Source organism: Argentina anserina, chromosome 1, assembly GCF_933775445.1.
Source record: "Argentina anserina chromosome 1, drPotAnse1.1, whole genome shotgun sequence".
Classification (NCBI taxonomy): domain Eukaryota; kingdom Viridiplantae; phylum Streptophyta; class Magnoliopsida; order Rosales; family Rosaceae; genus Argentina; species Argentina anserina.
Genome location: NC_065872.1, coordinates 14,620,838 through 14,742,733, shown reverse-complemented (window position 1 = coordinate 14,742,733; position 121,896 = coordinate 14,620,838). Strand labels below are relative to the sequence as shown.

At 38.1% G+C, this 121,896-nt stretch overlaps 12 protein-coding genes and 1 non-coding gene across 13 annotated transcripts; 5 read left to right on the top strand and 8 right to left on the bottom strand.

Moving 5' to 3' along the window:
* The first annotated feature begins 5,613 nt into the window (after window positions 1-5,613).
* On the top strand, window positions 5,614-6,593 carry LOC126802550 (uncharacterized). Its single transcript, XM_050530196.1, has 2 exons — window positions 5,614-5,982; window positions 6,135-6,593. The coding sequence occupies exons 1-2, from the start codon at window positions 5,614-5,616 to the stop codon at window positions 6,591-6,593; spliced, it is 828 nt and encodes a 275-aa protein (XP_050386153.1).
* A 448-nt stretch (window positions 6,594-7,041) lies between these two features.
* On the bottom strand, window positions 7,042-14,137 carry LOC126805008 (cellulose synthase A catalytic subunit 2 [UDP-forming]-like). Its single transcript, XM_050532095.1, has 13 exons — window positions 13,366-14,137; window positions 12,013-12,208; window positions 11,691-11,923; window positions 11,431-11,530; window positions 11,107-11,290; window positions 10,693-10,959; window positions 10,198-10,543; window positions 9,929-10,066; window positions 9,406-9,531; window positions 8,785-9,271; window positions 8,474-8,670; window positions 8,027-8,377; window positions 7,042-7,653 (listed from the first exon to the last, which is right to left on the bottom strand). Exons 1-13 carry the CDS (start codon window positions 13,444-13,446, stop codon window positions 7,072-7,074), a joined length of 3,288 nt encoding a protein of 1,095 aa, XP_050388052.1. The 5' UTR covers window positions 13,447-14,137; the 3' UTR covers window positions 7,042-7,071.
* Window positions 14,138-23,191: 9,054 nt separating this feature from the next.
* TRNAY-GUA (transfer RNA tyrosine (anticodon GUA)) lies at window positions 23,192-23,282 on the bottom strand. The gene is given in 2 exon segments: window positions 23,192-23,227; window positions 23,246-23,282. It is a non-coding gene; the product is annotated as a tRNA-Tyr (tRNA).
* Window positions 23,283-29,425: 6,143 nt separating this feature from the next.
* Window positions 29,426-30,587, top strand: LOC126795376 (extradiol ring-cleavage dioxygenase). Its single transcript, XM_050522252.1, has one exon. The coding sequence runs from the start codon at window positions 29,563-29,565 to the stop codon at window positions 30,367-30,369; it is 807 nt and encodes a 268-aa protein (XP_050378209.1). The 5' UTR covers window positions 29,426-29,562; the 3' UTR covers window positions 30,370-30,587.
* A 139-nt stretch (window positions 30,588-30,726) lies between these two features.
* Window positions 30,727-34,342, bottom strand: LOC126795282 (uncharacterized). Its single transcript, XM_050522157.1, has 8 exons — window positions 34,242-34,342; window positions 33,127-33,384; window positions 32,822-33,032; window positions 32,628-32,737; window positions 32,381-32,488; window positions 32,255-32,300; window positions 31,874-32,005; window positions 30,727-30,911 (listed from the first exon to the last, which is right to left on the bottom strand). The coding sequence occupies exons 2-8, from the start codon at window positions 33,333-33,335 to the stop codon at window positions 30,828-30,830; spliced, it is 900 nt and encodes a 299-aa protein (XP_050378114.1). The 5' UTR covers window positions 33,336-33,384; window positions 34,242-34,342; the 3' UTR covers window positions 30,727-30,827.
* A 1,236-nt stretch (window positions 34,343-35,578) lies between these two features.
* On the bottom strand, window positions 35,579-36,478 carry LOC126797493 (citrate-binding protein-like). The gene is made up of 2 exons (XM_050524116.1): window positions 36,209-36,478; window positions 35,579-35,968 (listed from the first exon to the last, which is right to left on the bottom strand). The coding sequence occupies exons 1-2, from the start codon at window positions 36,476-36,478 to the stop codon at window positions 35,579-35,581; spliced, it is 660 nt and encodes a 219-aa protein (XP_050380073.1).
* A 1,705-nt stretch (window positions 36,479-38,183) lies between these two features.
* Window positions 38,184-38,585, top strand: LOC126802539 (egg cell-secreted protein 1.4-like). Its single transcript, XM_050530187.1, has one exon. The coding sequence runs from the start codon at window positions 38,184-38,186 to the stop codon at window positions 38,583-38,585; it is 402 nt and encodes a 133-aa protein (XP_050386144.1).
* A 2,122-nt stretch (window positions 38,586-40,707) lies between these two features.
* Window positions 40,708-45,716, bottom strand: LOC126786991 (pentatricopeptide repeat-containing protein At1g08070, chloroplastic-like). The gene is made up of 3 exons (XM_050512942.1): window positions 45,573-45,716; window positions 42,794-44,736; window positions 40,708-42,054 (listed from the first exon to the last, which is right to left on the bottom strand). The coding sequence occupies exon 2, from the start codon at window positions 44,622-44,624 to the stop codon at window positions 43,026-43,028; it is 1,599 nt and encodes a 532-aa protein (XP_050368899.1). The 5' UTR covers window positions 44,625-44,736; window positions 45,573-45,716; the 3' UTR covers window positions 40,708-42,054; window positions 42,794-43,025.
* Window positions 45,717-45,955: 239 nt separating this feature from the next.
* LOC126802530 (protein RESPONSE TO ABA AND SALT 1-like) lies at window positions 45,956-46,997 on the top strand. Its single transcript, XM_050530175.1, has one exon. It carries the CDS (start codon window positions 46,185-46,187, stop codon window positions 46,995-46,997), a length of 813 nt encoding a protein of 270 aa, XP_050386132.1. The 5' UTR covers window positions 45,956-46,184.
* Window positions 46,998-51,641: 4,644 nt separating this feature from the next.
* LOC126802526 (uncharacterized) lies at window positions 51,642-54,887 on the top strand. The gene is made up of 3 exons (XM_050530165.1): window positions 51,642-54,043; window positions 54,163-54,262; window positions 54,348-54,887. The coding sequence occupies exons 1-3, from the start codon at window positions 51,642-51,644 to the stop codon at window positions 54,885-54,887; spliced, it is 3,042 nt and encodes a 1,013-aa protein (XP_050386122.1).
* Window positions 54,888-60,899: 6,012 nt separating this feature from the next.
* Window positions 60,900-63,581, bottom strand: LOC126790752 (probable cinnamyl alcohol dehydrogenase 9). The gene is made up of 5 exons (XM_050517130.1): window positions 63,438-63,581; window positions 62,601-62,714; window positions 61,646-62,159; window positions 61,380-61,533; window positions 60,900-61,135 (listed from the first exon to the last, which is right to left on the bottom strand). Exons 1-5 carry the CDS (start codon window positions 63,533-63,535, stop codon window positions 60,936-60,938), a joined length of 1,080 nt encoding a protein of 359 aa, XP_050373087.1. The 5' UTR covers window positions 63,536-63,581; the 3' UTR covers window positions 60,900-60,935.
* A 29,143-nt stretch (window positions 63,582-92,724) lies between these two features.
* Window positions 92,725-94,804, bottom strand: LOC126791426 (monooxygenase 2-like). Its single transcript, XM_050517882.1, has 5 exons — window positions 94,416-94,804; window positions 94,186-94,248; window positions 93,896-94,073; window positions 93,584-93,812; window positions 92,725-93,467 (listed from the first exon to the last, which is right to left on the bottom strand). Exons 1-5 carry the CDS (start codon window positions 94,634-94,636, stop codon window positions 92,947-92,949), a joined length of 1,212 nt encoding a protein of 403 aa, XP_050373839.1. The 5' UTR covers window positions 94,637-94,804; the 3' UTR covers window positions 92,725-92,946.
* A 2,375-nt stretch (window positions 94,805-97,179) lies between these two features.
* LOC126790476 (monooxygenase 2-like) lies at window positions 97,180-99,457 on the bottom strand. The gene is made up of 4 exons (XM_050516721.1): window positions 99,172-99,457; window positions 98,479-98,836; window positions 98,147-98,372; window positions 97,180-97,873 (listed from the first exon to the last, which is right to left on the bottom strand). Exons 2-4 carry the CDS (start codon window positions 98,686-98,688, stop codon window positions 97,344-97,346), a joined length of 966 nt encoding a protein of 321 aa, XP_050372678.1. The 5' UTR covers window positions 98,689-98,836; window positions 99,172-99,457; the 3' UTR covers window positions 97,180-97,343.
* Window positions 99,458-121,896: the final 22,439 nt, after the last annotated feature.

Genomic DNA, 121,896 nt, shown 5'->3' with positions numbered 1-121,896 from the left:
GCAAATCACAACAACAAAGCTCTTGGAACACTTGGTAGACTTAATCACTGAGATAATCAAGCCCGTGTCCTAGGGCCTCTAAGCTTAACTTCGATCCCATAACTATGGTTTCTTAATAAGTCGCTAGCCCGCACCTCTTTCGATTCCCATATGATGATGGTGATGCTGCATTCATCTTCTGATGGGTGTGGTCGTTGAATAAATATCAGCAAGCGTCCGGTACCTTGTCTTCTTCTTTGGCCGGAGATCTTGTTCGTCTTCCTTCCCAAAAATCTCCTCAATCACACTCAGCGGGCTCTGATACTCAACGACCCCTTCTTCGTCCGTCTCGTACTCCTCTTCTTTGTAACCTCTTCTCTTCTTGCTGCCGCAACTGCTGCCGCTGTTGTCGCTGAGTTGCATCAGCTGCTCTGCGGCGGCCAACTCCGACTCTGTCAGGGCCTTGTCGACGTCGGAGCCGTGATGATAAACATTGCTACGTGATGAAGACGAAGATGGTGCTTCTGCCGCCATTGAAAATGAGATTCAGATGATCGATCACTCAGAATTACTCCAAAATGATCAGTAAGATTTACCCTCCTTTTGCTTCCTCGATCGATCTTCTTATCTATGAATTGGCTTCTCCCACCCCTTTGGATTTGGTTTGGCGTAGAGCGTGTTTTGCGGGTACGTGTTGTATGAGTTTTAAGAAACTGCAGGGTTGGTCTTATGAAGAAGCGTGGAAGATGATCGACGCAAATAATCTATGTTTTCTTTTTGGTTTATAACTTCATTTTTGTACGTCATATCAATCTCCCTCAAATTTCCACTCTTAATTTAACGCGTTCGTGGATGACGTGGCTTGGAGGATTAAGAGGTTCATTTTCTACAACACACTGACGTTGACTGTATTGATCATGACCATTTTTGGGTCTGGAAATCAAACGGCTTAGAGCGACGACTCTCATTTGTATAGGAATTATGGTACCCATCATAGGCCGTTCTCTAGATGAACCCCATGATATGGACCTATGTCCTTCAATCACCTTTCAAAGCAATTTATGTGAATGATATTCGTGTACTGATTAATTAGGTTACTATTCTACAATATATCTTCCGTATGGTTCCTCAATTTGAATCATAGTAAATCTAATGTTTTTCGTGAGGCCAACTCATTTTAAATCAAGAATAGGCTTATAATCATTCCCAACCAGTGTCTTTGTCATCTTTTTGTCCCCGTCATCCTATTTAGATCTATCTAGAGGGATGCCGTTCGTAAGATTGTGTTTTAGTTTTCCATTTTTTTATTAGTGTTGTGAGAGAAATCTTATTTTGTTATTATTGTACAATTCAAATTGGTCAATGTAGAATGAAAAATGGAAGTCTTTTGTTATTTATCTCCTTCTCGATATGGGGATAAAGTGGCAAATGTAGTTTTTTTTTATTGAAAGAAATTTCATTCAACAAACTGCAATTACAAGCAATTATAGCACCCAACAAGGGATTACAACTACAAGCCAACAACTCTAACATCAAACTACTTATCCTCACTCCGAAGAGGAGAGACTGACATGTTAATTGATCCAATGGAAACCGAGTTGGGTAGCCGATCGGGAAAACTTGACCAAAATTTGTAGCAATTACTGTGACAGGATCTGACCACAATGAAAAATCCTCGGGCGGGCCATCCCAGGATTTCCCGGAATCCTCAACACAGGCTGAAAATAAACCACACGGCAAAAACCGGCAGAAAACTGGGTCCTTGTACCAACAAAACAGCTACGACAACCCAACCATCCATCTAAATCCATAACGACAACCCTGACTCTAAAGAGCAATGACTTATTTGAGACCTGAGAATCAGATCCAAAGACTAATCTCAAACTAAAACAAAGCACAAAAAAAACTGAGCAACAATCAAACTGGGCTCAAAAGCCAAACACAAAGCCCAAAGCAAAAGGTCCAGCCCAAACCCCATCTCTCCTAGAAAACCCTCAGCGCCGCCAATCCTTCCCCCTCCTCCTGGTGCACGCTACCATCTACAAGCAACTGAAGAGCATTCCGTCGCCACCACGCAGCAACCCATGGCGAAAATAGCAAACGAGATTTGATAACAACCCAACACCCAGATCGACTAAACCATGAAGATGCACAACACCCGGGCCATGTAGATCTACCCAACGCTGCTCCTTACCCGGTCTAGATCTGGATCAGAGAGTATCAGATCGAGGAGATACCATCCAACCCGAAGCCTCCATCCTTGGACCACACCTCTGCCTTGAACTCATGTCTGCGGCTTAGCCTTCAATCCCCTCCCGGCGCAAAACGCAGCGGCGGTATGCCAGCAGCGCTCGGCCAGGAGAGGCTCACTTCAAAGTTCAAATTCTCTCTTCTTTTCTCCATGCGTGAGGCGCGTTCTTTTTTCTAGCGGGTGTATTGTTAGTTAGTGGTAAATGTAGTTAAGTGGTCAAACAATTTATTTTGAGATCACCCTTGCAAAAAGCATGTATGCTTGACTAATAGGCTTGAATCAGTAGAAATATAGTTTGGTCATGGACGATTTCGAGGGAACGGATTGAAGTGACACTTTCCTCTTTCGTTTAATGTTAGCTCTAAACTTCTAATTAAGGTACTTTATACCGATAACCCAAGTGGGTGTAGATTGAAAATGGAAAACATGAAAGACTGTTTTTGGTATGCTTCACATGCTATGAGCTTCTGTTTGCTTAAGAAAATGGACCATGACTCATCATTCGTCATAGCCATCGGTGCCTTATTGCTTGGTGGAGAAGAAGGAGATGAAGGGTCAGCACCAAAAACGATCTGTTGACTTTGCTCATGCATTAAGATAGGTTGAAATTCCTTTACCCAAAATGGTTTGATTTCTCTTCTCTGTTCATTGTATAATAATGTAGGTGTCTTGTTTCATCAAACTCCTCAGGAATGGCATGCTGATAGATTGGACAATTTGATTTGACAAATATGAAGTTGCTATATATGATCAGCGATTTGCTAAGATTTTTTTTTAATTTTTAATTTTATCAAATAACTAACAGACTCTTACATATACAGTAAATATATGCAAGTGAAAATTAATTTGCAATTTAAATAAATTATATATACATCTTTTCACATTGTATTATGTGATTATAAAGTTTATCTTTCATGATCGAAGTACTTATAAGTAATAGCTACTTAGCTAGCCATGCATGGATAGAGAAATAAGATGTGCTTAATTGTAGCTTAATTTTGTTACTTCTTATCTTTGTAGCTTAATTTTGTTACTTCTTATCTCCCAAGTTTTCTAAGACGTCGATGGGAATGGATTCTTATTCTCAAAAGAGGCTTCGTTTAGTTGGTCACGTACGGGCGGCTACACTACTGTTCTTCTCTTTATTGTGCTCATGAAATCTTTGCTAATAAACTACTCTTATATAGTTATATGTAAACATCATCTTTAATCAATAAACTCGAGTTTTCAAGACAAATATGAAAAAGTCGCGTCGTAGCTTCACTGCTGATGGTAGCACAGATTTTCCGAATAAATTCATGTGTTGGACTAAGAAGATTCAATCAATTCCGATAATTGGAGGGTCAGCTCCATAAAGAACACAACAAAATTCTTTCACTTTAAAAATAATTGATCTCCATGGGTCATAAGGTTTGTCTGTACGTTCTAAGTTTGTCTGTTCTGCATGGACTCAACCAGAGTTTCTAGTTAAAATTTGACTAGGACCAAGTACACATGGACCAAGTACACGTTATTAATCTTAACTTGCAGCCATTCAAAAAATCTTACTTGCAGTAGAGGTTTTTTTTTTCTTAACTTGCAGAGTTGAATTCAATAGGCTGCTAGGTTTCTACATCAGGGAAGTCCTAATAAAGTTGGCATGCATATAGTTTTGTGATTTGTGAACTGTGTTTAGTCTTTGCAGATGCAAAAATGTAATTGTTTCCATATTAAATCATTGTATCTTTAGTTAGGTAATGACATTATTTTGCAGAATCCACATGAATTAATAATTTGTTTGAGTTTGAGACTAAAAGTTGAGATTTTGGCGAGCTATGGGAAATTTGTCAAAGTATATATGTCTATACGTACCTAGTCGAGGGATGGATTGCATGCATCAAAGAGAAGGACTATGAGGAACCGTTATTAAGGAAAATTCTGTAGTGCAGCGTCACTAATCCACCGTTCATACACCTCACACACCTCAAGTGCATTTCAAGACACTCTCTATCCACCGTCCGATTCGGTATGTATAGTATGCAGCGTTGCACCATAGACAAATTCCCGTTATTAACACACTATTTTTTATTCTTCATTTCTTTTATCCATAAAAATAAAATAAAAACAAAAGTTTGCTTCAAAAATTCACACGTCGACTTCCTATTGGTAAGAGGGGTCACGTCAGCAGTAGCACAGAAAACATCCTCCCACGTCATAATGAACTCCTCATGTCCCCGTTTCTTTCATACGGTTCAATAGTTACTGGACTATGAAATTCATATTCAACTATCATTAGATGTAAATCAAAAAATAAAGAATTTTTTTTATCATAACTATCATTAGTAGTTGAGCATAAATTTCATTGTGTCGTGAACTCCTCCTCCTCAACTTTATCAGTTCTCGATTCATCAAAAAAGAAAACTATCAGTTGTCGATCTGTATCCTGGTATAACAAGGTTCCCGAGCAACTAGGTTTCCGATTAGGATTAAGTCTCGTACATAGGTTGTCTATAAATACCTTCAACCGTGAATTACTTAAAAAACCGTTTGTAATCCCGATGGTGTATAACGAGCTTGTGGCTTTTGAGAGGCAGAATAGGGATCGGTTGAGACTTGAGTATGAGGCTATGTTGCACGGATACGGCAAGCAGAGGCATGTCGCTGTATCCGACACGTCGATACGACACGATACACCTTTTCGCCGTATCGGACACGCCACGTGGCGTATCGGAAAATGTTGACTTTGGACACGTTGACCGGCACGGCTCCGTCGTTTAAAACCTAAAAATCTCTCCCAGCCATTCTGCTTCTCTTCTGGCTTTCTCTTTCCTTGCGACTCCTTTCTCCTTCTCCTTCCTTGCTGGCTTTATCCTTGCAACTCCTTTCTCCCTCAGCCTCCAGCCTCCTCAGCCTCCTGCCTCTTGCAGCCCCAGCCCCAGCCCCAGCCCCAGCCTCTTGCCTCCTGCCTCCTACTCCAGCTCCCAGCTCCTGCCCCCTGCCCCCTGCCCCCTGCCCCCTGCTCCCTGCTCCCTGCCTCAGCCTCCCTCAGCCTCAGCCTCCAGCCTCCAGCTCCCAGCCTCAGCCTCTGCCGACAGCTCTGCGTAAGGTAATTCAATTTTTTTTTAAAATTTAGATTATTGAATGGGTGTTGAATTGTTGATTGTTGATTGTTGAACTGTTGATATGATTTTAATGGGAGTGTTTGATAGCTCAATTGGGTAGTGTACTAGTGTTTGATAGCTCAAGTTGAAGTAATTGATAGATTTTACAACTTTATAATAGTATTGTTAATTTATTTTATATATCAAAATTATATATAAATATTTTTTATTTGCCGTGTCGGAGCCGTGTCGAAAGAGGAGTTTTTGAGATTTGCCGTGTCGCCGTGTCGTGTCACCGTGTCCATGTCCGTGCAACATAGGTATGAGGTAGAGGTCGGCTTTAATCCTCAGAATCACAAGGCCTGGCTCGCTTACATAGGGCTAGAAGAAGATGCTGGTGCTAATAAGAACCGAATCAGAGATCTGTTCCGGCGAGCTATAGCTATTGTTCCTCCGGTGAGGCCAGAGTTCTATTACTGGGAAAGGAAGCGGCTCTGGCGGTACTATGTCGAGTTGTGGATATATTACGCAACTTATGAGGAGGGACATGGAGGAGACGCAGCACAAGTGTATGAGCAGTGCCTTGCAGTGATTCCACATGATCAGTTTTCATTTGCAAAGTGTGGCTTCGCGCTGCCGGTTTGGAGCTACGACACCGGAAAAGTCTCAAGGGTGCGCGCAAGATCCTCAACACTGCGATAAGAATGGCGCCGAAACGCAAGATATTTATGAGCTACATTGAGATGGAGTAGAAGCTTAGGAATGTGAATCGGTGTCGGAAACTGTACGAAGAGTATGTGAATTGGAAGCCATATAATGGGCAGGTTTGGGTCAGGTACGCAGAGTTTGAGAGAGGATTGGGGGAGACGGAACGAGTGAGGGCTCTTTTCGAACTAGGCATTGTTTGCTCGGAGCTCTATCCTGAACTGGTGTGGAAATCATACATTGATTTTGAAGCCTCTGAGGGGAGAACTGAGAAATCTAGACAACTATATGAGAGACTACTAGACCACGCAAAGCAGCACGTCAGGGTTTGGGCCAGTTATGCAAGGTTTGAGGCACAAGTGAACCATTCTGTTGAGAATGCTAGGATGGTTTTCAGAAGAGCTGCTCCCTATTATGTTGCTTGGAATGAGTTTGACAGGGATATCCTGCGAAAACAATGGTTGGATGTTGAAGCTAGCTTTGGGGATCTGGGTGATGCTGGCCTAGTCGATTCTCACTTGCCAAAACTCAAACGAAGTCGAAGTGAGGAATTCTTCGTCATAGACGACGAAAGTTGAAAAATATCTTTGAACATATATGCTCAAGGCTGTGATGACCTCCAGATATATTCAATTCCATCTGATCAAAGTTCCTGATCAAGGTGGGATAACCAGTTCTGTAGAAGATCTCAGCGATTGACTAAATTCTGACGTGAACAATCACCATTATCAGCTCGATACTCTACACTGTACATGGATTTGGAAAAAGAATAAATATTGATTAAGTATAAGAAAAGTAAACCAGTCTACCTCAAATGCAGCTCTCAACATGAACGTAATGTAATAAAAGAATTAATAGAAGGAACATGACGATGTATCAAACTCCCAGTCCTCTTTATCTACACACCCCTAAACTATGAATTCCATTCCACAAAAAATCCTCTTGCTACTGTGGAAATCTGTATGAAGTGCATGAACTCGCATGAACAAATAATTCTGCAACTCTGCGACCATCATAAGCTGGAACTGGAAACAACCTAAACGTTTATTCTGGTGTCTAATCACAATTTAACCCACAAACCTCTAAAACAGGGCCATCCCTTGAGATAAATGGATTTATTCGAACCCACATAAGAGTTAATATTGATGATAGCAGAATGGACCAAACCAATATAATGGTGGGCATACGATCTTGTTTACCCAGTAATCCCTTGAGGAAGGGGTAGAGGTGCATAATGACCCAGAAGGCGAAAAATAGCCTGCCAAACAACGGACCCCATGAATCATACCCGTTATTGATGGCATCTGAAATACCAACGACAACTCCCACTAAGTTTATTATCAATAAAGTCGTGGGAGGGATCAGCAATGATGTCCACTTGAAGATGTAAAGTTCAGAAAATGCTCCATCATCTGCTGCCTTGGATGTAACTGTGAAGTTTGTGTTAACACCAGCCAAAACCTTGAGTAAACCCTGGAATAGAGCAAATAGATGCGATGAAGCACCTCCAATCACCCAGAACTGCTCATTTCTCCACCAGTCATCTATCGCAACACCACCCCATTGCATCTCAAGGATGCCAGTGGCAGCTATGGATAAGAAGAGTGCCATGAAAACAAGACTGGCATAGTTACTTATCTGTGAAAAAGTTATAAAGCCATGAGTTAGACGAGAGCATGAATAATTTAAATCAGTTGTATTGTGGGAAGTTTACAGCTAAGATATAGGCTGAAAGGAAATGTCACAATTGTGGGATTTGCATATCTTCCCCAACTATAAGAACTCAAAAAGTGATTCCCGGTGGGTAGAATAACAACTTTGAATCCGACTCACATGTTTACTTTTAATTAGTCTTAAGAAAAACGATGGAATTCAAACTCCCGACACATGCAATTTGGTTCATCATACTCATCACAATTACAAATGAATCATCAACTTCCATATGGATTACTAAATGTGATGAGTACAGACTGTACAGTAAATGAAACACAAAAAATAGAGTCAAGTTTACCTCGGGGACAATGAATTTCCCGGTCAGAAGACAGATGGCAGGCAGACTACAGTAAACAATCAGAGGAAGGGAGGTCCAAGGATAAACAACTGAGTTGATGTATGAAAACCGCTCCAATGATTTCAAACCGCTCCCATATCCATACCAGATTGGACAATGTCTGCTTAAGAAAATTTCAACTGATCCAAGTGCCCACCGCAGAACTTGGTGGAGACGATCTGAAAGATTTATAGGAGCAGACCCTTTGAATGCGGCCAACTTGGGTATGCAGTAAACAGATCTCCAGCCATGGCAGTGCATCTTGAATCCCGTCAGAATATCCTCAGTAACACTACCATATATCCAGCCGACCTGTTAGAGATTCAAAATTAAAGCAATTTAGTGATAAAATAAGAATTTGGAAAAAATATAATTTTCCAAAACAATGAACCTTTTTAATCTACTTACTTCCTTTCCCCATTCTGTTTTATCTTCATAACCACAGCTGATGACTTGGATGGCTTCTCTCAAGAGAGATGCAGCACTAATATCCTGAGGAATTCCACCATTCTCCAGTACTGCGGAGGCTACAAAGACAGGAGATTGCCCAAATTTCTTCTCCAATTTCAGTTGGGACATATGGGATGATTTATCAGAGATTGGTTCTGCAACATAAACACAACTTAGTCTCTTTAGCAAAGCATACAATTTAGGGGAAACAATAAACGAATAATATAAAAGAAACAATGAAGTAGTAATGACTCGTTTTCCACCATTACCTTCAATTCCCACTTCAATATTTTCAACAGCATGTATCTGCTTTGATGCTTCTCTTTGTTTCGATTTTCTCTTTTTCTCTTTCTTTGACTTTGCATTCTTGTTCTTTCTTGACCCACAACACAAGCAGAACCATTTTGGCCAGCAATTGCAGGTTCTGCTAGGGGTCTTCTTTGAGGCAGGCACATCATACCCATAAAGAGCTTGCCTTCTGAAAACACACCCAGTTCCAACATATATTGGCCCTTGTATACCATCTAATCCTTTCATGTTGATATCAAAGAATACGACATTCCTATTTGAGTATCTATCGTGACGATCAATCCCATCAAATCTTTGGGGAAACTGGACGTAGCAAACTTTCTTCCCTGATGTAGGGTCCATCATGAAGCACATGGCTTCTCTGAGGGCCTTGCTATTGTTGATGTAGTGATCACAGTCAACATTCAGAAGATAAGGAGCATTCGAGATTATGGCAGAGACCCGCATCTGTAGATACATAGGTAATCATCTCTGAGCAAAAATAAAACAGAAAGAGATTGCAAAAGCAAGAAAGAAAAAAACCAAACGGTGACAAAAAATGTCAAAGAGCAACAAAAATATAAAACAAAAGTAAGGCCCACCAAAGCATTCATGGCACCAGCCTTTTTATGGTGATCAAATCCTGGTCTCTTTTCACGAGAAACATAAACCAGACGGGGTAATTCATTTCCTTCATCATCACGAAAACCATTATTGCCAAGAAAGACCTGTAAATTCAAGTGTCATTAGTTTGTGCATGTACACAATCAACATCATAACATGATACATGCCTAATCCCACCCAATACAAATGCCTAAATGCAGAGGGCAGTTACAAAAGAAGGATGAAAAATAATAACAGTAAAAATGTTGCAAAGACCCAATTTTGTTTATACTTTTATCTGTTCATGTATACATGCATAACATACACATGTACGAGGCATAGAATTTATACAACCAATTTATTTTTTGGTCAGACATGATATGCAAACATAACCTATTGCAATGCAGCTTATATGCACAATTGCACACAGCGTATGATGAAATGATATCATCACAAGAGGAAGACAGAAATGCCTTGACTGTATAAAGATAGAACATAAACTGAAAGTAAGATAAATCCCACCTGAATCATGCCAGGATGGTCCCGTACATTGTTCCCAGGCCAGGGAGTACCATCCTGCATTGTCCAGCCATCCTCTGGAACCTTTTGTGCCATGGCAACCAAACTGTTAATCCTAACTTTAAATTCTTCATAGTCTCTCTGCAGAATACAAATGAGATGGAAAAAAAAACATTAATGTAAACTTCATATAACTGTATGGATGAACATTAACATACAAAACCAGAACCTAATGCATTCTGTTCAAGAAACGATGGCAACAAGTCAGATACCTTCATGGCACGCCTTTCCCTGACAAATTCAGGATGGACTTTATTTTTCAAATAGTCAATCTTCTGAGAGAAGTACCATTCTGGGGCTCGAGGTTCGATGCTATATTTCTTACAAAAAGGTACCCATCTCCTGGAAAACTCTGCTGTCTCAGAAAGGGCTTCAAAAGTAAGCATGGCAGCACCATCGTCCGAGACATAACATGCAACTTTATCGACTGGATAATCAACAGCTAGGATGGAAAGGACCGTATTCGCAGTAATTAGTGGAGGTTCTTTCATAGGGTCAACTGTACTAACAAAAATGTCGATATTGGCTAGTTCAGACGGTTTCCCTTCCTTTTCGTACCTGGAACAAATGAAGAATCCATGATGAAGCACTGTATTTGAGGAAAATCCCCAAAGCTTCTGGAAAATGATAAGTTTCATTTCATTTCCGGAGGAAGCAGAAGAAAAACAAGGACATAAACAAAGAACTGAGTAAATAATTGTGTCTACCTTAGTGATAGCCGATCTAGGTATGTTTCTCGCTCTATTGGGTACCATTTGGGGAACTGATCCAGAATCCATGAAACAGCAAACCATATCTCGCATATGACTGACGTCAACCACAAGCCATATGCATCTTTCACTGGATTGAGAATTCTATAATGAAAAAAGAAGCCAAGGATTACAAGTCGGAGTAGTACTATCATTCTGTATGGATTTATCTTGCTTGAAGGGATGGGTATCTTCCTTGAAAGCGGCTGCCTGCCTTCATCCATCCTGATAATGTACACAAATGAAGCTGGTAAATGTACCAAATAGTGAACAAATGCAGGAAACCACTTAATTCCAACCTCAAATGTTTACTGTTTTTTTTTCTCTCTTTCTTTTTTTTTTACATTCTTGAAGTGTTGAATAGTCACTTACATAGGCAAATCAGAATCATCTTCCTTCCCACCAACGTTTCCACCTCCATTATCTCCTTCATGTTTTACCACCTGAAGCTTTTCATTTTGCTTTTTCTTCCACTCGTCCATTCTGTCCTTCCAAGCCACGCTCCCAAACCCATATACAGAAATGTCTTTCTTTGGCACCATTGGTCTAGGTTGCACTGATACATTCAAAATACAATTATTAGTACTTGCATAGGATAAAGGGGACTGGCTGTAATGTTTTGTTGGCAAAACAAATCTAAAAGCTTGCACAAGACATATAATGTAATTTGACCCAAAAATAATGATAATAACTTACAGGGAGATTGATCGGGAAAAGGCACAGGATGGATTCTGTTCCCATGGCCCATATAAGGAGGTATAATAAGCGCATGGCGATCAGATGATATCTCAGAATCCTAAAACCAACGGCATGAGAGAAACATCAGTAGAAGCCAATAATTATATATGAATGTCTGGAAACAAAGGCAAACAAACATACATCCATAGGTTGACATGCATACAAATACAAGTTATAATTTATAAACAGGATATCACTAAATTTACCAACTGATTTACCTCCTCGCCATACGTCAAGAGTGGGATTTCAGAATCCAGAGTTGACGAATCATGCTCTTTGTGTGTGGGAATTCTGGGATTATAGTGGGAACCGCGACCAACATTGAGGTGCGAAGATAGCTCAGCCTCAGCAACTTGATGCGAGCCCAAAGCATCATAATTCCCATAGGAGAACTCATTGTCCAAATCATCAATATCATCTTCCTCTTCATCACCTTCAACCCTAGGAGTACCTGCAAGTTGTGACACTAGTAAGGAATTGTTTCGAGATTAATGAGAAATCAAAGTAAAGGCATCTGATATGATGCACAAAGAGGCATGCCTTTGATGCGCTTGTATCTGGTTTTACACTGGGGACAAGCCTGATTGCCCTCTTTTCTTTCATAATGATAACAACCTCTACAGACAGGAAATGCACATTCATTGCAGGCTACAAAGATCTCTCCATCATCTGTGATCTCAATCCCGTCACCACAGATCTGACAAATTTGTCCACTCAATTCTTCCACAGACTTTATCTGTAAAACACCAAACAATATAATAATGATGGCAGCTTACTATAATGTAAAAGTCTGTCTTACATCTTCTCTAGAAATTTCATAGAGAGTCAAAATATGATTTATAGATACGACAAAATGCAGTTCAAATATCTTAGTGTTCATGATAAATTTACTGAGGGTTTCCAGACCTTCAGAACACCCTTTACAGTGTAGTTCATCAGTCTTATAATGATGAAGCTTCAACTGGCTACCCAATCAAACAAGTAAACTGAAATGTGTATAGGATGATTAGTGATGTCCAATTAGAATGTCACCCAAGTGATCAACTTAACTAAAATTTTTACTCTTTTTTTACAGAGTTGTAAACAGTTTTTCCAATAGAGAAACGTACTCTATTGCTTACAGTTTCACCACCACAACCGGCAAACTTCTAGTAAAGAAAAAAAACCATTTCATCTGTGTAGCTCACCATTTCACTACCAGAATACTACCTACTTTCTCCATCCCTTCATTGAGGATTAGTACGAAAGGAAAAAAGAGATACTGAAAACACGACTTTATGCACAACTTGTCAGAAAAGAATGCAAGTCTTCTATTTTAGAAGAATGAAAACAGTAAATTTTATGAAAAAAAAAAGAGTTCGGTGAAGTAAGTTCATAAAAGTTACAAATACATGCTCTCAAGTCCGATGGCTTCAGAAAATTGCAAAAGCAATGTGCCAATGATTTCTGAAAGATTCTAGTCTCTAGAGAGCTGACACTTTCAGAAGTAGTGAGGTCAGAACATGCATCAAACTCCAAACCCAACTCCTCCATCTCTATCAATTTTCTACAGAAAGAGAGCAAGCCTAACGCAGAAGAGCTGGTATCATTCACGTCAGAGAGTACATAAATTATGGAGGAAACAAAACAAGATATGTGCATATGGTAAAACTGAAATACTCCTTGCATCAAAACCAAAAGGCAGCAAAAATAAACCAAGCAATCCCAGAACTAGTAGTATCACTTACAAATCACAAGACAAAGCTCACAAAAATTAATCAATCTACACCCTCCAACCCCCTTAAAATCTACAGCATTTAATCATACCCAGATTGAAAACAACACAGTCAGAAAATGGGCACACCCCAAAAACCAATAAAAACATAAAGAACAATGGGTTGGGTCGCCTCTTACCCTGGAAGCTTCATCTGCATTGATGAGAATAAACTCATTCCTGTTGTGAGAACCAGCCACAAGCCTCCCTCTTGTGTCCATCTCAATAATCCAAACCCCAAAAAAACAAAAAACCAAAACACAAAAACTCAATTCAAAACAAATCTTTCACCGAGTCCGGCGTCCTTCCTCCCCAAAAGATCCACACTTCTTCCTCTCCACACCCCTCAAAACCCACACAGAACCAAACCTATATAAAAACACACACACACACACACACACACTCTTCACCCAGAGGGCGTTACCGTAATTTCCTCATCCCCTGTTTCACCGAGCAAACCTTATTCTCTCTGTACCGAGCTGAATACCAATCTCGGAGACACGGATACGAAATGAGATATGACTCCGGAAACAGAGGCGTATAGAGATAAAAAGAGGAAGAACAAAATGTAAACCAGAAAATGTAATGTGTGATTATTATGGTGCTACGCTGGTGATGATCGAAGAGTGCAGTGGGGCCCAGGATGGTGGTGGTGGCGCTGGGTTGTGCCCCCACCGGAGTTGGTAACAAATTCAATTAACCAGAGAAGAAAAAGAAAACCCAAAACAGAAAAAAAAAAATCGGAACTTTAATGGTTTCCCTTGTTAATCTATTGAGGGGTTTTTTCTTTTCTGTGTGGGACTGTACGAGTTCCCCAGTTTTCTTCTTCTTTAAAACGCTCTCGGATTTTCGGGTGGTGTATTTAGTGAAGGAAAAAATATAAACGGAGGACAGGTCAGAGAGAGAGAGTGACAGTGAAGAAATGGAAGATGATGGAGACGTAAAAGAGAAAGAGAGAGTTACAACAAGGAAGTAGGATCTGCTCACGCGGCGAAGATCATGTCTTTACTGTTTGCAATGGGGAGAGCTTGTGTGGCTTCGAAGTGTAAGAATGGTAAATTACGAGAGGAGTTGAACCCAAGTTTGGTACTTTGGAACTGGAAGCAAGGACACCATTGGCATTTTGTACTTGCTAGCTGCCTAGCTGTGTCTTCGATTTTGGAAATAAAGTTTTTGGGGGATTTTGTTTAGGGGTTTCCATGTACGGACCACAGTAGTAAATACGGGTAGGCCGGGGGGTTGCTGCCAGAAATTAACTTCTTTTCTGCATTTCTGGTCTGACCAAAATAAATTGTAGGGACTAAGTAATTTTGGCTTATATATATATATAATTATATATAGTTTCTATCTAGAGTGAAGCTTCATTCTGAAATTACATAGTGAAATTCCAATTTTAGCACATTTTTCGATCATATTTTTTCACCATAAGTGATTCAATATTTAGGTATGTTATTCAAGATCATCTTTACAAAGTTTCATCCAATTTGACAATGATTTGAGCTTTCAAAATTGAGATTTACACGAACGGTTCACGTTAAACAGTTTTAATTCATTCATTGATTTAATCTAATTTTAATACCTTAGCGATGTCCGAATTAGGTGAAATTTTGTAGAGATGATCTTGAATAGCATACCTAAATATTGAATCGCTTATGGTAAAAACATTTGACCGAAAAGTGTGTCAAAATTGAAACTTTACTCTGTAATTCCAGAGTGAAGCTTCACTCTGGATAGGGACTGTAATTATATATATATATATATCATTAAATTATTTATCATTATTAAATTGATATAATATACTGAAAAAATCGATGAATTTCAGCTTGATTGTACTCATTCATCATGAAGAAAGACCAAGTGATTTTGGGCTAAGGACGTATGGTATGACGAACCAAAATTATGTGAATTGGAACACAAACGTCGTATTAATACTATTAGTCTCGTACTCGAGCAATGCACGTGTTTTGATTGCACGAATTTGTAGAATTTTATTTAAAGTGTATTCTTAAAACATTACATAAAGGATTATGTTGTTTCATATGAATACTAGTTTTGGAAAAACACATTGTTGAAAACATTTATATTTTTACATAATTGTCATTCTGTTTGTGTATGAGGATAAAATTATGAGGGGTATATTTGACAGTTCACAATTTAGTTCATATTTTAGGTGATCGCTTTATAGTAATAGAGATTAATGAAAATTTTAGAATTTCTTCCAACCACATAATAATTATTAAGTATAACATAGTGTAATCCAACACGTAATGTCTCAGCTTAGTATGTATATAGACATTACAATAGTATAGTTCTTGTTGATTGCCAACGAAGTAATAAGAGAATAACCTTTGTCATTTACGATAATAATTAACTCGTGATATGATTTTTTCTGTCATTGTCTATAGAACCATAATTTCACGACATCTCATTGAAGTGTCCATTTAATTATCCTACGTGATCTTAGAAAATGGATTATGTTCAATTTCACAATATAATTTACTTACTTTCCTACTACCTCCACAAACAATAGGCAAAAGAATGAAAATATATTGTTCACATGTTGTGATTCGTCTAATGTTCCTAAATGTAAACATTAGGCGAATCACATGCGACGTATATAAGATATTTTGTTCAGCACTATTTGGTAGAAATTTTCGTTGTGTATGCTCCCCTCCTCACATGATCATATTGGCATATGATAGTGTAGAAAGGTACCTCAAGTGTTGTATGAGGAAAATCAAGCGGAGCTAACTTCTTTGTATAAGGAAAAACGTACCGGTACTAGCTAGCTTGTTAGGCATGCATGTTACTTCAACTATAATTGCATCACGTTATGAGTTATCACAAGTCGTTTGGCAAATTACTAATAGCATTCAAGAATGGTGTGCATCGATCACTGTGTAATCACTGTAATGTGTAAAACAAAACTTCTGATATTTTTAGCTACGTACTAACGTTTTATTAGGCCATTAATTCAAGTTTAGATCAACTATTTGAATTATTAGCTAGCTACTTAATCAGATAACTTGTAAAATCTCTTTGTTGGCGAATGAATTCCAACATTTGGGTTTCTCCTTTGTCTGTTTATCGCAATTAGTATCCAGTTTAAGTAATGGAGCCAAACCACAAAGCTTCAGAAGTTTACCTACTTTTTTGACCCAAAAAAAAAAAGTTTACCTACTTTGGTTGTTGAAGGAGATTCAAAAATATTAGTAGATTGCCTTCGAAATGCTTATGTGCCCGAAAGATTACCCCTCTGATCCATGACATCAAATTTATAGCTCAACAGCTGGGAGTGCATAATTTCTCTCATGTTAAGCGAACACAAAACTTTGTTATCGATGTTGCAGTAAAATCTTGTCATCATTTTGGAGAGCAAGCTTGGCACTAAGGGTCAGTTTAGGGTAGCTTTTGGACCCGGCTTTTGTCATTCATTGGGGATGTTTGGTAAGCTCAAGATTTTGGCTCTTAAGCAGAAACAATGTTGCCAACAGCAGGAAATCAAAAACTGCTATAAGGTAGTTTTTGGAAACGGTTTTGCAGAACCGGATGAAAAATACAGAGATTAATTAAATGAACTTCTTCAACTACCTATTTTCTCCTTGTCTTATTTAAAAATTACATTGAACCTGAAAATTTAATAGTTATTTGAGATTTTAAATTGACCCATGCATTCACCCATAATTCAAACCACACTCATCCATTCATTCATTGGTCAAACCTCCATCTTTTTCGGCCTACCTCTCCTTTTTTTTGAATCTTCAATTTCATTTTTAACATGGGGGATGGATCTCGACAAAAGAGAGATAAGAGCATAATGAATAAAAGAATTATCTTTAACAATTGATAAAAAAAGGAAACTAACTATATAAAGAGATGAATTAACCAAGAGAAATAAATATTTTTTCAATAATATGCCAAGAGAAATAGTTTTTGAATGTATAATAGTCAGAAACTTAGAAGTTACATTATAATTTAGCATTCATATCTTATATAGTAATTATGCATTCTAACAACAGTTTTGGAAAACAGTTTATTAAACACATTAACTGTTTCCTCTCACAGCTCACAGCTGATTCAAAAGTCATTTTTCTCCCAGCACAGCTGTTCCAAACTGAGCTTAAGTCTTTCCTATATAGTTTTGCGGCTTTTGCCTTCATTTCGATTCTTTTAAAAGTATGTAATATTAGGGACTTTGTTTGTAAATTTTTGTGTAATCTATCGGAAAAAAAAAGGTCCTCGAAAATACTACAGTAACTGATTCCTCGAAGTGCTGAACACATATAGCATATGCTCCCAACTAACGTCATCGATTAGGCGTAAAATAAATTACTTAAATTCAATCATAGAGAAAATCGATTGTTGGAGATAAAGTTGACACATCGTAATAAAATGAGTAGTAGCAACACAATTGTCCACACTCACTGAAGTTTAAGAAAATGAACAATGAGTCCCTATAGCAAGACCTAATTGCAAAGTTTGAGCTTGATTGGTTTTACTTGCAACAGACAGATTAATTCTTAATGTGTTGCCAATCACTTGAATGAAGTTTCAAATTTCTACTAACGAGTAAAGAAAACAAAAAGAGACTCACTTCCTCATTATAGAAATGGAATTAGATGAAAGTATACAAGTAAAAGGAAAACAGTAAGTGGGAGTTACATTACATCAGAGCTATGAATAACTATTTACAGAAGAAGAAAAAACATGATAGCCATGCCATGACCTCAAGCAATCAGTACCATCGATCAATAGTTGTTGTTCATGTCACCTTCTTTTTAGTAGGGGGCCCCTTTGTTATGAATACTCCTACAATCGCATTAATTTTCTCTGTTTTCTCATCAAAGAAGAGAAAAAGAAAAAGGAATAAAATAATTATGCATATTATTTTTAGTAGGCTGATTCAACATTACCCCTTTACAAGCTTGATCAAGAAAATGGTTCTAACTCTGCTAGGGTTAGAGTCGAACAAACTATTGACGGCGGTGGCGGTCAAAAATGGCCGTATTCGGCGAATCTCAGGCTTCGAGGGGAAGATCATTTCCATCCTCTCTCTCTTTGTTGGGCTGGCGTGGGGTGCCAGAGTTCTTCTTTTTATTGAATCTTTGCTATTTCTTCTTGATTTGCAAGTGAGAGGTGCAGGCAAATCAAGTTCGATGGATCTATTGTTGTATGGATCTGTGTTTCGGGTTGGGACTTTGACCTTGATTAACGATGGTGTTGGAAACTGGTGTAGATGGGATCAATGGAGATTCCATTTGAAGCCGAATGTTGTTGGAGTTGATTTGGCTAGCAAGATATAATCTTGAGTGGAGGATAGTCTTGATTAGCTTGGTCGTAACTTTTTACTTTCTCTTCTAAGTATTTTAAGACTATTGAAATAAATGTGTTATAAAAGAGTTACATTACTGAGAAGGACCCGTACCGTATCTGCTCTCCGGTCCAGAGTGGTAGACCCACCCGTCCATCATTTTAAAAAAAAGTTGGATGGTATGCCTTTAATAACCTCAATTCCATCTCATATGCTCCATATTGTTTTAATAGTACCAGTATGCAAGCCGTAGAATACCGAAGCTTGCATGTCCTCTACAAAATTTGGAGGTTATCTGTGAATGACCATCATTTTAGTTTGCAAACAGATTGGTCGACCAAGACTCCGTAATGCCATAATCCTTCATCACCCATAAACTAACATTCGTAGTGGTATAAGCAACCAGAGAAAGGCAACCTCTCCAAACTTGGAGTTTAAGGCCCCGACACCCCTATTTATCCTTCAAAGTAGAAGGAGCTTCTAATACTGGTCCAAACTACTCTTGATCAACATCGAAGGCACACATAGATATAGTAGATTCTTTTATGTTTTCGGCTCCAATCAATAATCCAGTGAAGGAATCCATTAAAATGCACCAAATGTTGCGGATAAGTGTGCTTCTCCAAATTCTGGGCCCACCGACTGTGAGAACCATTCCCGTTCCGTTTGTTGGACTCATTAAAATTACTTTACAGACGTGATCAATGATGGCAATCCCGCCATGTCTGTATTGAAAATCTTTGCCGTCGTCTTTCATACATGGAGGAAGGGCTACAGACTCAACGGTCATGGGATTGGATACGTAATATCTAAAGCAGTCCCTTAACATTAGGAGGCCATTGCATGAACCTAATATCTTTGCTTTACTTGGGAGATTTGGATCTTTAGGAAGCTAATAACTTTGGGAAACTTCAGACAACACATTAGCATTTTAAGCTAACTGAATAATGAGAGAGTTATTATAATTTGAGAAACTTCATACAGATTTGAACTTATGTTGTCTGGTAATTGAAAAAGTCTCACCACAAGTTAAAGCAGTTATAGAACAGTTTTATATCGTCTAATGAAAGAGAGTATTATGATTACTGCTTTTAATCATAGAGGTAGAGGCTTTTAGCATGTAGAGAAGTGATTGGGTGGCCAATCCAATTACATTATGAAAAGCTCAATCGCTTAAATGATTGTTAATCACACTTAGTAAAAGGATGATTGTGAATCCCATACCTGCTGACCGGTCATACGCTTTGATCCCCGTAACTCTAACTTTTTATTTACTTGTTTTATCGAAACCCTCGAGGTTACTTGCATTTTTACACAACGTGCATTCAAAGGAAGAAGAAACCCACAGTGCATGTGGTGATGAGAATTGAGAAATGAAATGCTCTTCTTTACTCACTTCAAGTCTTGAACACAAAGCTAGGACAACAAAAAGAGGAGCAAACCAAACATGACATGCCACGTTCTTGGTGTGATTTTGAAATATCAAAGACATAATTTTAGGTTTGGTTTCATACTCATTGTGGCTCTGTTAATCTGAGGTTTGGTTTAATACTTATGAAATATGAATTTGTTTGTTTGAGGTCTGCTTTGATAGTTACTTAGTTAGCAAGCTAATTCGCCTTTTTATTCCTTTCATTCACTTACAATAAAATATAGAAATTGAAAATATATTAATTTTGTGGAAAAGTCGGTAACTATCAGTGTCACTTGCCAATGTTTTTCCTTTTTATAATTTTTTTGTAACTGCTTATACTAATCATAAAGTTTCGTAATACATGTGACACTTCTAAAGGCGTTACACTCATATATGATTTTAATTTTACAAATTCATAATCGATCGTAATTATGATGCATGTCCATGTAACTACAGTACGTTCAATGTAAAAGGACAACAAACAAATTATACTTGATTCAAAATTAAAGTGATTCCATGCACAGATAAACTTATTTGGACTAGTTAGTATATATAACTCTGTATTTAACCACTATACTTATGTATCGATACATATACACGAACCATAATTTATAACCATTCACATTACTCAGTTGACCACTTGACCCAAAGTTTATTTTTATTTTTTTCCGATGAGCTTGATGATGCATTGAACTAACGGCAGGGGCGGAATTGTTTTACACTGAAATGGCTTTGGCAAATATAAACACGCCACGTGATACATTTGAAGCTAGGGCCCGGGGAACAGTTCTTAGATTTTGCTTGGCGGGTCCCACAGTTATGTTGGTAAGCCAGCTGGACTTGGATCGTATCCCGTATCTTGGTCATAAAAGTAGGCAAGTAGGGTCGGCGCAGAGGTGGCACTGTGGCAGTCTCAGATTCGTGGGCTTTAGTTGAAAATGAGTCCAAGTGAAGCACAGAATCTCTGCCGAGACAAAATCTAGTCCAAGTGAGAAAATGCGTGACAGGGAGAATTCAATAGTCTGCTGTGGACAACCTAGCGCCAGTTAATAGAAGCAAGAGAGCTGGCCACGTCAGCTCTTGGCCATGTACGGAAGACAACTGGGAAATTCGATATTCTTTGTCCGGAGAGTAGGAGCCACTTTTTAAGTTTTAAGAGAAGTCGTGAGAACATTTATGCGATCCAAATTAAATGTTAAAATAAAAGGTGGAAAAAACTATGGAGAACTTGAAATCGTCTGCAATGACGTTCGGTTTGTCAAAGTAAGTTTCTTGATCAATCTGGGAATATGAAGCTTACAAAATTGATTAGCAAGTTGCTTGTTATTGACTTTTGATTCAGAATAGCTTCCTATGATATATGTCCTGTCTGATAATATAATTTGAGTCTCTCTTAACTTGAATACAGTCGATGAGTTTAATTATATTGAGATACTTGTATGCTTGTGTAAGTACTTATTAGGAATGAAATAATATTCATAAATCATAGACAATTACAATCAGAGATATCATATATTAGAGACAACTATAATGGATAATAAATGAATCAAAATTGAATTGATTCATATAAACTTATGTTCCTCTTAACTGGTAGTGGGATGTTATTTTCTACTTCAGTTATCAAGTTACGTGTTATTGAAGAATAACAATTTCATTTATTGCTTTTCATTTTTGAAAAAAGAAGAAGAAATCATTATCCCCAGATCAAGATTTACAATCTTCTATTCCCACTTTGAAATGTATGTATCTTTTTTTTGAAAGGAGTATGTGTCTTCTAAATATGGAGTAAACACATTTGTCTACGTATATAGTATTCCTGTTTTGTTTTTTTCAATGATGAAATCCTTACTACAAAATTAATCATAAATCTTTTATTTCTTACCTTCTCTGAGTTCAGATCAAAAAAAAAAAAAACCTTCTCTGAGTTCTCTTACCAACAACAGTTATCTTCTAAACAGGGGTGGACATGGTATGAAGCCTGAAGGGGTTCAGACCCCCCATGAGATTTAGCATATGTGATATTTGCTTCATTAGTTAGCTAATTAATAAAAAATTTTAGTTCAATTCTTGCTTAATTTCATCATCAACCCCCTAGAATTTATCATAACCAATCAATTTAAAATGACAATTTAATTATATTAGGAGTGTATTTATTATTTTGACTGGTTTTTATCTCTTACAAATCAAAATAGATCAGAAAATAGAAAAATATATGCATTTACCCAAAAAAGAAGAAGCTTGAAGTAATAAATGGATATATTACTACTTTCTTTATGGTATGTTATAAATTCAATTCATTTGAAAAAGAACGACTTCTATAAGAAAATTACACAAAATTCTAAATTCAGTCATTTTGTTATGAAGTTTTAATATAAGCTCAATTTCGTACACCATACTTAGACCCCTCAAGTTGCAAATCATGGTTCCGCCATTGCTTCTAAACCATTACTCCGTTTGATAGAATGCAACACATGTACGTGGTTTGGTCCTCAAACCAATTTATCTCATACGTACCATTCAAAATGCGTCTACAGATTCAGCTCAGTTGCATGCATCATCTTCTTCCATATTCTGAGTTAAGCCCTCTTGGTTTTTGGTTATAAGTTGACTCATCTTGTAAATTTTAATCACATGAAGAGGTATTATCGTGTTGCTTTCCGTAGCAAGAAAAGATCGCAGAATTTCCAGTATATTCTATGAGCCTATGAGGGTTGTTGCCTCAAAACCTCCTATTTCTACGGGCAAACAACAAAAGAATGATATAACATTTTAACAAATCTATAGCATCTAGCTGGAAACTACTGTAGCTTAGTTTTACAAACTGCTATTTGAAGTTCAACTTAAAAATATGCAATTGTGGTTTATATGAGGGTCTCCGTTTGCTTTTTGTGCCTTAATTTTGTAACACTGGGTACTCCTTGTTAGGTCTTGCCGGTTGGTTAGTTTTTGCACTACATTTTTTGAACCAGAAGACGAGAGCTTTCAGTTTTCCAGGAGAAGAGTCTCTGGTTTCTAAGGCCATTTCCTATCCTGAACAGACTCAAACTTAATCACTTCATATATATGAGCTTTGAAACCAAATTTCGAACGCAGAATTACATTTTGAGTTAGGTTAGAACATTACGGGGGACCGCGAACAGATGGATAGCTTAAAGATGAATTGACATCTATTTTGATTTTGGTTCTGCAATTGAACCTTGCTTTATATAGAAAGTGAAGAAATTGAAAAGGGAAAAACAGTTCCGACCTACCGGATTCGAACCAGTGACCTAAGGATATCTGATGGTTACACCAACTACAGTCCTCCGCTCTACCAACTGAGCTAAGGTCGGTCATTGATGTAAGCTGCCTCTGGCACTTATTTACACCAATGTCAATTTTTGAGTGTGCAATCCCGTCTTGTTGGCCTTCTCCAACTTAGCGTCGTAAAACATGTATCCATAATAAATAAATAAATAAATAAATCCCATTTGACACTATTTATCTAAAATTTTATATAGTTACCTCCATGGGCGGATCCACATGGACAAGCTTAGGCAGTTGCCTAGTTTGGGTTCAAGATGTGGGCGTAGAGTGGGAAGTTGTTTTGGAGAAAAAAAACTTCTGAAAATGGCAGGATCTAGCGAATGATGGAGGTAGAAGACGACGGCGGAGCGTTGCGTCTTATTTTTTTTTCTCTATTTTCATTTTTGGGCTTCTCATTAATATATATCAGTGTCAAAACAACGTCGTTTTATGTACAAAAAAAAACACACACACACATGCAAGTTAATAAAAGGAATATCACTCGACTCCTTCTGTGTAGTTTTGGCTTTCTGGGTATCTTCCACAATCCCCATCTTCCCATACCTCAATTCCCAAAAGACAAAATACCCTTCTCAACTTTGATCTCTCCCCCCAAAGCCCCAAATGCAAGAGAGCACTATTTGAGTTATGAATTCATTTAAGTAAGTATTCGATTCAATTCATTTGAATAATGGATCAATCATTTGTTTTCATTTTTTATTTAATTCGTTCATTTGTTGTTACTTAAGGGTTATCTGAATGTTTAATTATCATGTAAAGTCGTTGTCTCACATTGAATGCTTTATGAGTTTGATAAATTTGATTGAAGATGTTGAATTTAGTTTTATAGTTTAGATGTACAGTATTACATGAAACCCTAACAAAGATTTTCTTTTTAATTGAAGTAAATTACATTTTTAAGTGACAATAATTCTTGTCCTGGTTGGTAAAATTTGCTGGATCCGCCAAATGTTTAAATAAAGGAATGGTTAACCAGGGGTCCGCTTTGTCTATAGCTTGAGCAACCAAATGTTTTCTTCCATGTTTCAATTGAAACTCTAGTTAGTATTTCAGAAGTTTAACATGGATCTGTTATGTTCTATTACATCAGCAAGAGATGGCTTTTGCTAAGACGTTCTATAATTTAGTTTAGAACCATCCATTGGAGGTGGCCAAATTAAGGTTTGAGATTGATTGAGAGAAGTTGAAATTTTTGAGGATGTTTTTAGTTTGATTGTTTGAAAGAGATGATCCAGTCTGTTTAGATATCCTTTCTAGGGAATATCAGGTCATGGTTGTTTCAGAAAAGCGATATCATACAATGAATAGGCTAATATCGAATCCATAGCAAATTAGCAATACGGGTATGACATGAGAATGACATAGTGAATTCTCTAAAGCATAACTTACTATATATCTAATATATCACTATGCTTACGTACCAGTGAAGATTTTCACCCAAGCTCACCGATGAATATTCTGTAAAGTGAAAATTTGAGGTAAAAAGTACCTAAACTGAAACCACAACTTAGACATCAGAGCTCGCCCATGATTAGTCGGTAAATTGAACAATTGAGATTAAAAAAAGAGTTTTTTTCACCAACATTCCCTCAATTTTGGTGTACATACCAATGTGATACCTCAACTCTTAATCGTACCAATGTGATACCCAGACTCTAGTATTGCTATCATTGAAGTACTTCCGTCAGTTTTTTTCAACTTCTCCGTCATCTTGGTGACGTGGCAAGTACGTGAGGCCCACAAAGAGGGTTAAAAGACAAAATTAACCCCATCTGAGAGGAGCAATGTTTTTCCCGCCCTTTACCTTGAGAACGACACCCAACAATTCCAATTTTGGCGCCAATTTTCCCTCCCTACTCCTTAATTTGTGTCTCTTATATAAACTAAAGAACTACGCCAACTAGTCGACCACAATCTGATAAAACCTAGATCAATCTCATTTTCTATTTTTACCCTAGCACTTGTTAAACTAACAGAATAAATATAGAAATTTATATGGAACATCTCATTTCCACAATCTCATAAGAATATAGAAACGCATAACTTAACGAAATTCAAATACATGTTTAAGTACCATTAGTTCTTACAAGCAAAAATCATGGCAGATCAACATAAAAGGTGACAACTAATGGTACTTAAACATGTATTTGAATTTCGTTAAGTTATGCGTTTCTATATTCTTATGAGATTGTGGAAATGAGATGTTCCATATAAATTTCTATATTTATTCTGTTAGTTTAACAAGTGCTGGGGTACAAATAGAAAATGAGATTGATCTAGGTTTTATCAGATTGTGGTCGACTGGTTGGCGGTAGTTCTTTAGTTTAGATAAGAGACACAAATTAAGGAGTAGAGAGGGAAAATTGGCGCCAAAATTGGAATTGTTGGGTGTCTTTCTCAAGGTAAAGGGCGGGAAAAACATTGCTCATCTCAGATAGGGTTAATTTTGTCTTTTAACCCTCTTTGTGGGCCTCACGTACTTGCCACGTCACCAAGATGACGGAGAAGTTGAAAAAAAACTGACGGAAGTACTTCAATGATAGCAATACTAGAGTCTGGGTATCACATTGGTACGATTAAGAGTTGAGGTATCACATTGGTAGGTATACCAGAGTTGAGGAACTGTTGGTGAAAAAAACTCTTAAAGAAAACCTAAACTGAAACTACAACTTAGGCATTAGAGTATCTTTTGCATGTACCAGTTAGTTGAAAATGTGAGATAGTGATGGTAGATGAAGGCGTCGAGCAGATGATGGAAGTAAGTTTCAAGCTGAAGGCTGCACACCATTTTTCTCGTAATGTGTTGAGTTTCTTCAATCATTTATCTTATGTAACTTCAAACGTTACAAGTAACTCATTCTATGTAGACAAAAATTCTTCAATCGTCTCCGAACTGTAAAGACACTTATTGAACATCTTTTCAAATTCACGAATTCCCAAATAGCTTGCTATTTTTTTTGTTGCATTTAAAGATATATGCCACAAGCATAAACGATGAGAAGTATAGGAAAAACATCTATAATGGCATTTGTCATTGCTTGACATTGATCTGTGTAAATGGTCTTTGGTGGTTGATTACCCATTGACTCTAAAAATATTTCAAACAACCACTTAAATGAAGCAGTGGTCTCATCCAATAGAAAAGCACATCCAAACAACACAATTTTCTAATGGTTATTAACACCCACAAAAGGGGAAAATTCTGTTCTACGTTGCTGCATACCATGCAGCAGCAATTTTCTTCACAAACAAACCCCCACACCACATGTGCATTATATGAAACCCTTTCTTCACCACACACAATTGTGTGTATAACATACCTTGCTGCACAACAGACAATGCCCACAAAAAGAGCACAAATCATGTTGTACCTGTTGGTTCTGTAAGTAGTATTAAAGACAACAACATCTCTGAAGCACTCATAATCAAGTCTTGATCATCCATCTGGCCAGAAGAAATTAGTCATTCGATTTTCTTGATCCAATTGTCATAAATTGATTTAAACCGGATCATGGCTTTGCAACTTGTTCTTGTATCAAGCAAAATTGTTTCTAAAGGATCTTCATCCTCTTGAAAGCCTTCTTCTGAACACACAAAGTTAATTGTAGTCACAAAAATCTTGGCATTTGTTCTCTTTCATCCCTTTCGAATGCTAAATCCTTCGTTTATAGCACTAACTGTTATACAACTCATAAGCTTCATCTTCATTGCACACCATCTTCCTACACAAAATCATCTTCATTACTCTCTTGACGATTCACAATCATTGGTTCTTCCCGGTTATTACACCATTGTTTTCATCATCACTCAGATCAATGACTAATTATATGTCACGAAGAAAATTTAGAACCAATTATTGAGGTAAAGATCGACAGCTATGTACTTATACTTCTACCATCAAAATAAAGTCCTAGTCTTATTTTATATAGTTATTTAGCAGAGAACATCGGCAACATCGTTACAACGGCCAGCAAATAAAGGCATATGTGAAAATTCAAAATGTAATCACTACTCTATAAATGGTAATGGTCCTTTCTTATACGCATAACATGTACAAAGCATACATAATATGCATCATGTAGTCATATGAGTCAAACTTGGGTTGACACAAGCCATATTATCTAAAAATAGAGGGTGGCAAGTGGGCTGAAAAGCCTAAGCCCGACCCGTTTAAAATCGGCCATGCTCGAGCCCGTTATGTTAATGGGCTGGGCTAGGCCTAGATATTTTATAGCCCACGGTCCCGTCCCGGCCCAGTCTGAGCCCGTTTTGGGTCCGACATGCCTGAGCACATTGATTATTTCAATATTTTAATTATATTATTTGACAAATATCATAAGAGTAGTGATAAAAAAATCATAATTTTGATATATGTAACGTTTTAGAGATAACACTATCAAATGTGTGTAGTATTTTATTTATTTTACTATTCTAAATAGTTATATCAAATAAAATTCTAATTACACATGTTTTAATGTTAATTATGTCTTATAATGCTAATGGACTGGGTCGACCCGCTTTTTGGCCCGGCAGGGGCCCGAGCCCAGCCAGACATGAACTTGGACCGTGGGCTGGACCGAGCTTAATATGTAAGTAAATAGGCCGGCCCAAGCACGTCCCATACACAATTTTAGGCAGCTTAAAATAGGCTGAACATGCCCGGGATAGCCCGTTCGCCACCGACACCTAAAAACAAACAACTATAATGCTATAAACACTATAGGACATTACCGACACACAAATACAATTACTCAATCCACAATAGACACCAAGAGAACCATATTCAGAATTATTAGACCCCCAAATCAACGTTTCTATCCATATGCAAATTACGTAACTACCAATCAATAATTGACCTTCAAACTTTCAAGCAGAACAAGAATTTCAATAAGCAAGAACCAATTCAATGAAACATGAGCGGATAACTGAAAACTAAAATTTATATAATTAAAGTGCGGAGTTTCTTATTTGACTAATTTTTTAGACCTAATTACTGAATGATGAAGATGTGAAAAAGTGACTGAATAATTAGTCAAATAAGGAACTCCGCACTTTAATTTCAAAGCGGGGCTCCGTTCTGGAAGGAGATTGTATATATATTCATCAGTACACCTATATATAATATATATATATATATATATCCTTTAATCCTAGATATTGATATCAATTGCAATGCGCTCAAGAAGAATGAAAACAAGATCTATACGACACCATGTTGTCAATCATCAATAGTTATTGACTGATTTTCATTGACTGCAAATGTAATATATGGAGTAGTGGAGACAGTAACTTGTATTCGCCATGGAAGATATTAGCAAGTCCTAGTCTCCTCTAAATCTCCTTTCAGGCTTTAGGGTTTTTGTTTGAGTGCAAGACTGTTCAGTTTAAGGAACGTGTGTATAGTTTTTTTTTGTTGACGTTTCAGTTCTCCTAATGGCTGGGTAACAAAGAGTTACCACCGGATGGGATTTCTGCAAATTTTAGAGATGGACAGGTGTCACATTCCCATTGGTTGGGTACACCAAATCAGATTTTCAACTAGTATAACGAGTACATATAATAATTTCTCTTAACTTTCAAATCTCTTTAATCAATTTGGATAAAAAAAAAACTTTGATAAAAAAAAACTTTCAAATCTCGGGTAGATGGGAGGTAGCGAGGTAGGTGGTCAACTAATAATAGAATTGAGCCAATGTATTCTTTTATTTTGGCATTTTTGTATCAAAACTCCATTTTTATTAAAAAATAAAGTTTATGAAAGCAAGTCAAACTTTTTAGGTTGAGGCGTGGTTAGCGCTTTACTTGAATAAATGACGAAGACCGATGAGTCTATACCTTGTGAAACTTTATAGTCATTTTCAATAATTGTATCATGAATGTTTGGATTATGAAATACTCCGTATAAAAGATAAAGTTGGAAGTAGGGAATATCGGAGGAATCGTACATTCAAAAGCCTTAACAACCACCATATATTCTAATAAACTTGCATAAACAGTCTATGAGCTACAAACGGAAGAATGGAATTTGATGCCGTCTCTTATAATGGTTGAGAAAAAACAAAATCCCGAAGCCCTGTATATTAAGATGATCCAAGCCAATTCTTACACAAAGAGTCTATAACAATTTCCTTATTTATTTTTCTCGTTAGTGGAAGGCTTTGCTCAATCTCCCGTGACGGAAGCCCATACGTATCGCCGGGTACCTTACCCACCTCAGACTTTGACCTTCCACCCATATATACCACCAACTTGAAAGAAACACAAACCCGATTCCCATCCGCAACCTGTCCAAATTCCAAAGCACCAATGGACACCTTCTACATCTCCCACGGCTCCCCAACTCTCAGCATCGACGACTCCATCCCCGCCGGCCAGTTCCTCCGCTCCTGGAAACAAAACGGCTTCCCCTCCAAACCCTCCTCCATCCTCGTCATCTCCGGCCACTGGGAAACCTCCGTCCCCACCGTCAACTCCGTCTCCGGCCCCCTCAACACCATCTACGACTTCTACGGCTTCCCCAAAGCCATGTACCAGATCAAGTACCCCGCCCCCGGCTCCCCCGACCTCGCCTCCCGCGTCAAAACCCTCCTCACCAACTCCGGCCGCTTCCCCAAAGTCGCCGTCGACACCACGCGCGGCCTCGACCACGGCGCGTGGGTCCCCCTCATGTTCATGTACCCGGAGGCCGACATTCCCGTCTGCCAGCTCTCCGTCCAGACCAACCGCGACGGGAGCTACCATTTCGACCTGGGGAGGGCCCTGGCGCCGCTGAGGGACGAGGGCGTGCTGATCATGGGCTCCGGCGCCGCCACGCATAACTTGAGGATGCTGCGGTACGGGGCGGCGGACGGGGCGGCGGACCCGTGGGCGTTGGAGTTTGATACGTGGCTTAAGGAGGCGTTGGTGGGAGGGAGATATGAGGATGTGAACCGTTATGAGGAGAAGGCTCCCCATGCCAAGAAGGCGCATCCGTGGCCGGATCATTTCTACCCGCTGCATGTCGCCATGGGGGCGGCCGGGAAGGAGTCCAAGGCGAAGCTCATCCATCACAGCTGGCAGGCTGCTACTCTTTCTTATGCCTCATACCAGTTTAGCACAGCTGATGCCAATTGATCTCTGTATAATTTGTCATTTGTGAAATGTTGCATCATCGAGTTTTGTGTGCTGTTAGAAATAAGGTATGGATAGCATTACCGTTGGCATTCTCAGAATTCCGGCAGCTGTGTATGTTATCTTATTACTGTATGAATATGCATTTGTAAATTGTAAAAGACTCAAGAGTATATGTGATGAACATCTCATTACTGTGAATATGCATTTGTAAATTGTAAGAGACTCGGAGCATATGTGATGAACACAGATATAACGGCTCAAATTAGCCTCTAAGTTCCTTCAGAGATGCCACGCGAAAACATGCTACATTTAACACCTAACTAATTTACTCTGTTATCTGAAAGCTTGAACTTGGGCACGAGGTGCTGGGATTGTGCGATTCTACTTTAGATCTTACACGAATGAGGCGGGTATGGGTAATCCGCAACGCAGCACAAGTTAGACCGGTAGTTGCTTTCTCAAGTCTTCCACACCTTAATGGTGCCATCTACAGAAGAACTGACCATGCAGTTGTCCTTTGGGTGATAACTGACGCTTGTTACCTGTCAAAGAAGAATCATAAACCTTTAGGAGTTTTACAAGGAACATTGCTCATATATGACTGGCAGACCAGATCATTATTGGAACAATACCCGAACGTCATTGCAACTAAACATATGAAATTCGATAGAGAATAGTTTTGAACAAGGAAAGGAGCCCTAAATGGGAGAGGTCATTACAACTAAAGGACTCCTATCATGATGGTTTATACCTTGAACCAGAAGCGCAGAAATGACAGACGGTGAAGCAATTATAATGCTTGCATCTTAAAATGAAAGGCAAATATTGTAACTTAGGTTCATTAGATGAATATGGCCAGATGCCAAATACATAATAAGGGTGCACCAATAGTGCAAAACCATGTTAATCTTTTCAAATAGGTTCATAGTGGTGTTTCCAACTTCTTAACCTAACAAACAATACTTCAGGACTAAAAATCATAGCATCCACTAAGCAATGTGGTAATAGAAACTATAACTGGTTGTATAATATAGAGCCTTGTACAACCATTTGAAGTCAAGTGGCATCTCCTCATATTCTAAATTGTTTGCCTGTTAATTCATGGAATGGAAGGATTTTGCTAGAGGGAGGAGTAACCTCCAATTTTTCATCATGTAGCCTATCACTAGTTCACTACAAATGCATCACAACATTTTGATTATACTGATTCATAAGCTGGCAATGATTTATTTATTATAAATAAATAAATAAAAATAAAACCCAAAACTAACAGAAAGAGAGAAAAAAAAAAACAACAGTGGGAACAAAGAAGAAAGGCTAAAAATAAGTAGCCAAGACAACCATCAGCATTTATAGAAAGAAAATATAAACAGGAAGTGTCCTATTCCTAGATTTAATTTGTGCAAACTTAGGATTTAGGAACACAAAGCAGCATGGATATTTTGAGCAGTAAGGACCATTTTAGAAGGAAAACAAAATTCATGGAAAAGAAGAAAAGACTTACAACAGATGAATGTGCTCGGATTTTAGACACCACAGTTGCATCTACTAGATCCCAGAAGAAAATTGAACCATCCTCTGATCCACCAATTACATGGGCATCAGTGTTGGTAAGGCAGCAATCCAATTTGTAAGACTGACAAATAAACCGACAGATACGATGAGAATGGATGAATAATGTGTCAATTATTGCAAGATTTACAGGACATGAAAAAAACGGTAAGATGACGACACATTTCAAGGAATGCTTTAATAAGAATGACAAAAACAATGGATATGAACATGAAGTAGCATATCAAAAGAAACAAAAGAAGAATGTGCATCTGAGTTAGATAAAAGCAACAAAACCATCAAACAGTGGAAGAAGCCAGAACAACATACTAACCTTACAAGTATGGCCTTTGTATTCTTGAAGTAATTCAGCAGATGATCTACCATAAGAAAGAGTTAGATAAAGACTGTAAAGTATAAGCATTATCTGTCGTTGGTGCGTGATATCAAACATACATACCTGTCAAGGAGACGTATAGTCGAATCTAAGCAGTTCGCTAATATGCAGTTACCATCATTTGACATTGAGATACAGTTCACAGGTTGTCCCAAGTCATCGGACAGTTCTCTGTGCAATATATAATTTATAAAGCTCAGTAAATTTGACAATAATCATCTCAAACTTTCATCACAGTATCCAAGTTTAGCAAACAAAATTAATTTACATAGTTTAATGAGAAGATGGGTATGACCAAATTGCCACATACCTTCCCATACGAATGTCAAATGTTCGAACAGTTCCATCAACACTTCCACCAATAATCTCAGTCTTTGTTAAACAAACAGACATTACACTATCTGTAAACGAGTCGATTGTCTGCAAGTTACCACAACAATGAAACAAGATTAAACTAAAAGAGTCAAAATAAACAAACAGAAAACAAACGACAACAAGGCTAACCTGAATAGGCTCAGTACTGTGAGACCTGCAGTCCCAAGCACGCAATGACTGATCATATCCTGCTGAGACTACAACAGATGCGTACTCATTGAACTTCACAGCATTCACCCCTCCATCATGGCCCCGAAATTTTCGAATAACTCGACCGGATGCCACATCCCAATAGAAGATTTGTCTGTCACCACCACCTGAACATAATTTGGAATTGTCCCTACAAATCCAAATGGTCGCAATTCTCAGTGGTTCAATTGGGTGGCGAAAATTTGATAGCAAAATGGATTAAGGAGATGGGTTGTACAACTTACGAGGTGACGTGTACATCACGAACTTCACGGCCATGGGACTTGTAGGTCTTAATGTGGATGCCACGGTGAGGGTTCCAAAGTCGGATGGTTCGGTCTTTCCCGCAGCTGAGGCAGTAATTTCCGTCTTTATTGAACCGCGCTGCTAATACTGCTCCTTCATGCCCTTTAAGTACATTTTCCTCCTTCTTTGGCAGATCTGAGACACTCATCTCCTTACTAATTCCTCTACGCTCACTAAGGAGGCCAACTACCAATTTTCTGGTGCGATCAGAAGTTATGAGGGAGAAAAAAAATCAGCTTGAATTACTGTGGATATGAATTAGTTTGAGAAAAACTAGGAACTTCAGTACTTTCTATTTTTGCACAAGTTGGAAATTCAATATCATATCCTATAGTTTGTCCTATGTTTGGTCAAAACTTATCTTGAAGTCCAAAGATTATATATTTTCAGGCTGCAAGACATCTAAGCAATTCCTTTTTATTCAGAGATTGATTTATGATCTACTGTGAATTGGTGAAATTTATCAACAAGGAAAATGATTGCAGCAATCTCCTGTTGCTTCAGCCAAAAATTCAGGAACCTGAACAGAGACTAGTAATTCTGCTTTAGGTTGTTCCAGAAACAGTCTTAACTTTGAGCGTCATCTGAACCAAATACAGGTAAGACATCTAAATATGCAACAACCTAGAATTAAAAAAAATGCTGTATCCAATTTAGGGTGCTTCCTATTTGTTGATAGTTTGAACAAGTGAACTGATTTTCCTTCTCAAGGTAGCTCTTTTCATCAAGTAACATAAAGAAAAGTTCGAAATTTTAACATACAAGCCTCCTACTTTTCCCCGGTGAATGTAGGTGTAAGTATATAACTCACAAGTTTAAAGCAATGCATGTATCTAATTTCCCACAGATCTTACAGCATCATACCCATAAGTTCTTCTGTATATTTCTCTGGGGTAAGCTTAAACCCAGCAAAGATAACTAGCTCGATTATTATTCCTTACAAGGATACACCAGCAATCCTATCATACTTATGATATGAGAACCCTGATTAAAACCAACAAACGTGCTCCTGCTGATATTGAAATGAATGAAAAAGGGGAATTAGAAGTCTAACCTGTGAAGCTGGCTTCTGGGTTTAATCAAACAATCGAGACAAATTGGAGATGGGAAAAGAGGATTCGTTCAGTTGTTAACTTGTTATACTCAGGTTTCAAGAAGCTCAAAATCTGATTGGCTTCGCAGTGCAATGTTGCAATTTAAACGAGACTCGAGAAACTTGGATTTCTTCCTTTCATTCAAGATTTGGGCTAAACAGGTGAGTTTGAGGGGCCCAAATCGTAAGGAGCTAGGAAACCCATGGCCGTCGGCAAAAGTGTAGACTAATTTTATTTAATTATTATCTAATATAATCATCGCGATCGTTAGCTCTACGGTTTTGAATGAATGTCTTAATTATTTGACTTAAAAGTTACAGAGATGCTGCTATTCAAATTTATTTAAAAACGTACTGAACTGTGAAGCGTGAACATGATAAAATACAACCAAAAGTTGGTTAATTAAGATAATCCGATCAACTATAATTATATTGAAACGGAAAACAATATTCTTCTGTGGTGGTACCATTTTCATGCGTGCAACTAATAATTTTTTTTTTTGAAATGCAACTAATTAATAATCTATAAACTGTTGGAAACAAATGAATACGTATGATTGTGGTTTAAATTAATAAGCTCATCAATTATCTTTTGTATTAATCTCATATTATGACATAACCCTATTAGGTTTATGTTGTTGTCTAGCAATATAAATACATGTTTTACCAGCAGTATTGTAGTGAGAAATAAAGAGAGCAACATCTTTATGGTTATAGAGAAGTAGCCGCAGTTTAGGGTTCTATAGAAGTTGTTCTTCTATTTGGTGTTTTCTCTTTGGTAAGTGTATTTGGGTGCTATTGAGATATTGGGTTTGAGTGATAAACACCTTATAATCTTCTTTTGATAAGAGTAGAATCTCCTCATTGTTTCTCCTCTATAAATTTATCTTTTCTCAAGTTTTTAGTATTTCATACTTGTTAAGCTTCCGCACAACACGATGTGCATCAGTGCATGGATGGAAGATAGCTAGTGCAGCTCAATCTTCATCGTAGGGTACCATTTGATCGGGAATTTTAAGAGTTAAAATCACAAAGCAAGGGGTTAACGTGATAACTTCGTTTGTTTTCCTCTTATCTAATAATACGACGTAAAAAAAACATACTTCTTTACCACAGATGCATGATAGACTGACTATATTTGTTTTCTTGACCAAAAATGAAGAAGAGTGATTATCTTTATTTCCTTTTAGAATTAGCTTAAGGGGATCCGCTCTTGGATCATAATTTGAGTAACAGTACGTACTGATATCCAAATTGATTTTCATACACGGAGAAATTAAGAATGCTTTGAAGATGGATTAGTCACATTTTCTGAGCACCTTGATCCCCTTCCAACGAGACTCCATGTAGTAGGAACCATCGGGCTGAGAGTAGACGCCGCATTTGAAATAATGAAACTTTCCTCCGCGACCGGGAGCCTCAAACTTGAGAACTCCATCGATATAAACCTTCAAATGCGAGGCGTAGACGTCGTGGATTACATTAACTCTGAACCATCTGTCGTAGATGTAAGGATCCAGGACATCAGTCCTATAGTATGTTAGGGATCCATTTGAACCAACTATAAGCATTAGAGTGGTTGCATGAGGGCTTGCCCCAAACACTTGCATTATGGTTACATTGGCTGTTCCACACGGTACATATCCGTATCCTTCGAATTGCCATACACCTGAAGAATAGTCGTACCCCTGCAGACAAAAAGAAAGTTTTAGATTCTGAAGTATATACAGTACTGTTACTTGTTGGTAGTCAACTTAAATAAAGAGAAGATGACAATGATCAATCGATAAGTTCACATAGGGATCGAGATTCAGGATTCCAGAGATGGATAATGGATGGGGGTTAACGAACTTAAATCGAGTTTATGTTCGAAAAAAGTCTTAAAGATAGTATCACGAACCCTAGACCCAAACATTTTACGTACGCACCCTAATTCGGATCTCTGTTCGCGGATATGTAGTGCTATTTCGAGAGAGGGGCTTGTCCTTAAAGTAGACCCACATCTTGTGCACTCCATGTTTGAAACTGTATCTATTTCTTACCGGCAAGTTATATGGCTTGTGGATGTGGAAGTTTGATGTGTTTAATGGAAGACTTGTGAAGCCAAGGGTTGGATCTACTGGCCAGCTGCTTGACCATTGCGTTAGCAGAAGAAGAAAACTTGAGCTTACCAGAGAAATGTGATTAAGGACACTCATATCTCTCTTAATTTTTTGAACTGTTGAAGGAGCTAGCTGGCTAGGTGCTGACTTAATATAGTGGAAATTTTATGACGCTTTGGGTTATCCTCTAAAACTATTTAATTGGTGGCCGGCTCGGACTTGTCGAACGCCTGAGTATAAAACTATAAATTAAATTGTTTCACGGGTTTCCTAATCTCTTGTATCCGGTAATAAAAACAAAGATACAGAAACAATCAACAAAATGCTGAACCATCAAATATAAACAACAGCAGTACGTGCCTTTCAAAAAAAAAAAAAAACAACAACAGCAGTGAAGTGTGACTTCATTTTCAATAACAGTAGGTAGGTACAGTGGCAGATCCATTCATCGGCGAGCCTAGCCAGCTAGGCTGGGTTTTCGTGAATCACCTTGACATTTATAGTTTTGCTGCAGTCAAGTTTTGTTTTTTGTTTTTTTGGTTAATGAGAAAACTTCATAAAACAGGCAGAGCCCAACAACCCATCTACTGATGAGATCCAGCTACAACAAAGAAAAACGAGCTGCTCTAATCTCAATACACAGGGCAGGATTGTTGGGTGATTGCTAGCTAGCTAATCAAGCAGAGAACAATACAACTACAAGTTTCCAGGACGACTGAGTTTGCTAGCTAGTCATGGTCACCTCCCTCTCAATTAAGTCATAATCTTCCATCTCAGTTACATTAATTAAGTATTTGCGATTTGTTTTAATGCCTACTATAGTCTAAAACCATGCATGTGAACTGTGAAGGTAGCAGTTGAGGTTCAACCTAAAATGAAATTATCAGCTCAGTGTCCGGAGGTGTTTGTTGTAAGTTAATCAATTAGGGATGCCGGATGCATCACTAAATTACAACAGCCTGGCCATATATCATATTTGGATATACAGCCAATTTAAAAATAGGCAAGAGAAAAACCGTACTGCACATTTTCATTCAATATGGAGTTTATGTTTTACTAGCTCTAGCTCCTAAGAATTAAAACCGGGTTTCAAATACTCAAAATTATATATGCGATTTAGTCAAATTAATTAGCTTTGATTTCTTAGGTCACACGTTCATCGTTTTGGCTTTTAGTAGGTAAGGAAGCAAGTTACTTTTATCACCATGGTGGTGTTCAAAGCCTCAAAGGTAACTTGCTACCTTACCTACCACGTTAATTAAGAAATAAAGTCTGTAAGATTAGAAGGTTTTCCTATTAGGGTTTCCTATCTCTTCCTATTATAAGGTTTTTATCAGATCAATCTTTATATATTCTAATAATGTCGCCCGTTCCACTGTTAATTAAAGATGATTTTGATAGTTGAACCATAAATTCAGAAGGTGAACATATTCGACGTTCAACATGTGCCTATGGTCTATCAGTCTATGCCTCCTCTTATAGATCGAGTGATGAGACCATATATATCCGTTTTGGAAATCCGACAGGCGAATATTCATCATGATCATTGATCAATAGCTTCATAATTATTTTCCTAACTTCTGCATTTCAAAAAACGTTTTGTAGGAGGCACAGACGCACAATTATATCATGGAAGTAATTTATAGTATCAAATTCTCAATCAATTACCTGTCCTCTCCTCTCCCTAACCGCCCTCACCTTCACTGTATATAATTTCTCAAACTCACATGTTCTTCGATCACTCCCCTTCCGAATTCATACGTACAAATATAATTTCACGTACATATACACATTTCAAGCAATGGCTTCCAAAACTTTGGTTTTCCTTTCCATGATGACATTGATCCCATCCCTCATTATGAGTGCAAGCAATGCAAGGAAACTTTCTGCAGGGATCGAAACCAGCAGTGATGAAGGCAAAGGCGGCCTAGTGGAATGCGGAAATGCGCTGGTGGAGCTGAAATCTTGCTCGCAAGAAATTGTCGTGTATTTCCTTAATGGGAAGGCTGATATTGGCGTGGACTGTTGCAAAGCCATCGCCACGATTACGCGTCACTGCTGGCCTGCAATGCTCACCTCCCTTGGCTTCACTGTAGAACAAGGTGACGTCTTACGAGGCTACTGCGATGTTGCGGCTGCTGTGACTGCTACTGCTCCTGCTGCAGCGCCAGTTGCGCATAAAACTCCTCTTACAAGTTGTTGAATAAGTAATCTAGCATGATGTTTGGTGATCATTATGCATGCATGCATGTTTAGTCATTTTATTGTTAGTGATGTCTTTGTGTCTGTCATGTTATTTTCTTTTCATGTTTAGTTTGGACATTGAGGTATACTCGTGCCTTCTGGGGTCTGTTTGTTAGTCCTTTTTTATTTGATGTTTAATGTTTTTAGGTTATGGTGTCTTGAATTCTTCAATCAAATGCTAGGTGACGACGTTGAAGACAATAATAACATTGATCTTTCTTTTTTTGATACGAATAACATTGATCATTGATGACGATGAAGGCATGCAATGCGGTTAACGATCAGCATTACAATAATAATGAACCGCCCATGATGGTGGCTAAATGAATATTGTTGAAGAGAATGATGAGAACATATATGACTATATGAGGAGCATGATGAAGAAGAAAACAATGACCACGAAGAGGACATCACAACAACTTAGGAGATCATGAAAAATGGCCACAAGATTAACCCAGGTAATGAAAAATGTACTCCGACGCAATCATGCAAAGCTTGGGAGATCAGCTATCATCGTTGCTTCTTCCGGCTAAAGTTTTTGAAGAAAAAAAAAATTGCATTTGTTTTGCAAGGAATCCTGTCGAGATTTCTGAACTCCCAGGACATATCCATCTCGTGAGATTTACATCACTAATGATAACACCACAAGATTTTGTTATAAAATGGCCTCCCAAGCATCCTGCCCATTAATCCAGTAGAACACCTATACTTCTGCGAGACCGAAACCCCAAGTTCGGCATTGAAGCAGTATCTTGCAAGAGATAATATCTCACACATATTTCAACTCCGGTCGACGACTTTGATGAGCTTCCACGGAGCATCACATAAACTCATACAAGAAACTAACTTATTCTGCCCTCAGCACCATCCATGAAGATGAACCAAAATCTTGTGCCACAAACAACTCACAGTTGCATATTCAGAGCCCAGAAGTAGAGGGAATGTGCAAACAATCGATTATCGATCCCATTTGGTCAAAAGCCTTTACACATTGATGTTTCCAACAGATGACCTCAACTGATGTCCCATCCCAACAGCTCTGTCCCTTCGTAATCTCATATGCCTAAAGTAGACTACATGTGCCTTCATCTCCTGAAAATCAAGTCAGCAGTGAAATTTGCAGACACTCAGCATATGGATTAAGCTTAGTCCAAATAGATTTCCTATAGAATTACCAATTGTTCTCAATCCTAGTAGCTCAACCCTAAATCCTGGCATCAGCAGCTATCCAAGCTAATGCTGGAAGTGGTGCTTAGCCTTCTAGGATACTAACGGCAATAGGGCATCCTCCCGTGCATTTGAGCAATGAACCATCAGCTTCCTTTACATTTCTACCTTTGACAAACTTCCCTACGAGTCTTGAATCAACAGTTTCCCTCAGTTCCTGCATTTCAAACAGCCCGCAAAAATTAACAACCACTATTCCATCATCGTCGGGTAGCCATAAATAGTTGACACATCTAACATCACCATGCACAATCCTCAGTAAGCGTAATCAGGATCAGAATTTTCCATTCAGTGTGGCAATCGTAATTGTACCTACTATTCTCATAATATCAAGCTCATATACTTCTGCGAGACCAAAACCCCGAGTTCGCCCTGTTGCAAGCTTTGACAGCACATTCCCCCCAGTCTTCATGAAAGTATGCGAAGGCAACAAAATTTCAAGAGAGATATCAAGTCTTTGCTTCCAGGATAGGACAACAGCGACTTGAAGCTTCTGTCGAGAATGATGCATGTTAAAGCTACCATATGGCTTGAACTCATAATCCAAGACTAACTCATGATCCCCTCAGCATCATCAAATTTAGTTGATAAACAAAATTGTGTCGCAAAAACAACCCACAGCCTACATGAAAGATTAAGTGATACCAATTGAGAAGCCTCCCCAACCTATCAAATGCAACTTTTCACCAGATTACAGACCCCCCCCCCTATATGAAACTTAGCCTTCAACAAACTAGAAATCCAAACATATAGTTCATATTTTCTGTGATCTCTCACCCTTTTTTCTCTACGAGGTACACATCTGAACCTGGAAATTGTTGGAGTACAGCTAATTTCAATTGGTCACATATTACTACCAGCAAAATAATTCTAAATTTCTAACCCAGTTCGATGATTCCAACTTCAAACACTCTTCATCTTACAAACAAGGACTTCTGATTGTTCTTGAAGATTATTTATTACAAAATCTAGGTTCCAAGAGACTCATCTCATTATGCCAAACTATAACAAATTCCAAGTGACATTTCATTACAACAACCGAGTTAAAAATGGTTAAATTTCTGTACTTTACCATTTGGGTTTCATCCAATTTCTTAACTTCACCAACTGGGTTTTGACAACAAGACAGTAAAAAAGTAAAATAGGTTAGTAAAAATGAGGGAGGCTCAGATTCGCCTTCTGTCAGACAAAAGAGAGGGAAGCAAACGCGGCCTTCCATGGCTGCGAACACCGAGCCGCCGCCAGTTAAGTGAAAGGACCAAAAAGTCATTTTCACCCAACAGAAGCAACCGGGTCGCCCCGCCAAGTAGACTCGCTCGCCGTCCCCACCGGTCTGGTTAGCAGAAACTGAAAAGAATCATCACCGCCTCTTGACATTTGGTTTCATTGAAGAAGAAGAAGAAGAAGATGATGAGAGAGAGAGAGAGAGAGAGAGAGAGAGATTGTAATGGGTTTGAAATCACCGGCTCCGCAGACGTTCAGAGAGGGTCTCTCTCTGAGAGCAAAGCCTCATTCTTAAACTAACGAGTATGGAACCCTAGTCTCCCAAGCATTCATTTATACTGCTCATAAGGGGTATTTTGGTCAATTTAACCCATCAACAATTTGCAAAAGCGAAGTGAAAAGAAAGGACATAGTGACTATTCTGCACTCACCAGCATTGTTCAATGCGGCAAACAGAAAGGCTCATCAGGCAATCGAATAGGCATCATCGATTGCTAGCAACCTCCTGAGCTGCTGCAAGCTCTTCAAGTGCCACATTGACAGCATTCCCCATCCGCATCAGCTGTGAAGCAGGAAATGAATTTCCCAGCTTCCTTTCAAGGAGACATTGAACTTTTCTGGTTGCGAAACTCCTAAATCTGTGGTGTACTGCCCATTCCACAGAACGTGACCAGCAGAAGGCTTGTCAAATACAGCCAACTTATGAACGAGGGAGTCTAGCCACAGCCCACCCATCAGCACAAGTGCTCCACCATCATGGACAGTAGCATTTATATGTTGCAAGACTTGCTGGGACTTCTTCATGAAAGAGACACTGTTGGGAAGACTATGAGGGAGCACCGGTTCTCTGAGACATCTCGGTCTATGAAACAAGAATCACACACCTATGCTCTGCCTTCGACGGGGATTGTAAAGTGATTATGACTAGTGTCTGAGTGCAGCCAACCAAAAATCAAGTCCCAACTAAAGAAATCATCCTGTTACAAAGTTACAAAAAGAAAGAGAAGGAATTGAGTTTCTCCTTGGAGTTGATATGAATAATCATTACAAGACATATGGAGCAATGCAGCATCAGTGCCAAAAGTTCAGAAAATGCTGCGTCACCGAAGAAAGTTGATAGGTTACACAAGCATATATGTCAAAAAGAAGATAGTGTATTATAACAGATTCATATGAACGATCATACTCGCTTCACAATCACGAGTAAATTACAATTACAAAGCACAAGCATCTGAACAAAATACAGGACGGAATATGATAAGTGGGACAACATGCACGGTTATTCATAACCTCAATCAGACTGAGAAAACAAAGCCAAATGTAGAGTTATTATTGAACCCTTCCAAGGCCAGCGACTACATAACAAGAAGAAGATAGATTTGGAAATTGTTAAAGGCTCATTGTAATAGGGGCATGGTTGTGTGCTCTCCTCTGTGTAGTACTCCAAGAATCACTGTATATGTGCTGATATTTGTCTAGCTCCCAGAAACCATTGCAATTAGTTCTCTTGGCAAATATCTATGACAAAACTAATTTATTCAAAGTCGACAAATATCAGCATATAAACTCTAGTATTGATTAACAAAGTTCAACTGGTGTTTCCAATTTCTTAACCTATACAACAATACTTCAGGCCTAAAATCATAGCATCTACTATGACATGTGGTAATAGAAACTATAAACTGGTTCAATAAAATAGAGCCCTGTACAACTTACATGTGTACATCACGAACTTCACGGCCATGGGACTTGTAGGTCTTAATGTGGATGCCGCGGTGAGGGTTCCAGAGTCAGATGTTTCGGTCTTCCCCTCGACCCCACGTTCATCTGGTCCATCTTCTTGCATTCCTCTGCAGCTTCAACCACTTATTGGTTCTCCAGATGATTAATTTTGTACATCTTGAAATTTGCTTCAACTTCTGGTATTGCCAGATAATAGTCTCAAGGGTTAGGCTTTCAAGGACCCTTCTGTGGTTTGGTTAGACAAAGAGTGGTTCTTACCCAATGTTGACCATGTATTGGAACACCTGTCTGTATGTTTGATCTCTGGACCAATCTCAATCCAACTACAACCTGGTGGTGTCTTCATCCCCATCTCTCTCATTTCATCGCGGACCTTATTAGAATCATCCCACCTATCATGATTAGCATAAGCATTTGATAACAGCGCATATGTTCCAGTGGTCACTTGTGCACTATTGCGAAGGCCTTCGCTAATCCTCTCAACCATCTCCTCGTTCCCATGAATTTTGCACGCATTAAGCAGTGCTCCCCAAACAGGACCATCAGCTTTCATTGGCATTTCTTTAATAAAAGCCTCTGCTTCCTCTAAGAGCCCAGCTCGACCATACATATCGACCAGACACGCATAATGCAGTGTTTCAGGAACAATCTGGTAAATTTTCTTCATAGCATTGAAGAACATAAGCCCTTGATTTACCAAGCCAGCATGACTGCATGCTGTTAACAACCCAAGGAAGGTTACACCATCAGGAGAAATCCCATTGACTAGCATACTGGAAAAGAGCTGTAACACCTGGATGCCATGGCCATTCATGGCCATGCCACTTATTAGAGCAGTCCATGAAATGATATCTCTGCACTCAAGGGCCTTAAAAACCGAAATAGCCATACCCAAATGTCCACACTTGACATACATGTTGATTAAGGCATTTCCCACATTGACATTCACCATGAGATCTCGTTGAGTACTGATATAGGAATGCACCTGCTGGCCTGAACGCAATGCACAAATCAAAGAACATGCTGACAATACATTGACAATGGTGGCCTCATTAGGGTCAGCTTCCCCGCCCTGCACCAGTTGTTGGAAAAGTTTCACTGCCTCTTCACAAAAACCTCTTTGGGCATAACCACCCACCATGCTAGTCCAAGAAACTACATCTCTCTTGGGCATGTTGACAAACAGATACCTTGCACTTGCCAGAGATCCACATCTCAGATAGAATTCCAAAACGGCATTGTTCAAAATCAAATTACTTTCATGAAAGTTCCTCAAACAATGGCCATGAACAGCTTTACCAAACTTGACAGCTCTTAAAGTAGAACAAGAAGACAAAACAGTCACAAGAGTAGTAGGATTAGGCTTTATGTCCATGGACATAAACTTCATCACTGCTTCTTCCAAAAAACCACACTTGGAAAGACCTGAAATCATTGAAGTCCATGAAACAACATCCGGTACAGGTATTGAATCAAAAACCTGGGTAGCAGAAACAATATCAGATCGGATAATGTAGAAATGGAGCAGGGAGTTTTGGATGAAGGTATCAGATATGTGACCGGATTTTGTGACGTGGGCTTGGATTTCTTGGCCTTTATGGGGTGAGTGAAGCAAGCAGCATGCCTTGAGGGCATAAGTGAATGTATAGTGGTTATGGGAAGGACGCTGGTGGAGCATTTGGTTATAGAGAAAAAGAGCATTTTCTGGTGCTGAAGATTTTATAAGAAATCCCAGCCAGGGGTTCAAAACATGGGGTTTTGGATTTTTGATGAGTAGCGCATGGATTTGGTTTAGTTTTCTCATTGTATGTGGCTTAAGCTGACTTCTTTACTGGCAGTGACTCTTTACGTTGCCTTTGCATACTTCAGATCTTCTTCCCGTGGGGGCATTCGGATCAATAGTTCAAGAAGTTCTCCTGCACAAAACCATACATCATAGCCAGGTTAAATCAGCAAAAGAAGTCAAGTGCTCAATTCATACAAGCACTAACATCCCCAAATACTTATAATAATCTGATATTCTGATGAACTCCCTCCAACATCCCTCAAAATAAAGAAAGGACCAATTTCAACACTGAATGGGACAGCTGAATATCCCAAACATCAAAGGTTCCAACCTAGAGCCCAAAAACTGCTCCCAAAACCAAAAAATCAAATAAAAAATAAACTCGATTATTCGGCCCCAGAAAGTTATATAAGATCCCAGACTAAAAAAACAAACAGGATATTTCAGATTCCTGACACCAATATTTCTGCCACAGTTTTTCATATCTTCCCCCTAATCTCCTCACCTAACAAATTGCAAATCTTCATCTACATCCCCTAAGCTCTTGTGTTGGGTTTCTCAATTGGAATGTAGTCAATTTTTAATTGATAATGGAGAAAAACGAATAAGAACAACAAAGATAGAGAGAGAAAACAAGAAAAGACACCAATAAGAGAAAAATTAACAATAAGCAAGAGAAACAAAAGCAATAAGAGGAAGAACCAACCAAGATGAAACCCAAAAGAGAACACAATATAAAAACCCAGAACAAAAACTCAGCACAATGTCAATCAAACCAACATGCACAAAATCCACCCAACTATCCCTTGATGATGGAATTCAATCACTTGATAAGAGCAAGATCGATAGTAACTATCTAAGCTCCAACAATCCAATTCCCCAAAAATCCATCAACAATCAAACAGAAGATTAACTGGAGCCCAACACAAACAGAAGATTAATCTCTTTAAACTCACATAATTATACCTTCAATCTCACAAAAACTAATCTTTTGGTCGATGCCTTCGTTTCCCGTGTTCAAGCTGATGTCACACGACATTTAAAAACACGTGGCTGTTTTGTTCGAGCAAAACCCCCAAAAAAGAACACGACGTCGTACGTACTCGACCCGAACGACCGAACACACTGTAAAACAGCACGCAACCCGACCCACCCGGCCCGTTACTCCAGTAACTTTCTGCTTCTCCAGTAATAGTAAGTCTCATATCTTCCCGCCTTATTTCATACAAAACAAAAAAAAAAACTTAAAACAAATGAGATATTTTTAGGAATTAATATCTTGTAGGTCCCACACCAGCCAGCCATACCCTACGGCTACCTCACATTTGTTAACTTACGTGTCAAAATACCCTTTTCCCTTATTTGCAGCGCCACCTCTTCCTACGCCCCCACACAGCGCCGCACCGCCACCTTCCTCCTTCATCAACCACAAATCTCTACCTCTCGTCTCCCTTGGAGTTCAGCTCAGACCTTAACATATAAGCAAACTCTGACCCACTAGATTAAGCAACCTAGCTTCACCACAAAGCAAACATAAACCTCCAAACTCACATCACTCTTCATCCCACCCCCACAAATATGTATAAATTTCAAAACCCAGGCACTAGCTATATATACACACAGACACACAAAAGGCCTATTCGTTTTCAAAAGTCATCGGTAGTATCACTCACAAGGATGTCCCACCCAATCCGAGAACGCTTTGTCGTCTTTCTCGACGACTGGCTACTCCGGCAGCAGGCCCTGCCGGAGAGTTCAGTCAAGGAGGATCGTCAGAGGCATTTGATCGAACAGGTTCTGTGTCACTACCAGCAGTACTTCCACGAGAAGTCCCGCATCGCCGAGGAGGACGTTTGCGTGATTTTCTCTCCTCCCTGGCTCAGCTCCTTCGAGAAGACCTTGCTCTGGCTCGCCGGCTTCAAGCCCACGCTGGTCCTCCGCATGGTGGAGAGCTCCGTGGAGGATTTGAACCCGGAGCAAGCGGTGAAGCTAGACCAACTGAAGGCGGAGACGAGGAGGAGTGAGAGGGAGCTGTCGGAGACAATGGCGAGGATTCAGGAGAGCATAGCGTCGCCGCCGATTTTGGAGACGGCGAGGAGGCTGGGGAGGTTGATGGACGATCCGATTTCGACGCTGGATGAGGCGATGGAGGCGATGAAGGCGGCGATGCTGAGGTTGACTGAGAGCGCTGATGGGCTGAGAGGCTCGACAGTGAGGAAGGTGGTGGAGGTTTTGAGTCCGAGTCAGACTGTGAAGGTTTTGGCGGCAGTGGCTCAATTTCAGCTTAGAATTCGAAGTTGGGGATTGCAGAGAGACGAGCAAAACCAACACACCAAATTTGGGTTTTTTAACGTGTATTTTGGGCTTAGGCCCGTACAATTGCAACAATAATGTTAGGCCCAACGCAAAGCCTTTTGATCTCCGTTTTGTTTCATTGTCCTTTCGATCTAATCGCTTTGAGTAAGGATGAGAGCTAAGCTATGGTTGACGTATGGAAATAGATTGATCAGCAAATTAATAACGATTTTATACCCACATTAGAAAATAATCAATCAAAGTATAATTATAATTTAACAAGAATCACTCGAGTGGAATAAAATCATTTTGTACAATTTTTTAAGAGAAAAATAAAATTATAACGAGACGCCCTTACGCCCTTTAATCTTTTGATACGTTTTAGGAGAGAGAGAAGCTGTATTTTTTTTTCCATAGCCCTTAAATCTTTTGATATGTTTTAGTACGTTGTGGAAACGAAGTGAATTTGTTTGTCTGTTTTGTCCCCTCCTCCTTACATCACTATATCAGTTTTATCGGTGTGGAGATGTACTATTCTTGTTGATTTGAATATTTCATACAACAAGCAAGTTGGACCTCTAATAATTTCAGTACCAAAATGGTGGTCAAGTGAACCGCCACATTCTTTACTCTTCCTACGTCATATACGGAAATTCTGATATAAACCTGGTTTTTCATACACAAGGTTTGAAATGACGTCATCATGTTGTGGCAACATCTCAGTCATTCGATTTTATCTACGATTGTGGTTCATAAAGACAGTAAAAAAAAATCAAAATTGTTAGCTTAATCAGTTAGTGCAATGCAGAGGATCTCGAACCACTATAAAATATTGTCTGATGTCAAGAAGCATCTTCTTATGTGTCGCCAAATAATTTCAAGCCCAGACCTGAGTTGAGCCTAAAGAGGCAACAACCTTAGGCACCAAGGCATTCTAAACTCATACATACATATATATGGGTGTAATCATGCATAAGCTTTAAGCATATGTATATAACATTCTCTATATTCCTCAAAATTCAGGTAATCTGTTTAAGTTTTAGAGTGTAAGAAAACACATACATGATGGTTTAGCGTAAACAAGAATAAAACTCTTAGAAGCTGGTTTGCTTGATTGGAGTCATTGGACATACTTCACTATGGGTTGCTGTTGTGTAGCTAAATCTCATATTATTAGCAACAATTAAATTAATATTAGGTTAGTTTATAGGGTTATAAAAGTAGGTTTCAAGCATGTTGGGTTATTTGAATGCATTCTTCATTTTTTCTCATATTACCAAATTAGAGGGCACCATTCTTAGAACTCACCTCAGGTCTGGCCCTAAATAATTTCACGTGTGTCTCATATATATTGAAGTTTAAGATTCTCTCTATCTGATAGAATATGTCTTGTCATGCACAAATAAGATACACAAGTAATAAGACTGAGTCACACTTATAGGCTCGATCATGTAAAAAAGGAATGGCTTGACAAAAGGATTGAATTTGGAAGCAAATGCAGAGATACATAAAAGGAAGACGAACCCCCAATGGCTTACCACAACCCAAAACTCTAAGGAGATTGATTCCACCAGAAATAGAAAGACCAGTCAAAAACCCAATCTAGCGGGGTAGGGCAATGTGAAGACCCGTTGTAATTAGAGAGGGACTGGAGACTTGAGGATTTAGGGCGAGAGTGAAGCCTCCTTCGAATCCAATTAGCCCAGTGCGTCTCCGATGACTAATCCTCTTCCTCCTCCTCCTCTGTTACTACTTCTTCAGCACCTCAGTTTCTCTCTTATTTTTCTTCTTCCTATTTATCAAAAACTTGGTTTCACTATTAGTTTTTTTTTTCGTATTTCAAACGGTTGACTTAACTGATATATGATGTCATTTAGACAGAAAATGACGTCACATTTTCAGAAAAAGCTGGTGTATGGCTAAACCTGGTGCACTGCAGATGTTCCCAAAGAGTTTGTCATTCTTTTTTGAAACCTAAAAATGGTCTAGTTTTAACCTGAATATGATTTTTTTATTTTATTTCTGTTTTCAATTTGGGAATAGTTTTTAAAGAATAGACTTATACTATATACTAAGTTTGGGTTTCGGCTTAAGACCTCTTGTCTGCTACACGAAAATAACGGAGGAGTATGTAATTATCATTCAAGACTTCATTTTATAAAAATCCTAGTGGATTTCATGAAAAAGAAGAAGATGAAGTCACTACAAAAAAAATAACTATTAGCCACCCCAGTCTGCGTCGGCGTTCAAATGTCGTCGCTAATAACCATTCTATTGCGACGGCAAACGGTTGGTGGCAAATAATTATGACGGTAAATTTCTGCCATAAAAAAATTGGAATAATTGGCGACGGCATGGCAATGCCGTGGTACAAAACAATATTTTGCAACGGAAACGGCTGTTCTTCGACAATGACTTGCTACCAGAACGCAACATTATTGCTACGTTGTATTCACCGTAGCAACATATAGGCGGGAGGTGCAATTATTTTAGCGCGGAAACCATTATTTGGTGCCAAAATTATTAAACTCAATCTCTAAAACTAAGACATAGTTCCCTAAAAAAACAAAAAGAGATTCATTCGCATTCAAACCTCTATCATCAAAAAACCTAGATCTATCTCAAACCCAGAAAAAGTGAAACCATTTCTTCTCCACCACCCCCGCTTCCCAACTACCACTCCGTCACTCATCTCCGCTGATTTTTATTTTATTAGCCTGATACCTTGTAGGAAGTGCTGATTTTCATTTTCTCTGATGAAATAGGTAATTTATCTATTGGGTTCTCTTTATTTGCTGTGAATACTGAAAATTTGTTCTCTTTCTCTTATGGGTTTCCTCATTTGACCATAGTTTTTGTTTTTGATTGTGTATCTGAATCAGCACGGAAAAACCCAGCTGGTTTGGGTTTTGTTCTTCATGTTTGGACTAATTTCAGCTCTTCAAAACAGTTCAAGTTTGAATCTTTCACCTTAGAAAGAGGTACAGGTTTTACTTAACAACTTCCTGTTTACTTTATGCATATTTCATTGTCAAGCTCATGAAATTGTGATCTTGTTTGGTATGTATTTGATTCTAGTTTTGTTTGTCTATTTATTACTCTGGTTGTTGTTTCATTGAATTGAATTGAACGTGATGACTCTAGTTGTTGTTTAATTGTAGTAAATTTGTTTTCTGCTTTTTTCTTTCTTATGAGATTGCTTATTTTGATTCATGTATAGTATTAAGCCACTGTAGATGTAGTTTCATAATAAAAGTGTCCTAATCTAAGTACATAGACTTCAACACTAATGTCAGTAAACAATGTGGTCTTCTGTTTATGATTAGTATATCAGAAGTATTTAGAACTGATGTATATGAATATGACATGAATATGCCATTTGAGTATGTACTAATACCACCATATCTTTACAAACGATTGAGTTTAGATGTAATAATACCACCATATCATGAATCTAGAAAGTAACTTGCATCATGAATATGCCATTTAACAAAAAGGTTTACTGCTGCATACGAAAAGCCTATTCATCAACAGAAGATTGTTCATCATCAGAAGATTCTTTTCCGTCATCCTTTTGAACCTTTCTTTCCTTATATTTTTCCCATATCCACTTCAAAACCAGAAACCCTCCAAGAGTGTAGACCTGAAAGTGGGTAGATAAATAATTCCTTGTTTAACTTACACTTCAATCAGAATGATATTCAGAAAGACGCAGACCAATGTACCACTCTATCCCAAGCATTTCACAGACCACACACAATGTAAAAGAACTGAATCATCTAGCAAACCTCACCAAAGAATCACTTAGCAAATGCAAGCAAGTAAAAATTTCTGATTTTGTCCTTGTCATGTTGAAATATTCACAAAACCAAATTTTCAAATGTGTGGCTACAGATTTCACAACCCACTCATACCTCCTATATATACTCATTTACCTGAACTTAATTTTAGACTTCATAATGTGTGTACGGTAAAATTAGACTTCATATGTGATGACTATAAACTATTAAGAGAAAAGAACACAGTTGGAAAAAAATGGAAGAAGGGATTTTCTGATCACATTGACAAATAATAAAATAAAGGAAGGGATAATATTTATATAAACATATAAAGATGTATTGAAAATAATAATAAAAATTTAAACCGCATGGCAATGAAGTTGGCCAACTTTGGTAAGTTCATGAAGCAGTTATAAAATATGAAACAAGCAAGGGAGCAAAAATATATAGACAGATCTCTACTAAATGCAAGTTACAGCCTCATCATCTCACAGATATATATGAATATTTTGTGAATAATTAGATATAATAGTGGCTTTGATATAATATTTCTCAACTTCAGAAATTGATAAAAACTTAGAGTACATTGAGTACCAAACATTATTTGGTAGTTACTGTAATGTTAGAATTTCTGTGTTTCTGTGTCAGTCGCTTCTTATTGTAGGATGATTTGGTGTGCATGGATTGTCAAGGTGTATAGGATGATTATGGTTTGATTAAATTCATTATATTGTTTGGTAGTTACTAATCATAACTCAATAATTATTTGACGTAGATATCTACAAGGCTGCTTGAGATAATTATGGACAAGTCATGGATAGATTTACCAAATAGGCACTCACAAATATATTATGATGGGATAGATAACTTTCTAACATTTGCCTACAACAATAAAGTTTTAGGGACAAGGATATATTGTCCTTGTAGGAAGTGCGACAATAGATATATGTATGTCAGGTTAATGGTGTGGCATCATCTTCGAGATAATGGTTTCATCAAGAAGTATAAGGTTTGGGAGAAGCATGGTGAGGTTGCTGGTTGTATAGATTTAGTGGATCAAAATGTAAACATTAATTATATGGAGGATGATATGGTTAGACTTGTTCAGGAAGCTTTAGGAGGTGGTAATAGAAATGCAAATGATCATCATGATGTGGAGGGGAACTTTTCAGCGGCATGTTTAGGGCCTAACGAGTCTACAAAGAACTTGTTAAAGCTTCTAGAAGGTGCGAGCCTTCCATTGTACCCTGGTTCTACAAAACACACTGCCTTATCATTTGTGGTTCGGCTTCTACAAGCAAAGGTTCTCCATGGTTGGTCAGACAACTCTTTTAAAACTTTATTGGGAATATTAGAGGAATCAATGCCAGATGAGACGATATTGCCTAAGTCGTTTTATGAAGCTCAAAAGTTAGTGGAAGATCTGGGGTTCTCCTTCTACACAATAGACGCATGCCCCAATAGTTGTATGTTGTTTAGAGGTGATGACATTAATTTGGATGAATGCAGAGTGTGTAAGGCATCTCGATGGAAAGAGATTAGTGGAGATGCAATGGGTTGTGCAGCAAATGTGAAACGAAAAGCAACCAAACAAGCGAGATATTTTCCTTTAAAACCACGTTTACAAAGGTTGTTTATGTGTTCACAAACAACAAAGCTTATGAGGTGGCATGGAGAGGAAAGAACCAATGACGGAGTGTTCAGACATCCTGCTGATTCTCTTGCATGGAAAGATTTTGATGAGAAAAACACAACCTTTGCAGCAGACATTCGCAATGTAAGGCTTGGGTTGGCATCAGATGGATTCAATCCATTCAGGACTAGAGACATAATTCATAGTACTTGGCCTATTATCTTGGTTCCATATAACTTACCACCATTGATGTGCATGAAGCAGCCCTTCATATATCTGTCAGTTCTTATTGATGGCCCTAAAGGACCTGGAGATAACATTGATGTCTACATGCAGCCTCTTATTGAAGAACTGAAAGAGTTGTACGAAGATGGTGTAGAAACATTTGATTCATTCAGCAATGAAATGTTTCAATTGCGTGCTGCTTTGTTATGGACAATTAATGATTTCCCTGCTTATGCCAACTTATCGGGGTGGAGTACAAGTGGTAAATATGCTTGCCCCTCGTGCAACTCTGAAAGTGGTTACGAGCGGCTGATCCATGGAAGTAAGGGTTCATACATGTCTCATAGACGCTGGTTATCGTATGATCATAGGTACAGATCAGACCCAACAGCTTTTAACGGAAGTACGGAGTATAGGTTCAAGCCGAGAACATTATCTGGTGTTGAGCGTCTTGCACAAATGGAATCTGATGGTGTTCTTACACAATACAAGATACAAGATATGGAGAGAAGGCATGTGATTGGGGTACGAAGACTGAAATTAGAACTTTCGAAGAAGCAACATAATTGGAGGAAGAAAAGCATATTATATGAGCTGCCATATTGGAAACACAACTTGCTGCAACACAACAAAGACGTAATGCATATTGAAAAGAACTTTGCCGACAATGTTATTTTCACCATATTAGGAGTTGTTGGAAAGTCAAAAGACAATTTAAATTCTCGTCGCGATCTAGAGCGTATGGAAATTAGAAGGCAATATCATCTAAAGAGGACAGAGTCCGGGCAAGAGTATGCTGATCCTGCAGAGTTCGAGATGAATAATAAGGGGAAAGATCTTTTCCTCTCAGGCTTGGCAGCAACAAGGATGCCAGAAGGGGCTGCTTCAAATATAGCACGTCGTGTAAATCTACGTGATCGTAGTATTAGAAGTCTAAAGAGCCATGATAACCACATCATGTTGCAGCAGCTTATTCCTTTATTCATACGAAGTTCTTTACCTGCGAATGTGGTGCAACCATTAATTGATGTGGGGAATTTTTTTAAGCAATTATGCTCTTTGGAAAATTCTGCGGCAGACCTTCAAGCATTGCGAGATCGTATTGTGTTGACACTTTGTGAACTTGAGAAGATATTCCCACCATCTTTTTTCGATATAATGGAGCATCTACCAGTTCACTTAGTTGATGAAGCTTTAGTTGCTGGTGCTGTAATATTCCGTTGGATGTATCATATAGAAAGGTACCTACTAACCTTGAAGGAATATGTGCGGAACCGAGCCTATCCTGAAGCATCAATAGCTAAATGCTACTTAATGGAAGAGTGCATGAACTTCTGCACTCAGTACCTCAATGATGTGGAAAGCAAGTTTAATAGACCACTGAGGAAAAAAGATGATGATGATGATGTGAATAAGGGAAAAGATATGGTTCTTGAGGAGATTACACGAGTACAAGCTCATCGTTGGATCTTATTCCACACGGAAGCAGTCACACCCTTCCTTAAGTATGTCCTTTAGCTTACATTTTACCTTTTTTATTAATTAGTTGCATGGCTTAGGGTTGTATAATACTGGTTATGGGCATAAAAAAAGTATTAAGCCTCTTCTTAATAATCTAATGCAGTGAACATCTTACTGCCATTCAAAGAGATTATCCTTCTGCAGATGAACAAAGTGTTCAACAAGTTCATTTTAGGGAATTCGCAGCATGGTTCAAGGAACATGTATGTTATTAGGTGTTTTTTGATAGAATAAGTTGGTTTTTGTGACCTAAATTTCTATTTTTGACTACATGTTTACCCAATTCAGGTTAGGAGTTTGCAACGATCATCAAGTGTTATGTTATCAGATGAAATAGTTGATTTGTCTAATTCTCCTATGCCAACAGTAAAGAGGTTCAATTCATACAAAGTCAATGGTTTTATGTTCCGCGTGAAGAGTCTTGATAGTCACCGCACTACACAGAATAGTGGTGTATCCCTAATACAAGATAATAGGGAGTCTTTACCATACTATGGGAGATTGACTGACATTATCAAAGTCACATATTCCATTGATGTCAAGTATGTTATATTTAAGTGTGATTGGGTTAATCCACGTACTGGCATAAAGTTTGATAGCTTTAAATTCCCTTTAGTGAACTTCAAGCGTTTGTTGTACAAGAATGACAGAATAGGGGATGAACCTTTCATTTTAGCATCACAAGCTCATCAAGTTTGGTATGCTCCAGATCCTTCAGGGAAAGACTGGTTGAATGTTGCAAGGATGCCTACAAGAGACTTAACTCATGTACAAACAAAGAAGAATACATGGCCTAGTGGTTCAAGTCCGATGGAAGTGGATGAGTGAATAATAGATTGTTGGTCTGTTATGTTTTTTTTTTTTTCTGCATTAACATCGTATGTGTGAAGGTGTCAAGTGATGATTTATACTACTGTACTATTGAGGATTTTCCTCTAAGACCAACATCAACATTGGGTTTTTGTGCATATTTTCCAACTTGATTTGTGTATTAATCTCTTGATGACAATTTCAGTTTTTAATTATCTATGATCATTTTATTATGTAAGATTTGTTAAATCATACGAGTTGTGACTCATTTGTTTTCTTTCTATTGTTTCAGTTCAATATGAAGAGAAGGAAAATTATTCGACCACAAACCATGGCTGAGGCAGTCAGATCAAGTGCATCTCATACAGCTGGAAGTAGCACCTCCTCCACAACATCATCACAAACACAACGACCATCTCAACCTTCTACACCACCCCCTCCTCCACCCTCTCCTCTAGTGCCGCATCCTCCACAACCAGTAGTGCCACCCCCAATAGTTAGAGCTGAAGAAGCAGGTATTCCACTTTTCTAATTGTATCATGTCATATTATCGGCTTGTTAACAATATAATCAAAGGAGTGCGTACCTAAAGTAGTTGCATTTTTTGTTTCAGAAATGGAAGTAGAAGTTAGTGATGTAAATGGCAGAGGTAACAGCAAAGGTATTCCTGAATGGAAATCAGGAAAAAAGGTCGAAGTTCTTTTTGATAGCAATTTCCAACCAGTAGGACCTAGGGCTGGCCAATTCAAAGGGTAATTGGGAAAAATTGTACGAGATGGGCAAAGGATTCCCCTCACCATCTTGGATTGGAAGTCGGTTGATCCGGAAGTCAAAGAGGAGATATGGAAGGAAGTTCAAGTATGTGTGTATATATATATATGCTGAAGTTTATTAGAACTTACATTTGGTATCTCTGTTCTCTAATTTTTAAATGTTTTGTAGGAAAGTTTGGTAAGTGTTCCAGATGAATATAAAGCAATATGTTTGAAAACTTGCAATAATTTGTGGAATGATCATAAAAGCAAGACAAAACTCAAGTACTTTGAGAAGAACAAGGATGATCCAGATCTTATAAACAAATGTCCTCCACATATTGTGATTGAGCAGTGGCCTGATCTGATTGCTTATTGGAGTAGTGAGGATGCTCAGGTACAAGAGACACATACTTTCTACTTTAGATTGATTATGATAAATATAGCTTCACAACATTTGGCTTTATATTGCAGCTGATATCAACCAGAAACTCTATCAACCGAGACCTGCGTGGACCAGCTCATAATACTGGACGAACACACTTTGCTCAAATACGCCATGAGGTTAGTAACGTTCTAGTAATTATGGTAGTTGGTTGAACTTTTGTTGATGAGTGTGAAATTAAGTGGACTTTATGCAGTCATCATGAGAAATATAAATCAAGACTGATTATGGTACGTAAATAATTTTCAGATGCAACATAATGGAGAGGACACTAGTAAGATGAATGTGTGGATGAAAGCGAGAGACAAATCAAATCCAGAAGTTGCTTCTCTCATTGTAAGTTCGTATTGTCTTTAAATATTATGTTCTCCCTGTTTATGATAATATATGCCTATGGAGAACATCATTCTTGTTTACCTATTGCATTCATGTCCAATGATCTTAAGTCACCAACCTAGAACATGAATTGACTATGGATAAATTGAAATATTGATTATTGATTTTGTTGTCAATTGCATCTCAGATCTTGTGTTTACAATGCATGCTAAACTGTGGGTTTACATTACTTATCATATGCAGCTATAATATTAACCATTCCTAAGATTATCAATATGTAATATACAAGTAGGATAGAGGACCCTAGCTTATGATAGTTAAAGTGTGTATGTTTTTAGATGCTTGGTGTATATGGATCTTGTTGAGAGCCATATATAATCTAAACTTCTATTCTTACTGGAATGTAGAAAGAATATGAGGACAACCTATTGGCTGAGCCTGAGGACCAGAGAAACCTTATTGCTGTTAAGGACCAGATTTTTCATAAAGTGGTAGGGAAAGATGGACATGGGTATTGTCGCACTTATGGATCTGGTGTGCCTCGTAGTTTTGTGTATCCACAATCTTCAACCACTTCTCAAAATATTCAAATCAGTGAAGACTTGATAGCAAAAATCACTCAATCTGTTGTAGCAAATATTCAAGAATTATTTCAACCACTAATTCGGGAAGAGATTCAGACACAATTTCAGGTGCTTCAGAATCAGATTAGTTCAATGCAGAACAAAGAGGGGAATCAAAATGGACAGGTATCATATTAACTACCTTTATATATTTATTGCACAAATGATAACTTGGTGTGGTGATTGATGTTAGTGAGCACATGATATACCTTTAAAATGTCAAGTTCATCTTAATGTTAGTGAGTACGGAGATGAAATTGTTTGTTGTTAACAGTTGTATTGATTGATTTGTTGCTGTCCAATAGTTTTTGTTTTGTTGATGCTTAGGTTTTAGATGCAACTAGTGGCCATGCATTAGATGGGAGGGAGTCCATTGGCGAAAAACCAAATGCAGAAGGAAGCCATAGGGAGTTTGATGAACAAAGTTGATGGATGATATTGCACCTCCCACTTGCTATATGTATTGAATCTGCTAGAACTTGTCAAAAATTTACAAAATTAGATTTTTGAGTGTTCATTTTGTACTGTCTTATATATGGCTACTAGACATTTTTTTGCTACACTACAATATTATGTTGTAACCTTTTTCTATTATGATACAGTATATTTTATTTGGATACTTTTCATTTGGCACTTGAAGAAAAATGTTGTTTTGATTATTATGTGAAAATTGTGTGGAAACGCAGGTTTTGTGGGAAAAAAAAAGTAGTAGATTTCCATTTGCGACGGCAACAATACAGTAGCCAAACATGCAAAATTTGTGAATATATATTTCACTAATTTGGCGGGAAAAAAAGGCGGGAGGTGAAAATGAGTATTTGGGTGGTAATGTTGCAACAGTAAAATCCCGTAGTAAAGTTTACTTTAGCGACGGCATTAACAGTAGTAAGAAACAGTCGCAAAATATGCGTCGGAAATCCTGCTACTCCTATTGCCGTCGCAATTAACCTTGTCACGGCTGAATTTCGGTAGCAAAGAGTATTGGCCACGCCAGTACTTGCAACAGAGGCATTGCCGTAGCCACACCGTAGCAAATACTACTTTGCTACGGCAAAATGACTTTTTGCTACGGTAATGCGCCGTGGCCAAATAACATATTTTTTGTAGTGAGTGCTGAGATGGATGGATATATAGAGGTGGTGAGAGCTGATTGATTATTAGATTGATGAAGGCCAGGGTAGCTACTATCTTCTTTTTAAATTTTGCTAAGGGCAACTGATAAAGTTTTCTACATCATTCTATGCAAGTACAAGCTTCATTTCAGAATCAAAGCAAGAGCATGTATGCTTTAATTTCTCAATTGATGCAATGAAGGTCATACCATTTTGTTTTCTTGAGGGGTCTCAACTCTCAAATGTACAATATATAAAAAATTGTTCAACACCGGCCACTGATCCTCTGGAGGGAAAATGAATGATTGAAGTTCACCATTCGAACTTCGACAATATAGCAGAATCAGCCCAAATCGAAAATGTAACATTGTTCATCGCCCTAGAGACTATGTAAAGTCATAAACATATACTTGTTGTTGTTGCACAGTGAGAATGTGAGGGGTTCTTTTGATTTAGGAGATAACTAGGCCAAAATTAACTCAATAACTTGGAGAACTGAATTAATTTTGTGCGTGATTCATATTCAAACAGAGCTTTGCAGAATAAATTTGGCGTGGGAGCTAAAAATGCACGGCGGTGGAAGAATTGGGCAGATTTTGAAGGGTTGGTTTCTGGAAGCAAAGCTGGGTTTTAGGATGAGGTTCTAGAGGGAAAACGGCTAAGAAATCTTATAGGTTGAAGGCATGAGTACATGAATGCTTAGGCCAAGTTTTGCTTGATGAGATTCAAATATCGTTCCAACCCTAAACTCCCTTTTTTATAGGCTCACAATTGAAGTGCTGGGTGATTGAAATCTCTCTAATCTTCTGGGTAAAATAATCCCTCTTCAATTTACTCCTAATACATGCATTGAAAACAGGGAAAATATGGTTTGTTGAGGGTGGCTCTTCAAGATTGTTTAAGATGGTTCCTCTTGGAGATCGAGATTTGCTGTAGTGATTGATGTTGGGTGGTGATGACACTAAACTCAATGTGGGAAGTTTGGAATGGAAGATTGGAAGAAGATCTGAAATTGGGGATTCATGATTTCAAAGGAAGAGGGAATACTTTGGACTATTTTGAGAGCTTGTTGCCATAAAGACAGAGTGATGACCGTGAGGATTTAATGTTCATGTTGGGTAAGTGGTAGCTGCATGGAAGAAAATGCTGGGTATTTGAGAGATGCGGGGAAAACATACTAGTTTTAGGGTTTAGCGCGTGTGAATTGATGCAGAACTTAGAAGGAATGGTCTGGGCCGCATTGAGAAATGAGAAGTGTTGGGCTTTGGATTGAGCTCATATGTTTATGCCTAAAAGGAGGAGGAGGGCCAAATCTTTGATTGCCGCCATGCCTTCAACGATTCACACCGTTGGGCTTGAATTTTGGGCCCAGGACCGAAATGATTAACGATGATAAATCGATAAAGGTGTATTCATGCGCTTTTGTAACCTTCCACACCATGCTCACTACTACAAGCCCCAATGATGCATGAATGCGGATTGGGCCCGCATCAACGGGTATTTGCTTGACGATTCATGGTTAAGACTTCATAAAAGAGAAACATTTACCAACGGTCTGTGAACTGACATGGTCAATTTGATCACTAACCTTTAAAATTGATCAAAATGATCCCTTCAACTTCTGCTTTGCTATCAACTAGATCAATCCAACAAAATTATGTTACTGTTTTGTTAATTTCATGACATGGATAATGCGTAGGCCCCTATAAAATGGGCAAATGACATTTGTAACCCTCAGTGTTGATCGAAATCAACTTCCCGCCAAATTTAGAATTGATAAAACGAGTTTAGGATTGAAAAAAATGAGGACCCGATTAGGAGAGATATTGAGTGTAAACAAGTTTTAGACATTCATTTTCAGTAATATGTCTCATTTGCCTATTTTGTGGGAGTCCACGCATGATTCACGTCATGAAATTACCGAAACAGTGATGAAATTTGGTTGGATGGATCTAGTTGATAGCAAAACATGAGTTGATGGATCATTTTGATTAATTTTAAAAGTCAGAGATCCAATTAACCATATCACAAGAGTTCAGAGACCGTTTGTGAATTTTTCTCTTCATAAAATTATAAGATCTTATGTAAATTGCGTAGCATAGTTGGTTTCTGTATCAACAGAGAGACTAAAAGAAGCTCAGAAATTAAGAGCACAATAAGTCTTTACAATGAGGATCATAATCTAACGGGAAGCAAATAACAAAGATCTAAAATATACTTCCATTACAATCATGAGTACTCCTCCACAATGCAGCATCACAATCTAAAAGGGCATGTACATATATAATAATCTTCTGTTAACAAATATCTCATTCCAAATGATCACTGTGAATTACTGTTTCATCAGCTATTAGTTCCATATTGACAGTTTATCACAAAACACATTGGCTTACAAGAAAATTTTTCCTCTATATTTATGAGATATAAAGCAACATTCTCGAACTTGGCCTAGTTATCGTGATGGGTTTAAAGATTCTTTTTAGTTTCCAATCCAAAAAGACCAGAGAGGTTAGGAAACAAAAGCCGAAACAGTAAAGACAAGAACTTAATTTGAAGAAAAGAGTAGATGAAACTTAAATCAGATAATATTATTCATCATAATGTCAACCGAAAAAGTGGGGGATTGATATAACTAGACGGATACAACCATAAGTTTACAGGACGGCTATAAATCTTAAGCTACCAGTCCATCTCCCCCAGAAACTTCCATATCACATGCCATAATAAAACTTGCTACTTATTTATTGCACTTCAGTCTCAAATCAAACAAGATAGTTAATGCCTCAACTAAGCCAAGTCTACTGAGACAAGGAGTTCTCCACATCTATCACAAACCGATACCTGACATCCGCTTTGGCAAGTCGCTCCATAGCCGTGTTAATGTAATCCATTTTAATCAGCTCGATTTCGGAGGTAATGTTGTGTTTGGCACAGAAGTCAAGCATCTCCTGAGTCTCTTTTATCCCTCCGATGTCACTGCCACCAACGAGCTTCCTCCCTGAAAAACAGACAATGATCATTTCGAGCATTAGGTCAAGCTTTATCTATACCTTAAGAAAACGTTGGTCTAGTTTATAGTTATAAGCAAGCACTTTATAATGACTCATCATTCTTGGTAAAAAGAACTCGGAATTTGAACAATTACATATCATTTCACATATGGGAATGCATTGACTTTGAAAAAGGGAGAGAAAAACAGAACATATATAAGTACATAAGTATTAGTTGGTTCATACACATACCCAGTACCAATGGAAATATAGGCAGCTCCAGTGGCTTATTAGGCAAACCAACAGTAACCAGCTTCCCGTTCAACTTAAGTAGACCAATTAATGGAGCCAGGGCATGCACTGCAGATACTGTGTCCATTATGTAATCCATGGTACCCATTGCTGCCTGAACCGTAAGAGCGAATAACAATTGCATTAAATATTTGACAAGAGGATTCCATAATATAAGTACATATAACCATTGTGAATTTTTCTTTGATTTGTAATTAGTTCATTACCTTCAGTTGTGCAGGATCAGTTGAAACAACAAAAGAATCAGCTCCAAGTCTGTTTATAGCTTCTTCCTCCTTAGCTGGGGAAGTACTGATGACAGTTACCTTCAAACCAAATGCCTTACCAATTTTGACAGCAATATGGCCTAATCCACCAAGTCCTGCCACACCCAAATGCTTACCAGGCTCTGTCATGCCATAATACTTCATAGGACTATACACAGTGATCCCAGCACAAAGAAGTGGAGCGCCAGAATCTGGAGGTAAGTTATCAGGAAACCGGAGCACATAGCGATGATCAACAACAATCATACCAGAGTAACCACCATAAGTTTTAGTATAGTCATGATTAAGAGAGTTGTAGGTGAATATCACTTTGGGGCAATAGTTCTCCAAGTCCTGCTGGCAAGGCTCACATGTGTTGCAGGATCCCACTATAACCCCAACTCCTACACGATCACCTTCTTTGAATTTTGTCACACTTTTCCCCGTTTTGGTCACAACACCAACAATCTCATGCCTATAAAGTTCACCGAAATTCTTAGCACAGATTTTTTGGACAAACCTTTTCAAGAAAAATGAAATAAACTAGCTTCATTGCAGCACAAATATGCATATACGGTAGCATTGCATGTTGTAAGTAATGGGACATTCATAATTCTATATTGGAAGTCATTTATCTATACAAGTGAATTCTGAAAATCACAGAGCTGATTTAAGACTCAAGAGAGATGGATGAAAAATAATTTCAAGTCTTAATGTATTACCATCCAATCACCAGTAAATGGTCCATGTCAATGCAAATACAAAATTGTGAAGTATGCTGGCATAAGGTTGTATATGATAAACTTGCACCAGCAGTCTCTAATTTAACGAAGCAAATAATCATCGCACAAAACATTAAAGCAGTAAGGTATTTAAATGGAGAAATGTAGAAATTGATGTGAGATTAAATGATTACCCCGGTACAATAGGATAGTTGGTGAACCCCCATTCGTTCTTGACAGAATGCAAGTCTGAATGGCAAACACCACAATACAGGACTTTTATTGTTACATCACCATCAGCATTTTCCCTGCCAACATTACAGAAAACAGCTCAAGTCAATGACTGCAATCTGTTCTACTATTACCACAGTTAATAAGTGATCAATCTATTTGATCCGTACATCAATTTTCAGCACAATTTAGTAACAAAAACAAAAGTGCCCCCAAAATTATGAAAGCATCGACATGATGCAGAACTACTAAGACCAAAACTCATTAGCATAACATGGTCTAAAAAACTTTGATAAACAAGAAGGGGCCAAACAAGAAATGTACTTTTACTTTTGAATTTTTATCAATGAAATCTTTACTTGGGTTCTGTCCAGTTTCTACAGAAAGCAAAACCTACTATAAATTACTCCAATAATTTACCTGTAGCACTATTATTCTAGGGAAAATAACAAACTTCCATCAGATTGTGTGAAAACATGAGGATCCAGTTCCGGTTACTCTATTTCAGTTTAGTGTGAATTCCGTAGAACAAGCCATTTCCTAGTTTAAGAGGGTTTTTTTGCTGCAGATAACAAGGAGCTAAAGTGCTAAACCCTTTTGGGGTGAAAGCAACATATAAATTATAAAGCTACAAGAAGAAAGAATACTCTAACCAGGTAAAGACAATACATAATTCAACTTATAATATATGCTTATATTCCCAGAAGAACAGAAAAATGGATTGATTGCGGAACATGCAAGTCTTGAAAGCAATATAATAATGAACAAAACAGAAAGGGATCAAACAGTTTAAATATCACCTTCTAGAGAAATGGAAGGGAGAAAGTGAGCCAGAAGAGTCTCTGGCAGCCCAACCAAAAACCTTCTGAGGGTGTTCTTCTTCTGGTGATTTTGCCATTCTCAGAACTCTTCTTCCTCTTCTTCTGGTGAACAGCTAGAGAGTAGAGACACAGCAGTGACAGCACTCACTAGACACCAGTGCTTATGTAGAGCATCAATGGGCAGTCCACATTCCACAATAAATGGTCCTGTTTTTCTTACCAAAAAATGAGTGCTTTTCCTTTATTTAAATTTCCATCCATGCCTTAATTTTTTTTTGCACATGTTTATTTCCGATATTTATTCTTTGGCCTGTCTTAGGGGTAAGTCCGTAAGTGTAAGAAAAGGACCCATGATTCGGAAGTCACTTGATTTGGAATTTGAATTTTCTATTATTATTTCTAATATTAACACTCATAGAAATTTTAAATACACTCTACTAAATACTTAATGCACACTCACTACTCAATACACCACTCATTTTATTTCTCATTCTAATTTTGTACTAAATACACAACTCAAATGACCTAAAATACCCTTAACTTAAGGTGTCTTATAATTTCATATGATTTTTTTTTAAAAGATTTCATATAATTAGTATGTACTAAGATATATTGAATTTGTAGTAATCCATAAATATTGATTATTTAAAATTTCTTACATATACTTGTTCTTCAAATTCTCAAACATGAAAAACGACATATGCATTTTTCATTTTGTTTGATGAACTTTCCCTATTTTTTCATCTTCATCGTAGATTTTGTTTTTTTAAGAAAAATTATATTGAAATGAGAATGATTATAATGTCTAACATAAATTACGTTGGTTTGACATTCTAAGTTGGAAATTATGAATTTTTTACGAAAGAAATAAAGGGAGGAATTGATAAGTAAAATTTTCAACTTAATTTAGTATTAGATAAATATAATTTTTTTCCTTGCAAATGTTTACTTAATTTATCACATTAATAGTTTCTAAAAATTTTAAGATTATAATATTTATATTGGGGGGGGGGGGATTCATTAGATCGTCGATAACTTGGTCATTGGTAACTCGGACATCTAGCAGAAAGCTGTACAACCACATTACAAACTGGAGTTTAGAGCGTGACAAAACCCTGCACACATTCTGATCATACGAGTTACATTCAGATAAAAAACGAAGGCTGGTCACCCATAATGCAAATGATAAAATTACTATCACTATCTCATATATTCATTTCTTTTAGTGTTTTTTTGTTTTATTTTTGTTTTGATTTTTGTTTTTGTTTTGGTAGACACCAACTAGCACAAAACACATCCTACATGTGTGAAGAGAAGTTATAAAGTGGTGGAAAAAGCTTTTCAGATAACCATCACTATATTATTTATTTTATTATTATTTTAGTCATGTTGATTAGAACTATCATAAAATATTTTAATATATAAATGACATTTTGGTAAAAAAAATTATTTTGGCTAACAAGCCATGTTCTGATTATTTATAACATAGATGTTTCACCGGGAGGAAGGATGGAATTGGTGGTTGAAAGCATAAATAGGGGGTCTTTAGGGCCCCTACCCTGACAATTTGCCATCTTCACCATGCCAACATCAATACAAGGCAATTGTGGTGGTCTTGGATTTTGATCGTGAAAACATAAAAAAGAAGATAAATCATAGCAAGGGACAGGAAATAAATTCCACCAACTTTGTCAGGTCAATTATCAATTGATTCAATTCGATGCGCAATTCCAGCCCTATCTTAAGTGGTGGTTCATCGATCTATCTATCTCCATTACTTTCATTTATCACCACACCAATTAGGCAACTGCATGCACGGCGGTTTAGACTTTAGTTCACGATTAAAGACTCGGTGTTTGGTAGGACGGAATTTAAACGTTCTTTTGTTTAACAATTGCAGGGCACCTTTGGTATCCAACTATCCATGACTGCACACCTCCTTCATCTTTTTTTTTTTTTTTTAAGTTGTGTCAATATTGACCATCTTTGGTGACTAGCTAGTGTTACATGAGATTGAAGACTAACTTGTTTGATTTATGATTTATAAGAAAAGTATAATCCAAGAACGGCCAATTTGAGTCCCCACGATTACACCATTTGTATCCAGGGATGGACCAAAATGAATGTATTCATCTACGTGCGCCTTATTTTTGCAACCCAATGACATAAAACATGGTATTACTCAAATTGGACTCCTTATTTTAGCATACTTGGCTTAGTTGCAAACAATTAAACGTGATCATAGACAATTGTTGATCATAGTCACTTTAAGAGAGATCGTAAAAGAGACTAAAGAAATTCATGATAAACAAAATTTATATGCTGGCATTGTGAAAGTACTCGTATTGATAAATATGATATGAACACAACCAGTAATTGAATCACACACAAATATTGTTGACCACAGTGGAAGCTATAAAGGTAAAAACCACTGCGGAACATTTAACGTAGTCCACATGTAATCCACTAAAATGAATTGATCAAGAGCACATAATACAAGTAGAGATTTAACTACTGAATCTCTTTACTAGCAATACTTGCTAACTCGATTATCAACTGTATCCAAATCAATAGACTAAGCTTCATAAGCCTTGACTTCGAATAGTGCAACTCAAAGGCGTCTGTCACTGAATCAAACACACAAGTGAAGATTGCAACAACCAATGAACTAAATACTCAGAGAGTTTTCAATATGCATACACTAGTAATATTGACACAAACCAATATCACAAAGTTATCTCCAAAAAACTCTTTGTACGTCTCTGCAAGGTTAGAGATATATATAGAGAATAATATGCTCTCCCCCTTAATTGGATCACTAACCAAAGAGCACCAAATCAATCTACACAGATATGATAAGAAGAGAAACAACATTTAGAATAAATCCAATAAAGCCAAAACGATATGTAGCTGTTTTATTCCATGTAAATCAGATCCTTGACCGAAAACGAATATATACAAATATATGACCTGCCAAGATAGTAGTTGAGAAGGAAACTACCTTCTGTAGAAGATCGGAGCAATCTCCTAAACCGATTAGGAAACTAATGAATTGTATGAAGAGACAAAAATCTCATACCTTTACATTGTTCTTGCAAATTTATTCGCAGAATGATGTTGCTTCATTGTATGCCAATATTGATAACATAGCAACGATCAATACTGTCTCCTTGCACAAACACATTAATGCTTCAAAAAGTTTAAAATATCAAGTTTTCCGGTCATAGTGCATATATGATATGTCTAATAAATCCTTTAACAAAATGATATTGATGCATGATGAAATAACTGTGTCTTTATTGAATGATATTGGGGCCTATATATAGGCATTACAAACCACAATCACGTAGGATTCAAAGTCCTAATCTATTACAGAGATGTTAATCTATCTCCTAACAGGAAACCTATTTGGCTAAGACACACACAAGGGTATAATAGTAATTCTTCCGGAACACTCCCCCTTGTACCGCATGCCTAGGTTGCATGACGCACAATGTTGCATCGGTAGAAACATTTTCAAGCAAAACAAAAACCTTTTGAGTAAAACAAAAGATCGAAAGGAAAAAGAGCACAACGCACCAACTGCTTAAAGATCTTAACATGTGATGTAGACTCCCCCTGAAGTCTACCAAACTCTAAAGTTTCGATATACAACGCATGCCAATGCTCTTCACATGTTTCACAAAAGTAGATTTAGACAAATACTAGGTGAACAAATCCGCAACATTGGATTCTGAACTCACTTGATTGATCTGAACATTCAAGAACTTCTGTTGTTGAACGTTGTAGAAGAACTTGGGCGAAATATGTTTGGTGTTGTCTCCATTGATGAAACCTAACTTTGTCTGCTCTATGCAAGCAACATTATCTTCATAAATACACGTAGGTTGATCAGTTGTAGAGACTAATCCACATGAATCACGAATATGACAAACGAGTGATCGTAGCCAAACACATTCTTTAATTGCTTCATGAAGAGCGACGATCTCTGCGTGATTCAAAGAAGTAGCAACAAGAGTTTGTTTCATGGATCTCCAAGATATCACCGTATTCCCAATGGTAAACACATAACCGGTTTGAGAACGAGCCTTGTGAGGGTCAGAGAGGTACCCTGCATCGGCATAACCAACTAACAAGTTGTTTGGAGTCTTTGCATTGGGGGAAGAAGCTGCACGGGACCGGTTGCTGCTCTCGGCACCGTGGTCTGCCGCCACGTTGTGGCTTCCGGGGATGCCTGCGGCGCCGGTGTGATGTGGCACAGCCATGGTGTTTTCTCTGTTGTAAGGATAGAACAATCCCATGTTAGGATAACCTTTCAAGTACCGAAACAAATGCTGGTAATAAGTTCACTGCAAAAGATATGTCTGGTCAGTGCATTGAGTAAGATACAATAGTGCCCTAATTGCATTAAGGTATGAAACTTCAGGACCAAGAACTTATTCATCATCCTCTTTAGGACGAAATGGATCCTTCTTGATATCTAGACTTCAGACGACCATGGGAGTAGACAATGGACGACATGGATCCATATTAAAATGTCGAAGCATCTTCTGTGTGTAATTCGACTGGTGGACTAAGATACCGTCAGCCCTATGCACAAGCTCAAGGCCGAGACAAAATTTCGTCCTCCCTAGGTCATTCATCTCAAATTCTGACTTCAAATAAGACACGGTCTCTTCAATCTCATTACGAGTACCAATTATATTCATGTCATCAACGTAGACAGCAACGATGACGAATCCGGAATTTGTCTTTCGTATGAACACGCATGGGCATAGTTCATCATTTTTATAACCTCTCTCTTTCAAGTACTTGTGCAATCGATTGTACCACATTCTTCCGGATTGCTTCAACCCGTACAACGAACGACGTAATCTGACTGCATGAGCACTCCGTGGTCTGAAGGTACATGATGGAGGTAAAGGTAGTCCCTCTGAAGCTTTCATGTATATCTCTGCCTCAAGATCCCAATAGAGATAAACTGTGATCACATCCATAAGCTGCATGTTTAGTTTCAGACACTACCAGACTAATGAGGTAGCGGAAGGTAATGATATCCATAACAGGAGAATAAGTCTCTTCATATTCAATGCCAGGTCATTGTGAGAATCCTTGCGCCACGAGTCTTGCCTTATAATGCACGATCTCATTCATCTCATTACGCTTACGAACGAAAACCCATTTATGTCCAACTGGTTTGACATCTCTTGGAGTTAAATCAACATTTCCAAAGACTTCTCTCTTCGCTAATGAGGTCAAGTTCTGCCTGGATTACTTCCTTCCACTTCGTCCAATCTGCTATGCATTCACATTTAGCTACAGAGCGAGGTTCAACGTCGTCTTCATATATGATCTCATTTGCGACGAAATAAGCGAAAACGTCATCAATGTATGTAGTGGCTCGGTTTCGGACCGATTGCTGACTTGTGTAGTTCACTGAGACTTCGTTGTTCTCTAGCATCAAACAAGGTTCCATAGCTTCCCATGGTAACATTTGAGTTGATTCGAGGACATAGCTATAATCAGACACAACTTCATACAATGGTGATTCATCGTTGATGACGCATTGTGCCTTGGTCATTCGCTTCTTTATAGGATTTAAATCCCTAGAGTTTATCGGTCTCCCCCTTTTTCTTTGAGGAGCCGAGACCTAAGCTGCTCCATGTCGGGCCATCTTGACATTGTCTCCACAAGGGGCGCCAGCAGCGCCGCCGCGTACGGCTGCACTACCGCCGGCTGTCGTCCTACTGTCAGGGAAGGTGCCGGTACATTTGCAGCGCATATGTTTGATCTCGTCACTTTAGCAATATCTAAAACCGTTGGGCATCGAATCCGGAACTTTCTGAAGGTCGATAATGTGTTGCACTTCTAACTCACTTTGAGCAGTGCAAGGATCATAATGAGACATAGTGGAGACATATCACATCAATTCCTGACGTTCATTTGGAATGACATTCCCATCTCCCCCTAACGACGGGAAGCATGTCTCATCGAAGTAACAATATGCAAATCTTGCAGTAAAGAGATCTTCAGTGGTTGGTTCTAAGTAGGGACAATCGTTGGGGAATTATAGCCAACATAGATACCTAATCATCTCTGAGGACCCATCTTAGTACGCAGTGGAGGCGTAATAGGCACATAGATGGTGCAACCAAAAATGCGTAAGTGTGAAATATTGGATTCGTAACCAGCTACCATATGGTACGCACTAAATGCTTGATTAGCCGCGGGTTTGAAATGAATAAGTGTCGCTGCATGCTACGCTGCATTTCCCCACGCATAGACCAGCAGGTTAGTACCCATAACCATTACCCGAGCAACAAGCTAAATACTCTTGATGGTAGCCTCTACTAGACCGTTCTGTGAATGAACATGAGAAACAAGATGTTCAACTTCGATCCCAATAGACATGCAATAATCATCAAAAGTTTTGGAGGTGAATTCTCCAACATTATCCAAATGAATGGATTTGATAGGATAGTCAGGGTAGTGAACCCTAAGTTTGATGATCTCAGCTAATAACTTAGCAAATGCAGCATTCCTTGTGGATAGCAAAGCGACGTGTGACCAACACATCGATGCATCAACCAATACCATAAAATATCTAAAACGTCTGCATTATGGTTGAATAGGTCCACAAATGTCACCTTGGATATGTTGTAAGAATGAAATGTTCTCGGTTAAAGCCTTAGCAAAAGAAAGACTTCCTTGAAATTTAGCAAGAGAACAAGCTTTGTAAAACGAGCAATGAACATCATAATTTGTTATGGAGGCATTAGAAATCACGGGAGTCATCACAAGCTCCTATGAAGGAGGGGATGCCACCACCGACGGCGTGAAAGCCGTGGAGCTGCCGAGAGAGGCAGGCTCGGCCACACCGTGCGGTGCATGAGTAGGCACGGCCTCACCGTGTGGAGCACGGGTGAGGTGATCCTCCAATCGCTTCTGGGACTTGAAAAATGGATGACCATGCGAATTTTTTATAATTTTAATCATCATATCACGTCCAGTGTGCCCGAGACGAGCATGCCAAAGCATATAAGAGTTTGAATCACAAAAGTTGCGTTCAACCGCATATGATTCAAAGATTCGAATGGAAGTAAGATACAAACCATTCCCGAGACTCTTCATATTCTCGAAGATGCGGCACTGGCCTGCTTTTTCAGAGGTAACACAAAGATATTTCTCTCTATTCTCAACATAAGTATCGAGGTGAAAACCATTGCCACGTATGTCCTTAAAACTTAGCAAGGTGCAGTGAGACTTCGGCGCATAAAGAGGGTCAACGACGTTGAGAGTCGTACCATTAGGCAAAATAAAAGAAGCGATGTCTCGTCCTTGAATGATGGATTTCGAACCAATCATTGTAGTCATTGAAGAAGTCGAAAACACTATATCCGTGAACAACTGCTTGTACCATAGAACAGTGTGGGTTGTTCCGCAATCAGCTAGACATTCGATTTTGCCATGGGACATCTACAAAATGAAAATTAAGAGAGTCAGCGAGAAAGGAACAAATCTATACAATACACCGTAGAATATTGTAAGAAAGGGAATCGAAACAAAGTGCGATCCCATCGAATGTATCACATGGAAATAGTACTACATTCTCAACTACAGAGTTGGAAAACATGGTATTAAAGCAGTGAAATACCAAACAGTAAACTAGCGTGGTAGAAACCATCTAAAAACGGTGTAAAACACACACATAAAGAGTATCGGTGAGTGCATATAACGAACTTGGAGAAAACCGAAAAATTAACCGGAAAACGATTGATAGGTCGTTAATTAAAACGATTATAATAAACTCTGTAAAACATCATCGTTAGTATAGAATAAGCAGGTATCGTTCAATTCGATGAATCAAAAGGGCCTCAAAACTTATCATGTTATTGGGGCATTTGAGTTGGATTATAAAACTACTACTGAAAATAAATCTTAAATTACTATTTACATGATCGACTTCTCTTTAACAAACTTAAACTAAATTTACCATTACACCACATAATTATAATTCGAACCCATCATGCATTCTAATTCGACCAATTACATATTTTTTACACACCAATACAATTAGAGCCTTTGGGGATCATCTGTTACGACCCGAATGTTTTATGATTCGTGTCGGTATTAGTTTAATCTTTTACTCGGAACGAGAGTCGTACTAAGTGTGACGACTCTAAAAGTTGACTTTTCGAGGCGTAAGTTTTTGGGGAAAACTTCCTTCACGAAAGTCGTAGGGCTCGTCGTTACAAATTCGTAGACATGCGGCACGCCTAAATCGGAGTTCGTATGTAGAAGTTACGAATCAAGAACAGATTTGGGCATTTTTGGAAATAAGTATAAATAGGGGTAAAAATCAGAAATTGTTACGATGCGATCTGAGCCATCAATTTTGATCGATTAAATCTTAGCCATTGGATGTTAAATGGACTAGTTATATATATATAATAAGTGGGAGAAAAAGGAGATTTTTCTCCCAAATTGGTCGCGCGTCGACCGACGCTTCTTCCTCACGACTCCGACGACATGCGCCGTCGTTCCTGCGCCGTCAGACCATCTCCAGCCGGCGTACCAGTCTCGTTATGACCGCCTCTTCGCTACCATCCTCCCTATGGTCATGCCTTAACCTGTCGCCGCCGGAGAAGAGAGAACCGAAGCGGGGAAGCACCGACTGTTCCTGTTTTTCCTCGGGCGACTCGCGGCGTTTTCCGGCGTCTCCAGCCGCCGTTTGGCTCGATCTAGGTATCAATCTTCATCTCCACTTCGTGCCATGTGTTTGTGACTTGGTTTATCGAATTGATGATGTTTTGATGAATTCCAATTTCTGGGTTCATGTTCTTCGGTGTTAGGACTGGTTTTGGATCTCTCGACTTGATTTCTACCTCTTTGGCGTTTGTGGTAAAGTTTTGAATTATCTTGAGTGCTTTCTAGATCGAGTGTATCACCAGACTTCAAGTTTGTGTATTTGCTTCACCGAGTTTATTGATTAAGCCTTCTGCGATTTGGGATTTTTTTTAAAGGTAAATTGGAGGATTATTACTACTGTATTGGGTGCTTGTTATACCTCCTGTAGTTGTTGAGTTGAAGTTGAATTTGGTATATGAATACAGAAGAAGAGATTGTAGGAATTGAGAATAATTCCAGTTCAGTTTGGTCAATTGGGAATAGTTTGATCGATTTGCGTTAAGACTAGAGTTTTGGCTATGGTGGCTATGAACTGCAGTCATAATTATGGGAGATTAAATTCTGTTCATTTTGGCTAAATTGAAAATGAATAGGATTTGAGGACAACCTTGTGTTCTGTGATTTTAGTTGTTGGTTCACTTTTGGAGTTTGAAGTTGATTAAACTATGATCAGTGAGTTGGAAGAATGAAACTTGAAAACTGAGTGAAAGAGATGGAAATTGACATTGGGTGCCCTCACTAAATTGGGTGTTCCAAATATCGAACGGCATTAGGTTGATTTCATGCTTATCGGGCAGTTGGGGCAAAGTGATTATGGTTTAATGTTTGGCAAATGAAATAGAAATTGAGTTTTTGGAACTGTAGGTTACGAGTGAAATGTAATTGAGCTATGGATACAATTATGGAGGTTTGAGACTCAAAGTCTTGTTCTGTGAACCTTTGGGGTACTACTGTATATTAAATTTTTGTTTGATTTCTAAGGATAGTGCTATCTTAGTAGCATTTGGAGAATCGGTTGTTGAGTTTATCAAGCTAGTAGGGTGAGCACTCTAGTTAATTAAATTCTCGTGCTCCATATGTTAGGAGCAAATCAATTATGACCTTTTGCTTGACAAATGAGGTGAATTTGTTCTTTAGCCAGGAAATTAAATTGATTATGTTTTCTGGTAAGGTTTGTGTAAAATGATAACATTGGGTGTCCATAGTAATTTAGTTGAAATTACTATGGGACGGAAATTGAAAGTAAAAATAAAAGTATATGCATATTGGTTGATATTGCATTTTGGTTAGTATCCTGTAATTGGAACTAATCGTATAATGGATCAATGGATATTTGGTTTGGTTGTGATATAGTCACGATTGATCAAGTATGTGATCAATATTGAAGATAAAAGTAAATAATTGAGTATCTGCCGATATTACATTATCGAGTGGTATTCGTTGAAAGCGTGTTTTCGCTTTGATTTAGTCAATTCTCGGATTAGACGATTATTAGTCGTCTTGATTGTATATGACCGTGGTCAAGTCATTAATGACTATTTAGTTGAACTACGAATGGTTTGATCCCTCGTAGATGGTACGTAGGCAGCCCAAACAAGGTTTGGGTGCAGCCACAATTATTTTAGATTAGACTTCGGTTTGCTGGTTTTAATTTGGTTTTATTATGGTTTTTAGTGCGTAATTAGGTTAGTTTTGGGACGGGTCGTCTCATTATCTAATCATGCAAAATTTCAATTAACATTTAGATTGACTTAGGGCCTAATCTAAATTTGCATGCAATCGAATTCAATAACATTTAGAGTAGAAATCAAACAAGATTACATTTAAGCATCAAATTTTTGTTGGAGACATGTTTCATATATGGCGTCACCCACCATGGTTTCACATGCAAATTTCCAGAATTTTTACCACTTTAATCAACATAAACCGGACCTACTTAGGGTATGATTCGATTTGTGTCAATATGGTTGATGAATTTAGCACTCAAACACAATCTTAGGGACTGTATCCAAGCACTAAATTCATATGCACATATCTGAATATTATCCAAAAATATGAGAAAATGATTAGAACACAACAATAGAAATACAAATTCAATAATTATAGGAAATCATCAATTCGGGAAAGAACCAAAAATCCAATAGATTAATCTGAAAATTTTGAATTCATATACAAAACAATAATCCCACACAAACATCATACTGCAATTTTCATAGATAAAGTATTGTAGAAAATTAAAAACAAACAAAGCCATGGAGATGAGTTGCGAGAATCACAAGTTGTAGGAACCTTGGAGGTGTGTCTTCAATGGTGATTTCGGTGGAGATGAAATTGGTATACGGGGGAGAACGACTTGCTGTTTTGGTGAAGGATGTTTGAGGTAGTATTTTGGCAAAGGTTTGACTTTTTAATACAAAAGAGAAGTGATCTTATTTGAGAGGTGAAGCCGTGTATATATAGAGGAAAGATGGAGGGTAAGATGCACGGTTTGAACTTACATATTTCTTCCTATAATCATGCCATGCTTTATCTCTTTATATCATGTCATGTTTTATTTCCTAAATTATGCCATATTTTATTCCTTTAATAATCATTTTCTAGCTTTTTGGATGCATATGCACGGTTCTATCTCTCTTATTTTCACTTAATTCATCTTCATATTTATTTCTTTCTTCTTCTTTTATTCTTCTCACGGCAAAAACTCCATTTCTTAATTCTCTCCACATTGGTAGCATGGTTTCATCATGGCTCATCATCCATGCTTTATTCTCTTAATGATCATCTTCTAACTTTTTAAGGATGCATATGCACGGCTCCATTCTATCTTCTCCTTAATTATCTCTTCTATTTAATTGTTCCATGACTTGTTGATGATAGGACTCCATAGTGCACGGCTTCTCCTTGTTCCACACTATCTCCCAAGCTGTGAAAATAAAGAAAATAAAATTATAAGTAAGAGATAATTAGTTAAAAAATTATGTCCTAATCTAGACAATTGTTGTCTTAAAAAGTCACATGTAATATATGAACTCAACTAGATTAGGAAAGTTTCTAATTTGCAAAAATGAAACTTACTAGAACATGAAAGTTCATTTAGGAACGTTTCGCAAAAAGAGTTTCCTAGTCTAACAAGGATTCCTAGTGCAAGAAGGACTCTCAAAATATCGTCAATGCGACCAAAACGTAGAAAGATGAAGACTCCTAATCCAACTAGGTTTCCTAGTCCTACAAGGATTTCCACTCAAACTAGGACTCTAGACCAATTTTGCGTTTTTAACTTATGCAAGCACAAAAATGCATACAATACAACCCAAGATTCTTACTACGACTCAATGACTCAATAGTACAACAATAAGGACTAAGCAAAGTACATGAAGAAGGTAACACAAGGAAATAGTTTGAATATGAATGATGTATTGAACTGGTAGTTTTTACAACTGAATTATGTTTGTAGCTACAATGGAAACAACTATATATAGACTAGTAAAGCAAACAACACTAAGAAAAGAAACTACACTAAGTAAGCACTAACTAAGAAAAGATAGCACTAACAATATCACTAAGAAAAGAAGCTGCTACACTAAGTAAGCACTAAGAAAAGATAACACTAACAATAACACTAACAATAGCACTAAGTAGACAGCACTAACAATACTCCCCCTCAAGCTGGATCGAGAGAATCTTTCGAACCAAGCTTGAACAATAGACAATGGAACTGAGCAGTAGGCAACACTTTGGTGAATACATCGGCTAGTTGATCAGAAGAACGCACAAACGAAGTGGTCAGAATTTTGTTTTGGACTTGATTTCGAATGAAATGACAATCCACTTCGATATGCTTGGTACGTTCGTGAAAGACAGGGTTCGCAGCTATGTGCATTGCTGCTTGATTGTCACAGTGTAAAGTGATAGGATTCTTGCACTTGACACCAAGATCTTGAAGAAGAGCCTTCAGCCATATCAATTCACATGCAGTAGAGGCCATTGCCCTATACTCAGCTTCTGCACTTGATCTTGCCACCACTGACTGTTTTTTACTCTTCCATGTGACTAAGTTTCCACCTACAAATGTGCAAAAACCAGTCGTAGACTTTCGATCAAGGGTGTTGCCTGCCCAATCAGAGTCAGAAAAACCTTCCAAGATAAAATGACCATTATTTTTCATAAACACTCCCTTAGTCACTGTGCCCTTGAGATACCTTAGAATTCGTTTGACCAAATGCATGTGTGTAGATGTAGGAGCATGCATGAACTGACTCACCAAGCTAACAGCATATGAAATATCTGGTCGTGTAATTGTGAGGTATATGAGTTTACCAACCAATCTTTGATATTCTGAGATGTGAGGGAGAGGATCACCTGATGCTTCAATATCAAATTTGCTTGGAAGAGGGGTATGAGTTGAACTGCTAGCCTTCATGTTAGCTTCTTCCAGTAGCTCAACAATATATTTCCTTTGATTGAGAAACAAGCCAAAGGGTGATTGATCCATTTCAATTCCTAAAAAGTACCTCAGTGCACCAAGATCTTTAATGGCAAACTTGGTATGCAAGGTACCTTTAAGAGACTGAATTTCTTCATTACTGTCACCAGTGATAATTAAATCATCCACATAGACGAGAACAATGAGTCTTCCAAAAGTACCAGTTCTGACAAACATAGATGAATCAGCCATGCTCCTTTTAAAACCACATTCAAGAAGCACAGAACTGAGCTTAGAATACCAAGCTCTTGGGGATTGTTTAAGACCATATATAGCCTTATGCAATTTGCACACAACCCCAACTTCATTTGCTTGATGATGCCCTGGAGGCAGGCGCATATACACATCTTCTTCTAATTCTCCATGCAAAAATGCATTCTTAACATCCATTTGAAACAAGGACCAACCAGAATTGACAGCCACAGATAACAATACACGAACAGTGTTCATTTTAGCAACTGGTGCAAATGTTTCCTTATAATCAACTCCAAACGTTTGAGTAAAACCACGAGCTACTAATCTTGCCTTGTGTCTCTCAATTCTGCCATCTGAATGAAACTTGATTTTGTAGATCCATCTGGCTCCAACTACCTTGTGGCCTTTTGGCAATTGAATAATGCTCCAAGTATTATTTTCATGGAGTGCTCGAAGTTCATCTTGCATAGCCTTTCTCCACACTGGTGACTGATTGGCCTCTTCAAATGATCTAGGCTCAGTGGTGTCACACAACTTGTTAAGAAAAACTGAATGGTGAGTTGACACATTGTTTAGAGTAGCAATATTACCAAGAGTATGTAGAGAAGTGGGAGTTTCAAAACCAAATCTCACATTTGGTTTCCTAGTTCGACTAGGATACCTTCTTTCTGGTGGATCTGCCACATTGTTCTCGACGTCAGGCTCAGTGACTGCAATTGGATCATGTTCAACATCTTCAAGTTGATTAACTACAACATCCTTGATGACCTCATCAACATCATGAACAGCTGAAGAGGGTTGATCAATGCAGTGATCATCATTTGGAGCTACAGTGTGAGGGACATGAACCTCACTAGGTATAACTGGCTGAGGAGCTGCAGATTCAAATAGCTCCCCCTGAAGATCATTATCTTTAGCATGAAAGAATGGTTGTGTTTCATCAAATCTCACATCTCTGGAGACAAACAACTTCCTTGATTGAGAATCATAACACTTGTATCCCTTCTGTGATGAGGAGTAGCCAAGAAAAACACACTTGATGGCTCTTGGATCTAGCTTGTCTTGATTCTTGGCATGAGTGTGAACATAACACACACAACCAAAGACTTTGAGATGATCAATGTTTATTTTTCTTCCTTTGAGAACCTCAAATGGTGATTGGAAGTTAAGAACTCGACTAGGAAGTCGATTAATGAGATATGCAGCTGTGTGAATTGCTTGAGACCAGTATTTCTTAGGAACATGAGCATGAAGCATAAGAGCTCTAGTCTTCTCCAACAAATCTCGATTTTTTCTTTCTGAAAGACCATTTTGTTGAGGTGTACCTACAGAACTTGTTTGATGGAGAATGCCTTGTGAACTTAAGTAATTTTGCATGACTTTGGATGTGTATTCAGTCCCATTGTCGGATCTTAATATGCAAATATTTGAAGAAAAAATGAGTTTTGACCAGATTATGAAAGTCTTGGAAAGATTGAAACACTTCACTCTTTGATTTTAGGAGATACAAAAACGTAGTTCTTGTAAAATCATCGATAAGAGTTATATAAAATCGATAGCCATCAAAAGACTCTACCCTTGCAGGTCCCCAAACATCCGTGTGAACTAACTCAAAAGCTCGAGATGTTTTTGAACTAGAACTAGGAAAAGGCAATCTGGTAGATTTGGACTTATGACAAGTCTCACATTCATGAGTGATTTTATAAGAATTAGGAAACAGAAATGACATGACATTTGATGAAGGGTGAGCTAATCTCATGTGCCACAGATTTGGAAGAGGAATGAGGCTTGTATCTGCAGCAAGACTTTGATGAAAACTTGAAGAAGCTGAAATGTAGTAAAGGCCATTTAGGAAAAACCCTTCACCAATCTTCTGTTTTGAAATACGATCCTGAAACACAACACTATTAGTTGAGAAAAAAACATGACAATCAAGAGCATGAGTGATTTTTCCAATTGAGAGTAGTTTGAATGGGAATGAGGGAACAATCATGACATATGAGTACTTATGATTAGAGAAAAGCTTAAGTCTACCCTTTCCTAAGATTGGAACTTTCTTTCCATTTGCAACTGACACATGTGATGGAGATTTGAAAGTGTGAAAATCTTCTAAATGGAATGCATCATTAGACATATGATCTGATGCGCCTGAATCCACAATCCAAAAGTCATTATTCTTGCACAAATCTAAGGCAGTGGAAATTGCATAAATGATACCTGGAATCTCCTCTTGTCCTGCAATATTTGAATAAGAAAGATAGCCTGCAAACTTGCCAAGCATGGCAGTAGCCCCTCACTGTCACAGTTGCCTTGTCTCTGTTGAATAAAAGCTGCAAACTCATTGATGAGATTGATGAGATTTGCAGTGAAGTTGTTGAGATCTTGTGAGTTAGAAGAGCTGCAACTTGCTTGATTAGCCTTAGGAGTATAGACAGGTCTAAACTGTCCCCTCGAGCTTTCATGAAACTTGTTCTTCAACTCAGGATGAAGAATCCAGCAAGTTTCCTTCACATGACCTACTCCAGTCCTTCCAATCTTTTCACAGTGTGTGCATTTCAGATCTGGGCGTCTGCCTCGATATGGTCTGTTGTTGCTAGCAAAAGCTCTAGCATCAGCAGCCCTCTCCTCTCTTTCAACAACAGCAACTTCAGCATTTTTCATCACCTTCCTTCTTGTCTCTTCTCTTTGAATGGTGGTTCTCACATTGAGAAGAGTAGGCAGTTCTGGTGACATGAGAAGATGACTCTTGATATCCTCATATTCAGCTCCAAGGCTAGCAAGAAGCTCAAAGATTTTATCTTCCTCTTGTCTCTTCAAAAGTATAGCTCTCTCAGTGCTAAAGGGCCTGTAGATCTCGAGCTCATTCCATTTTGCAGTTAATTTGCCAAGATGTTCAGTGAAGGTTAGATTACCTTGTCGAAGATCAGCCAGCTCCCTCTTGATTTGGAACACTCTAGCACTGTTGTTTAGATCTCCATACATGCCCTTGATTGCATTCCACATGTCAAGAGCACTTTCTGAGTATTGAAAGATTGATTGCAGCCTTGGTTCCATGGAGTTGATGATCCATGACCTGACCAGTTGATCTTGAGAAAGCCAAGCATCATACTCAGCATCAGAAGTAATGGGCTTCTTTGCTTCCTCATTAATGTAATTTGTCCTCTGCCTTCCTCCTATAGCCAAAGTCATGGCATTGGCCCATTGAATGTAATTGAACTCATTGAGCAAGGTGGAGGTGAGACGAGATGATGTGTTGGAGTCAATGACGTCTTTGGAATCAGATGAAGAGTTTCCTACAAGCTTATCCCCTCCGGCCATGATGAAATGATAATGAAGATGAAATGAAAATCAGAAACAGCAGCAGGTCCTATGAGGATCACTGCTCTGATACCATGAAGAAGGTAACACAAGGAAATAGTTTGAATATGAATAATGTATTGAACTGCTAGTTTTTACAACTGAATTATGTTTGTAGCTACAATGGAAACAACTATATATAGACTAGTAAAGCAAACAGCACTAAGAAAAGAAACTACACTAAGTAAGCACTAACTAAGAAAAGATAGCACTAAAAATAGCACTAAGAAAAGAAGCTGCTGCACTAAGTAAGCACTAAGAAAAGATAACACTAACAATAACACTAACAATAGCACTAAGTAGACAGCACTAACAATAGTACAAATGGAGGTAAAAACATGTTAAGAACGTTGCATAAAGTGCTCCTATCAACGATGTCAAAACAACTCAAAACCGGGTGAAATTTGGACTAAGAAAACGTGGCAGCAAGAACTGTGGGGAATATGCTGGAAAAATTACGAGAAACGACGAAAAAACAGCGGAAAACTGGCGGTGCCGATTGCCTGAAAACCAGCCGGTAAGGAGGCTGGAGCTGTATATCCAACAGAGGATGCTGACAGGAACCGGATGGTGGCACTGGAAATGCCGGTAAGTGGCCAAAAAGCGGCCAAAACTCTGGAAAACATTCCGAAAACGCCGGAACAATAACCGGGTACAACCAAAGGCCAAAAAAGACGTCGAATCTAATGTTCCGAGGTCTGTTTTCCAAATTTTGAAGTTCCAAATTCACAATGTAGTGCTATTGGGGTCCCATGTAACCCAAAAACATCCAATTTAAAAACCACGTGAGTTGCACACGTTGATCATCATGCTAAGTGTAAGGTAAATAAAATTCTCAAAGATATCGTCTTGTAAACAATAAATTGAGAAATTTTATTGAATGCCAATCTTTAATACATCACACATGAACTTCTAATTTCAAAATCAAAAGACTATTACAAAGTCAATAAAAATAACAATAGTGGTCGGGCATAACAATACTTGAAATCATAAAGCTAGAAGAAGCTAAAAACGACTACTCAAAGTCGGGAGTATCCATGGTAGTGGCCGGAGGCTTAGCCTTTGAAGCAAGGGGCTCGGGCTTCATGGAGATGTGGTGAGTCTTGATCTCTGGGTTCTCATCCACATGATTTGATTTAGGTTGAAGAAACGTTTTGTAGGTAGAGTATGCCTTGATCATCTCTTTGCTAGCGCGACAATCACGATTAAAGTGCTTGAAGGAGCCACATTTGAAGCATGGAGACTTGACATTACCGGAAGTGGAGGCATGAGGAGGCACACGGCCTCCTTGAAGTTTGGGATGGGGACGGCCTCCCCCGGATGCGGCGCCGCCACCATCACGATTCCAGGTATTGGATCTGGGCCAAGACCGGCCTTGTTGCCTCCCACCACGAGAGTTGTTATTTTGGTGCTGCTATGGATTGTTCCTTGATTGATTCTTTTGCTTAGGAGTTTTCCCATAGTTAGACTGTGGTGTATAAATATTTTTAGTTCCAACATGTCTATTGTTATTGTTGAGGAGGATCTCAGAATGCCTCTCCTTCTTAGGCAAGAGCACCATTAAGTCGGCGAAATACCAGATCTTCCCTTCCTCACATGAGTGCGGTACGTATGAGCTTGAACTTCATAGTTGGTTGGAAACGTGTCCAATGTCTTATTGAGAAGATCAGATTGTAGGCATAGCATATCGTGATTGAAGTCATCCACTCTCTTATAGTCCAATAGACGGATGTTATCCCATCTAACGGTCAATTCACGGAGAAGCTTATCATGAATGTTGTTGTACCGCAAGCGTAGTTTGTCCCATAATTTTTTAGGATCTTTTACATTGAGTATTGCCTCTTCAGAGTTGCGTGGATGTGACGTCTCATGAAGATGAGAGTTTGAGTCTTGGCCATGGGTGGGAAATCAGCAAGAGGGTCGGCAAACATGCCTTCGATCCATCGGCTCTCGAAAGCGAGCTCCATGTCGGAAACTTAGTAGTGGTATTTCTTGCCTTCTAGATTAAGAACGCCAAATTCTGGTCGAGATGGCGATGACATCTACAAAAACGAATACGAAATCGGTTAGATTCAAGTATAATAGGAATTAGAAGGGGTGACGTATATGGTCACAAGAAAAATCGATGCAAACAACGATACTCACGATCACACCCAAAACAGCGGTGCACTCAGGCGATCACATGAAAATCGATTAACTTCCTTTTCAAAACAATCGTGACTTCCCCAAGACCGTCACACAAAAACATCAACCAAGAGGGGAAACTCATCCCTCTATAGTCTCATCCCTCTATAGTCTCATCAGTGTTATAAGAAAGGCCAGAATGAAGATAAGAAGAAGGCTAATAACGCCCGATATAATATATCTATACATTCAAAAGCGGGAACGTTAATGAAAAATTTGCCTTTGAAGGTGTGGAGAAGACAGTAGTAGCTTCTCTTTAGCGAAGACTTTACTTGTGAAGTTCGCGTTTCTTGCGTGAATATGCGGGGAGAGCAATCTTGAATGCTTTGATGCAGAGTCTTACGGGGCAAAAAGATGATTTTGCATAGGAGACCCTGTAGAGCTGCGGGGCTGCAGGGATCGGCGGGGGGGGGGGGGGGACTGCATGGGTCGGCAGGTGCGGCGAGGAGCGCCGACGAGAAGGTTGTCAGAGGCCGGAGACAAAGGCGGTCGGCGGGAGAGAAAAAACATTTCTAGGGCTCTAAAAGTTCAGGTTTTAGGGCAAATGCGTGATAACGTGATGCATGATGAAATAACTGTGTCTTTATTGACTGATATGGGGGCCTATATATATGCATTACAAAACCACAATCTCGTAGGATCAGAGTCCTAATATATTACATAGATGTTAATTTATCTCCTAACAAGAAACCTATTAGGCTAGGACACACACAATGGTAGAATAATAATTCTCCCGGAACAGATATATCTAACAAATTTCGGGTAACGGAATTTGAACTTGTAAAATATGACATCTCTCAAGAATTTTGCACCCCATCCAAACCCTGCTTAGTTGTTGCACCCAACCTGATCCCGCAATCAACAAAGAACGACCCACCTTTGTTTTTCTACATCTTTGCTGATCGCACCTGTAATCGATCAGTACTCGTCCATTTTGTTCAAAGAAGTTCCCTATGTGCGCGCCAGCCATGCCACTGATGTTTTTCTTGCAACATGTCATGGATACCTGAACATCAGCGCAGCCCATTTCAATGTTAAAAGATCCGAGTGCTGCGTGCACAAAGACTAGGTATGATGGTGGGAGGTCCTTGGCATAATTCTTAAGTATTTGTTTCAATTTCTTCCGGAGCCTACACTGGCCTGCATTCATGAATGAAAATGAAATATAGGCAATTGAACAATACAAACTCTAGCGTTTGCATGGAACCAAAATTAATTAAGATGCTGCTGGAGTTGAATCTTATATCGCTAATCCCCTGACTCGATCCCTATAAGATACATGTCATCTGATATAGACCATGTTACGTTTGAAGTACGTACATAGATATAGAATCGAACTGAGAAACAATTGGCAGTGGCATGGAGATGTGCAACTGAAGAACTTAATATTTCTTTGTCGGAAACGGGAATAGTTGGAAGTTTTGGTCGAGTCCATAGCCGTGAGGAAACACAGCCACTCCACGAATTGCTTATCGACTGGAATTGGGAAGGGACTGGTTCACGGAGCCCTAACCAGCTAGATTGACACCACTGAGTTCATGAAGACTTTTTGACTTGCTCAAAGTGTATAACGTTACCTTTGCTTTGATGATAGTTTCATTTTCCATGTGACGTGAACAATGGCTATAAATGATCCTTCATTCTGTTGAGTATTAATGGCAAAGATCGTGGAAGAGAAACGGATTGAATGAATTGGTAATTCATCTGCCTTCGAGTAAGGCTTTCCGGTGTAAACATATATATCGGTCCAACTAGAACCTTGCGAGTTTTCAGGGAAGTAAATAGTCCAACGTAGTGCGTGATGGATACATGCATATAATACTGCATGCAAAATATTCCTAATAGTGCTGGAGTTAATAGCAAGAATCTGGCAATATATATCATATGCTAACAATTGGCTATGGATCTAGAGACTTGAACTTCGCCTGTGGGAGCCCTAATAATTTGAAGCTCTGAAGGTATCTTTGTTTTCCTTGTGCTATTAGGAATAACAAAATAAGCTAAGTCATTGATTTTTGTTGATTGATTTTGTATTACTAAATGAACTGCTTGATAGTTTGATCTTGATTCTGGTTGATTGAATGAATTGCATGATATTTGGATCACCATCATGGCACAATATATGGAAAGTTTGTTTGTTAAACTTTCTATATTTTGTTGATTTGATTTTGCATGATTTGTGCAGTCAGTATGGGGGAGAGGTGCCATAAGAAGGAACTTCTGTGCAGATAGAAGGTGTCTCTTGTATGCCATAGTGCTTTGTAAAAGGGCTTCTAGCTGCTGTCATTGTCATAGCTGTTGATTCTGATTATATGCACTCTAGTGCTCATTCTAGACTATACTCATATATTGCTGAAGGTTGCATCTAGTAGTTGGAAGAAGAAGTTAGTCTGTTTGGTTGTTGTTGATAGTTACTGTTGGAAAATGGTTAGAAAAACCATTTAAAACCAAATTTCAATTGATTAATTTAATTAAGTTAAACTTATAATTAATCAAAAATGAACATGGATTTAAGTTCTTCATAATGAGGGCTACAAAATCATATGTTTGTTTGTGTAATTTGGTTTGTGGGTGAATAAGAAATTGTCACTCAAAGATGGCTACTTAGAATGAGGGAAATGTGTTTGTCCCACATAGGAAAAGAGAAGTGTTGAAAAGACTTTATATAGAATCCATTGTGTATGGATTGTAAAGTGTGTAAGTCCCCTTATACCCTCTCGCGCATGCGCGCGGGGGGGGGGGGGGGGGTGCAAGTCACAAGGGAAACTCGTGTATGCCCGTTATTTATTACTGATTGCAAAATCCTCACTGTATAAATAGTCACCATCATTTTATTGCACACTCTCAAAATTCTTAGCTTTTCTTTTGTGATAGAAAGAGTACCTTTCGAGTTCGTTGAAGATTCTAGTTAGTAGTGTAACTTCCTAGAATCGTTCAGTCGTTATATCCTGAGAGACAAGCGTCAAACATCCTTGCACCGGTAGAGGAGGCGTAAACGTCTTAAGGACAATGTGGTATCACACACATCTCGACTAGTTCTTCCATCACCAATCGTTCAGTATTTTGGTTGAATTTCTTTTCGTGTTCTTCGTTTCTGATTTATAATTATTTATAATTCGGCTTATTAAATTATATATGCAATATATCACTGTTTTTATAACAATCTTAAGACGTTTATTTTTTATATTGCTTATATAATTTGTATTCGATATTTATCTACAATTTTTCAAGTAAACTTACACCTTGCGTGTGTGTGTTTCAGTTTCTAAAAATGACTAACGGAGAAAATTCTGGTAATGGCAAGGGACCTTTGGTGCCAACTGTGCCTACTGCTCCCGTTGTACATGTCTCAGTATCCCATGGGGAAAAACCTGAGAAGTTCAACGGTTTGCATTTCAAGAGGTGGCAACAAAAGATGATGTTTTATCTGACCACTCTGAATCTGGCAAGATTTTTGACGGAGAATGCTCCTGAGTTCAAGGAAGATGACCATGGCGATCAAGCAAAGATTGCTGCTGTGAATGCATGGAATAATTATGACTACTTATGTAGGAATTATATCATGAATGGTCTAGCCGACTCATTGTACAATGTGTACATTAGCATGGGAACAGCAAAGGAGCTATGAGAATCCTTGGAGAAAAAATATAAAATTGAGGATGCCGGCGCCAAGAAGTTTATCGTGGGCCGCTTCCTTGATTATAAAATGGTGGATTCCAAAACTGTGATGAGTCAATTCTCTGAGATTCAGCTAATCTTGCATGAGATTCACGCTGAAGGAATGCAACTAGGTGAAAGTTTTCAAGTGGCATGTGCTATTGAAAAGTTACCACCTGCTTGGAAGGACTTCAAGAATTATTTAAAGCACAAGTGAAAGGAAATGATCATGGAGGATCTAGAGGTTAAACTTCGCATTGAGGAAGACAACCGAGGATCCGAAAAGAAAGCATGGATCAATGGCGTCTCTGCCAAGGCAAACATGATGGAACATGGTCAAAGTTCCAAAAACAAGAAAGGCAAGTATCAAGGGTCCAAGCTGGGGCCGAAAGGAGGCATCTCCAAGAAGCCAAGGTTTGAAGGCAAGTGCTACAACTGTGACAAGACTGGTCACAAGTCTGTTGACTGCAACAAACCGAAGAGGAACAAAAGGAAGGAGGCAAACCTGATTGAAGCTATCACTCATGATGTTGCAGACATGAACCTATGTTGCATGATATCTGAGATGAACATAGTGGATTCAAACCCCAAGGAATGGTGGATGGACACTGGAGCCACCAAACATGTCTGTGTTGACAAGAAGATGTTCTCCACCTTCGAACCATCTGAGGATGGGGAGATTCTGTACATGGGGAACTCTGCAACCTCCGCCATCAAGGGGAAATGAAAGGTGATTCTGAAGATGACCTCTGGAAAGGAGTTGACTCTGAACAATGTCCTGTATGTTCCGGAGATCCGCAAGAACCTGATTTCGGGTGCAATGTTGAACTCTCATGGGTTCCGCATAGTGATAGAGTCTGATACGCTTGTTTTATCCAAGAATGGAATGTTTGTGGGTAAGGGCTATGTATCGGGTAGGATGATCAAAATGAATGTAATGACTTTGATCAAGAAAATGAATGAAGCTTTTACTTCCACCTACATGATTGAGTCTTCCAATTAATGGCATGGTAGACTAGGACATGTTAATTATGATACTTTGCGAAAGTTAATTAACATGGAACACTTACCAAAATTCCAAATTGATTCAAAACATAAGTGTGAAACTTGTGTAGAGGCTAAACTGACTAAATCATCTTTCCAAAGTATTAAAAGAAATAGTGAACCCCTTGATTTGATTCATACAGATGTGTGTGATTTAAAATCAACATTATCTAGAGGAAATAATAAATACTTTATTACCTTCATAGATGATAGCACGAAATATTGCCTAAAATGCAGAAGTGAGGTCATATTCATTCTCTATAAAAATGAGGTTGAGAACCAACTCAACAAGAAAATTAAGACACTAAGAAGTGACCGAGGAGGTGAGTATGAATCGCCATTTGCTGAGATTTGTGCTCAGAATGAGATTATACATCAGAGGACTGCTCCATACTCACCATAATCCAATGGTGTAGCAGAACGCAAAAATCGTACTCTAAATGATATGATGAATGCTATGCTACTCAGTTCTGGGATGCCACCCAACATGTGGGCAGACGCGATTCTCACGGCAAATTACCTTTTAAATAAGGTGCCCAAAAAGAAAGAAGAGAAAACTCCATATGAATTATGGAAAGGGAGAAAACCATCCTATAAATACTTAAAAGTTTGGGGATGTGTTGGCAAAAGTGGAAATTCATAAACCTAAAAAGGTGAAGAGTGGGCCTAAAACGGTTGATTGCATCTTTATTGGATATGCACATAACAGTTCGGCTTATCGATTCCTAGTCCACGATTCAAATATTCCTGAAATCCATAAGGATACGATAATGGAATCGAGAAATGCATCTTTCTTTGAAAATGTATTTCCACAGAAGTCTAGAGAGGAATTTAATTCTTCTAAACGGGCACATGAAGACAACCGAGCCGAAACTGATGATGCTCAAGATCAAGAATCTGAGTTGGGGTCCGAATCTGAATCTGAGTTGGGGTCCGACTCTTAGTCGGAGGCTGAGATTGAACCTAGACGAAGTAAAAGGGCAAGGACCGCAAACTCCTATGGACCTGACTTCCTGTCATATATGGTTGAAGGTGATCCCCGTACCTTCAAAGAGGCATTAAGCTCTACTGATGGTCCTCTGGGGAAAGAAGCAATCAAAAGTGAGGTTGACTCTATCATGCAAAATTACACTTGGGAATTAGTGGATTTGCCACCTGGGTGTAAGCCTTTGACTTCCAAGTGGATTATCAAAAAGAAATTAAAAGCTGATGGGTCAATAGACAAATACAAGGCCAGACTTGTTATTAAAGGCTATAGGCAAAAGGAGGGTTTGGATTATTTTGACACTTATTCTCCTGTGACGAGAATAACCTCCATACGGATAATACTTGCAATTGCAGCGTTGCGCAAACTTGAGGTACACAAAATGGATGTAAAGACGGCTTTCCTAAATGGAGATGTAGAAGAAGAAATATACATGGAACAGCCAGAGGGTTTTTCTGTTCCTTCTCAGAGTAAGAAGGTGTGCAGATTAGTTAAGTCATTATATGGCTTAAAACAAGCACCAAAACAATGGCATGATAAATTTGATAATGCCATGATCACCAGTGGATTTAGAATAAATGAAGGTGATAAAATGTGTATATGTCAAAGACACTGAAAATGGATATATCATTCTATGTATGTATGTGGATGATATGCTTATCGTTGGGAGCAACGATAAGATGATCAAGTCTAATAAAGACATGTTGAATTTTAAGTTTGACATGAAAGACTTGGGACTTGCTGATGTCATTTTAGGAATTAAAATTACTAGAACATCAGAAGGGCTAGTGTTGAGTCAAACACACTATGTGGACAATATTCTTGGGAATTTGACAAGGAAGGTTCTGGAATTGTCAGAACTCTTGTAGATATGAATTTACATTTGTCCAAGAATAAAGGTGAAAGTGTTTCTCAATAAGAGTATTCAAGAATAATTGGGAGTCTAATGTACTTAACAAGTTGTACAAGACCAGATCTAACTTATGCGGTTCATAAGCTAAGTAGGTACACGAGTAATCCTGGAGCTATGCATTGGCAAGCGATTGGAAGAGTACTCAAATACCTAAGGTATACTCGTACCTATGGGTTGCACTACACATCATACATAACTGTTATAGAAGGGTTCACTGATGCGAACTGGATATCTGACATGAAAGACTCAAAGTCTACTAACGGATATATATTTACACTAGGGGGTGCAGCCGTGTCCTGGAAGTCCTCAAAACAAACAGTTATAACTAGATCCACAATGGAGTCTGAGTTTGTAGCACTAGAAAAATGTGGGGAGGAAGCAGAATGGTTACGCCAGTTCATAGAGGACATTCCTAGATGGACAAAACCTGTGCCTGCGATTGGTATACATTGTGATAGTCAATCTGCAATTAGCAGGGCACAGAGCAAGATGTATAATGGTAAGTCTAGACACATTCGTCGAAGACATAATACCATTAGACAACTACTCTCAACTGGAGTTATCTCTATAGACTATATAAAGTCTAAAGATAATATTGCTGATCCTTTAACCAAAGGGTTAAACAGAGATTAGTTGAAAAATCATCGAAGGGAATGGGACTAAAGCCCATTGGAAATTAAAAATCACTACAGTGGATACCCAACCTAGCTGACTGGAGATCCCAAGATCTAGGTTTAAAAGCGAAAACCAAATTGTGGAGATGAGTTCGGATCAATGTGGGGAGTTCTCCAAGTCCATTCCTATGATGAAAAATAGTGATACCCGTAAGGATGAGGTTAACCTAAAATTTTTAATGATTCTTATGCGTCGAGAAATCGAGTAGAGTAATGCAGGTTACTCTTAATTAAGAGATCACCTATGCAAGAGAGAAGTAGGGCCGCTTCTAGGGGAGTTAATGAGGGCATAACTCTTATCAAACTACTTGCAGAACCAGGCGTGTGTTCCATGGCCAAAATGTGCACAAAAATGAGAACCGAAGTGTACCAGGAAGACTCATGTGTGAAGTATGTCATCATTTACACAAATGACGAATAGTTCAAAGACATCGCATCTACTATTTAGTTAGTAAAGTAAGCATACTTTCATAAGGGAAGGTTCAAAGGGTCAAACCTACCTATTCTATGCAGGTTTCAACCGTAGAAATCTATCACCAAATTATATCGAGTCTTTGGTGGCCAATTTCATTCATGTGGGGAATTGTTGGAAAATGGTTAGAAAAACCATTTAAAACCAAATTTCAATTGATTAATTTAATTAATTTAAACTTATAATTAATCAAAAATGAACATGGATTTAAGTTCTTCATAATGAGGGCTACAAAATCATATGTTTGTTTGTGTAATTTGGTTTGTGGATGAATAAGAAATTGTCACTCAAAGATGGCTATTTAGAATGAGGGAAATGTGTTTGTCCCACATTGGAAAAGAGAAGTGTTGAAAAGATTTTATATAGAATCCATTGTGTATGGATTGTAAAGTGTGTAAGCCCCCTTATACCCTCTCGCGCACGCGCACGGGGGTGCAAATTCCTGGTCACAAGGGAAACTCGTGTATGCCCGTGCGACCTGCGGACACGAATGCAACACCGAATTGAGGGTCGGAACGCAGATTCTTTTTGCATTCCGAAAGTTCGGTTTTGACTTTTCAAATTCTCTTGACTGTTCAAATTCTTCTTTTTTAACAACTGAGTTATTGTGTGTTATGGAGAATTATAACATAATTGAAATCAGTGCTTGTAACATATGTAACTCATATATGTTATGATCTTTTGATTTCTATAACAGCCATCTTATTTATTACTGATTGCAAATCCTCACTGTATAAATAGCTACTATCATTTCATTGTAAAATCATCCATTCGAAACACAATCCTCTCTCACTCTCAAAATTCTTAGCTTTTCTATGGTGATAGAAAGAGGTACCTTTCGAGTTCGTTGAAGGTTCTAGTTAGTAGTGCAACTTCCTAGAATCGTTTAGTCGTTATATCCTGGGAGACAAGCGCCAAACATTTTTGCACCGGTAGAAGAGGCGTAAACGTCTTAAGGACAGTGTGGTATCACACACGTCTCGACTAGTTCTTCCATCACCAATCGTTCGGTATTTTGGTTGAATTTCTTTCCGTGTTCTTCGAATCTGATTTATAATTATTTATAATTCGGCTTATTAAATTAGATATGAAATATATCATTGTTTTTATAACAGTTACTATCAAACAAGAATTGATCAAGTAGACTTCGTTCGTCTACAAAGTGCTAGTTGCACTACTTGAACTATGTAATTGGTTTGTCAGTAGTTAATTGTTGATCGTGTAGACTATATTAAAAGTCTCGTAGTGGTTTTATTTTGACAAAAATTTCCATTATAGTTAAACATTTGTATTAACTTATTTCACTGTTTTACTTTTGATTACTGTCTTATTCTTCCATCTGGTGTTTTCAAGCTATAAATACAATTAGTTGAATCTCGGTTGTGAATTACGTTATATATATATTATCTCCAACTAGTTACAATATTGGAAAACTCTCATTTTTTCTGATTCATCAATTGCGTGTATGTAAAATATCAATGAATTCAGTCATTTTGTTAAAATGCTATTAATATATATCTGAAACACATGTAAGTGATGTAAGTACATATTGAGAAAACTTGTGTATGCATAAGAGGTCATTAGAAGTTTTCCCCTAATCCCTAATCGCTCTCTCTAAGGCTAGAAAGGCGCAACTTTAGATCAACGGTACCCCTGTCGTCCGGCGGTGCTCTGGGTCGGTGAGGCTTGCCTGGCCGTCGTCATAAAGCCTGTCGGACGGGTGTTTGAAGTTTCTATGCTTTGGCTCCCTAAGTCTGCGAATGCCAAAGTTCAATTGCTTGTTTGGTCTTGGTTTGTTGGCATCAAATCCTCTTTTGGCTGTGATTTTATTGGGTGGTTTTTCTTGTGAAGGTGCGCGCTCAGACTTCAAGTGGATTAGCGGTGCATCCTTGTCATGGCACCGGAGGTGCTCTCGGGACATAGAAGTTCGTTGGATTATTTTCTTCTTCTTTTTTATTGCGTTCTGGGTTTTTCTGGCAAGGGTGCGGGGTGCTTAGTCAGTTTGGAGTCGGTGGCGTCTTCGTGGTGGAGTGGATGGAGTGGTGCAGAGGCGATGTGCAGCTTTGAGAGGTGGAGATGCTAACCAGGCTGGGTTGCTGTTTTGGGCATATGGTCGGTTTTTCAGTGGGCTGTGTTATGTCGGGTCTATCCTGACTGTATGTTAGGTTTGTCCTAACTATACGTTTTGACATGTTCCAACTTTATCTTAGTAATTTTTTTATTTGGTTTTAGTTTAATTTCTTGTAGTTTGTTTATGTTTTTCTCGAATCCATATTTGATCATGGATGTGGAAGCCGTCGTGTTTCATTGCTATAATAAGGTGCTTACTACGTGTTCCCTTAGTTTTTTTAGTTTCTTTTGTGTCTTCCGTGATGTAATTGTTGCTTGAGCCATAATTACTTATCTACTAGGATGTGATAGCGGTTGGATGTGTAAAGTATTTGGTCTCATTGGCTCTTGTTGAATGAAATTATTTCCATCCTACAAAGACAAAAAAGGGTCATAGATGTAACTTGAAGTTTCCTTCAGCTCAAAAAAAAAAAGAAAAAAAAAACATAATTAAGCTAGACAATACGTATAAAGAAAACGTAGATATACAATTGAGCTGGGGGCATAATTAACGAGTTGCGATGTTTAATTAGTAGAATCGTAACAGTACATTACTACATAGCCTTCTCTTCTTAGGTCGCCATATACATTTGTACTTGGTCTGTACGTACGGCATATTACTGCTCAGCCTGAACTTGAGATTAGCATTATGTAGAAGAACCATCAACCTTCGTTAGTTCGTTTGCTTGGGAGGAGGTCGTTTCTCCACAAAGGATGAAATTGCGAACTAGAAGTCGAGTTTTCCCGAGTCGTAGTTTACATATTTAACCATTTTAAGGAAAAAAAACTTGTAGAATATGGTGTCTCTCAAAATTTTCCTACCCCAACCAGATCCTCCCTGCTGCACCCATCCTGCTATATATGACCCCATGATCAAGCAAGCAACGCGCCACCTTCTTTCTTCCACATATTTGCTCAATACTTCACTAACCTCTTTGGGCATAAGTACATGTCCGTTTTGTACAAAGGATGTCCCAATATACCTGCCTAAGATCACTGCATCTTCTAATGCTGAGCAACCGCCTTGTGCTAGGTCAGGTGTCATGGGGTGCATGGCGTCCCCGGCCACCGTGATGTTATGCTTGCTTAAGTTGCCAAATACTACGTTCCAGGGATACCTGAACATCAGTGGTGCCCATGTTAATGTAGAAAGATCTGTGTGCCGCACAACATCCAAGTATATATGTGGGAGGTCCTTGGCATAATTCTCAAGTATTTCTTTTTGTATATCTTCAGCCAGAGAGGTCCCTGTAAACAATCAAAATGTAGCATATAATTTCAAGAAATTGATAGAAAGTTAGACCAGGTATTAATTTATTATATACAAATTCTTTGTTCGACTGGTTAAGCTTTCGATTTCGAACCTTTGGCCGGAGATATGCCAGTGAAGAACCAGTATATCTCTTTGTCGTTGAGGGGAACGAAGCCAGCCCTTCTGCCTGTTCCTGTGTACTGTCGCACGTCCTGCTCAAGGCCATGGCCTTGAGGATACACAGCCAAGGCACGAGCAGCTGACCGACCTGAATGGACTGGTTCACGCAGTCCTAACCAGCGTGACACCACTGAGTGAACCCCGTCACATCCTATGAGAATCTATAATTGACGAAAATGAACATACAAGATTTCACCATATGTTTAATACTATGTCAAAAAATAGTCCAACAAATGAACAATACCTTTGCTTTGATGATGGTTCCATTTTCCATGTGAATAGTGGCAATCGATGAACCTTCATGTTGTTGGCAGTCAATAGCAGAGATCTTGGAAGAGAAACGGATTGAATGTACCGGTAATTCACCGGCCAAAGCCTCGAGCAAGGCTTTCCGGTGTACTGATCTCGGTCCATCTGCATCACTGCATATTTCCAATAATATATGATTGAGGATGACATACACCATTCATATAAATCAACTTATCAATAATGTCTCAATTTATAAATATTTAGAACTTGGGTCAATTAGCTTACCCATTGGTTTCGCTGAGAGAGACTACTTGAACTTTTCCAGTTTCCAGATCAGTTACATAATTCCTGATAAATTATAACCTCCAAATATAATTATAAGTACATAAAAACTGGTGGAATTAATACAGCTACACATGAACAAATGAGGGGAAAAAATAGACTTTAGACCATGACAACCACGAAATTAAGATCTTGTAAGATCATCCCCCAATTCTTACAAGTATTTTACTTACTTGAAAGAGGAGGTATAAGAAGCAAGCTTAGGAGAAACCCCCAAGGCATCAAGAGCAAACCATGCATTTGGGAATAGAGTCAAGGCTGCACCGGTGGCTCGCAGCCCTTCCGATCTTTCCAACACCAACGCATCTACGCCAGCTCTCTTCAGTGCTACCGCCGTTGCCAGCCCAGCTATCCCTCCTCCAACTATCACGACATCCTCCACTGTTGTGCCCATTCCGGCCAATTATACTGGCTATAAATGTGTCTGAAACTCTGAATATATAAATTTGTATGATAAGTTATATATATACAAACATCGAAACCTGTCCAATATATAATGCAAGTAGCAAAGTGAAGTCCTGAAAGATAAACGATTCTTGTGTTTGCACTCGGCCTGGATCGGTTCTAAAATATTATTTTTTTCAAGAAACGAAACCAGAATTGGAAAAGAAAGTTCAGATTTAGCATCATTTACTTTCGGATTGAAAAATATCGAGTCAGTTTTTGAGTTTTTACGGTTTTAAAAATTCACTGTAATATTTGTCTACCCCAAGCCATTATTTATAACCATATAATAAACCAGCTTCAAAATTCAAATACAAAATGTCAACAACCTCTAATACAATTACCTAATGATCAACAATTAAGATACTCAATTATTTCAAAAAGAATTGAGAGAGGAAATCCAAACCTCGAACAATTTGAATTTTAGGGAGTAACAGAATAATAGAGGAAGTAAAGTGATGAAGTGAAGGTGTAAGGCAAAACGAATAGGTTTTTTTAGTTTATATAGTGATTAGTGAGAGTCTAAGAGGTAATGAAAAAAAAGTAACAAGGGAAGCGGCCACAAAAAATTGTTTTCTAGAATTTTCTCATATAGTTGTGAGCAATCGGTTCTAACGGTTCCAAAATTATTTTTAAAAATATAAATCGAAATCAAATTGAATTGATTGTTTCAATGCGGTTCATCTATAGCTAATTTTTTTTTTTTTGAATCGTATCTAATTGACAATTTTAATGCAGATCCAACCGTTCTAAACGGTTATTGGGTTTAAAGCCTTGGGCTGGTTTGCATAGCTTGCTCAATTAGCTAGCAAAGACGAAACGAAATGACCCGAATGGCCAGGCATTATTCTAACTACAAAGCCATGCGATCGATGATGATGGGACTCGTGGGAGGAATTATAAAACAGAGTGGTTTGATGACGAGTGGTTTGTTACTCTGTCTTTGGTTCATAAACAATAGTCTAATTCAATAAACTTATATTTACTACGGACTTGGAATAAAAAAATCGATGCTTAATCATTAATCATGCTATATTAGCTGTTAAGCTGCTTGGTACCAGATTCCCTCTCTATGATTAGGATATTTATAGTTTTATACCTTCCAGCTTGCTTAATAACATTTTCACGAGTGTTTGCATTTCTCTTCTTTTATAGTTTAGTCTATTATATACTTCAGTACTCATCACCTAAGAAGCACGGAAGCTTGCATGTAGTCGCGCTTCGCGCTTCGGAAGCGGAAGCGAAGCGGAAGCGCGCCGGAAGCGCTCGGAAGCGCGATTCCGAGAAAAAAGTGGTTTGGAAGCGATATGGAAGCGCGAGCTTCCAAATTGGAAGCGTCAAATAGGCTGAAAGGAAGCGTGGCAGGAAAGGTGTTTGCAGATTCATAGTAAGGCGTTGCATCTTCATCCGCTCCATATCATGCCATCTGCAGTTAGCACCAGTGCTTCTGTTTTCTTGGTTTCTTCTACAAATGCCTCTGCCCCTCTAGTTGCAACTCGGCGAACAGCATCTGTCGCTCCCATTATAGCATTGCGTGACTGTTGCAAGAAGCCATGCAGTTTATCCTTCTTATTTGAAACGAATTTCACCTTCATCTCATCTTCCATTGATGCTTGTTCTTGCTGCACTGACGACATGTCAACTCTATTCTCAATCTGACCTTCTATATTAAACACTTTTACAAGCTCTCGTGTACGAGCATCCCTGGAGCCAGGTAAATCAACATGATATCAGAGATTTGTTAAAATTGGGAACAGCTACACAAGAAGCTGATCAATACTATAGGAAATGGTTGATGGTCACGATCTGATCGAAAACACGTTGAAACCAAGAAACGATTGGAAGAAAGGGTCTAAACGATTTGAGTTAGTTGGCAAGGAAGGCAAAGAGAACTCGCGGAAAAAATGGATCAAGGAGGGGCCTGGCATACAAGCACAACAGGTTTTAGTTTTTATTTCTTTTTTACTAACAGAAATTGGGAGTTTTAAGTTTTTAACTCCATTTTTTCTTTTTTTTTAATTTGACTTTTCAACACATATATAAATACAAATATTTATTAGAGGTAGTGAAATTAGGTCATTTTAGAGGTGTAATAAGTAATAGATGTAATAAGTAATAGATGTACACTGAGGTGCAACTAGAACCCCTCAATATAAATCTTTTTTTTTTCTTTCCTTTTTTTGTTCTGCTTATATATTATTTTATTCCGCGCTTCCGAAACGTCCCCGTTTTTAAGAAATTTTGAAAAAAAACGCTTCCGCGCTTCCAAACGCTTCGCTTCCACGTCCCCGCTTCCGATTCCATGCTGCCTAGCTCATCACCATCACATTGCTTAATTGCATAATATCCCATATTAAAAGAGAAAAAATGAACGGTCTGGGCTTCTCTATAAAACAAAGAAGCTGATTGATTACATTATCTATCTAATAACCAGCTATTTGAGTAGAGCTGTAAACAATACATTTATATTGGCCAATTTTTTATGTTGTTTTGGTCGAATACATTGGCTCTTCTTAGGTCTCACTAAAATCAGTTGACAATTGGTACTTTCAACTTCTTTCTTTTATTGCCTGAAGTTGATATCACATCTCGTAGAAGAATCATCAATTCGTTCATAGTCAGATATTGATCTCCACGTACCATGGATGATATGCATTTTAGAAATCAAGTTTTCCACAATCATAGTTTACGTACTGCACCATCTTAAGGAAAAGGAACTTGTAAAATATGGCATCTCTCAAGAATTTCATACCCCATCCGGATCCTGCCTGCTGCACCCATCCTGATATATATGACCCTGTGATCAACAAAGCCACCCGCCACTTTCTTTCTTCCACATATTTCCCCAGTACTCCAGTCACCTCTTTTGGTAGAAGTACATGTCCGTTCTTTACAAAGGATGTCCCAATATGCCTAACTAAGATCACTGCATCTTCTAATGCTGAGCAACCCCCTTGTGCTAGGTCAGGTGTCATAGGGTGCATGGCGTCACCGGCCACCGTGATGTTTTGCTTGCTTAAGTTGCCAAACACTACGTTCCAGGGATACCTAAACATCAGTGGCGCCCATGTTAATGTCGAAAGTTCTGCGTGCTTCACCACGTCTAGGTATAAAGGTGGGAGATCCTTGGCATAATGTTCAAGCAGTTCTTTTTGTATATCTTCAGGATCTTCTGCCAGGGAAGTCCCTGCAATTAATCAAAATGTAGCATAAAACCTCCAGCAATTGATCAAAACATACGAAAGAATGCATGTGTTCAAGCAAAACCAATTCAAAATCGGTGGAGAAGCCATCTTCCACATATGTAAGACAAAATATCTAACCCAAAACCACTTAATTGGCAGTTGGATGGAACACCCTTATCATGCATACATTTAATCTTACAGCAATGTTGTATGCATGTTTTTACAGAGTGGACATTGTATAGAAATACTCTGTTCCATGGGTTTAGATTTCGAACCTTTAGGCGTTATGCCACTGAAGAACCAGTAGATCTCCTTGTCGTTGAGAGGAACTAAGCCAGCCCTTATGCCTGATCCTACATATTGTCGCACGCAGTGGTCGAGTCCATGGCCTTGGGGATACACAGCCAAGCCGCGAACAGCTGATCGACCTGAATGAACTGGTTCACTGAGTCCTAACCAGCGTGACACCACTGAGTGAACCCCGTCACATCCTATGAGAACCTATGGTTGATGAGAAAAGGAACAGACAAGTTATAGACCATTACTCCTTTGTCTTTACTACTAATCCAATGTGTAATTCTGTACTAGTTCAACTAAAGTACATTACCTTTGCTTTGATGACAGTTCCATTTTCCATGTGAACAATGGCAATGGATGAACCTTCATGTTGTTGTGTTTCGATACCAGAGATTTTGGAAGAGAAACGGATTGAATGAACCGGTAATTCCTCCGCCAAAGCCTCGAGCAAGGCTTTCCGATGAACCGATCTCGGCCCAATTGCATCACTGCATATATTCATGATGATTGAAGATGACATTCAACATTCAAATCATATGTCTATTGGCGTGAATTTATAGTCCAATGCTGAACACATAAAAATAATCTTTGCTTAATTAGCTTACCCTTTGGCGTTGGTGAGAGATACTGCTTGAACTTTTCCAGTATCCAGATCAGTTATAAAATTCCTGATAAATTATAAGCTCCAAGTATAAGTACATAAAAAACAGGTGGATTGTAGCTACACATGAACAAATGAGGAAAGAAATAGACATCAACGTGTAAGATAACATTGACAATAACCAAAAAATAAATCAGAGAAACTCCTCTGTTTCAAAATTTTAGTCTACAAGTTCCACATTTCTTTCTTTCTTTGTTGCTAGCTTGACAATTAGAGTACACCAAAACAACATTAAAGCAAAATGCAATAGTAACAGAAGCAAACCAAGATGATAGGGAATTTTTGGATCATATACCCACAAAGGCTTGCAAGTAAAATATATAAGAGCACACTTATACTTACTTGAGAGAGGGTTTATAAGCAGCAAGCTTATGAGAAACCCCCAAGGCATCAAGAGCAAACCAGGCATTTGGGAACAGAGTCAAGGCTGCACCGGTAGATCGCAGCCCTTGCGATCTCTCCAACACCAAAGCTTCTATTCCAGCTCTCTTGAGCGCCACCGCCGTCGCCAGCCCGGCTATGCCTCCTCCCACTATCACCACGTCCTCCACTGTTGTGCTCATTCCCGCAAATCTTAGACACAAACTATATCTCTACCTCAGTCCAGATCGACTTCGAGTGCTTAAGTACTAGTGTGTGTGTGTGTGTGTTTATATATATAGGTATAATGGTAGCAATGTCCGAAATTGAAAGGAAAAAGAATCACGGGGCGGCTCTAGTTGTTTTTTTTTTTTACTGGCAAGGGCGGCTCTAGCCTGGTCTACTTGAAAATTGACACGCAAGGTTGTTCCTGAAACAACGAATTGGACTGCATGGCCAGGTGTCCCGCACACCATGAGATGAATCATCCGAGCAGAGAAATTATAATATCCTTTTATATGACCTGTTTTGCCCTCTTCTTTCGTTTTTTCTGTACGATAATTCATTTTCCTTCAACGAAATGGAATGTAACACTCGAGATTCTATCTCCTCCGATTGGAATGAAGAACATATAGTTTGTGAGCTTTCTAAGCTCTGATACTAGTTGTCAGATGTTTGTATAAATATGTTGGCAATCCTTTATTTAACAAAACACAACATGCTTAATACATCAAGTCCAATTAAGTGAAATTTGAAATTGAAGATTAAGTTGAATAACCAACATTATCTCACTCAAGTATACTCATGCATATGTATGTCAAGATTTTACTGCTGGGTATCTTATTGTTACCCATTGTGAGGCTTATTGACTTGGTCATTTTATCTATGTTTTTACTATTTTCTGTTCATGTGTTTGAAAGTCATATTTTAAACTTAGTTTCTCAGCAAAATTAGTCTTTAAGTCTTGGTGTCAAAGTAAGTATTGGTTATTGTGCTTTTTTGATATTTTAGTTTGTGATACACAAACCAATGTATCAGCTAACCATTGATTGATAAAGAGAAAATTGTATTTTAATCATCGGGTAAAAGGTTTTGTCTCTTGGTTTTTTATCAAACTTTGTTGTGGAAAAGTTGTGTTGTCTTTTGAATTCCTTGGTTACTGTGGCAAGGCTGATTTGATCAGCTGTGTTGGTGAGCTCCCATGGAGCCTCATTCTTGCTTATAAATAGAGAGCTAAGTCTTCATTTTAACTTGATTGTCTATGTTGTTTCAAAATGTAGTCTTTGCATTTTCTTTTGTTTGGGTCTGAGTTTCTTTTAGCTTAGGAGTTCATGATGATGCACCCTGAGCTTAACACAAAAATGTCTTACTCATATCATAAGCATTTGCATAGCATGAGATATGTTGGTATTCCTACAACCCCAGAAGTCTTCACAACTGAATCAACTGAGATGTTGCTGGATTCAAAATTGAAACTTCTGATATGTGTGTGCGTAAACACTCGAGAAACAGGTTAGATAGAACCGTTGAGAGATTAGAGGTCTAAGACCTAGATAACGTGGTTACTATCCTGGTGTTGCTACAAACTTGTAAGTAGTGTTGAAACACTTATTTTCCAGCCAGTGTAGCTGTGATTAGAATTGAAACCTTCATTGTAAACACTCGAGAGACATGTTAGGTAAAACAGTTGAGAGACTAGAGGTCTAAGACCACAAGATAGATATCGTGGTTACTATCCTAGTGTTGCTACAAACTTGTAAGTAGTGTTGAAGCGTTTGTTGATGTTTTCAGTTAAGTGTAGTTGAGATTAGAATTGAAACCTTTGTTGTAAGCACATGAGAGACAAGTTAGATAGAACAGTTGAGAGACTAGAGATCTAAAACCACATGATAGATAATGTGGTTACTATCCTGGTGTTGCTACAAACTTGTAATTGTGTCGGTTTACATAGTGGAAAGAGTTGTCCCTCATGATTTAGGGGGATCCAGTTTTTTCAGAGGCATTCAAAATTTCTGCGAGTAAAAAATATTATGGTGTTATTTGTTTATTTCTGCACCTTTTCAATTTTAGTCATTGTATTTATGCTAATCGGATAACATCAACCATCGCTATCCTTGAGAGTAAAATTGAACGAAAAAGTTTTCAGGGTCTATTCACCCCCTTTAGGACCTTCATCATATCTGCAAATAATGTTGACAAACAACAAGTTATATGCTAATTGCTTAATATAGATCTCGAATCTAAGCAGATCTAGATTATGGTTGCTCAACTTATTAAAAAATTATTATCATGCACAATCTAAGATTGATGTATGTTAAACATCATAATTACATCAAAGTGACCACTAAAATGTTTTCCAATACTAACAACAACATGCATGTGGTCGAGTTGATTCAGAGCCTACGTATGAAATCCCTAGTACCCAGACTTGAATTTGCCACTACTCGATCATTCTTAGTGACCGAGAGAAGAAAATGTGTTAACATGACCTCTTGACACGAATTAGTCTATATGTCTTGAAGTCGTTTGATGATCTTTGTTGATTAATTCTAAACGTGAAGAAAAAAAATCAATACTTTAGATTTTTGTTCTGTCAATGAATCAATACCTATATGTTAAATCCAACTTTGGATTATATCCATAACGAGATGCATTTCCTTAGTCATTGAATCAGTTCATCAATGTTGCATGCAATGGTCTAAATATCATTTATCGGTATCGTATCGGTCGAGGGGTAAAACGATATATCGAAGATATATCGAGGATATGTCGATATATATCAGTTTTATCGGATTTCCTTATCTTCAATAAATTTTATAAAATTATACTTCAATATGTTACCAAATAAACTAAAAAAACGGTACTAAGTAAACTAAAGAAAATAAATACTTGATTTTGTGATAATTAAAGTACACGAGCGACATCTAATAATAAAAATAGATATTTAAGAATGATTATTTAGACTTGAAATTCATCATATATATTTTATATATGAAAAAAAAAGAAAAAAAAAGTTAAAAAGGAAATAAATATTAAAAAATTAAACAAAAATTGAAAAAATAAAAAAAAATCAAAGTTTGACCGATATTTGACCGTTGACGATCATTTCTGCGTTGACCGATAAATTTTAACCGATATGCTCTTATCGTATCATATTCGAAATATCGACGATGTATATAATATTTGTTTGCATTGCCAAGTCCTGCTGTGTGTCAACGTATTTGGTAAGTCTGGCCGAGCATATTTGCATTACACACTCACTGACATAAGCAGACCCGCCAAGTACCGACACCTGTTGATGAAAATTTCACCCACATGTTCTTTTTAGTTTAAAGTATCAAATTTCCCGTGCGTACGTAATCCAAAATCCAAATCAAACTTGCCAATGCATGCTACTAGTCTCTACTCTCGACCAACTGCTCGTATGACCCTTACAATATATACCATTACAGGAAATGGCGGATGCATGTAGTAGACGATATAAGCTGCAGCCCCTATGAAAATTTTGTATAAATACAAGTAGATTTATGGTTGAGATGAAAAGAGTCTTGGTTAGTTGGCAATCTGACTAATTTTTTTGTTACTCTCTCTTCATGTTCAAAGTTTCAATTGTTCCTACAAGATTTCTTTGGGGTTTTATACATTTTACCCATATTATTCCTTCATTTATTTCCCACTTTTCTTCACCTTTTTTCTTTTTTAAATGTTTTATTAAATAATGAATATTTTAACATTTTCTATCATAGGTGGAGAAAAGACTTGAAATTGTTTCCTCTTATATTTCTACACTTTCACGGGTGTCAGTAGGAAAAAAATATCCTCAAATGAGTATTAAATTGGGTTCCAAACCTAAAAAAAAAAATCAATCCTACTAGCCTAGGCAGAATTCTAATCCTAAATTGCCACTGATTACAGGTGTTCAAATCAACCTTTCCTGCTCTCCTTGTTTTGAACTTTGATTTGTATGTTGGGGTTTGTAGTAGAGGCTCTAATTGCTTTTCTTAATCCAAAAAAGAAAAATCTTCTTTTACACATATCTATCCCTCATACCGTGTGATCCTCATCACACTGTTTGGCGTTAAATTACAATCGTCTACTATCGTCAGTCAATGAATTACTTACCCATTCATATCTTATTAGACTTTAGAGTTTAGACACATAATGAACAATCTGGAAAGGGAAAGGAAAATGTACGTAACAGTACCTTGAGTCAACCTGAAAATATCGAAACAGATCTTGAAAGCAAGAAAAACACTTCTTCTTAGCAAGGAAATATGACGGAAAAGATCGAAGACTATGAAATGCTTAGGAATTTGGATATGCATGTCTTCTTTAAGCAAATGTCCATTCATACGTATGCCACCAAGCTTTGCAACATATCGAATTAGGCACCTGCTTGAGTTTTTTTTCATCTAGATCTTCCTCAAGACTGTAAACAAGAGCTATCGATTACATACTCAATGACATAAGCCGACCACATGCATGTACAGTTGAGAAGTTCTTCACCAAAACTTTCATAGAATATATACTAAGATACTATCAGTAATGACCACTGACCACATGCTGCTCTGTGACATTATCCATGCGCACTGCAATATATATACACCACAAGGATCCAGATTAATTCTACAACTATCTTCATCATAATACACCACAAACCATGGAAGACATCTTGTTTTACACATTTCTGACCCTCCTCGTGTGCCTGCTCATCACTCCATCGCTCTTTCGAAGGCTTCGTTACCCTAACCTCCCTCCAAGCCCTTCCCTTTCACTTCCCATACTCGGCCACCTCTACCTTCTCAAACCTCCAAACCACTGCACCTTCCACAGTGTCGCTCAGAAATACGGCAAGGGGCGGATCCTCTATGTAAGGAGGGGATGCTCAACATCCCCAACCCAATCAGAAAACAAAAAAAACTAGTATTAATTTTAGTATTTTTTAATTGGAGCATCTCATATTCCTTCCCTACTCTCTCTCACACTCAATCCTATCACTCACATCTACACCTACACCTACACCCATCCACACATAATTCTCTCTCACACCAACATCTCAAATTTCACACACAGACTGACCCTTTTTTCTTCTTTTCTCCGTGTTCTTTCTCTCTTCTATGTCTTCTTTCCCTTCTTTGTTTCCCAGAATTTTAAAAAACTCATAATTTCTAAATTAAAGTGATTGATCACACTTAGGAGTTGGGACCTTTCAAACATGAGAGGCCAAGGATATGATGGTGCTAGTAATATGAGAGAGATTTATAATGGGTTGCAAGCATTATTTCTTGAAGAGTGTCCTTATGCATATTTTGTGCATTGTTTTGCTCACCGTTTGCAGTTGGCTTTGAATGCTACAGCTCAAGGTGTTAAAGAGATTTGGTAATTCTTTCAAACTTTGAGCTTAATTGTGAATTTTGTTGATTTTTCTACTAAGAGGCATTCATCATTAAAAGATGTGAGAATAGAGGAAATTGCTAATTTAGTAGCTTGTGGGGAACTTCAAACAAACAGTGGTGGTAACCAACTTTGCACTTTGCAACGAGCATGTCCTACTCGATGGAGCTCACATTTTCGTTCTATTAGGAGTTTAATTGAACTATTTAGTTCAACAGTAAAAACTCTTAATGATATGATTGATCAAGGAATTAGATGACAAGCTGGAGCTATTCTTGGAGTTTTGAGGTCTTTTGAGTTTGTGTTTTGAGGTCTTTTGAGTTTGTGTTTTGCTTGATTCTAATGAACAAAGTAATGAATGTCACTGATTTTCTTTGTCAGACATTGCAACAGAAATATCTAGACTTTGTGCAGGCTATGAACTTTGTTAGACTTACCAAGTCACTTCTTCAAGAAATGAGAGAATATGGTTGGGAGGGGTTGGTAAGAGAAGTGGAATCTTTCTGTGAAAAATATGATCTTGAAATGTCTGATTTGAGTGCTCGTTACAAATCTGGCACATGTCGTGATTGTCAACAACAAAATTTCATTTCAATTGAACATCATTACCATATAGATGTGTTCAATGTTTGGATTGACTTTCAGTTGAGTGAGTTGAATAGAAGATTCTCATAGCAACCATCAGAACTCATTACTCTTAGTTCAACCTTGGATCCTCGTGATAGCTTCAAGAGTTTTAAAACTAAAGATGTTTGCAAACTTGCCAAGAAGTTCTATCCTGAAGATTTTAATGATGGTTAAATGTGTACTCTTCAATTAGAATTCGCATATTATGAGAAGGATATGCGACGTGATCCAAAATTCCAGAAATTGGAATCCATTGCTGATTTGTGCCACACTTTGGTTCAAACAAGGAAGAGTGAGTTTTATCCTATTCTTCATAGATTGATTTGTTTAGTTTTGGTTATTCCTGTTTCTACAGCAACAACTGAAAGAGCAGTTTCAGCTATGAACATCATCAAAACTAAACTTAGAAATAAGATAGGAGATGAGTTTCTTGGCGATTGTATGGTTCTTCATATTGAGAAAGAGTATGCTGAATCTATAGGGAATGAAGAGGTTGTAAAAGAGTTTGAAGAGCTATCGACTCGTAGAGTTAAATTTAGTTAATTTAAGCTTTTCTATTGTATGCATTTGAGGGATTAGACTCATTACGCTCCCTCTGACTAGATGTATCCATTTTGGCTTCAATTAATTAAAAAAATTCGCACTGTTGAGCTAATTAATATTTTCTTCTTCTTCGGTGTAAAACTTCAAGCATCCCCTAAGCAAGCATCCATGATCCGCCACTGAATACGGCCCCATGTTCTCCCCTGGTTCGACTCCCGTCATGTTGTCATTATCTCTTCCTCCTCCGCGGTGCAAGAATTCTTCACAAAAAATGACATCGTGTTGGCAATCGTCCCCCCACGCTAGTGAGCAAGCACTTTTCATACAACCAAACTACAATGACGGCCTCCCCTACGGAGATCACTAGTGCAATGTTCGTCGTATGGTAGGCTCAACTCGTTCATGGAGGTTCGAAAAAACGAAATCAAGCATTTGCTGCTTAAGCTTTTCCGAAATGCAGAAGAAGGGAGTCAACTAGAACCAAGACTCAAAGAGATTGAGAATTTCTGATAGAATCAAGACTCAAAGAGATTGAGAATTTCTGATACATTTTACTCTCCATAATTGGAGTATATATACAAGACACATATCTACAACCCTAATTATAAGATATGACTCACGACAACACTCTCTCACGAGTTGGAGCATACAAATCAGAGATGTCCAACTTGTTAAGTGAGTCACAAAATTGCTTACTAGAAACCGCTTTCGTTAGAATGTCTGCCAACTGCTTCTCAGTAAGTACAAATGGGAATGCAATAATCCGATGATCCAACTTCTCCTTAATGAAATGCTGATCAACCTCCACATGTTTTGTTATATCATGCTAAATTAAATTATGAGCAATTTCAATAGCAACTTTATTATCACAATATAGAGACATTGTCTTCTTTTGTTTGAACCCCAAATCTTTCAATAAGTTTTTCAACCACAACAACTCGCAAATTCCAAGAGCCATCCCACGATATTTTGCTTTAGCACTGGAGTTCGCTACCACCTTTTACTTCTTACTTTTTCAGGTAACCAAATTACGATCCACAAATATAAAGTAATCGGAAGTGGACCTTCGATCAGTAATACAACATGCTCAGTCAGCATCCGTATACCTACAAACATTCAAGTGTTGTCAAATAAGGACATCTACACTTTAATTTCAAAACGGGGCTACACTCTGGAATAAGACTTACCTGGAGCAGACTTCAAGTACCTCAACATACGAGTTACAGCTTCCATACGTGTTTCACTCATATTATGCATAAACTAACTCAAAACACTAACAATATGAGCCAAATCTAGTCCCAACTAACCTCTGATATCCCGCCTTATTGTTAGGTACTTGATCAAAATACTCTGTTAAACAATGATTTTGCTCAATATGAGTATCAGATGGCTTACAATCAAGCATGCCAGTCTCTGCCAATAAATCAAGAACATACTTTCTCTGGCTCAACACAATACAATTCTTCCCCCGAGCAACTTCAATTCCCAGAAAATATTTTTAAATTCCCAAGTCTTTCATCTCAAATTCAAAGGACAACTGATTCTGCAACCGCTTAATCTCCTCAGAATCATCATCTGTCACAACCATATCATCAACATAAATAATTAAAACAATCACTTTATTTCTCCAATGTTTTAGAAACAATGTGTGATCAGAATTGCTTAGTCGATACCCAATTTCTTTCATGAACTTACTGGATCTCCCAAACCAAGATCTAGGAAACTACTTCAATCCATAGAGAGACTTCTTCAATTTACACACCACATGCTCTCCAGTGGAAGTACCATATCCAGGAGGTAAATCCATATAGACTTTTTCATGCAAATCACCATTCAAGAATGCATTCTTAACATCAAATTGTTGTAAAGGCCAATCAAGATTAGTAGCTAATGAAAGAAGTACCCGAGTTGTATTAATTTTGGCTACTTGAGAAAATGTCTCATTATAATCGACTCCATACTTCTGAACGTAGCCTTTAGCTACTAACCTGGCTTTATATCTATCCACTAATCCATCTAAATTATGTTTCACAATATAAACCTATCGACAACCAACTGTCTTCTTCCCTGGAGGTAGTGACACTAACTCCCATGTACAATTCTCGTCAAGGGAATCCATTTCAATTGTCATTGCCTGCATCAACTTCTTATCCCTCATTGCATCCTGTACTTTACTATCTTGTGTATAGAAAATATCTTCATAATAACATGTCTTCTCCCCTGTCAAGGAATCACAGGAGGCAAAAAATAACAATCATCTTCATTGAATGTAACGTCCATAGTGACATAAAACTTCTGGGATGGAGGATGATAACACTTGTACCCTTTCTGGTGAGTCTCATACTCAAAAAAGACACATTTAAGAACTCTAGTATCTAACTTAGAACATTTATTCTTATAAAGATCAACATAGACGACACAACCAAAGACACGAGCATGAAGTGTATTCAGAGATGAAATAGAGACAGAACTAGATAACACCTCAAATGGAATACGACCTTGAAGAGATGACGATGGGAGATGATTAATGAGATGATAGGCACACAACACGGACTTCCCCAAAGATACGTGGGCATATTGGGACTAAGAAGAAGGGCACGACCCATATCAAACAAATGACAATTTTTTCGTTTAGAGACCCCATTTTGTTCTGGTGTTTGTGGACAAGTGGTTTGATCAATAATTCCATGAATTTGGAAATAATCACGAAACCTATGGTTAACAAATTCCCTTCCATTATCAGACCAAAACTTCTTAATACAAGCATCATACTGAGTACGGACAAGACTATGGAAATCAGTGAAGGCAGAGAAAACTGCATCCTTTGTTTTAAGCAAAACAACCCAAGTCAATCTTGTGAAATCATCAATGAACAAAACAAAGTAATTCATACCTGAAAAGGGTAGAATTTTTTGAAGGTCCCCATAAATCCGAATGAATCAACTCAAAGGGTTTCGAACTAGAATGAACACTCAAAGGATAACTAGATTGATGACTCTTAGCTAGGGCACAAGTTTCACAATAAAGGCTAGAGTCACTTATCCCATAAAATAGAGAGGGCATGGACTTCTTCATGACACTAAAGAACGGATGACCCAAACGTCGATGTTACAACCAAACTTCATTCAATTGATCAGAACTCACTGTCAGGACAACTAAATCTAGTGGTGCTTTTGTCTATCCAGCGTACATGCAATCCAAGTGAAACAGTCTTCCCCTTAGGTCTCCCTTTCCAATTATCGCCCGAGTGCACAAATCCTGGAAAACAACATATATACATCGGATATGAAGTAATAGAACACTTGTTTTGTGAGTTTAACTAAGACACAGATAAAAGATGGTGGGATAAAAACGGTATATAGAGAACATTATGAAGAATGATGGAAGGTGTAACTTGAATTGACCCAACGCCAAAAACTGGAAAAAAACTCACCATTGACATTAGAGACATGAGATATAGAAGGGGACGATAGAGATATGAAGAGGGATTTATCATATGTCTTTTGATCAAACGCACAAGAATCAATTATCCATGTATCATTACCAGTAAAATCAAAAACATGTAAATCAATACCAATTTTATTTCGTGTTTCCTTAAGCAAAGAAACATTACCCTTACCACCATGACAATCTCCTTCACTCCGGGATTGATATTGATTTTGATAAAGAACCAACAATCTCAAGTTTCCACCATGAAATTGAGAAACTCTCTTCCCATCGCTAATAGTCAAACGCACCATTCTTTTTTCTTCAAATAGTGAAGCACCACAGATGCACATAGACCACTAAAAAAGCATATCAACGTCACAATTAGCTTGCAAGGGCCAATATTGCAAAAGGACAAGAGAGAGCTGTACCTTTCCAACAAACAATTGCCAAAGGACCACCGACGTAAAGGAATCAGCAATTAAACCTTCAAATTGTTGTTGAACAGAGGAGCCACAAAACTACAACAGATGCCTTATTCAAATCTTCCTCCCAATTCTCAAAGCGCCAACTCACTTGACGACAAGCTCAAAAGTATCAAAACAGATCGTAATTCAAAACTTCCTCCAAAAGAACTAAAGCACCAGACAACGAACGACTAACGCTAAAAAACAATCGAACTAATTTTCTTGCAACGAAAACCTAATAACACAACCGAGTCCGAGAGGAACTCGGCTCAAATACCAAGTCAAATACAACTAAAACTTAAAGAAATTGAGAATTTCTGATACATTTTATATGGAGAATAAATACAAGACACACACCAAGTCTTATTAGCAAACTAATTATAATAATATCTACAACAAAAAAATGGTTGATCAGGTTCCCAATATCTTCGGTGAGGCATCTGAGTCCATTTGGCAAATGCGCTTGCTGTGTAGTTATCACTAAGTTTCGGAGGTTGATCAGGTTCCCAATATCTTTAGGTATCTCCTCAAGTGCGTCACACCGCTCAAGGTCCAAAGATTGCAAATTTAGCAGCTTGCAGATGGAATTTGGTAGACATTTCAACTTATGATTGTACGAAAGGTCTAGAAATCTCAGGTGACACAAGCTACTAATGGAATTTGGGAGCTCCTCAAGAGACAATCCACAGAGATCTAGTACCCGCATATACTTGAATCTTGAGAAGCAAGTCTTCAAGAAATACTGACTTATGATCAGACAATCTTGATGAGGAAATAGAATGGTACGCAATTTGTTTGATTTGAGCATAAAATTGGGAAGTTCTACTTCCTCCTTAGATAAGTCTAGTTTGGATATTGACACACGTTTTCAAACTCACTAGATGGTCGAGAATTTACTGTGGAGCACTCTATTTTTCGGCTAGAATCAACCACCGCTTTGTCTCCTTGACCCGAACTGACGGTCACCTATGAACAGTGAAGGCGGTAAACAAAAGACGGTTACCGTCCTAGACTCGCACGTGACCAACCTCACCTCTTTTTTTTTTTTTCGGATTGCGAATCTGGAGTTGAGGTTGATCTGTTATAACGTTGAGTATGGAAATCGATCTAATTGTCTATGATTAACCTTTTCTGGGATCTTCTCATCTGTGTTTGGTAGACAAGTGTAAGTCTCTCCTTTTTCTAATCTATTGAAACTTGATTTAGCTATTGGGTTATCTTAATGAGTTATTTTGCAGCATAAATTGCAGAATGTTGCGAACTGTGAGAAACAAAGGTTAGTTTCAAAACTGTCTTTGTTCTCAAAACTGTCTTTGTTCTCATATTTTCTTTTACGCCTCAAAACTTGGTTGAAGTTTGAGTTATAAATGCTCTTAGTGTGGTTTTGTTTGCGTAGGTTATGAAGGTTGCTGCCAGTTTGTCTCTGATTGAAGGTTTGCAAAAGTAAGAGTATATATGTTAAATTGTTGGTTTTAATAAAGAGTGTTATAAAGCTGTTCGTGACTTTTGATTGTGATTTTATTTGTGTATGTTAGTAAGGCTGTTAGCAATGCTTTTTGCTTTTGTTCTATTGTGATCAAACTATTAACAAAATTATGAAGGAATGTGGGAAAGCTCTTTTTATGATAGATATGGATTGTATTAGTTATAATGAAGCTGAAGTTGGGTGCAGTAGTAGTCCTAGTAGTACTGAAGATATTGTAGCTCTAAGATTTGGTTCAATTTGCTGTAGTTATAATGAATCCGGAGATAGTTGTCGAGTAATTTTTTGTTGAACTATCTTGTATTGGTGGATTTCAAATTTAATAGTACTGCCTGGTTTACTAAATACTGACAGTATGGTCATGTGTGTGTAGGTATTGAAAGTTGTTCTTTATCTCACTGTGATTTTGATCTTGTCGTCTTCGAATAGCCTTCCGCAATAGTGAAGGTAATTTATTAGTCATTTTTATAACAAAGAAAGCATACGTATATAATCTAGAAAAGAAGATAGAGAAATGGTTATTGAGATTATGAGGATGTGTACAGGTGGTTTTTAAAAAACTTTTTGCTTCTATAATGCATATCTAATATTAAGACTGATGATTTTATTTTAACGAGCAACAACATTTTACAAGTCATGGGAAACTAAATAAAAGAAGGATATTAATAGTTAGTGGGTTAAATAAATTTAGTTTTGTTAATTTTGTCTACCCTAACTCATTGTAATTTACAGGGCAATCAATCAAACTACAATTCCTAAGTTACACAAAGCAGGAGTAAGCAGTACTATTATTTTACTCTTCACTATTAGTTCAGATGTGCCCAAACAGGGAAAAAAAATAGAAGCGTGGTTTGAATTAAAACAGTTGAAGATTTAAATTTATTTAGCATTTACAGAAATTTCTAAGTGTGAACCTGCATGTTATGGAGAATAAGAAACGTGAGAATCCTTTGAATGAGTCGGGGAAGACTCTGGATACAAACAAGAGAGTCTGTCGCGGTGGAAGTTCGAATAAGAGCAACATGGGAGTTGAAATGGAGCAGTACGTATCTGAAATCAGCCTGTAATTTTCTCTTCACCGCCGAATGACATATATTCTTACTTTTATTTATTGTTGCTTATGAATAGATGGATCATACCAGGTAATTCAGAGGCCAACCGCAGATGGTCATCATCTGATTTTGAGGTAGCTGTGTTGGTTAATTCATTATGTGTGTTTTGGTTAAGTTGAAATTCTCGGTATGAGTATATGTATGTAGATGTTTAATTATTAATTGAAATTGCACACAGGACACGGATAAAGACAGTTGGCCTGTTGGAGGAGGATTCAAATATGAGGAGGAGCACATTGTCCACCCGAACAAAGGGGGTGCTACTGATAGTTCATTCTCTGTAGGATGTCAGCCGAAATCTTTCAAACTTGCCGTATCCCGGATCTCCAATGAGAAGCTACGTGTGATTCAAGAACGTGGGTTTGGTTCTGTTCACCAATACCGATGTGGAGAGCTAAATATGGCGCTATGCAGAATGTTGTTGGACAACTTTGACGTGGATAATAGTGTGATAAAGGTTCACAACCGCAACCTAACTATAACAGAGAAGGACATGGAACGACTGATGGGTTTGAGATGTCATGGGAGTGAAGTTGTTTTGCTTTGCCCGAATGATACTCTGAAATTGTCGATATAGAGACACAATTTTTGGTGATGACGGAGAGATGACAGTTGGCAGTAGGGGTGGACATAAATAACGGAAATCCCGATCCCGTCCCGAAATTCGTAGGGACGGGACGGAGGTCTAAAAACGTTTGTCCCGTCCCATTTCATAATAGTGGAATGAGACGTGGGACGAATAATTTATATCTCACTTCGTCTCGTCCCATCTAGGTGTGGGCACGAGACGGGATGGGACGGGACGGGGCTCATCCCACGTCCCGTCCCACTCTTTTGAATCAGGACGGGATCGGGACGGGACGAGGGTTTTTAAGAATGCATCCCACTCGGGATTAATCCCGGTTGGGACGGGACGAGATCGGGACGGGACGGGACAAATCCCAACTTCCTATGAAGTTAAATAAAAACCTATATTTTTACTTTTTCATTAACAAAGTAACATTTAATAATGAAAATTTTAACAAAAAAAATACATATTATGTTCAAAGTATTATAATTTAGCATTATTATTTGAGTTGAAATAATTTTGGAGTTATTAAGAACATAAATTAGTTTCATTTTAATACAATATATAAGAATTTTTAAGTTTTTATTAAAGGTGGGACGGGACGGGACGAAGCGGGATAGAAATTATTCGTCTCACGTCCCGTCCCACTAGTATGAAACGGGACGGGATCGGGACGGGACGAACGTTTTTAGACCTCCGTCCCGTCCCTATGAATTTCGGAACGGGATCGGGATTTCCGTTTTTTATGCCCACCCCTAGTCCCATCCCACCTTTAATAAAAACTTAAAAATTCTTATATATTTTTATCAAAATGAAACTAATTTATGTTCTTAATAACTCCAAAATTATATCAACTCAAATAATAATGGTAAATTATAATATTTTGAACATAATATGTATTTTTTTGTTAAAATTTCATTATTAAATGTTACTTTGTTAATGAAAAAAGTAAAAATATAGGTTTTTATTTAACTTCATAGGAATGTGAGATTTGTCCCGTCCCGTCCCAACTGGGATTAATCCCGAGTGGGATGCATTCTTAAAAACCCTCGTCCCGTCCCGATCCCGTCCCGATTCAAAAGAGTGGGACGGGACGTGGGATGAGCCCCGTCCCGTCCCATCCCGTCCCGTGTCCACCCCTAATTGGCAGATTGTTTGAAAATGTAGTGTTTACCGACAATGTAGATGAAAAGTTTGCATACATTTTTGTTCTGTTTGCGGTCGCCATTATGTTTTGCCCCACCAAACCGGGGTACATTGATCCTAGGTTTTTGTTCTTGTTGAAGGATCGAAAGTCCATTGGGAAGCATAATTGGTCCCGTCTAGCATTTAGAAACGTTGGTTGACGAAGTGAAATTGTATCAGAAGAAGGAAACGGTGCATGTAGGCGGATGCCTTGTTTTCATGCAGCTTTTCTATCTTAGTGTCATTGGCAAGCGAATGGTTACTATTCCAAGGAACGTCCCTCCGGTGATGACCTGGGGCAAAAAGAATCAAATAGGATATTTGATAGGATCCAGTCGAAGGGTGGTTTAAATGCAACAGAGGAATTTGGGTCACGAAGGGTATAAAAACTGATTTGGCGGATTACATGGGTGAGCTTAGTTCGCATGTGTTGGCTGTAGAAGAAAAAGTCAGAAACGGGTTAATCTACTATACATCAATGTATACTATACATTTCACATCCGACGGTTGACAACGGATATTATTTTTCTGACCCCACTCACAACAGAATATCGACCATCGGATGTGGGATATATAGCATACATTAATGTATATTAGAATTTTCCGTCAGAAACATGTGACCAACTGTACATCGTATGGGTACTGATCTATATAATGTGGTAGATGTCATGAAAACACTACGTGATTTTGTCGTTATGATGATGGAGCAAGGGGTGGATGGTATGGTAGCGGATTTGTTGAAGTCGTTCGGAGGTTCTTCCCTCCACCCAAGTGGAGGTTCACCTGCCGTTGTGTTAACAGTGCGTACTTCACACACGCTAACAGACTTGAGTTATGTGGGTAACAAGAGGAGCAGTAAAAGAGGAGTAAAAAAATTATCAAACTCTTCTTCAATCCAGACAAAAGTCGCTTTCAGAAAATAATTCAGCTGGGTTCCCTTCCTCTCCACCCTCTCCAACCCAAGCTCGCTCCTTCAACTCATGAACCCATGCCACACCTCATGTTTTCCTCCAACATGTATGTAATCATAAATCATACCTACCCATTCCACTACCTTCTCAAAAACTTTTAACTAATCACTAGGCTACAACTGCTTATCTGAGTATAAATCTTAGTGTAGATGTGGGAGGAGGGTGTGGTCGGATTATCAAACAGAATGTACCACCTTCTCCATCTCGGTGGCGGGTGGCGCCGAGGCGGCGGGGTGAGGATGAGTGAGATTGGCGGCGATTCCGGAAAAGGAAATGGGAGATATTTTGGTGAGTAATTTGGGGATGGAGATTCGGAGAGGGAGAGCTTAGACTTTGAAATTGGGCGAAGGAGGATGAGGAGATAGAGAGCATGATTGTGGGAGATAAATTGCATAGCCTCTGATGAGATAATTTTTTTTTTGCACAAATGTGGGTCCGTATCACGTTTGGACTGGTTTGGTGTTGGGTTTGGGTACTTACTTTTTAAAGAGGGTGGGGTTCCCCAATTAATGCAACTACATTAATAATTTAATTTCTTGATAATTTTTTTGAAAATTCATATAGAGACAATTTTTTTTTCCATGAGACAATATGATGGCCGCAGAAAACTGTTTACAAATGATGATTTTCATCTATTGTGAACTTCAAAATTTCTTCATAAATAGCTTGAAGTTTGAAAAAGATAAGAAAATTAATATACTCTTAAAATAATGCGGATCATTCAACCATATAATTTTTTTTAAATTATTGTTTTTAAATTTAGTCACGTGAATTACAACATGTCTACTAAAATGATATTTATAATTTGTTTCATAGGTTATATTTAAGTGTGAGTGTGTATTTCCAAACCAACTCTAATAAAAAAAATTAAATTTAAAAGAAAACGCCCGCAAGATATCATCAATATAGTTGTACATGACTACTATAAAAAAATCATCCGTTTTCGATAATCTATAGGTCTTGATCCATTCAGTTAAACTTTTGTATTATTGTTTAACCCTAAGGATATATAGTTGTTCCATTTAGAGATAAATATTTAACATGCTTTAGATGGGTGGATAGAGCACATTACCATGAGAGTGTGGTAATTTTCATTGATTTTACCGAACAACATAACTATTTTTGAGGAAATTTTGAAGTTCATTATTGTAATAACCCCATTTTTCCCCCTCTCCCCGCATGCGTGCTTTTAGAGGCGAAATGTTTCTTCCAACCCGACCCGATCCGACTTTTTCGGCCGACAACGGCGGTTTCAGGCGACCGTGTCAACCCAGATCTCTTCGTCTCCTCCTTGCGCGCCTCCCTGTGGTGGTGGATCGTGGAGTAGCATGCCGGGTTCCACGCATCGAAGCCCGAAAGTCGACCCGAAAACCCGACGGTGACCTGGTTGTGTTCTTCAATTTTTCGGCGAGCTATGGCGAGTTAAGGCTTCACCACCGGTCTCAAACTCCTTGCCTCAACGTCATCAACAACCCCTGCAAAAGTTTTGAGCTAAATCGAAAGGTAAGAACTCGAACAAAGAAATTTTCATTCTAGGATTCTTGATTTGAGATTTTTCGGAAATTCTGAAATTAGAGGTTTTCAGCTTTGATTTAGACTTTGTTGTGAACTAGAAAATTGTTAGAAATATCATTTAGATTGTGGTGGTGAAATTTGGCGGTCATTGGTGGTGGTCGGAAAATGGCGGCGGTGCGTGAACAATAAGTGTGAATAGTGTTCATGAACAGTACTGTGAACAGTGTTTATGAACCATTTTCTATAAAAAGTGAAACACATACATTGTTCTGTGAACAATGTTTTATGAACATTATTGAGCAGTAATGAAATCGTCACCTGATATTTTACGTATCGTTTTCTAATCATTTTATCATATTATTAGGTGACCGACGAAACGAGTGAAGGAATCGCTTTTGATGTCATGGAAGTTGCACGCAAGAAATAAGGTGAGTAAACCTCACAATGATTATCATGATCGAAGTAGTATTATAATTATTGAATTTAGTCTGTGTTTGTCACCATAGTTGTTGCATCACTATTTTATGAAAATTATTTTAAAAATATGTTTTGGTTTAAATTATGTGAACTTGAACGTCTACGGTTCATGGGTAAGTGAAACGCTATTTTAATAAATAATTTTAAAAAGGTTTTAGTGATTATGGATTATGGTAAATGTGAGTAAATCTCACTATGACGAGTCTACCCTTGGCGGTGACTTATATTTACGTTTTCTTAAAAAGATCGAACTATGACATGTATATAATATAGTGGGTTGTGTATGTGTATGAGACATATATATGGGTTGCTATATTATATACTATTACGTTCTTATTTCCAAATAAATTATACTGTGGCAATTATATTTATTTTATTTGAGCAAGAGTCGTTTGTGTTGTAGTACAATAACATGGGTAGATTGTTATTGTATATGATTTTAACATTGAGTCTTGTTAAAACGTTTTCTGTCTTCGGACTTGTTTTCTGTCTTTGGACCTGTCTTCGGACGTGTTGGCAGTAATCGGAACCGAACCTTGGCCGGGTGTCGTTTACGATTCAGTTAGAGCTCTAGTCTGTCTGCCTGTGTACTGCATGAGGGGTAACAGATAGGTTGTCTGGGTCTCATGAGTACCCATATTTTTAGTGATATTGGGTACAAATGGGCTGCTAGTGTCTGTCGATGTACTGCATGAGGGGTCTCATGAGTACCCATGTTTTACATGATTTTAGGTAACCAGATGGGTTGCCCAGTGCCTGTCGGTGCACTGCATGAGGAGTAACAAATTGGTTGCTTGAGTCTCATGAGTACTCATGTTTTTAAATGATTTTGGGTAACAAATGGGTTGCCCAATGCCACATGAGTACGTTTGTCTTTTAATGTTATTTGACATATTTCCTTTGTATGCGATGTATATTTACTGTTGGTTTACTTATACGGGCTAAAAAGCTTACCAAGTTTGTGTTAACAATCCCGGTGCACCAATTCGATGGTGTAGGGGATAGTTTGCAGGTGGAGATTAGCATATTCGGAGGGTTTACTCTGAAGATTTCTTTCTTCTGTTTGTGGTGAGCCTTGAGTGAATTTTACATTTCCATTGGTTATAACACTGAGCTATAAACTGGTTATGTATTATTCAAGTCGACTGAGTCATGTTGTGGACTCAGTTTTGATACACTGTTATGATAAGATGATTTCAATATATTTGAGATTGTTTTAGAGTTTTCATTGCTTCCAATTCAAATTTTTATCATTCGAATTTCGGGGTTGTGACAATTATAAATAAAAATATTAGGACGTAGTTACTTACACATGTTTGACCGCATGGATTGAAGTCCAAAAGACGTTGAAAACAGGTGTGTTTCGTAGAATAACCATGTTTCTGTGTCCGGTTAAACTTTCCCCATTTTTTGATGTTTTTTTCTCTATCAACTTGGTCAATCCTTTTGTGTCTTAAAATATCCTAAAATTTTTACATGGTCTCGTAGAGAGCATTAATTTAGAACACAATAATTTTAGGGGTTATTTTGGGGCACTGGAGTTAGTTTTTAATGCTTTTTGAAATTTAAACGATTTAAGAAAGTAAAAACAAAATAGGTGGACATGTGTGTCTCACTGCCGCGCTATGTGTCCATAATTAGACTTTAAATTAAATTTTAATGCATTTAACCTTCTGAAATTCATTGGAAATAGCTTCGACGTCTGGAAAAGTGTCCGAAAATTACCATAGTCTCACGTTAAGACGATCTATGCACTTATATAAATATTTTAAGACATCTTTCATTGAAAGACACGCTCTCTTAGGGACGTAGTTAGTTACACATGTTTGACTGCTTAGATCGAGGCCTAAAACAACAAAAATAGGTGATTTTGTACTAAAGTCATGTTTCAGTGTCGCGGTCACATTAAACAGACACATTTTCATTCATTGATTATTAGTCACATGAATGACAATATGCTTACTATGTGGTATAACTTGTGTCTCATGTTATATCAAATGTGTTCGTTTCAACCCCAAATGTACTGAGGGAATATTAAATCGAAAAAGTGGTGTAGGATGTCACCACAATAATGAAATATGATTACGGTAGAAAGTCTTATGTAATTCACAAACTTTCGACAACATATGAATCTTGATCGTCGTGGAAAACCTTATGTAATTCACTATCTCCCTAAGGGTAGTCATATATAGGAAAATGTTCTTGGGAAAACCGATTGTAGGATGTGAGCCACTAAAATATGTGTGTGGTTATTATTTCACTTTTTTCTCTGACGTCATTTGGCCTTGATCCACTCTGTCACTATTTGTGTCTAATACCTCCTTAAGGACACTCGTGTTACGCTGACATAAATATCCAAAACAATTACATGGTGGCATAAAACGCCTTAACATGAGAGTGTAATAATTTTCAGGGAATTTTATAGGCACCTGAGCAATTTTTAAAGATTTCTTAAAGTTGTGAAACTATTTAAGAAAATTAAAACGTAATTAAATAACTATTTGCATAACCAGAAACACGCCATGTGGCGCAATCAAGACTCTTTAAATACTCCAGTGCTTAAAAAATTATTTTAATGTCAATGGATATTTCGGTGGCAGTATGGCACAATGGAGATCGTCGATTTATATATATATCATGATCTATAAATATTTATTCTTTTAATTTTTTTATATCAAATTTCCAAAACTTTATTCTAAAATAGTAAGAAATAAATCAAAAAATTAATTATCTTTATTGAGCCTACAAATCAGAAAATTAGTTATAATAATTTAAAACAAAAACCCAAAAATAATACCCAAACTCAATCTCCTAATGTCATCTCTCTCCTTACTCTGAGAGACTTCTTTTGCACCATCGCCGCCCCTACAACAATTCCTCATTGAGAAGCACCACCGCTGCTGCCACCCACCGCCGATCTTATCCCTCACACTCGTCGTCCAAATAGAACATGACCCAGGCAACATCTCCAAATCCGCCATATAACTCACCGGCGCCACCCTTTCAACTTCACCGGAAACATTTCGTTTTAGGTTTTTCAAATAGACTTGTGAGCATGGTTGCTTCCCTCCGAGTATCAACTCCTGGGGATAAAATTGGAATTAGGATTTGGGATTGAGATTTTTCAGCCCTGTTCGGTTGGAAGGAGTATTGGGTATTGTGATAGTGAGCGGAGCTGGGGCGAGGAATTGTCGTCGGCGGGTTGAATTCATTGGGAAGGTGGCATGGGAGGCTGCGACAACGTTGAAGCGGAGAATGTCGGTGGAGGACTGGATCTGATAACGAATATAAAGAAACTATGCAGATAAAGGTGAAAAAAAAGACGTCTCTGATAGACTGATAACTACATTCTAAAAGCATTTTACCCTTTATTTCTCTTTCTTCCCTTCTATCATTTTATCCCCACTCAAATAAACGTTAACGAAAAAAAAAGAGTTAGTCAAAGTAGAGTCAACCACTAAAATAGTTGGTTGTTATGTGCCATGTAAGACAGTGAATCTCCACCCTGTGGAGGGTAGAATTTTCGGAAGTCGATTAGTCCAATACCTGAACTGGGAAATGATTCCTGCACAAAAGGGACAGAAAAGTGTAACTCCAAAGAAGACGAACATAATCAGGTAATAAATTTGAAAATTACGTTTGTACCAAAATAAAATAATGTTTATGTTACATTACCAAGTAGTTATTGAATTTGTGTGTGCCATATTTGCAATTGTCAGTGGTGCATTTTCGTGATATTGTTTACTGGTTTCCATTGTTACCCAGATTGAAGTGTGTTTTGGAATTTTCTGCCTGTAAACATTATACACAGAAGTCTGGGGATGGACCGGAGGACCCTGTCAAGAGCAGTGGGGAAAATCCAAAAACCAGTGGGAGAAAGTTTGGCAGTAGCTAAACTTTCAAGAGAAGACAAGAATGCCCTCAAGTATTTGTTTAGCACAAAGGCGTATGCTGAGGACATCTTAGGAAGGTGAATTTATAACTGGACAAAAACCGAAAGAATTTATAACTGAAAACATTACATTCCTATATCACAGTGAAAGATATTACAGCATTTAGAATGATTGGCTAACGTTGACGCTTTCCACCCCGTGTTACACAGTAATGAAGTAAGGAGATTCCGGGACTATAGTGTTACCCGAGGGGATCTTATGTGCCTTAGGTCTGAAAAATTCATCTCCAGTGAGGTTAGCGTTTAGCCGAATGTATTATTGCTGCTATTGTGATGCACGTGTAATTTATCATGTTCGTGATCTGGATACTTTTTTTTATGTACAAACAGGTTATCAACATGATGGGGGAATTTTTTTATGTACTGAACGGTGGTTCTTGCCATTACTATTCTCTGTAAGTTTATTTTAGAGTAATTGAATTTGTCCATTGGTTTAGTTAATTTGTGTATAATGATTGCATGGTTTATTACTTATGCAACAGGACCGCGCAAAGGATTATGCCGAACACTATAGGGGTAGTGTTTCACACAGAACCGCCACTGTTACAATGTGCAATTTACGGAAGTTTTACGGCAACGTCTGTTATGCGCCTACTCTCCGAGAGCCTAAAAGTTTTTTTTTGTAAACGGCGTCCTGAGTCTTTAACGTAATAGTGGCGAAGAGAAAATTTAGGTCACGTGTTGTGTTCTTGTCCACTTTGTTCTTCATTACTAGAAATCATCAATTGAAAAACAGTAGCATCGTTAAGCAATCGTCGATTGAATTTGGCGTTATTGAATGGAACCTAACCCAATCTACATCGCCTTCGCCCTTCGTAGATCTGGATGCAGGAGGGTATGAATCACCGATCGTTGGGTAACACATTACCATCTTCATCCTTTGTTGCAGCGACGCCGTCGTTCGGCCTCCTCCTGCCACCACACCGCCGCCATTCCGTTCCTATCTCTTTTTACTTCAAGACCCATTGAGATTTGAGCCTTTTCTCT

Bases quoted from the DNA above. Each gene is read 5' to 3' on its own strand.
- LOC126802530 (XM_050530175.1), top strand. From the start codon at position 46,185: ATGTATAAATTTCAAAACCCAGGCACTAGCTATATATACACACAGACA.
- LOC126790476 (XM_050516721.1), bottom strand. From the start codon at position 98,688: ATGTCATCTTCAATCATCATGAATATATGCAGTGATGCAATTGGGCCG. The intron at 98,373-98,478 runs GTAATGTACTTT...CATCAACCATAG, and splicing joins GAACTGTCATCAAAGCAAAG to GTTCTCATAGGATGTGACGG. The intron at 97,874-98,146 runs GTTCGAAATCTA...GATTAATTGCAG, and splicing joins CAGTGGCATAACGCCTAAAG to GGACTTCCCTGGCAGAAGAT.
- LOC126791426 (XM_050517882.1), bottom strand. From the start codon at position 94,636: ATGGGCACAACAGTGGAGGATGTCGTGATAGTTGGAGGAGGGATAGCT. The intron at 94,249-94,415 runs GTAAGTAAAATA...ATAATTTATCAG, and splicing joins TCTTATACCTCCTCTTTCAA to GAATTATGTAACTGATCTGG. The intron at 93,813-93,895 runs GTATTGTTCATT...CGTCAATTATAG, and splicing joins GAACCATCATCAAAGCAAAG to ATTCTCATAGGATGTGACGG.
- LOC126786991 (XM_050512942.1), bottom strand. From the start codon at position 44,624: ATGAGAAAACTAAACCAAATCCATGCGCTACTCATCAAAAATCCAAAA.
- LOC126802550 (XM_050530196.1), top strand. From the start codon at position 5,614: ATGTCCGTGCAACATAGGTATGAGGTAGAGGTCGGCTTTAATCCTCAG. The intron at 5,983-6,134 runs GTGCGCGCAAGA...TATAATGGGCAG, and splicing joins ACACCGGAAAAGTCTCAAGG to GTTTGGGTCAGGTACGCAGA.
- LOC126795282 (XM_050522157.1), bottom strand. From the start codon at position 33,335: ATGAGTGTCTCAGATCTGCCAAAGAAGGAGGAAAATGTACTTAAAGGG. The intron at 32,301-32,380 runs GTATGTATGTTT...TTCTTATGGTAG, and splicing joins ACTATACGTCTCCTTGACAG to ATCATCTGCTGAATTACTTC. The intron at 30,912-31,873 runs GTAAGTCTTTTC...CTTCTTTGACAG, and splicing joins TCCGAGCACATTCATCTGTT to GTAACAAGCGTCAGTTATCA.
- LOC126802539 (XM_050530187.1), top strand. From the start codon at position 38,184: ATGGCTTCCAAAACTTTGGTTTTCCTTTCCATGATGACATTGATCCCA.
- LOC126805008 (XM_050532095.1), bottom strand. From the start codon at position 13,446: ATGGACACAAGAGGGAGGCTTGTGGCTGGTTCTCACAACAGGAATGAG. The intron at 8,671-8,784 runs GTAATGGTGGAA...TTTATGTTGCAG, and splicing joins TATTGAAGTGGGAATTGAAG to AACCAATCTCTGATAAATCA. The intron at 7,654-8,026 runs GTAAACTTGACT...ACTTTTTCACAG, and splicing joins GGAAATTCATTGTCCCCGAG to ATAAGTAACTATGCCAGTCT.
- LOC126797493 (XM_050524116.1), bottom strand. From the start codon at position 36,478: ATGAGTGTCCTTAATCACATTTCTCTGGTAAGCTCAAGTTTTCTTCTT. The intron at 35,969-36,208 runs GTGCGTACGTAA...TTTTGTCTGCAG, and splicing joins GAACAGAGATCCGAATTAGG to GGGTACGACTATTCTTCAGG.
- LOC126795376 (XM_050522252.1), top strand. From the start codon at position 29,563: ATGGACACCTTCTACATCTCCCACGGCTCCCCAACTCTCAGCATCGAC.
- LOC126790752 (XM_050517130.1), bottom strand. From the start codon at position 63,535: ATGGCAAAATCACCAGAAGAAGAACACCCTCAGAAGGTTTTTGGTTGG. The intron at 62,160-62,600 runs GTAATCATTTAA...TGAACTTTATAG, and splicing joins AACTATCCTATTGTACCGGG to GCATGAGATTGTTGGTGTTG. The intron at 61,136-61,379 runs GTATGTGTATGA...TCTGTTTTTCAG, and splicing joins TATATTTCCATTGGTACTGG to GGAGGAAGCTCGTTGGTGGC.
- LOC126802526 (XM_050530165.1), top strand. From the start codon at position 51,642: ATGGTGTGGCATCATCTTCGAGATAATGGTTTCATCAAGAAGTATAAG. The intron at 54,044-54,162 runs GTATGTCCTTTA...AATCTAATGCAG, and splicing joins GCAGTCACACCCTTCCTTAA to TGAACATCTTACTGCCATTC. The intron at 54,263-54,347 runs GTATGTTATTAG...TACCCAATTCAG, and splicing joins CAGCATGGTTCAAGGAACAT to GTTAGGAGTTTGCAACGATC.